This window comes from Polyodon spathula, chromosome 9, assembly GCF_017654505.1.
Source record: "Polyodon spathula isolate WHYD16114869_AA chromosome 9, ASM1765450v1, whole genome shotgun sequence".
NCBI classification, from domain to species: domain Eukaryota; kingdom Metazoa; phylum Chordata; class Actinopteri; order Acipenseriformes; family Polyodontidae; genus Polyodon; species Polyodon spathula.
In genome coordinates this window covers 31,020,784-31,164,962 of record NC_054542.1, presented here as the reverse complement: position 1 = coordinate 31,164,962, position 144,179 = coordinate 31,020,784, and the positions used below count along the sequence as shown (strand labels likewise).

General features: G+C 36.4%; 6 protein-coding genes across 11 annotated transcripts in view; 3 read left to right on the top strand and 3 right to left on the bottom strand.

Annotated features, from left to right (window-relative positions):
• Positions 1 to 12,128: 12,128 nt before the first annotated feature.
• On the top strand, positions 12,129 to 25,310 carry LOC121320659 (gem-associated protein 8-like). Of its 2 annotated transcripts, none has more exons than XM_041259192.1 (4): positions 12,129 to 12,227; positions 15,235 to 15,262; positions 16,004 to 16,448; positions 24,769 to 25,310. In XM_041259192.1, the coding sequence occupies exons 2-4, from the start codon at positions 15,260 to 15,262 to the stop codon at positions 25,023 to 25,025; spliced, it is 705 nt and encodes a 234-aa protein (XP_041115126.1). In that variant the 5' UTR covers positions 12,129 to 12,227; positions 15,235 to 15,259; the 3' UTR covers positions 25,026 to 25,310. The 2 variants fall into 2 exon arrangements, with proteins under 2 accessions (XP_041115126.1, XP_041115127.1); XM_041259193.1 differs by lacking the exon at positions 12,129 to 12,227 and adding an exon at positions 13,594 to 13,847.
• An 8,851-nt stretch (positions 25,311 to 34,161) lies between these two features.
• LOC121320658 (neuronal membrane glycoprotein M6-b-like) lies at positions 34,162 to 79,117 on the top strand. 3 transcript variants are annotated; one of them, XM_041259190.1, is made up of 7 exons: positions 34,162 to 34,403; positions 73,447 to 73,633; positions 74,366 to 74,522; positions 75,033 to 75,204; positions 76,337 to 76,410; positions 76,502 to 76,567; positions 78,730 to 79,117. In XM_041259190.1, the coding sequence occupies exons 1-7, from the start codon at positions 34,400 to 34,402 to the stop codon at positions 78,877 to 78,879; spliced, it is 810 nt and encodes a 269-aa protein (XP_041115124.1). In that variant the 5' UTR covers positions 34,162 to 34,399; the 3' UTR covers positions 78,880 to 79,117. The 3 variants fall into 3 exon arrangements, with proteins under 3 accessions (XP_041115124.1, XP_041115123.1, XP_041115125.1); XM_041259189.1 differs by lacking the exon at positions 34,162 to 34,403 and adding an exon at positions 62,903 to 63,342; XM_041259191.1 differs by lacking the exons at positions 34,162 to 34,403; positions 78,730 to 79,117 and adding exons at positions 62,910 to 63,342; positions 77,655 to 78,222.
• A 1,730-nt stretch (positions 79,118 to 80,847) lies between these two features.
• LOC121320657 (oral-facial-digital syndrome 1 protein homolog) lies at positions 80,848 to 111,315 on the bottom strand. Of its 2 annotated transcripts, XM_041259186.1 has the most exons (23): positions 111,141 to 111,315; positions 110,124 to 110,236; positions 109,648 to 109,848; positions 109,494 to 109,562; positions 109,375 to 109,405; positions 109,025 to 109,129; positions 108,522 to 108,658; positions 108,074 to 108,247; positions 107,155 to 107,261; positions 105,744 to 105,863; positions 103,438 to 103,511; positions 103,104 to 103,195; positions 102,227 to 102,416; positions 93,341 to 93,471; positions 93,136 to 93,247; positions 90,488 to 91,099; positions 89,194 to 89,350; positions 88,221 to 88,312; positions 85,775 to 85,894; positions 84,697 to 84,869; positions 83,688 to 83,858; positions 83,148 to 83,215; positions 80,848 to 82,609 (listed from the first exon to the last, which is right to left on the bottom strand). In XM_041259186.1, the coding sequence occupies exons 2-23, from the start codon at positions 110,217 to 110,219 to the stop codon at positions 82,564 to 82,566; spliced, it is 3,078 nt and encodes a 1,025-aa protein (XP_041115120.1). In that variant the 5' UTR covers positions 110,220 to 110,236; positions 111,141 to 111,315; the 3' UTR covers positions 80,848 to 82,563. The 2 variants fall into 2 exon arrangements, with proteins under 2 accessions (XP_041115120.1, XP_041115122.1); XM_041259188.1 differs by lacking the exon at positions 111,141 to 111,315 and having other exon boundaries at positions 110,124 to 110,703.
• Positions 111,316 to 111,818: 503 nt separating this feature from the next.
• On the top strand, positions 111,819 to 115,377 carry LOC121320656 (trafficking protein particle complex subunit 2-like). Its single transcript, XM_041259185.1, has 5 exons — positions 111,819 to 111,894; positions 112,643 to 112,743; positions 113,015 to 113,159; positions 113,918 to 114,003; positions 114,457 to 115,377. The coding sequence occupies exons 2-5, from the start codon at positions 112,651 to 112,653 to the stop codon at positions 114,553 to 114,555; spliced, it is 423 nt and encodes a 140-aa protein (XP_041115119.1). The 5' UTR covers positions 111,819 to 111,894; positions 112,643 to 112,650; the 3' UTR covers positions 114,556 to 115,377.
• A 1,144-nt stretch (positions 115,378 to 116,521) lies between these two features.
• On the bottom strand, positions 116,522 to 126,178 carry LOC121320655 (ras-related protein Rab-9A). The gene is made up of 3 exons (XM_041259184.1): positions 126,047 to 126,178; positions 119,409 to 119,441; positions 116,522 to 118,704 (listed from the first exon to the last, which is right to left on the bottom strand). Exon 3 carries the CDS (start codon positions 118,664 to 118,666, stop codon positions 118,061 to 118,063), a length of 606 nt encoding a protein of 201 aa, XP_041115118.1. The 5' UTR covers positions 118,667 to 118,704; positions 119,409 to 119,441; positions 126,047 to 126,178; the 3' UTR covers positions 116,522 to 118,060.
• Positions 126,179 to 140,838: 14,660 nt separating this feature from the next.
• The window catches only part of LOC121320654 (epidermal growth factor-like protein 6), a 22,282-nt gene continuing 18,941 nt past the window's right edge, over positions 140,839 to 144,179 (bottom strand). For both annotated transcript variants that reach the window (XM_041259182.1, XM_041259183.1), the window contains 4 exons: positions 143,618 to 143,695; positions 142,717 to 142,812; positions 142,034 to 142,296; positions 140,839 to 141,645 (listed from right to left, as the gene is read on the bottom strand). In XM_041259182.1, coding sequence (XP_041115116.1) covers positions 141,538 to 141,645; positions 142,034 to 142,296; positions 142,717 to 142,812; positions 143,618 to 143,695 — 545 coding nt within the window. In that variant the 3' untranslated portion in view covers positions 140,839 to 141,537. The remainder of the gene's footprint in view (positions 141,646 to 142,033; positions 142,297 to 142,716; positions 142,813 to 143,617; positions 143,696 to 144,179) is intronic.

Genomic DNA, 144,179 nt, shown 5'->3' with positions numbered 1-144,179 from the left:
CTTACACCCTGTCAAAATGTACCTTAATGCTGCAGGTGATGAACACAAAGGACATGAGGGATCCTCTCCTACCCAGAGGTTTAGGCTCTGTTGTGATGGGAGAACATCATATGTTGATCTGATGAGGAAATTGATCCTGCTCTGTTCCATTGTTCATAGGTCTTGCCAGCCAATCTTGCATTGTTGTTTGCCTGGGAAACGGCCTTTATACACCTGATCCTCTCCTCCTGCTTTTGCACCTTGTTGACTACCAGCTTCCTCCGTTGAGCTGGGGTTGCCTTATGCCATGTAGGAGGAGCTGAACTGAGACCAAGACCCCTTCTTCCATGCTGAACGTGCCCCATAATATCACCGATTCAAAGGGCAACCTTAGCATCTTCCACAGCTTTCTTTGTCTCCTATTTTCTTCCAGTTTTCAACACAGGTGCTGCCTCCCTTACGCAATCTACTAATGTAATTTCCAGTTGGACTTTGGTGCACTTAAACTCCTCGTTTAGAGTGGAGACTGGTAGCTGCAGTATTCCTTTACCATAAAGTCCCACTCTGCTAAGGCAGCGTGGAACTCCTAACCATATCCTGATGTATGAACTGATTAATGCTCCTAGCTTCTCAACTGTTGTCAAGGAAACCTCGTACACAGTCAGTGGCCACAGCATTCTTGGCAGTTGACCAAACTGAAAGCACCAGAGTTTTAGTTTGCCCGGTAAACCACTACTCTCTATACTTTTCAACCCTTCCACTGCTTGTTGTCTAACTTCTCCCACACTAACTGTGTCGTTTAGATCCCCGTCGTACCATCTCCATAGATGTTTCACTGGCTTCTCAGACACTGTTGGTATTATCTCACCATTAATGTAGAACCTTTTATCTATTACTTTACCTTTAATTATAGAGATGTTTCTTGATTTAGTGAGCTTGAAGTGCATTCGTGCCCATTCAATGTTAATTTGCCCAATAACCAATTAGTTCAGGCTACTGTTGTAATCATTGTTGTCATGCCATCCATGTATGCTCAAATTGGTGGTAGTCACATTCCAGAAGCCAAGTGTTCTCTTCCCACTATCCATTTTGATGCCCTAATAATTATTTCCATTGCCATGATAAAAGTCAGTGGAGAAATGGTACATTCTGCCATTATTCCAACTTCTAGGCATTGCCATGTAGTGTTGAAATGTGAAGTTGAAAAACTAAATTGTGTAATAACAGTACCTGTTTATTTTGAGCGAATAAAAGACTGATCACATAATGTAGTTGACCTGCAACGTGGAAGCCTGAACTGAAGGCAAATTTAGTGCTATTTGATTCGCTCGCTGCTCTGAAAAAGCAAGCTAAATTTAATGTTGAATTTCATTAGCTGGCTGTGATGTAATGGTTTGTCATTGACCAACACATGCAAGACCATGGGAAGAGTGCTTTTTTCAAATTGTTGTATGTTTGAAAACAATAGAAAGAGATGGAGAGAAAAAACTCTTAACCAATAATCAAAATCTTGAATATCGTTTTCATCCCAGAATGTAATAAATACATTTTGTTCATTATTTTTTTTTATTTCTGTTCCATGAATTTTTTTTTCATATATCGTTCCAGTTCTGTTTCAAATGCTTGCATCAAACATGCTTTTTTTTTTTTTTTATGTTGAAACAACAATGTAAAGGCTCTGCCTGTAATTTATCCAGTTCTTGTTTTTTATGCACTCCATTTTACCTTTTAGTGTGTGTTATCATGTTCTGTATAAATATATAAATATATTTATAAGGTGCTCCCTCTTTATCAGGCGGCCTGTTGTACTGAGAAGCAGGTTATAAGGTGGTACGGTAATGTTTCCCATTTGCCTCATTAGTATTCTCGTTATAAGGCGGAACACAAATAACACATGGTCTCTTAACTATGGCTGGTTGCTCATTATAAAAAGGGAGCACAAATGTATGGCTCCGTACGGTAACTAGGCTCCAACTTCTAGGCACGTCACAACGATAAGTACTGTGTGTGTGTATCTATATATATATATATATATATATATATATATATATATATATATATATATATATATATATATTAGTATAAATAGACCTAAAGTTAAGATAAATGAAGACTGAGATACTCAACAACAGGTTCTTATACAACAATTAAGGATGTGCTGTAGACATCTGGAGCAAATACAACTTTTTGGCAGACAAGATTCTAGGCCTGCACACATGTGACACTTTTTTTCCGATGACACTATTTGGCATAACACGGCATAGTGGCTCTCCCAAGACTGCTATGGGAATCAAACTAGCTGATGGTGGCTGCAAAGGGGTTAACTAAGTGTTGAGTGCTACAGTAATGTTTGGGATTATATCCGAGAAGGTGAAATGACATAACTGGGAATGACTTGGAATAACCTACATATACCTTGCCAATCATAACATATAATGTCCAAGGCAAGTACAAGCTTCTCACTGAGAATTCAAAAAGATAAACTGGTTAGTGTTGGAGCCTCGTGGACCTTTTCAGAAATAGCCTTTAATAAAAATAGTTAGATGTAAATGTAATGGTGCTCAAATTCAAGCATTGCACAACACTATTGTACTTGCATCTCATGCAACATACCAGCAATTGTGTTGTTCCTGCTGGAGGTGGACATTTGTATTTGCAATATGGTAGCTGTCTGTGATGTAGCTATTTCCAAATGTTATTGCTATGGGTTGTAGAATAACAACAAGTAAGTCAATGCTTTCTGTACTACATCTGCTTTCTCTTTTAACAACATTATTTCTGAAAGAAATTAAAATTGGACAACATAAACCAGGCTGACCCTTAAAATATTTTTTAGCTCCAGTATCTTATGTGGCTTTATGGATATCCTTGCTCACTGTTGGCCTAATTCATATACCTGTGGTAAAACTGGAGTTAAGACTGGAGGTATGCTATTATGACTCCAAACTTTACTCCTTGCTTCCACTATAATTCACAAACATCTTAATGTTTTCTGTGGCATTTGTTCAGCTCTCTTAAATAATTAATTTGTGTTAATACCACCCTTTTATCATGATAGTGGGACTCTTACCTTATTATGTCCTTCAAATAAATTGCTATACATATACCTCTAGAACAGTTAGTTTAATTTAATTTAATTAGCTTTAATTAAAAATGGCTCAACAAGGGAGCACGTCTTTACAATCATGTTCTAATGCAGGTTTGTTACATGAGTTACTTATAACAGTTTTTTTTTTTCAAGTTGTATTTCTATTACTTTCAAGCAACAGTAATGTCAAATGTATTATTACATGCTGTGTTTGATTTTCTGTGACTAATTAGTGCTTAGTGAGATTACATTTTTTTTACGTTGAAGCACAGAGAAAATGTATGTCTGAGATATCAACATTCAAACAATCTCTGATTTAACTAATATGATCATAATTTTACACTACAATTAATATTTTTTTTTTAGTCTGACTACTTGCACTGTATATTAAAGTTGGTGAAAGCCACACCAAAACTTCCCAAATGGAGCAAAAAAAAAAGATGTTTAAAATGTATATTTGTATTGAGGCATGAGGATTGCACAGCACTTCACGTGCAGGTAAAATGAAATAATATGTGAGCACAGGAAATTGCACTTAATTAATTCACGTGCAGTTGTACCGAGACTCCAATTGAATGATTGATTAGCAATCGAGTCTTGATACAGCTGCATAAAAGCAGCATATTTTCACTCACTCAGGGTTGTGTGCTCGGGAGTGGAGAGAGAGAGAGAGAGAGAAGTAAAGTAAAATATAACATAACATAATATCAACTGCTACGATGCTGGAAGCACCAGCATCGTATTTGTTTTGTGTAGCGTTCGTAGACCCTGTTTTGTTAGTGTCTACTCGTTTTGTTTGTCTCTTTATTTCTGACGTAAAGTGGGGGAAAAATAAATTATAATAATAATTGGTCACTCTAAATTAAAAAAAAAAAATTTTTTCACACTGTTCTATTATTAAAGTATTATTAATATGGTAAAATGTCTTGTTCAATATACAATACTAACATTACGTTATATAATATTTATTATATTGCTTAAAAATGTGCACAGTAAAATACTTCTGGCCTGCCTGCTCCTAACTTTTTTTCCAGTCTGACCCCCTTAAAAAACTAGTTGAAGAGCCCTGGTTCAAAATGTCCCAGGAGCTACAATACAGTTCACCACAATTATGCAGCGTACATGCACCTTTCAGGTGGATTAGCTGTGACTGTGGGTCCAGTTACTTATTTTTTTCAACAGTGTAAATGAAAGAAATAAAAAAGAAATCTCCAAGAACATTATTAACATGTACACATGCCTGTTTAGTGTGGGTTGTTGCATGTTGTTAAAGCTTAATCAAAAATGATTATAATTTACAAACTAATGGTATGGGTCTTTGTGGCAAAGTGCCCGACCCTGTGTGTATTTTGTGTTGTGTGTTAACGTTGGTGTATAGTCATTGGTACACAGGATATAAACGGATCTGTGTAACACGAGTGTTTAAAATATATATTTGTATTTAGGCACGAGGATTTCACAGCACTTCACGTACATGTAAAATGTAATAATATGTGAGCACGGGGAATTGCACTTTATTAATTCACGTGCAGTTGTACCGCGGCTCCAACTGAATGATTGATTAGCAATCAAGTCTCGGTACAGCGGCATAAAAGCTGCATGTTTTCACCCACTGAGTGTTCGGTGAGTTGAGGACAGGATTGGAGACGGAGGTAATAATAAAATAATAACGTAAAGTTAAAATATCTGCTCATCGTGTTTTGTGTAGTGTTAGTCCGTTTTATTTGTTTTGGCGAATGTGCCGTGTCCAGTGTTTTTGTGTTTGTTACAATCGTTTATTTTCTGGTTGTCTGTTCATTTATTAAATGCTGAGCGAAACCATTCACTCAGCTCCACCAAACTCCACCTCTCTCTGTCGTTTATTTCCTGTTTCTGGTCTGATGTCACCCACTGCAGCCGTCGTTGTGACAGTCTTAAACCAATCTATTGTACATATCACCCAGTTTGTTCACACTGAAATTATTTGTAATGATATGAAATAAGGCAGAAGGCCTCTTGGCTCTTAGTGCCAGTCTCTGGGCATTCATCACACAGTGACATTTCCACCACAATTTGAAACCTGACAACATGAGCCTTGGGTATACAGCAACAGGTTGGCTTATGGCAATTTTGATACCTGAACTGATAGTAATTAAATAATAAACCTTGTCTTTCTGTATTTAATTTCCATCCTTTGAAATGAAAATGTTCACAGGGGAAAAGTTCACTTACAGAACTGGCAAGACACTGCAGAAGAGTGGTTACAGTGGTTATATGATTTCACATTGTCACACAAGCTGTCTGACATTGCATCATTTTGAGATTTTCCACCAGAGGAAGCCATTAGATTCAATGTTGTTATGTACAGGTCTTGACAGTTGATTGTGAAGAAGAAGAAAAAAAAAACCTGCCGTAAATGTCATATAATACAACTAATACAGAAATTGTACACAATCAAATTCAATCCAGGGGAGTTTTATGTGTGGTTGACTTACAGTTCAGTTATAACCCACATTAATATCATCATAAATATTGTTAATATACCATATAACTTACTTTGTAAAGCCTTACTAAGGCAATTTATATTAGAATGATAATCATATTAAAGGCCGGTTTCACAGACCCCAATATACACCGGTCTTGGTCTAACTTGCCTGAACTAACTTTGGGTAGTCTGTGAAACCAGACCATGGAGTGTTAAACTACATGTTGTTGGGCTTGTGGAAAATCCTAGCAAAGCCTCTGTAATGATGCCAAACTGTATTCAGTTTTTTTTTTGTTTTGTTTTGTTTCTTTTATAAAGAAGGGGCTTATCAAGTACATCACATTTCAGAATCTGTATCTCATACAACATCCAATGAATATTAAATGAAAACCTCAGCAACAAAAGTAGATCTTGTATTTGAAATCTAAGTATTTGTTCGTGATAAATACATTGGGAATGCCAGTTTTCTTATTTATTTCTACTACAGTAATTGTGCCACAAGGTTCAATAAATCTCCAGTTAGTCTGTTTCAAACCTTTAGCCAAGCTTGCTGCAAGCTATTTACGAGGATATTTATGCATCAGAGAAACGTTAATGTCATTTTCTTTCTCGCAATACAATTTTGAAATATTGTGTCGAGCTTTCGGCTGGCAAATAAGACAATGGTAATATGGGTCTGCAAATGATGCACATACACTAATGTGGCCCTGGAGTACAGACCCGTTCCTAGCAATGCATTTTCCAGTTGCCTTGGCAGCTAAACTTCGATCAGGTAAAAATGAGACAAGCGTGGCGGGGCGGATGGGCCCATCCCTGCTGTTGCCACACAGCCGGACTCTTTTGCAGGAGCCTTGCTGGAGAGATAATTGCTTCAGTGACCTGAAAATGAATCTTGTTAAGGCTGCTACTTTTAAAAGGAAGCTAGTTGATGAAGGCAGTTAAGTCTCACCTCGTAGCTTGGGCTTGAAGGTGTGCGCTCCACTAGACCCTGCCCACGGTTCTGAATTACATGCACGCTTCAGGAAGGAACTTCCTCGTAACCAATCAAGGTCCTGAAGTCAACACTGTAGAGACAGCAGGGTGTTTTGTTTTGTTTATCTGGTCTCAAAGCCTCTTGCATACTCACCCTCAGTTAAAGGAAACCGTGACAGGTGTTTACAACAAAGATGCGTTTTGTTTTTGACACCCCTGAAAATAACGGATCGTGTATGTTGCTTAGTTTCCTAATAAAGGACCTCACATCAAACATTAACAAAAAGACCCCTGCAGCTCCTCTGCTTGTTGGCAGTGTCTTAGAGCCATATTCAGAAACAACACCTGAGTGGTATTGCTCAATTAACTGTGTCAAGTTAAATGTTTTTTTTTTGTATATTAAGAGTTAAGTGAGCATTAACAATTGCCACTCAGGTGTTATATCTGAATTTTGCACTAACATTCTGTTGGAGGGGCTTCAATGATAGTTATGGTGCATCTGGGTCTCCAAATGTTTATCAAGCAAGGCTGAATCTTGTAAAATAGGCTCTTTCTGCAACCTGTTGGCAGCAATGCAATAGTGCCTCATCCTTCAATTAAACTTATTGCTCTTCAAGTTGACAGCTCAAGATTTTTTTAGATTGTAGAGCAAAATAGATTGTAGAGCATGTTCCTTGGCCATCACTGTCTTTGCTTCCTGTCTGACAGTTTTATTTAGAAGTGCTAATATGAACTGTAGGCGGATGCATGTGACAGAAATACAGATTTCAGACATTTGTTTTCTCAACGGTCCATTTTATATTAAAGTTTACATTGTTTCCTGTTCCTTACTGAATCATTATAGACAGCCACTAAGAGCGTGGGTTTAATGTGCTCTATGCCACAAACAAAAACATGCATTACAACAATCTGCAAACCGATGAAGCTATACAATAGAATGGCAAGCTTCTATGTGTAGGTTATATCAACACAGAACAAAAAAGGTATCAACTTTCATCTTTGACTTTTTCCTAATACTGATATTCCCTCATACCACCTATAGTGAGGTATCCCAAGACAACCCAGTGAAGCACAACTAAAACACTAAGCTTTTTTTGTACACATCTATGGCCTTTGCATTTAACACTGCTGGGAGTGCTTCTCCCACATTGGAGTTTGGCAAGCCAGCTACAATGTATCCACTTCCCAGGCTGTTCAATCTAAACATCTCAGACTTTTCTGCTGATCGTGCAAGGCACCCTATATTGTCAACAAGTTGTCCCACAAATATGTTTTCTCTTAAATTCACAACTCAAACTACCTCTGTTTTTGTTAAAAAAAAAAAAAAAAAGAAAAGCTGTTACAGTCTGTAACAGGGGGATTCTTTATGTGTGTGGGATGTCACTGAATAATATTGAGACAGACACAGTGCAGTGGGTGTTGGCATGCCGCACAGGCACGCATTTAATACAACAAAGCTAAAAATAAAAGTCTGCCACACCAGGCGAGCGCCAGCCTCACTAAAAGAAACGTCCCACTCCAGGAATCTATTATACTACGCAAAGCCTCTCTATACTGTTTGGGTTCAACATCCCCTAAACTGACCTCCTTCTTTTAACACAGTTAATTTTACATCATTCTGACTGTAGCTAAGCCATTGGACACACAACACAGGAACAGAATAGGTACCAGTAAACAACTTGTGAAGAAAGAAAAGAAGGACCAAACTGATTTTCAGAATGAACCTACAGTATGGGAGGCCCAGAAATATTGTGCATTTTGCATTATGAAAAAAGAGCACTAGCAGTGCAGGCATTAATGTATGAAAGGGTGTTCTGTGTATCATGAACTAGTTATGTGATAATACTCAAGACAAAGTGACTAGACCAGTCAAGAGCAAATTAAAAGAGCATGTGCATCTTCCCTATTGATGTGTGCAAAGTAAGATAAATGGGTCACAAGTCTAAAAGACAAGCTGCATGGCTGTATGGAACAGAAACAGCTTCATGCATGACCAAAGGCATTGTTGGTTTTACACCTGTCTGTCACAAAGGACTGTTGGAAGTCTGAATCTGCAATAATAAATCAGTCACATTTAGGGGTTGAATGTTAAGTGAATACAAGTGTTCTAATACTCCTTTTATATACAGAGTAATGGATGAAGTATATAGTAGTATTAAAAAGAGAAGCATTCATCCTTTTTGTGCTCTACTGGTTATATTTATTGTGATATTTACAGCAGTTGAATTTAAATCATTTTTGAGAAAGAAAATACAGTACAAAAATGGCACAAATAAAATGTTGTTATAAACACCCTCATAAATCTGGCCCTATGTCTTTCAATTGAGCCTGTCAGGTTTTGTGGGAACAAGAGCTACTGTAGAGAGAATGTCCAAAAAGAAATGTTTGATAAGCGCATTGCAGCCTACAAATGCTGACGTCTCCATCCATCCTGGATTAGATAAGCTAAATTGTCAGTAGAATCTTCCCTCTGTATAGTAAGCTTGATTAAAGCATTGAAAACACATGCAAACAAGTGTGGTAAAGCATAGTAAAAGCCATGGTAAAAACCCATGGTAAAGCAAGGTACATGGGAACTACACCATTACTGTTCACATTTACTATGGTAAATGTATACATTTTCCAATTGCTTTAGCAGCTTAACTCAGGTAAGAATCAGACACAGACCACCGTGGCAGGCAGGGTGATTTCTATAGGTCTTTATATAGAATTGACTGTAGCTTTACATTTTAGTGTGCGCATTTTGCTAATGAAAGTGAATAACGAAATGTGAAGGTTGGTTAATTCTGCTGTGGCTATCCGAAGAGAAAGAAAATCATGCAGTATATATTCTTTGCCTTTTTTCTTTCTTCCGCCATAAGGAACTTAATGGCACACTGAAATAGCAGCATAAATTATTAAAGACGAGTGCAGCTCTTCTCAGAACTGCAGTGCCTGCTGTGCAGAGTAATGAAGTATGTATGTAGCTTTTCATTGAGAGGAAAGTGTTTTTTTAAGGGTAATAATTTAGCTGGCTTTTCATTTTGTTTGTTTGATTTGGGGTACACTTTTAACTGAATAATACAGTATTCAACACCACAGAGTGTGACTCCATATAGCAGAACCACAAAGTTACAAATACATTGACAACTGAAAATGATCATAAGACTGAAGAATCTGTAACTCTGAACCAGTATTATTATCAATAATGTTAATAAATAATAATAAAAGCTACAATCTTCAAGTATTTTACAATAGCTAGGAGCTCTGTTTCTGAGTAGTTTAATTGGTTGATCAGTCAGTTTGTAATTGTGGGGTTAGTCAATTTGAGGTTTTAGTAAGTTGTGTCACTGATTTGCAATTGTCTATGAAAAGAGTTAACAGCAGTTCACTGGGTACCTCCGAGGCCAATAAGAATATGTAGATGCAAGGGGGAAGAGATTAAGGGGCAGGTATGCTTGGACAACATATGTTAGACATAGAACAAAACAGGATAGGCCCCTGAACTGTAAGGACCAGGTCAGGCAGCACTGACTGGCTGCTGGGCAGCTTGGCGAGTCAGGGGATGGGCAAGGGACAGGACATATCTGGACTCTCACATTTCACTGGGTCAGGTAGCATCCTCTGGCTGCTGGGCCATCGTTGAGAGTGGGGGAAGTGGCCACCAGCATGATCGGTGACCGAAAACATACAAGAAAGAAGAAACTCCCTCCCCAACAGGGCCCCGATCTAGGGTGAGTAGACTCGGCTGACTCAGAGAGAGCTGAACAGTACTCAGACCTTGAAAAGAAACAAAACATTATAGGAATGCTTAAGACATGGACAGCCAGAGCGCATGAGCTGCGAAAGAACAGATGTGGCCGGGGGTCCCCTTTGACTTACATGCAACCTGGGTGCTGATGCTCATCCCAGGCCGGGGGAATGAAACTCACTTCCCCCCAAGAGGGGGCCCTGTGCTGACAATGCGGTTCAAGGAAAGAACAGAAAGAAAAAAAAAAGGGGGAGGGGTGGGCGGGGGCGCAACAAAACAAAACACAAGACCGAAGAGCAGAAGAGTGCTGAGTGGATATAGAAAAGAGATAAAGATAGACTGCTAAAAGTCCAAGGTGGAGTCGCGACAAAGCTGCAGACATCCCTGCTGATTGACAAGACTGGAGCTGCACAAGGCTACTGGACTGCGGGACTGCAGAGAACGGCCCTCTTTACCCAGAAGTGATTGAGACAGCTAATCTCGTTTTCGGATAGAGAACGGTTGAGGAGAGCTAGAGTGGCTGTGAGCAGGGAGCGTAAAGGGAGGCAAATTGAAAGAGGGCCCTCTATGGCACCCCCTGAATTACGCTAATAGGCTAAGAATCCACATATTAGACAACACCACACTATGTATCTGCTCAAAACATCACACTTGAGACACAATGGCCTTTCATAATAAGTTCATTGCAGTGCAATTGCTCTATTCCACTGGTTCAGTACTAAGGTGCAATGGTATCACTTAACTGTAATTTGGCATGGTGTCATAATTGTATGAACACAATACACACTGGTTGTCCATTGTAGTACCTTAATTGACATTTCTGGTAATTCTGCTTACGGTTTTGCTATGCTTTCATCAAGGTAATATACTGGTAGTATTATGGTATTGCAGTTATATTTTTCAGGCTTTGTTTTTGTATTGGAGAGCTTTGTGAGGACATTAAGATTGCTGACTTTTATTTCCTCACCGGGGCACTTACCTTTTAAAGGACCAAATATTAACTTTTCTAGAGTTTGTTTTATAAAGATATTTCTATTTATTATCAAAATAAGCTTTAAATAAAACCTTATTTGTTAAATGGATAACAGATTTTATTTACAAACCATTTACCAGGTTAAAGGCTTAGGATTTTAAGGGAATAGTGCCACCTAGTGTTAAAATATGAGCCACACTCTGTCAAATGTACTGTATACATCCGTTTAGTACCTTTCTATCATTCCTGTCTATTTTCAATATTCTGTTGAAAGTAGGCTTGATTAGATATTCAACTTACGATGTAGAGGGTAACAGGGTAACACAGCAAGTGTAGGAAATATCAGTTTATTTAGCCTGAATAGAGTCAGCTAAAGAAACAATTTCATGTATTTTATCACAATTAAGTTCTTTGAAACATGCAATGGATAAGCACTCAGGTTTGGCCAATATAAGCATATACTAATGATACAAAGGATAATTTTAGGTCACTGAAAAGAAAAAAAAAAAAAAACATGTTTTTGGGACACCTAATGTAAGCATTCCTTTATTTCCTTATCACAGGCAGAAAATATTTTGGCAAGCTTATAAATATAGTTTTAAGTGGTAATTTATTGAACGGAGAAACTGGTTAAAAAATAACACAGTAATAATTACCAGTACCTGGAAAACATTTCAACATGCAAGGCTAAGCTGATCAGTTCTTGGTTGGGTTGGTGGTCTTCCAAGTGAGGTAAATCAGGTGTTTGTAGCTCAACCAGAGACCAGCCAATGCCCATTGCATCATATTATCCTCTTCCTCAATGGAGGCTCCCATAGCATCCCTGTTAACGAGAAACTATCTGTATTGCAAACAGTGGAGTTTCAAATACTGCCCATGTCTCTTACATGACAAACGGAACCACTAGATGGCAAACAAGTGTCATTTACAGGTATTTGGAAAACAAAAGAACCGTAAACGTTTCCTGAGTATATTGCTGGACAGGACTCGACGGGGGAGTGCTAACTGCTGAAATAATACAGTGAGTTTGTTGGATGTTTCTTGTGTACATTGAGTGTATATTACGTTGTATTTTCTCGACGATACGCATTTTAAGTAATATGTCTGTACGAAGCAGGCATTGTGTTAATTCATGATACTATATTGTGTTGGTAACTATATATTGTACACGCTTTATAGATAAGAAGGTTTAATTTACGATTTACAGTTATACATGTCATTGGTAACTGCCAAGTGATTACGTGTGCGGTCAGTTTTCACGGGGTAATTACATGGTATGTGTTGTTACGTCTTTCTTGCCGGCAGTGGTGCAGCGTTTGTTTCCTTTCGACCCTTTACAAAAGCAACACCACAACAGGAACACATTTTGTTAGTACAAACAAAACCTTACTTTAGCTTGTGAACACCCTTACACAGTTAATTTTTAACGGTATATTTAAAAGCAACGAAAATTCTTCCACATACATTTAAAACAATACAAGTGTACGCAAATTATTCAAATGATTGGCCACTTCATAATGACAAGCACTGGCAGCTTTGGCGTTGAGTACATCACCGCATTTCCAGTCCTATAGCATGCAAATTGTTTATGTTATTATTATTATTATTATTATTATTATTATTATTATTATTATTATTATTATTATTATTAGTCGTAGTCGTATTAGTATTAATATTTGTATTTGTTTGGCTGCAGTATGCATTGAATTGACTATAACGCCAGCATATATTTTTGTTTTAAAAACATTTTGTTGTTTTTGCTGTTTTGGTACACAGTGGACATTATGTCATCAGCCTAGGTTTTCTATGAGTCTTCACCATTTCAGGTATCACAAAATGTATGCTGCTGTATCTATGGCAGAAATCGTAAACCTTAGATTAAAGGGATCACATTACATCTATCTATCTATCTATCTATCTATCTATCTATCTATATATATATATATATATATATATATATATATATAATATAAATATATATATATATATATATATATATATATATATATATATATATATATATATATATATAATGTTAAAGGCATATATATATATCCTATTTTATACAAATACTAGTATGTGTTTTTTTTTCTATTGTGAGTTCTGCTTTTAATTATTTATCTTTTTTTAAAAAAAAAATATTATGACAGCAAAAAATGTCTCTGAAAAGACTTCTTAAAGCAAATATCTGAAGCTGATACTGTTGAACCACTGTGCTAAGCCTGTGTAACCCCGGTATAGCTTCTATTGTTAATTGTACATTTTCACCCAAGTTGTTAAGGGTTAAGTACATGTACTAGACTGCATATTCCCACAGATTCCCTGTTGATGCAGCAGTTGAGTCTCAACAGGGAGTTAGCCCACAGACATCTGTCTGCTCTTACCAGTATATCTGAGGGCGGCGATGGTATTCCACATGCTGAGTGTGAATGGATTTATATATTCCTGGAGGCATTTTCATTTTTTTTTTTTTTTTTTTTTGGCAAAAACCCATGGTAGTATCCTGTACACTGCTTATTAGTATGCACATTCAGTGCAGATATGTTGAAAGATTAAATACAATAACATTTGATGATGCGTCTTAGCCCTACATGCTGGGTTATTTCACATGAAATTCATCTGGTGTATGCCAAACTTTAAAGTGAGTACATCATATCAAAATTGTATTTGTTGTATACATTTTTGTTGGTAATACATTCTGCCAAAACTGAATGTAGCTTAACACTGGTAATTCAAATGGCATGTTTACTGAAATGAAACATGTACATGAGATGAAGGGTGGAGTGTGCTCAAATATCCAAAATTGATGTGCCAAGTGAAGCGTCACTACTGTCTCATAAACAGATATGAGCAATACAATGAAATATTATGTTTGATCAGAACAGTAATCATTTTACTGAAGCACAGTGCATTGTCAAACTGTTTGAGTTTGCTGGGACATTGAGAAGAGCTTCAGAAGCAGATAATAATAATAATAATAATAATATAATAATAATAATAATAATAATAATAATAATAATAATAATAATTTGGTGTCAATGACAGGGAAACACAGATTCCTCTGAATTATGTCATTGATTTGTTTACAGTAGGTTATGCAGAGTTGGTGGAAATACGAGGGGGAGGGGGTGCGGAGCAGGATGATGGTAATGGTAATTAAAACATACTGTACCAATCGATTTTTGGCAACAGTAATATTGCAAAAAAGAAAAAAAAAAAAAGTCCCTGACAAAAAAGCTAGAGTCTAAGGTCTCCTGATGTGATTACCCTGAACAATTGCACAGTTTAATAGCTCCATTCGTCTCACTCCTTTAAAATAACTACTGTGTGATGTGTGCTGTGTTTCAATTCTGTTCTCTTTCAAAAAAAAAAAAATTATCATTCAACTCTACATCCATGTCCATGCTAAAGATTAATCAGGTCCCTTCATCGTAATCAATTACAGACTTCAACTGTCTTTCAAAAGAGGGTGTCATTTGTGACTGATCAAATAATATGTCCATCTTAAAAAGAAATAAAGCAAGTGATATACAGTCCAATTGCATTCCCATGGTCACAGTGGGTACTCTTACTCTACCACTGTGGAGTTTCATGAAAATCCACCTTCATCTACTCTTTCTTTGCTTCTTCAATGTGGAGAAGAAAGACAAGATATCAAAAGGCAGTTTTTCCAGGTGATGTTAGTGTCCAGATACATGCAGAAACTAAAGAATAATGACATTTGGAGTAGATGTGGCAATACACTACATCCAGTTACTAACAGGTACTAGTATCCGGGGAGCGCTTTGTTTGAACTGAGTCCTAACTGGATGTAGAAACCACTTTCATTCATCCTTAAGTTCTGAGTTTGAATAAATTGCTTTAGACTCCTTGAGGGTGGCTTGGACTTTATTCTGTTGTATTTAAACACTTGCATGTGTGTCAGAAATATGTTTGTACTTTGGGTATAGGAAATCTAGTAACTGACATCCTTTCTGTTTGTAACTGAAGTATTATTGTCTTGACTGTTACTTTCTCTTTGCTTATAGATCTAACATTCAGTGAAGGAGAATCATGGTAAGTTCTTTATTTATCACCGTGTATTGGGAATAACATTTTTTTGTATCTTATTTATTGCATAATTGTTTCAAATAATATTAAAATTCTGAGGTTTAGTGAACAACCAAAAATATATATATGTGCTATAGATAGATTGATAGAATTCCCCATTTATGTCAAAACAAGATAGATAGATAAATAGACAGATATATAAAGGACACCAGGAAAGCCTCATAAAAGCCAGATTTTCAATCTGTTACTGGAATTGACTTCAAAGCAATTTCAAATTAGCAGCCAATCGAGATAAAATCAATTTCAAATGGGACTCCTGTCAGCCCCAGTTAGTATTTGGAGCAAAGTTATCTAATGTTACACAAGAGGAGGGTTTTTGATATATGAAATGTGGTTGAACAAATTTTAGATTGGTGCGTTTTTATATAAATTTACAAAAAGGTGATCTTTACAGATTGGATTGCAGATTATACCCTGCAGGTGGAACCTGCCCCGACCCCAGTTTGATACTGGGAAGGTGAGATTGAGTTGTAAAGACTGCTTTCATGGTGCAGATGGAAATGTGGCATATTTTGGTTACGTCAGCTTGTTTTCAAGGGGAACACATGTGTGTTCACGCTATGCAGAATGACCAACATATCTGAAAAGTTTACTACATTCATATCTAGTGTTTATCTTGGGTATATAGCCTAAAGCATGATTATTGCAGACAATATAATTGTAATGTAACGCTTTCATCCACAACAGGATGAAGCACCCCATCAAGAAAGTGATGCTTGGTATAACCACCAAGTATACTCCAGGTATTGGCGTCATTATCAACAGGCCATGAACTGGCAGTACAGACATAAACAGGCTTATATAAAGGCACTAGAAGCTGTTTACTATTCACTGTTCAATCCACCACCACCTGCTGCACCTCATTGCTATTCTGACTGGAATGAATGTGATAATCCCAGTTCCATGAGACATTATTCTGCACCCAGAGAGAGAATGGACTGGGCAAAGCAGCATGGGTGTAGGGAGCAGGAGAAGCACAAGGAGGAGTTGGAAACAAAGAGCGAATCTGAAACGGAGAGTAAAGGGGACTCCGAGTCAGACAGCGAAATAGAATGTGACGTCAGTAACATGGAGATAACGGAGGAGCTCCGGCTGTACTTCGCACAGACTGAGAAACACAGGGAGGAGCTCAGTGAGTATTTAATCAGGGAATGAAAGGCTCAAACTGCTATGCAATGGGTCATTTCCAGTTTTCTGCGAGTACTAGCCATTCTGCTAGCCATTTCAGGTTTTCTGCTAATTTACGGGAGATATTGCTACGATCCATAATGTAATCGCGGTGCTGTCCTACTGCATTAGTTTTAAAATTGAACATAACAGCCATGTTAGCAACAACAACAGCGGAATATGGCCAGATATGTTGCAAAGAATCCTGCAGCATGATGAGCATTTAACATTAATAACTATTTAAACAGAGATGTATTATTATTATTATTATTATTATTATTATTATTATTATTATTATTATTATTATTATTATTAGGATTATTCGTCCTACGATTGAACGCTAGAGACTCTGGTTACTGAATGGTCCACTAGGTAAGCCCCTGGGGGGACCCATTATTATTATTATTATTATTATTATTATTATTATTAATTAGTAGTAGTAGTAGTAGTAGTATTATTATTATTATTTTAATGTTTCCAGTACTGAAAAAGGTTACACAAGTCTACAGATCTGAAGGGGCTAAATATATGTGTACTGTATAGTATTTAATCATGCACTTAAAACAGTAATACATGTGATTTATTATTATTTATTTATTTATTTATTTATTTATTTTTTTTAAATCATTACCCGGAAAAGATCTGGGTAACGATTTGAAGAAACTGGCACTCGTGAGGACCGAAGAAGTTCAGGCAGGCCAAGGGTGACCTCAGAATCGGAGAACAAGTTCATTCGAGTCACAAGTCTGCGATACTGGTGATTAACTGCCCCTGAAATACAAGCTCAGCTAAATGCTACTATCTACTTTCAACATCAGATGTTCAGAGTAGATTGCATGAAGCTGGTCTAACTGGAAGAATTACTGCAAAGAACCATTATTAAGAGTGCAGAATAAGAGGAAGAGACTTGCCTGGGCCAAAAACCCCAGAAACTGGACGTTTGAGGAGTGGGAGTTGGTCTTATGAACCGATGAGTCAAAATTTGAAATATCTGGGTCCAGCCGCCGGGTATTTTTAAGACGCAGAGAGGGTTAGCGCATTAGATCTGCATGTGTGGTTCCCACTGTCAAGCATGGAGGAGGCAGTGTCATGGTCTGGGGTTGCTTTGCTGGTGACAGAGTTGGTGATCTTTACCAAGTCCATGGCAAGCTCAACCAGCATGGCTATCATAGCATACTTCAGAGGCATGCCATTCCATCAGGATTACGGTTAGCTGGGCAGTCCTTCCTTCTTCACCAAGATAATGACCCGAAACACCTCACAGTTGTGAAAGAATTATCTGGCGAAGAAGGATAGTGAAGGACAACTCAATCTAATGACCTGGCCTGCCCAGACTCCAGACCTCAATCCCATAGAACTTGTATGGGACGAACTGGACAGAAGAGTCAAACAAAGCTGGCCACAAGTGCCATACATCTCTGGGAACTGCTATAGAAGAGCTGGGAAGACATTTCGGGTGATTTTGTGCTGAAACTTGTTAACCGAATGTCTCATGTTTGTGAGGCTGTTATTATGACAAAGGGTGGCTATTTTGAGGAATCCAAGATTTAGAGACAATTTTCAATTTTCTTGAACATTGCTTTGATACTCCTTATGTTTTGTTTTGTATATTGTAACGTGTTTTCATTTTCAAGTATTTACAGAAACGTATACGACGTAAAACATTGTCAATTATGAAAAAAAAAAACTTGTTTCCAGCAAGTGTACTCAAACTTTTGACTGGTACTGTGTAGGTATATACAGTGCCTTGCAAAAGTATTCAGACCCCTGACCAATTCTCTCTCATTACTGAATTACAAATGGTACATTGAAATTTCGTTCTGTTCAATATATATTTTTTAAAACACGTAAACTCAAAATCAATTATTGTAAGGTGACATTGGTTTTATGTTGGGAAATATTTTTAAGAAAAATAAAAAACTGAAATATCTTGCTTTCATAATTATTCATCCCCCACACATTAATATTTGGTAGAGCCACCTTTCGCTGCAATAACAGCTTTAAGTCTTTTGGGGTAAGTATGTACCTGCTTTGCACACAGTGTCGGAGAGATTTTGGCCCATTCTTCTTGGCAGATTTGCTCCAGGTTGTTCAGGTTGGTTGGACAATGCTTGTGGACTGCAATTTTCAAATAGTGCCACAGATTCTCAATGGGATTGAGATCAGGACTTTGACTGGGCTACTGTAGGACATTCACCTTTTTGTTCTTGAGCCACTCCAGTGTTGCTTTGGCCTTGTGCTTGGGCTCATTGTCCTGCTGAAAGATGAATTTCCTCCCAAGCTTCAGTTTTTTAGCAGACTGAAGCAGATTCTCTTGCAGTATTTTCCTGTATTTTGTACATTCCATTCTGTTGTAATAAGATGCCCAGTCCCTGCTGATTAGAAGCATCCCCATAGCATGATGCTGCCACCACCATACTTCACAGTAGGGATGGTGTGTCTTGAGGCATGGGCAGTGTTAGGCTTGTGCCACACAAAGCGCTTTGAGTTTTGGCCAAAAAGTTCTATCTTGGTCTCATCTGACCATAAAAACTTTTCCCACCTCGCAGCTGGGTCACTCTCATGCTTTCTGGCAAACTCCAGACGTGCTTTCAGGTGGTACTTTTTGAGTAACGGCTTCTTTCTTGCCACCCTCCCATACAGGCCAGTGTTATGCAGAGCTCTTGATATGGTTGACGGGTGCACCATTACTCTATTCCCAGCCACTGAACTCTGTAGCTCCTTCAAAGTGATTGTTGGCCTCTCTGTGGCTTCTCTCACAAGTCTCCTTGTTTGAGCGCTGAGTTTTGAGGGACGGCCTTTTCTTGGCAGTGCCTGGGTGGTGTGATGCAGCTTCCACTTCCTGATTATTGATCCAACTGTGCTCACTGGGATGTCCAAACACTTGGATATTATTTAGTATCCTTTCTCTAATCTGTGCATTTGTATTACTTTATCTCTAACTTCTGTAGAATGCTCTTTGGTCTTCATTTTCCTTCAGATTCATAGCCTTACCAATGATCCTTCAACAGTGAGGTTTTTATCCCGAAAATGTGACAGCAACTTTAATGGTTCACAGATGGAGGCCAATGGTAAGGTAATTGTGTCCTCGTTAGGGCAATTTCTTTCATCGGTGCAAACTGGGAGCTTCCACAGCACAGGGGTTGAATACTTATGCAAGCAAGATATTTCAGTTTTTTATTTTTCTTAAAAATATTTGCCAACATAAAACCAGTGTCACCTTACAATAATTGATTCTGAGTTTCAGTGTTTAAAAATAAAATACTTATAAAGTACTTATAATCAATTCTAAAGAACACAATTTTAAAGTAAGAAATTGCCCAAAGTTGTCTGCTTTTTACAATGCATCACCTCCTACTGTAAATCCGTCTCAATTTTGCGTGGAGCTTCGTAGCCAACTTCAAAGCCACGATTCTGCCTCAGTCCACCAGAAATACGCAGTTGCAAAGTCAGTCTGTTGTAAAAGCTCCATGAAGTATGTGCATAAATCATGCAAGTGTGCTCTGTAGCACTGGCCACTAGTAATGAAGTCTGTCAGTAAGTGGCATGCAGTGGCTAAAATCAGAATTCCATTAACATTAAAGTCTATGGGATGGGATTGGTTCCTGGGAAAATGTTGTTAATAACTGAAAGTTTTCTTTATCAAGGTAGCCAATAACCCACATCTACTATGTATATATATATATATATATATATATATATATATATATATATATATATATATATATATATATATATATATATATATAAATAAAGATTACAAAATATTAAGTTTAGTTGCTTTATTCACCAAGCTTCTATAAGTGAAACAGAGGAAAGATCCACCTTGCATGCTGTAGATGTAGCTCCCCATGGATTCCCTTGGCAACATGCAAATAGTTTACTTGCTGAATAGATTTTTCAATTGAGCATCTGTCCAGGAGGGTCCAACCCACTGGATTGTCTCACAGCTTCAAGGTTGTCCAGTCATCCACAACACAAACTGGAGCAAACACAGCTGCCAAAGTGGAAAAATAAGTTATTCCAAATTTGTTCTTAGTTACTGTTTTTTGCATGCTTTTGTTTTTTTTTTTTTTTTTAACTCATTCAAATATTTTCTAAACATTTTGTTCTTTTTTTTTCTAGCATTCTTATTTTGATACCAACTGAAAAAAAAAAAAAACATGTTTTTCTTTCAGTGAAGGCATGAGCTGTTTGGCAACCATAAGACTTGTTTTTGTTTTAAATGTTTAAAAAAACTGAACAGTATTGCTTAACACCTTTACTTTATGTGATTTAATAATATGCCCTTAACACCTTTTTGGGATTGTATTGTTCATTTTTACTCGCTTAGGCCCATTTGGTATCCCTGAATAGGTATTATTTTAATGAGCAAGCTATCACACAAGCAGAATGGCATCCTGAAATGTTCTCCTTTTTTCTAGAAACACAGTATAACTGGGGATGGGGAGTTTGTTGCTGGTAACCTCACTCAGACTTTCTGAATACTTTGGTATCCCTGAATAGATATTTATCTGCTCTTTAACAGTTTGTTTTGGATTTTTTAAATGAGCAGTCTGTCACAAGTTCAGTGGTACCCTAAATATGATTAATATACTACTGTACCAATGCTGAATGACTGGCTGAAATGTTTGTTCTCTGTTTTACCCCCCATTTTTTGGGGAGGTGATGCTGGTACAATATTCAATGTAGTGTTTTCCTTGGCAGTCCTCAACCTGAAATCAATTTTTGAGGGTCATGTAGAGGAATTGTCATACCCAGTCATTCCTCAGTGGTAGTAAATGGGTCATTAGGATTCCACTGCACAGGTGGGACAGACTGCTCATTAATTTCTGTGCATATTTTTTTTTTAAGAGGACACGATGGATAGCAAGATATTTCGTGAGCAAATTGTCAGATTGAGGTTAGCCAGAAGCAAACCTCCCATCTCCAATTTTACTGCTGTCCCAGAAACAGGTACCATTATAGTTTTGAGATGAAATGCTGAAGAAATGCTGAATGCTGAATATTTTTAAAGAAGAGACAGTTCTCTATTCAGATAAGGTATTTAGTAAGGGGTCTGAGTGAGGAAAAATGGTCAGTAAAATCCCAACCACTAGTCTTGCTGTAAATCATTTGTTGTTTCCTTAATTTATGTTGATACTAATATATATATAATATAAATATAATTTTTTTTTTTTTTTTGAGAAAGGCACCTACGCACTTTCATTTAGACTTAAACAAACACACTGAATACATATTGTGAGATGTACCAACCCTATACAATACCATACAGACTTGTTTTATGTTGTATGTTATATTCTTGTCGCTGTCTGCAACGGATTGACATTGTCATGTGGTAGTGCCAAGTCAGCTGGTCTCTGTCTAATATTATTGTCCGATCCCTGATCCCCAACTAGAGACAGCTGCTGCTGACTGATCTTGCACTAATTTGAAGAGAGTGGTCAGCAGCTCCCAGGCTTTGTGTTCCTGTCATCTGGCTTCAGCCTGGGGATTACAGGTCTGATATTGTTTATAGTGTTTTTCAACTGGGTTGTGAGTCTGTAGCTAGGCACAGAATACTGTAGATCTACATGGACCTCGATAGACTGTGGGGAGGGTATTAGTTCAGGGCTTTACAAAAGGAAGTTACTGTTAACAAGTCTCTGGGAATCTTTGAAAGTCAGCCTGGGGCATAAACTGGCTTTGACAGTAATAGGAGAACATGCTTTGCTTAAAATGATAAAACCCTTTTATGTGTGGATGGAGACTGGTAATGGGAGCACAATTTGGTTGAATTGCATATACTTAGTGTCCCGCAGTTTCAGTTTTTATCTTTTAAAAAAATTTCCGGGAGTTTTTTGGAGTTTATTTGACACATATTAAAATAAGGATAACATCAGAAAAAAATTGATTTTAATTTAAACATCAGTTAAAATTGGGGGGAGAGAGAATCAGTGTACACACTTTACGTGTGAGATATGATGCGTAACAGTTCTGGTTTCTGATGAATTTTAATGTCTGGCATATATGATGAAGTAGAATCTGTGCAAGTTGAAGTCATATTTTCCCAAATACTTTTGTGAACGTTTGGGCAATCTCTGTGCTGACAGAAAGATTCCTATGAACATGACATCAGGACAGAACATATTTAAAGAAAATTGATAGAACTGGGCATCGGGAGACACGTCAAAAAATCCCACTGGACACATTTCCATCTATTCCATAAGTTTACCAATTAAAGCATCACCATTTTCTGTCAAATATTTATGATTAAGATTGTCAGTGTTAAGCAGATGGACAGTAATGTATATAAAAGATCTGTTATATTATCATATTTAGCTTGATTGATTGGCTTGCAGCGATCCTGAATTTCTAAAAGTGTACTCTACTAAAACTGATGGGTTTCATTTGTTGTATTGTTGCTAGAAAGTGTATTTTGAGAAGTGAAAGCATGTTTAGCATGCAGGTGGTACTTCACTTAAGATGTAGCCTATGTTTGTTATACTGAAACTCAGTTTGACAGTAGATCTGTGTAAAGCGGCAGGTGGTCAAGGCAGGTCAGCGGCAGGAATAGCAAACCCAGACTCAAACTGCAGATTCAAGTGCTTCCGTGCACTTGTATTAATTCTTAAATAAAAGGTTTAAACAAAACTCTTACACAACGCAAACTTTAATGCAAATGAACAAAATGGTACCCAAGCTACAGCTATCCTGGTGCAAGATAGAAAGCACAACCTGCTGCTCTCAGCCCTCCTCTCAACATGTGTTCCTAGGCCTTAGCCTTACTCCCCCTTGTCTACAGGGTTTTCCTTTGTGTGCACAGGTGTTTCAATCAATCAGACATTATTTATTTATTTCCAAAGATTTTTCACCAAGATGGAATAGATGCTTCCTCACCCCTGGGGTCCTAAAGCCTCAAAATTAGGGTCTGGAACACCTGCTGTATCACAATAAGTCAAATTATTATTATTATTATTATTATTATTATTATTATTATTATTATTATTATTATTAAACTTTCTATTCACATGTTCTTCATTTTAAATACTTAAGTACAAAGGTGCTTTGTATCTGAACCATTTTTCTTTCGCCATTATCAGCGTTATTAATAGTAGACACTGGACAGTGAGAACAAAATAAATAATTCGAATAAGATCCAGGCAGTTTCTAATTGGGGTAAATGCTTCCTGTATCCAAAACATCACCTGATGTCAGTGCATGATTTCCTTAGTTCCACAGTGGACCAGTTCAAGTGTTTAGTAAATGTCCCTGAATTAATAATGTTTAGTCACAAGGCCAGTTCAGGCGCTCTTTAGAATGCTATGTTTGCCCCTGCAGTGCTTGGCCACCCCCCTTTTGTGTGTACCTTTTATTTTACAACAAGACCTTACAATATGTAACATGTTAAAGTAGAAAAATACCCCAGGAGTAAAGAATATGTTGTGTAGGACTTTGTGACAAAGTGCCCGCCCCTGTGTATAATATCTGTTATGTTGCGTGTGGTTTGTTAAATGTTGGTGTATAGTCATTGGTACACGGATATAAACGGGTCTGTAACACGTGTGTTTAAAATGTATATTTGTATTTAGGCACGGGATTGTACATCACTTCACGTACATTTAAAATAGTTAAAATGTGAGCACGAGGTTGCACATAATTAATTCACGTGCTGGAATTCAAGTGAATAATTAATTAGTAACTACAAAACAAAGATGCCAAATAGCAGTTCAAGTTAAAGTTTCTTTTTTTCCTAGGTTTTTTTTAACGCAAAGCTGTTTCGTTGAATTTATATATTAATTCTATATATATATATATATATATATATAATATATATATATATATATATATATATATATATATATATATAATATCCGAAAGTAGCCAGGCACCTGACTGACTGTCGCTTTAAATCTGTATTAACACATTGTAATGTTTTTAACTAGTGGAATTATTTGCCAAACATTTTGACTAGTTTTTATCCATGTATTTAATTGTGTGGGGTTTTTGAGAGTTCTTATACCTTAGGTGGTTGGTGATGACTATGCCCCACATGACAATGTGTACAAAACTGTCAATAGCACTATATACATGGATAGGTCAACTGTTGCCAAGTGCTGTTGTTATTTTGTTTCACTCTTGTGAGGCATCTGTCATTAAGTTGGTAATTAAATTAGAGTTGCTGACTTTTAGTGCAGTATTTTGGTTGGTGGAAAATAAAATCAGTTTTCCATATTTAAATTCTAATATAATGCAGTGCAGTCACCAACCTGTTCCTTTACTAAATTCCAGTCTTCTTTCCTCAGAGAAACAGCAGCAGCAGGATGTAGAACGGCAGGATACATATGTGTTGGCTGACCATGATTTGTACAGAGTTTCCGGTCGAAGTGCACAACCCCCAGTAGAGCGGCCTGGTGAGAGAAGAATGGCCGAAATGAAGAAACTCTATGGGGAGGATGCTGCTAAAATCCAGGGCATGGAGACAGCCATGCAGCTCACTTTTGACAGAAACTGCGATAAAAAGCAGCCAAAATACTGGCCTGTCATCCCCCTTAAACTATAAATCTAATTTGACATGATGCTAAATGAAAAATGTCTTTTATGAGTTATGCAAAGCACTGTTCATGTGGTTGCATGTGAATGACAGTATTGTATGTCAATAACTGTTTGTTTTAATGTGCTTTATTGAAAATGTCTGACCCTGTGACCCTTTTATATGACTCCAGAATAGTGGTCTAGTTCAGAAAGATTAAGGGTTTCAAACTGAAATGTTTCCTGTTGCATACTTTTTGTATTTTCTCTAAAATAAACAAAATGTTTTTTAGTTCAGACCAAGTATTTATTTTTAAATCTTTTCTGGTTTCTTCTTTTGAAACTACTGTATATTGAGTTTGTCTCACATTTTGTGGGCATGACTGCTTGCAAGTTTGTGACTCCTGTAATAACATCATGGACTGGCACTAGTTCAATGTGTAAGGACACAGCAGTATTTTCTTGAAATGTGAGTTCTGCATTTCCATGTGCTACTCTTAATTCTGTAATAGATGAGTTAGATGGCAGTCCTGATTTAATGTCTAAGTACAAGTTTAACTGAAACCAAAACACAAGTTTTTGTGTACGTACAGTAAACAAATATGGTTGTAACACAGGCTATGTTTGGTGACTTTTAGCAAACCAGAATGGTACATTCCCACAATGCACAAATGTATTTTGTATAAAGTGTGGGACAAAAAGTGGTACAACCCAAGGGTGTTGGGGGGAGGGGGAGGTTTAGCTTGATAAACAGCGTGCTGTGCCATTCACTTCATGATATGGTTGGGGCACCAAATTTTTTTCTTTAAATTTGTCAGCAACAAAGATATAAACAGGTAATAATAATAATAATAATAATAATAATAATAATAATAATATTATTATTATTATTATTATTATTATTATTATTATTATTATTATTATTATTAATAAAACATTTTATTTATATAGCGCTTTTGATTTAAAATTCACAAAGCAGCATAAAAACAGATATTTCAAAAATACCACATTTATCTTAAAGGCGCAGGCACACACTTTTCTGAATGTTTTGTGCTTGTCAGGGAGAATTTAATTAATATTTATTTAAAGTACACTATTATGTGCTAATCAATTGTTCCCTTTATTCTATTACCATTTAAATGCATACAAAATATACCAGATATGCCAGATAATGAAATGTTGCTTTCTTTCATGGAATCTTTTATACTTATGAACAGGAATCAACTAGCATCTTGAAATGTAATCACATAGAAATAAACCCCTAATTTATAAACTTAAAATGATTGTAATGTCTAACCTTTATGTTCCTTAAAGAAAGCATTAACCGTGGGCTATTACAATAGTGTGCCTGAAAAATGTGATTTTCTTAACATGCTTTCGGGGTTGTAGCAATGGCTGTTATACGTTCACACATTTATTTGTAATCTGCCAATGTATTTTAATTTTAACTTTTATTAAACCCTATCATGTTTGCACAGCCCCACCTCAGGTCACAGACAAGTCTGATGTAAAATCTAAAAAAAATGCAGGTAAATCAAAAACTTAGTGTACCAGTTCCTTTTTTTCCCCATTGTAAACATAGCCAGTGATGCATGAAACAATCAGGTTCTTCAACATCATCAGGAGAGGAAGAAGCTAACTGGAAATTTGCATGCAGAATTTTCGATTTTTAAGTAACTTGCCTAATCACTTCATGTTCACTCAATCAGACTATGAGAGACTTCAGCAAATGTACCAGAATGCAGTACTTTATTTATAACTCTGTATCAAATATTTCAAATCTATCCAGATTTAAGAACTAAAATATAGTGTTAAAAAAGTTAATAAGAAGCAAGAAAATGGATTTTAACCAAAAGTTGTATATGATGTTCACATAATCTTTGTAAACTAGAAATAAATTCTACACAAACATTTTGAAATGTTTATTGAACGTACTTTTGCTATTTGTCATTCATTGTGTTTAAAATCAAACACCTCTCATTATCTGCACGAGGTTCTGCAAGTCAGTATTATACAAAAAAAGGATCCTGTTTTTATTACTGGAATCTTATAATCTAAGCAGGTAAGTGTTTACGGTAGATGTGCCACTGTTTAGATCATTCAATAAACACCAGTTTCCTAAATGTACTTCACCTATATTGAGTGCTTTGCTGTTTCAGCAAAAGATTGATCATTCATTAGCTCTTTTCCTTTTGCAGTGATATGCCAGCATCATTAGAATAAACTACTGGTTTGCTAGTGTATTTGGCATCATTTCTAAATATCTGTAACCATGGGAGCCATGCTGTTAGTGATACACTGCGTTCTGACATTACAACTGTAGGGCTTTTATTTTTAATTGGAACTTCTATGATCTCATCCTTTTCCTTCCCCAAGGCGCATTACTTCTACGATTTACACAAACAGAAAATGGCAGAACCTAAAGAGAATCGGTTTGAAAGGTAGACGTTATAATATTGATCCTGTGGACAGGGCATTGGCACATTACCAGCAGAACGAGCTGTCTAGTTAACACTTTGTTGCCAGTCATGGTTAGGCGACTATATTCACCCTTAGGCGACCGGAAATAGAATTTATTGTCTTAAATGTCTTTCTTGGTGCAATAACTTAGCGTTCACAAGGTCTTTTTGTTAGTTTCTACATAAGCTTCAATGTTGGCTTATCTTTAAGAGGGCATCAGATATTGAGGATTGGTAATGTATATAGTCTTAATTGCACTAAAGTCTGTTCAATGTTTGTGGAATATTATATATTTTCAATTGTTTTTCTTTTCAGTTTCTTTGCGAAACAAATGATTTGCTCACTTTTTAGTTTCATATTAATCAAGAATTTCAGTGAGCAGTTTTAAAAAAGATTAGGCTGTATATAAACATTTGTCATACTGTATAATGAACATAAATAATTATTGTCCAGTACAAGTAATAGCAAACACATTCAAATTGAACTAATAATTTGAGTCTTCATGACATTATAGCAAAGTTATGTTATCTATAACTGCCAAAACAACTTTACAATAAACTAAGATGATATTTATGATTTTGGCAGCATAGTTGATTTCAATCTTTACTCACTGACATTTTTTCTTTTTTATTTTTACTCTTTACATTTTTCCACACCATAATCTTTTCTGGAATGTTTGTTGCATTTGGCAGTCTTTTTCAATTACTTAACATTATTTAATATAATGGACTTTCACTGGGGTTAGTGGAGTCCATTATAATGACCTAAAATGTGTCACCACCTACCAAAACACATGACCCTGTGTATGTATACAGGCCCAGGAAAAATAACCCCTCTCAAAAAAGCAGACCACCCAGTAAATTAATCTAATATATTAATATCTACAGCATTCCCATTTATATTTATAAGCCAGTCCCTTTAAGTATTTTCAAATACAGTACCCCCCTCCCCCATATAGAGTCATTGGTATTGCAACCATTTAAAAAAATAAATTTAAACAGAGACTTGCATAATATAGAAACACATCCATATGTTGTACTCGTTTAGTCGACACTTACAAAGGTTACATCATAAGGTACCAAAAAAAACCTTTATAATGAAAGTCTGTTTGTGACAGGATGGCATCCAGGTAGATTACAAGCAGGAAAGAGACCCAGAAACAGAAGCTGCAGGTCAAGCACTAAACCGCACGTTTATAAAACAAAAACAGGAACAAAATTTAAGGTTCAAACAAAAGAACAAATCACTTGTAGGCTGGGTATTAGCCTTCCAGTTCCACATGCACACGCACAAATAAATGAGTTATCTTTCCTTATATACATGTAACCACTCCCCAGTTAGCACCAATTACCTAATTGGGGAATGGCCACAATTGTAATTGCTGGCAGGGACAGATTTAACCCCATCCTTGCCAACCTTACATCCCCTCACACACTATTTACAGCAGCAGAGTTTCTGCCCTGCCACACTGTTATAACCTTAAGATGTTTAGTATTCTCATTTTAATAGTTAGACTGTAATGTGTTGATATGAGCCCAGGAGGTGTGCTTCCCTGAATTGCCTGTAAACTGCAAAATGTGAACCAAGAGACAGTGTGAGTAACTTGATTTTGGCTATTGTATAAAAAGGTATGTTTTCAGTGTTAGAGCATTAGCCATAATCGCTGTGTAAATTCTTCCAAATGATGTGATGATGGTCAAAACAAAAACAAAAACAAATCCACATTAAAAAAATTATATTCACAATTCAGTTATTTTTTTTATGATTTAATATTTTCGTGACACATTTTCTAAACTGTATTTGTCTTCCATTAAAACATGTCCTGAATCTCTTTTTAAATTAATCATCCTTTTGGGAAAAGTGTTAGCATTTATATTTAAAAACACATTGAATGTTATTTGATGATTGTGTAATGAAAGATGCACAGTACCTTATTCCGTCTTTCTCTAGTTTAAATAACCCTCCACATTGTGAAAAAATAACAGTCTGTAATTCCTATTGTAATGGGTATTATTGCTGAAATACATCTGTCGCTAATCAATTCTGACAGTAAAAATTCTGAAAGGAATTCAATAAATATTTTTGAAGAAACTTAACTTATTGTATTTATCCTAGGCGATAGTTTCTAGTTAGCCCCTGATTCAACAAAAGCACAATGTGGTAGTCACTCCCCGTCCATTCAGAAAATTAAATCTACATACAATCTTCTGTGTATGGGTGATATGCAGGTGGATGTCAGTTATTAACCTGGTAAATGGTGCTAAATTTAATCTGGTCTTAGAACTGTTATCCATCCAAATATTACTGTATTTATATAACTTGTAAACATCACATGCTCGCCTTGTCAACAGCTGACCAATTGATACAATTAGTCATGCCAGCCGCTCCAAGTTTGACTGATTACATAGAATTGTAAAGTAAGTTTCCATAGTGACCAAAAAGTACTGTGGAGTTATTTCCTGTGACATAATGCAGGCTATTGAGAAGTTAACAATTTAAATATTTTAATCTTCAAAAGAAACATCAAAAATAACAATAAAGACCCCAATGTATTAAACCTAGTGCGGTATTTTCTTTTTACAAAGTATACTGTTTTTAGAGAACCAATAATTAAGTTCCAGTAACTGCTTTTTTTATTTTTTGGTAGAGGTTCTTTGTCTGGTATTATACAGAGTTTCCTGTTCAAAAATGATATATTGATGGAGTTGGTTACCTCAAACTTGGCACAAAAAAAACTAAGTAACAGTTACAGTTTCTTGTGTTTACTAGTTAATGTAATGTGGGTGTTAGTTTTAGCACAGTTCTAGCTTTTCACAAATGCCTTTTTTGTAGAATATTATTACAAATTTCTGTGCTGAAGAGACACATGTACTGTGCACGTATAACATAACATACATTTCCTCTGTTTCCCTTTCCTCAGCCTCACTAATCCAACCATCCACGAAGTGGAGAGTATGAATTTACCCAAAACACGATACAATGCTATACAAACACTGGACTACCGCACCGGAGAGACAAAAAACTTTAGTCTCCAGAATCTGATGAGGGTAGACATTCAGATTTCGAGAAACATACAGTAAGTATGAATTAAGTATTACAGTTCATAATATTAAAACAATGCTGTGGGAAAATCCTATACATATGTGCATAATTCAATCCGCGACTGACCTCCAGACACATAGAGGGATGTTAGACTTCATAAAACAAGTCGGTCTAGCTCAATTTTTGAGTGCCTGCTACTGTGAGATGTGAAAACAGCGGCTAGCCCCATCAGGTATACTGACGCAATGTGGAGGGCTATTTAAACTAGTGAGATATACTTTATCTTTACCTATCTATTTAGAAAAAACTTTGTTCCTTTTTAATAAAAAGCTCAATGAGACTTCCCATTTAATTGTAATTGTTTTACATGTCACACTGTAACTGCCCTTTCCCAGTTCCCACACCTAAATAACTCTTTTCTATTGTTATTTTCATGTATTCTAAAGCCAGAACAAAAAAAATAAAAATTTAAAAAATGAGAGAAATTCATAAAGCCTTTTACTTTACAGTGTTTTTCCACTATATGACATTACATTGCTGAGTCGTTTGTTTCAAGTTTTATAATTAAACATATATTTTTTTGGTTCAAGTGGCTCAAAACCCATTAACATCAGCAAACGCTGTTCATGTCAGTAGCTGTTAGTGAATGGAAGATGGATCTTCTCAATGCAAACACTGTTCAATGTAACAGATGAAGTGCATTGTACAGTGCAGTTCAATTAGGTTCTGTACATTCATCAGTATGTCTACAGCTGCCATTTGATTATCTACAACCACATTATCCAAAACGCTGGATTATTCAAATTCCATGTCTCCCTACTATAAAAGCATAGAATGCCATCTCAGTTATCTGAAACAACTGATTACACTGTGTAACAAAAACAAAAAAAATTGTTCCTGGGTAGTAAGTGTTATTTCCTAATTGCTTATGCCTCAAAAGTATAGAAAATGGCTATTATTCCCCACAAACTTTGCATTTGTGACCAGGACAGTCATATTTCAAAATATCACTATTTCCAATGGGAAAATGGGCAAATGTGTATCTTTTCATTCACATAAAGTCAGAAAAAAACAACATATGAATCCAAATTAACATGTATTTATACTAAAGTAATACAAAGATGACTACAAAAGATTTAGAAGTGAGTAGTTTTTCGAGATTTACAATTATACTGTATTTAAGTGAGTAGTTTTTCGAGATTTACAATTATACTGTATTTAAGTGAGTAGTTTTTCGAGATTTACAATTATACTGTATTTACAGTATAATTGTAAATCTCGAAAAACTACTCACTTCTAAATCTTTTGTAGTCATCTTTGTATGCCATATCACAATGGATATTTTATTATGCGGTCCATATAGCATGTACCTTACACAAGTTAATTTTTTGCCAATAATAATCTAAAATATCTCAAAAGGTGTTAGTACCCCTGATACTGTACTGTGTGATGGACTGGTCCTTTGTATTACACATTACCCAATGTAGGGCAAGTTTACAGCAATGCTGCTTGTCTGCTGGTCGCAGCTGTCAGACTACATTTGCTTATAGCAGATGGGTTAGAATGACATACATTGCTAGGATTTTTAACATGCTTTTTATCCCATCTGGGAGCCCAACACATCTCTCTTCGGAATTGACTGGGGTCAACTTATACCTGGACTTTAATTTACACATTTACAAACACTTTTTCATACGGATGGGGCAATTCATTTTTATATTAAAATGAAATTAAATATATATATATATATATATATATATATATATATATATATATATATATATATATATATATATATATATATATAAAATCTACTTCAAATGTTTTAATTCAAATGTAGCACTAGAACACTCTTCATAATCCTTCTCCATTATTACCTCAGTACATCCAGTACACTTATACAGTATGGTGATGCTTTTGTACAACATCTGTCTACGCCCATGCCTGGGTAGTACAACATTCCCATAGGCTGACAGGTGACAAATATTATAGACCATTGCTTACACTGTCCATTGAAGCACATTCAAAAGATAAGCAAGTCCATTCATCCAGTATTTGAGAAGTTGCAGGAACATGTTTGTATGGGGTGGTGAAATGTGGTGGTCTGCTTTGGATTGAAAGACAAGGTGGCAAAACTGGAAATGAAGTCCTAAGAAAAGAAGAACCATCATGATGCAAGACCATTTAAATGAGAATAGTGAGAAATATAATGCAGTTATTTAAACGATTAAATGATTTCAATAGATTTAAGCCTTGCCTAATGTTTCTCCACTAATGTTAGACAGTAAACCACCCATACATTTTGAAATGTTTTCTATGTGTTTTGTACTGTACTGATTTGAGAAATTTAAAGATTCAGATGTTTTGTTTAATTACCCATTGTTTGGTGGACCCTGTTAACTGTCATCTACTAGCCTACCAAACCAAACTGTGCCAAGTAAGTCAAATGCTTCTTTTTTAATATGATTTATGTGGCTTATTTGCTTCAATACTTTTAAGTCGTGTTACTGATTAGATTTACACAAAGGTTTAATTTTATATAACATAAATATGACTTTAACCTTTCACTATATCTAAACAGGGGAATTCTACTTTCCAAATCCACCATGAGATACAGTTTATACCATTACTGAATATTATTATTATAATTAGGAGCAGAAGAAGCTGTATACCACACTCAGTTTCTTGTGATTATAAAAATCCTCACTTTCTCTTGCGTGGGGGGCAGTGAATATTGTTTTTTGCTTTTCCTCATTTACATATGTGGGCTCTGCTGTAATTCCAGTTTGTCCTCAGAGGAAGCAGCCCATTCTTCATCAACAACTGGCCTCCAGCGAAATGCTAGAAGTGGAGAATAAGCCTTCCTGCAGTCAGAGCTGGCCAGCGCTGGCCCATGGATCAATGGTGAATAACTGGCACTAGCATACAGAAGGTATCCAACTCTTAAGAGCTGAGAACCAAGTGGTTGAAATTCAGTTTAGTTCAAATCCTCTCCTTATACAGGGAAAAAAAAAAACACTGATTACAAGTTTTCATTTAATGTAGAATTAGGACCCTTCAAAATCTGTAGCAGTACATACAAGTTCAAGTCCAAATGTGCTCAAACGTACTGACAACATACACATACAAAATAAACTTAAAAAAAAAAAAAAGGGGTTACAGTGCAATACTGGGTCCAAGGATCAACTTTAATAATATATAATATTAATTATTATATTATTATTTTAATTATTCTTATAATAATAATAAAACTGTTATCCATTGACAATAGGTAACTTTATTGTACTATTTTCAATTGCAACTGTACTGTAGTATATATATATATATATATATATATATATATATATAGATATAGCGGGGTATAATATATTATATATATATATATATATATAATCTGAAGCTAGTAACATTTTATACATTTTCAAAGGGGTACAGTCCTTAAAATTACGTTTAGGGTGCAATGAAAGAGGTGATGCGCGAGGTCGAGCACATTACACCCCACAAAGAAAAATCATCAACCATATCACACTGTTAAAAGTGTGTGTGTGAGGGGGGACGGGGGGGGGATTCATACAGTATCACTTGTGTATACTACACATACTAGCCGGGAAAGCTGGGTAGCTGCATAAAGTATAGTGTGCCCACCCCTCGTGTTTTCTTGTTCATTTTCCCCCATTGTAGATGAAGAAAGTCTGAAGGATTAAGAGCTCTCTCCCACCACAAGTAATCCAGAGCGGTGACGTAACCACCCTCTGTCTCCAAACGGGACCTTCTATCATTAGTGCTAAGAGAGAGCAGGGAGCCTGGCACCACTGCACCCATCTTTTAATATAGCGCTGTACTTCCACAACTTTTAAATCACTTCTGGTAACTGCAAAACTGAAAAGGTCATAAAGGAAGAAAATGGGTAAGTTTCTTTTTTTTTCGCCCTTTTTTAAATGGTAATTCTTTAACCGAAAAGGTACCGACAAAGTTGCTATTTATTTAGCGATTCGCTCTAAATAGCAGCAACACATATCAAGCAAGATAGGTATAGTTTATTTGCAGTGTATTTTTTAAACATGCCCCCCGCCCCGCCCCCATACTTTAATGTTTTCTTTTTCTTTTCTTCTATCCCAGTAAGATTGTCCAGTAATTGATTGGAGTCTCGTTGCGCAATAATGGAGATACACGATTAGTAATAAAACGCAGTGAAATTAATATTTCTTTAGCTGTCTGTTCTGTTTAATTTATAAAGCGAATGATGAACTTACTTTATTTGACAGAAGTTAAAAAGTGTGGCTAATTTAATGTCTATTTTATTTACTAATATGTGCACAATATACCCTTTTATTTATTTATTTATTTATTTATTTATTTATTTATTTTTGCTTTGTTTTAGTTTTTTCTCGCAATTCAGTTTGTAAAAGCTAAAGGTTTACTGTGGGCATGTGCGATCTGTTTATTTATGTATTTGTTTGTTTCACGATTTTTTGTTTGTTTGTTTGTTTTAAAAGCAACTCATAATTACCAAGTCTAAAAAAAACAAAGGTTAGATTGTGTGATATTCATACAACGTGAGTGTGTGCCATAACCAATCAAAATTAACTGTTGGATCTTATATTGGAAGAATTCCTTTGCAGATCAATACCAGCTGTTGCTGTAAAACCAGACATTTGGCATTACTCACAGTCACTGTCTCTGCCTGAGATTTCTTGCTCATTCTTTGTCCATTGTGGCCAAACATTAGGAAAGACACAATAATAAAGAAGAGTCACGGTCAGGCTTCCTACATTAACGAAAGATGACATTCTTGTCTTTGAAGTGATTCTAGTTTACTGAAACAACCCACATTAAATGAGTTTGGATGTGTATGTGTGTGTGCCTATGTCTAAGTGCATTTCAATGTGGCTCTGCTCACTTTAAAGCTAGCTCTGTGTAACTTTATTCTACTTCAATGCAATCATTTATTCAGAACCCTGTCTGGAATGGGAAGTTAATGCTGACATGTTGGTTGTCTGCTTTTTAATTGACCCAGTGACAAATCATGTGAACTGATTGGTTTAACTGAATGGAGTACAGTGAAGAAAAGAATATGCAAAATCAAAAAGAAAAGGCATTGCATTCCTACAGGCATTCCCCATCAAATCTTTTAAAAAACAATGATAGCTTTTTCCTTACAGTGTACAAGCCAAGCACTAGAGTTCATAATTTTGCTTTGTAAGGATGATCTGCTTACTAAGATAAAGATAACCTCATTCCCCTTTATAAACTTGTCATAATGCAGTATTCTTGTCATAGTGCAGTATAACTGAAGGAATAGTTTCAAGTTTATAATATTACTATTGAAAACCGATTTTGTGTCAATTGCAGGAATATTATTATTGTGGTTTATTACACAATGTTGCTGTCCACACTTGGTTGTGGAAAACTGAAAACTGGCTAGAAAACTGAGTTATGCTAATGATACGATATATTAGGAATTTTAGCAATTTGTGATATTAAAAGAATATACAATCTGCATTTTATTACCTGTTTAATATCCAATTAAATGTGTTATCTACTGGGTATTCTACCAAGTGCCCCTTGAAAACCCTGAATCCATAGTGGTTTGGAAAATAACCACTAGGAGTGTGCAGCTTTAATTTCGGTGCCATTTACCTGTGATTTTTTAGATTTACATCTGAATAGGTTGAAAAGGGACACCTGGATAAATATTGATCGAAACAGAAAGTACAATTGAGAATGATAGAGAATACACCCATGATACTAAACTTATAAGAAATAACATTTTCATAAAGCAATATTTTAAAGATAATATTATTAAACCCATAAATGGAAACTTCCATCCCAGTTGGTTAGTGGAGGGTCCCATGATGAAAATAGTTTGTGCTGTTGCCCCAGGAAGATTGTAAAGCTAAGAGGTCAATAGTGCCCTCTGACGCTATCCCAAATTAAACAAAATGGTGGACCAGCATCACCTTTACGTATTTATCCTAAATCCTTGTGGCAACAGTTTTAACTATAAACTATATATTTGTATAATTCAGAGTACAACAAACAACAAACCCCCCCCCCCCCCCCCCCCCCAAAAAAAAAATTAAAAAAAACAAACACAAAAATACAATTAAGCTTCCAACTAGATGCTTAAAAGGTGAAACTGTAGTAGTGTGATGCAACCCTGCTACTTTTTTAATTTGATTCAGGAAGGAACCCCTTCTGCTAATACCCTGAAGCAGTTTCTTTATTATTCAGTACCTACAGATCCTTCAACACAACTAGGAGGCACCAAGCAGCAGGCATGAGTGACTGGTGACATCAGAAAAGCTGACTGTTATTTACAACTCAAATTGTTTATCTAAGAGATCCTTCAGCACAAAAGCCAGTCTCAGTAAATATGAGTCAGTGGACATGTTGATGTAAAGCCAAGTTTTACAACAGCATTTAAAACAAAGATTGTACCCCTTGACTTATTAGATCTCAGTCATAAAAGCTGAAGTAATTGTAAACCAATGAATGAGGCAACATCATGATGCAGTTTTATCCTAAATCGAGGCATTGGAAAATAAGCCTGGCTTCCCCTATACACATCAGCTGATTCATCTGCCCACACACTGCATGTTTTGTTGAATCCTAATTTGAAGCTACAACTACAACTGTAAAGTTTAAGGATGGAAACTGATCTTATAGGATTGCAGTTGTAGAGAGACAGACCAAGAGATGCTTAACATTTGTTTTTAAAAGGCCTTTTTTTTAACAATGGTTGTTTAATTTAAGGTTACTGAAAGGTTCTGGTTTTTTGTTGTTGTTGTTGTTTGTTTGTTTTAAGTTCATTCCCACTTTCTTGGAACAAACGTAAGGAAATGTGAACACATTTAAGAAACAGAAAAAAATTAAATAAATACTGGTTTACTCCAAATAAACATTCACTTAATTTATTGCATATTTATATCTTCTAGGGTTTATATTCCCCCCCCCCCCCACACACACACCAAAAAAAAGAAGTCAATTGAATTGGGGCCTGAACAAAATGAAACATTCTGTACCTTATGAGAGACCGTTTCGTATATAATTAAATATAATTGATGACTCAGAGACAAAACTGGTGTCAAGAAAGAAGTTGCCGAAGCAGATTTAAAAAAACGATTTTATTCTTCAGTGAGATCTGCTTAGTGCCATGAACGAAGCTGTTCAAGTACTGATGTACTTCTGCTGTTGATAAAAAGCCGCCATTGCTTGGTGTTGCAGGCAGCTAATACATCTATGCTCTTAATATTAATTCAGTGTCAGCCTTAAGGCAAAAATTCGGGGGCTGTCGGAGAGGAACCCCTGTATCACTATGATCTCCATTTCCTACCTCAGTCCTGTCTCAATCCACTCCTCCCGTTAGTCCAGCTGAAATCGGCCGCACATAGCTCGGGCAGCGGGATTCTGCCTCCGCTCCCAAGCTCCATCTTAAAGCCTGGCTCTAGAGCTGCGCCCCGCCGATTCGTCAGTCCTGGGTGGGTAGAGCGGGAGCTTCTCTTTGGCTATCATATCTGTCAATCTATATTCACCTGTATATGCACGATTCTAACTTGCGTTTGTTTTCTTCCTCCTCCTTCTCCTCTTCTTCTATACCGCAAGCAATGCACAGGGCTCCCTGTAGGGGGTGCAGTGAGCTCACTCCCCCTGCCTCTGGTTCGGCAGTGCCGCCCATATGCCTACACGGCAGCGGTTCTCTCAGAAGCCAGAGGGGACCCCCGACCACACACTGTACTTTCGCAGTTTATGCGCATTTGTCTCTGCATAAGCTCTCTATCCTAATCTTTCTTCTCTAGCGAGCTATCTGTCTTAGCTCTGGCCTCTAAACTGTCTCCTATTCACAGGTTCCTTCGGAGCACATGACCTGGCACTGGACGCCGGCTTGATTTCAACCATGAGGTCGCCACCTGTCTAAATCTTTCTTATTCCAGGTCAGGGACCTTTCCGTCCCTATGGGTAGCCGTGTCTCTCCAAGCCACTAGAACTTGGTCCTCCGAGCAGTAAAGGGACTCTCCATGTGTTATATGTTCTTCTGTTCAAACCATGCCGGAATCTCTTGCTCTCATGGGTATCTTGCTCCCAAACTGCAGAGAAAGCTCCTCACGGTTCTCCGAGTAGTGAGAGTCTGTTCTGTCTGTCTACTAATCTCAGCCCTCAAAGATGCCCTGTGAATTGTTATTTAAAGTCACACTGCCTTATGATTTAATGTTGTCCAGAGATTTTGTAATGTCTACACTCAAAGTAAGTTTGTTTGGGGGAAACAAAAGTGTCATTGGCTGTTCTCTCCAGGGCTGTAATGCGAAATGAAATTGGACTCAGTCCTTGTAAAATCAGATAACACATATCCAGTGAAAATATAGAGTAAACAAATAAGCCATGATATCAAGTTGCTTTTCATTTTAACATCATACTTGGCTTAGTTGTACGACTATGAATTCACATTCAGCTGTCAACACAATTGTGTGCACCACTCAAAACATGATAACGGGTTGTGGTTCGTAACATACAAAAGTAAACTCAATACTAATGTCTTTAGAAAAATGAGCCAGATGGTGTGTGTGTGTGTGTGTGTGTGTGTGTGTGTGTGTGTGTGTGTGTGTGTGTGTGTGTGTGTGTGTGTGTGTGTGTGTGTGTGTGTGTGTGTGTGTATATACCATATACATATAGGTCATTAGCCTATGTAGAATAGCCACTTTGCAGTTATCAAATTAGTTAATGGTGCTTGTGAAGAGGTCATGTGATTGGGTTATGTTGATGAGTGATGTAAAAAAGCTCACAGACATATTCTAATTAGATGCCCTTTGTGTATAACTGGAAATTGTTATAATGCTAGTATGTAAAGAACAGCATTCTATAGCAAAAGTAGGAGTTTTGAAACTTCTCAGGAAGAAAGGAAAAAAACAACAGGCATCAACATTCTGTGAGTTAGGCAGCAAACCATATCCTCATTTCCTCTACTTAAGTTTGTTTTCTGTTGCATATATCTCCGTCCTAGTAGCTAACCTCAACTAGCCGTATCCAAAAACTACTGAAACAAGTGTTAAATCCTTGTCAAGCAACACTACTAAAACAACCCCTCCTCTCCAAAAAAATAGCCTTTTCTTTAGACTAGCTTAAGATATTGGTATATTGTATGGTTGATTCAGCTGGTTTTTGTCATAGCAGCTGTTGCAACAGACGCTAATGAAAAGCTTTAATTTCTGAAAATGGAACTGCAAACAGCTAGGCTATCAAGATGGTGACAGGATATTGTCATATCTGAAAACAATGTCTTGTTAACAAAGCCAAACTACCAGTGTAGACCGTCCAGAACATCTGGAAACATCAAGCTTTTGCAAAAAGAAAAAGGCAAGCAATTTAGAAGATGATACTAGTAGAATGTGCTTATTGGTTCCTTTCTTCAGAGAAGATAGTTGTTGAACTCAGAAATATACAGCGCCTTCCTTTATAAACCATCAGTAAATAATGTTCAGGACCGTGAGTAGCACATTAGAAGATGTCTGGGCATCAAGAGTAATGTTATGTGTGTTTGCTCAAGGTCATCGTTTAAAAAAAAAAAAAAATCCTCTACAGATTGTCCAGCTGTTTTTAAATTGAGGGAGAGTAACTGTTAAAAATAAAGTGTAACCCCTTTACCTCTTGAATCATTTGTTTCCGATATCTCTAGGTTGTGGTATTGCCTGATTATGTTTATGTATGCTAGGGGTGCCGTACATGTATGTGGATTTTCAGCTTCCCTCACTGCCTTCAGTATTACATTATGTGATCATTTTTATCACCGCCAGTATTTCTATTTGTTTTATAATTTTAAAGCAGTGTAAAGTTGAGGGTGGTATCCAGCAGTCACTTGTAATATAACATGTGCCAGAGCTCTTTGTTTTTATTTTTAGGTACTCAACTAAACTATAAAAATAACCAAAATAAAAATGCTTCAAACTTAAACATGTAGTAGAAACACTGGCATAAACTTCAACGCCAGTGTATTTTAGAAAGACGTAGGTGGTGAGGTTTCTTTCTGTTTAGTTCTCTAATGCATTTGACTTCAAAGTAAGTGTTCCCCTTCCTAACCTGTTAAATATGTAGGTACGCCTGTGCCTATACCAACTAAACCTACAACATGTTGTTTTACAAGAGATGTGTTTTCATAATTGACTGATTTCTGGGCAGTCACCCATTTGGCAGTGGAACTAAAATAAACAACCTTTGCAATTAGACTGCAGATGATGTCTTTCAGGATTTCAGGAGTGTGAGAAACTGCACAAGAGAGCTCAAGTGGGCCAGAAGTAAATCGCAAACTGTTCAATTTTTTTGTTTTCTGTCAACGCGTCATTGAAGATGATTGTTTTTCTGTTGGTATTGGGTTTAATCAGTCGACTGGTAACAAAACTGGACATTGTTTATTGTGATATGAAATGATAGGCCTGTTGCTTACTGAGTGGGAATGCTTGCTCAACCATGACATTGTCCCAACAATTTAAATAGAAGCCTATTCATAGACACTCAGCAGGGGGATTGGCAGTTTTGACGCTTTGGAGTTTGATGTTGTTTATGCATTTCAGTCTGGGTGAATCCTAATATACACGACTAAGGTTAATACAATTTTTATATATATATATATATATATATATATATATATATATATATATATATATATATATATATATATAAACATAAAATATTGGGCATCCACTCAGATGCAACATGTTTTGTTATAATTTACTGTGGCATTGGAATTAAAGACTTGTTTGATCATTAGTTAATGAATTTTGTCAGTCAAGAATATTTAATTTCCTTGAGTAAACTTCTTCAGACCTCAGCAATTTATCAGAAGGACAGGCTAGCGAGACAGAATCACTTATAGTAGAATGAACAATGAAACCTAGAACAAGCTTCTGTCCTTGAACCATGTCATAATACACTAAAAGCAGTTTCTGGCACAGCACTTGAAAGGTGTTCCCTCTGGACATGTCACAAAGTCCTCCAGTATTACAGTACAGGAGCCTGGTGTGTTTAAAGCGTATCTGTTCTGTTGAGGGTGTCTACCCTCAGCAGACTTTGGGTTCCAATCCATGAGCAAATGCCATTTTTTTTTGTAACTGTATAAAACTAACAAGATATTACGTACTTACTGAATGGGACAGTTTACATTGTTCTCTACAGTTTCTTGCTAGTTTGATACCCCTAAATTTATATAATACACAGATAAGTCCTATAATTGAGTCATAAACCATACAGAAGTCGTAAGTACCCAAAGTAATAATACCCTTTCCAACATGTTTACTTTGAATTCTGAGTGCATGTTTTAAACTGTGGGCTGCAGCCCATTTTGCGATTGTAATGCTAAATCATTAATCTACAAACAAGAAAACAAAAACACAACAAAGAACACTGCCTTTGATTATTGGTAAGAGAAGCAAGATAATCTGATAGTGATTAACTTTCTTTTGTTTAACTGCATTTTTAAAATTAAAAATCTATTCAGTTTAACAATAGATATCGCATATATTTTATAGAAAATTGGCAGCTGTGATTACTCTAGGTTATTATTTGCATCTCTGGTGACTTAATCATAAATCACTCTAGTCTTTGGTCTTTTTGAATTATAATATCACCAGAACCCAAATGCAAATTTTAACATTTTAATTCACTGCAGCCCGTCTGTCATTCATATGAGTTATGACAGTTAGACTCTATGACAGTTTTGGTTTTTTCAAAACAGGGCCCATTAAGTGCTTGGTGCTCACAGGGAATATTACTTCTCACAGTTTGGTGGACTCTCACAAGTATGAAACAAAGTCGTGGAGAGCTTTGAGGGATCAAGAAAACCGTTTTGGAAAAAACTTTTAATATGGGTCATATTAAGTTGTCACAGTCAATTCGTGGCAAAAGGGGCAATGTAATACTTTCCAATGGTAGCGATGGAAAAAGAGCCATTATTATTCTTTTTGTTTTCCCACAGAGAACAGGATTCTTCGTTAGCATATCCAAAAGGCTGATCTACTGCGTTTGAAAATAAGGGATTAGACCAACAGGGATGTGCATCAACAGTAGTTGACACTAGTTCACGCTGAATCCAAAAATGAAAAAAAAACAAGCTAATGTGTGGGAACCTGGCCTCAGTGACTCCACGTACATGTTTCAGATTAAATCAGAGTATTAACAGAATACAGAAAGAAAAAAAAAATTGGATGACCTTTTCAAGCTTGACTGAAGCTAATTTCATAGCACACTAGTTGAACTCTAAAAGGCTGTTAACAGTAGGTTCAGACACCATTCTGTTAAAAACAGGACACATTTATAGGATGCTTTGCTTTTAAATAATGCAGTAGGATATTCATATAGCAGACAGTAATCGATAATGGTAGTAACATAATAATCAACACCATACTGCGCCAGACCTATCTTTTCTGAAATGCGGTGGGGAAGCATATAAGCATTGTACTTTGCAATGGAGCCCATATTGTAGGTAAGGCATTGTGCACTGAAGCCTGTGTGTCACTGATGTGCTTCCCCAGCTCACTTCTGAAAATCAATCTCATAGTTTTTTTCAGAAGCAATTTTTGCTGAAATAGATCAGAGACTGGCCAATAATGATCAAGCTGAATTTAGTATTAAACTTTTAATTGCTTTTGTAATCTTATAAGGTTTTCAGATTTTTATTTTTCAGCTATTTTAAGTGGCAGTCATGAAAGCCCATGCACAACTGTTGTGGTGATGATTAACTGCATATCTTGTTGTTAAAATTATCTTTGTTAACAAGCCACACATTTTGCTGTTCTGGTCAGCTGTGGTTTCAGTGACATTATCACACACAATCTGTCTCCCCTTATGGCAGTGTAAATGTTATATTTGGCTCCTGTCCATCTCTGTTTATTTTATTTTTTTATAAAACTCAGAAGCTGATTTTGGCTGCCGGAATGCTAATAGTAGGTTTGGACTTGAGACAAGGAAATTAAGAAAGATATAAGTGAGATTCTTTTTTAACACTTTGTTATATTTTACAAAAAATTGAATGCATATTCAGCAATGTGTGTACAGTGGAGCCTGTACCTACTCATGTAAATCACACTTTTGAACTTTGCATACATGTAGAGAAGCACTTATCCAATTGTGCTGAAACTTGGGAAATATTCATAAAAGTACTTGCTGACTGCAGTAATAAAACAAATTTTGTTTCAAACTAACAAAAGTCGTCCATATTGCTATTCATAAAATGATCTGAGCAAACAAGCAACTGGCACAAAGCTCTTTGGGTATATGGGTGTACAGTCGTTCAAGAACGAAAGTCTGCCTCTTGTTGATGACATCATCAGCATTATTAATGTTCCCTGGGTGGCGTCGATAGCTGTTGCAAAAAGAAAAACGAAATCCACCGTCAGTAGCCTACTACCGAAACCCGAGTCTGCAGCTGCAGTTTTTAAAACCTGATTCTGATGCCTGTATGACGTCTACCAAAAATTCAGGACACACCATAATTTAGAGAAAAAAGTATTTTTTAAATAAATACTTTGTATTTTCGTTTTGTTTGGCAACACTGGTAAACACTTCCATACGCACACATAAGATTTCCAATCTTAACTGCAGTGCCAAAAAATAAAAAAATAAACAAAAAGCACTGTAGGAGGACTTTTGAATATAATACTGTAATTCTAATAATAATAATAATAATAATAATAATAATAATAATAATAATAATTTATTTTGATAATACTATAATAATAATAATAATAATAATAATATAATATAATTATTATTATTATTATTATTATTATTATTATTATTATTATTATTATTATTATTATTATTATTATTATTATTATTATTATTATTATAATAATAATAATAATAATAATAATAATAATAATAAATAAAACTTAAAGCAGAGAATCAATCAGGGGTGAGTTTATGTTTATGAATCAGTGAAAGTGTCATGCCTCACTCAAAATTGATCATTGATGGTGTATGAAAAAAACACTGAGCCTTGCAATACCAAGCAAGCCCAAATTTCCCACCGACTGCATCAGCAGCACTGATATACTGTATATTGTAATGCTCCATGAAAATAAATAGGTTCACACAGGCTGTATTCGTCCAAACTGTTTATTGTGAACACAGGTAAAATAAATAATAGTGTCGCGGCTGTTGCAAAGGAGGAAAACTTAGTGGGGGAGGATGGTTGAAAACAAAAAACTCAAAACAGAGAGCATAGCTTGGGGTTTAAATAGGAGGGAGGAGCCTTCACTCATCCCCTCCGAGCAACACCCCAAGGTTAATAAAAAAAAAAAAAAAATATATATATATATATATATATATATATATATATATATATATATATATATATATATATATATATATAGTGACACTCCTGTTACGTGTATCGGTCACCGCTGATACACAAGAGAGAGAAACATGGAAGTTGGAGTTGAAACGCTAGCAGAGGCGCGCAGGATTTATTAACACAAAGTAAACAAAGGGGTTATGTGAAGCTGCCAGCGATGATAGCGCACAGAGGACAGATATAGGAGACTGTACAAAAGGCAAAAATAAAAACAGTACAAAAACTACAAATAAAAGGTGCCACACCGGGCGAGCGCTAGCCTTACTGAATGAGGCGTCCTGCTCTTGTTACAGTACATAACCCTCGCTATACATTACATGGGATCAATAACCCCTAAACGAACCTACATATGAGCCGGTTCTGTTACTGCGACTCCTGCTTCTTATAGCCTCGGCTGGACACTGCCTTCACGAGTACAGTCTGCAGTTTAAGGGTTGCGTAGTTGTAGTTTAAGGGTTGCGTAGTTGTAGTTTAAGGGTTGCATAGTTGTAGTTTAAGGGTTGCATAGTTGTAGTTTAAGGGTTGCATAGTTGTAGTTTAAGGGTTGTGTAGTTGTAGTTTAAGGGTTGCATAGTTGTAGTTTAAGGGTTGTGTAGTTGTAGTTTAAGGGTTGCGTAGCTGTAGTTTAAGGGTTGCGTAGCTGTAATTTAAGGGTTGCGTAGCTGTAGTTCTCCTGCAGAGAGGGTGCTGTCTTCGTGAGCAAACACAATGCGCCCTCCTGTGTAGCATTGTGTACAGTCTCCAAGAATGAGCTCCACCAGATGTTTTTTATGCTGACAGACACTTAGTTGAGACCTGCCTACCTGCTAGTCGAGGACTGGCACAGTCTCACATGAGCGCCCATCTGTAAACAATAATTTAATCAAACACAACAACTCCATAAAGGACACAAAACAAACCTGTGTCCACATATAAATTACAGCAACACTACATTTCCCTTGTGCAAGGCAATCGCCCTGCTACATGTATTTGCTAGTCTTAATCTTAAAAGAACCACTGTTCTTTTGGCCTATTGTTATCTCCAGTATCCACCTTCAGTAACAGACTGTGGGCTCTCTAAATCCCCAATAGGTTTTATCTGGAATACTTTACGGGACATGAAATATAATCAGATTACCTTATGTAATCCGGAGGCTATGTGGTCCAGTGGTTAAAGAAAAGGGCTTGTAACCAGTCACTCTTCTGGTTCAAATCCTGGCTCAACCAATGACTTATTGTGTGATCTTGAAGTTACTTGTTCTACATCTTTCAGGTGAGATGTTGTTGTAAGTGACTGTTCATAGTTCACACACCCTAGTCTCTGTAAATTGCCTTGAATAAAGGTGTCTGCTAAATAAACTAATAATAATCTAGTAAAGTTTTTGGTTACTTACTGTAACATGATACTTAGGCCAAACCTTCACATGCATATTATCTTTATACTAGGATATTTATTTCTGTTGTTTTTGTCTTGTAATGTAACATATGTGGCTCAACTGTGAATAGGAATTTTAATCCAAGACTAAAGTGTTAAGATGATGTCTTGTTATTGAAAATGGCGTACTTAACCCTCCAAAAAAAAAAAAAAAAATACTAAAGGCATTCCAAAATATATGTGCTAAGCAGATTAGCATTTCTGAAATAGTTTTCTCCTTTTCACTGAAATACTGTAGGACAGCTGCATTGAAATATAATCAGACTGTGTGATTGTAAAAATGACTGCTCTCTGCAGAGCAGAAATTGGAATGAAAATGGGGGGGGGGGGGTTGTAACTCTGGTCTTTGTGTAAAATGCATTAAAAGTGCTTTTAGCAGCCACATTTTAAAGGTATAACTGTAACTAGTAAACACATGCTGAAATAGCCACAGTAGCATTGATAGAGACATGTATAGTACTAGGTTCAAATTATTGCACTCCTGTATTCTGTCACAGCATACTCTTTAACTTTATCTATACATCTAGCTGTTCTCCAGATGCATGCTGGTCTCATAATCATAGTCTGAACCCTGGTCTGAGTATGGAAATGTTTTTGTCTTACCCTCACATATTAATACAGATTTCTATTACCCAGGAGTACATAAAACTGCAAAGAAGTATTTTCACAAGCTCTCCCAAGTATTTTTGACATCATCTTCACCTGAGTGTGCCTCTCTATATTGAGAACGAGAATATACGTTCCTCTGTATCCTGAGAGTGTTAGGGCCTTGAGCAAAATATTGCCATTACATCTAAAAAATAAAAAAGCTGCTATAATAAGTTGTGAACATTAAATCATTAAATCAAAAAAAAATATATATATATATATATATATATATATATATATATATATATATATATATATATATATATATATATAAAACTAAAAAAAAATAAAAAAAAAACTAAAAAGAAAAGCTGATTTAAGGAACAAGATAAAACAAATTGAATGCTTTAGTCAAGCTCAAGTCAGTGCAGTGCTTAATGTAAAAAGTAAACTTTCAGCATCAATTCACAATGATATGCATAGCTTTGTCCTCCTTCTAGACACCAAAAAAGGTTACTGTGCTAAAACTGTGTGAGATGACATCTCTAATAACAAGAGACACCCTATATATACACCGAGAATGAACTTATTGTAATCCACAAAAAAAACAGATCTACTCAAGAACTCTTCTACTAAAATCATTCCAATGCATAGGATTGGGATATTGACATGATTTATAATACATGCTAATAGGCATATTTAAACAGTTGCCTGTAGGTAGAGGTTTACTGATGCATAAGAGGAAGAGCTTTTCTTAATCTGTAAACTACCAAAGAAGCAGTGAAGCTTAATAATGAGGCTATTGTAATTTTTGCAGTGTGAGAATATTCTGGAAGTTGCTCTTTGAAATGACCTGTGGTCAAGACTCTTAACCAGAAAACAAACTTAATTGAGAAAACTCAAACCAAAGTCAGGTCTCTGAAGACTTTGTAACATTTGGCCTCAATCCAAAAAATACATTATGTTGAGGGTTTACATCTGGTTATATAGAATATATGTCACACTGAATGTTAACATCTGTACTTGTCTGACTATAATTGGCCCGATTTAAACTATTTATATCATTGAAAATAACAAAAAAAAAATCTGTAATCTGGAAGGTGCCATTTAAAAAACAAATGGAGACTGTTTTGGCTGACAGGTTTTTAAGGCTACAAAAGTATGCTCTATTGTATCTTTTCTGTATCTGTTTTACGTTTTTCAAAAATGGCCTATTAGATCAACCCTCTGCTCAGCCGGATATTTGCTAAATTAAATTAACAGGGCTAAGGTTATGCTTGTCCATATTGTTTATAATAAATGATTATTGTCTTTATGTCCCATGGAAACTTTTACAAACCCGGAGGGGGTAAGCAAATAATAAGTTAAGTACTGTACTGCTGAAGAACACACATGACTCATTCTTCAGAGAGACTTGAGCTAGGCATAGCTGAGAATGATGGCATAGCTGGACTTAGATTGTATTATTATGTATACTGTTTGTCTCAGTAACCTATAGCTAGCCTGCTAAAGAGTCTGGGGACGGATGTGGCTTCTTCTATTGATAGAACACTGCAGCTGTTAGCAATAGGATTTAGCATGGTGCAAATAGGATTAAAACAGCATACACTTTCAGGTCAGAGTTCAGGTAATGACACCATAGGGTGTGGGAAGAAGGTGCAGATGCCGGTATGCCAACACAAAGAAAATAGGATCTTATACTTTAGCAGAAGAGGGCCATGAGAAGTGCAGGGATTAAATGCAAGCTGTTTATCTTTGAACACTTTTGTGAATTGATTTCTATTCTAGACATTTGTCTGAACTGGTAGGTTTTTGCTCCGGTTGGAGCCCCAGAAGGAACAATCATCATCCTATCCTGTTCAGATTCATATTCTGGGGGGACTAACTGCACATATTGCTTCAAAATCTTTATAGAAAGATAGATAGATTCACTGTGCTCTTTTGCATACATAAGGAAAACTGGGCTCATAGCAGATATTTCATTATCGCCCCAGAGTTTTGTTAACCACGAGGGATTAGAAATATTTGGAGTCTTTGTAAACATCCCTTCCAGTTCCACTTCCTATTGCTTGTAAAGTGGTTGTTTTTGTATGCTGTTATGTAGAAGGAGCACTCACCAAGCTCCAGATAAACCAAGTCTGCTCCCATCGTTCAGGCTTGAAGTGCAAAGGAGGTCGTATGCTGTGAGTGACAGTGCTGAGACTCCAGACCTTCCTAAATGTTTTTCTCATTGAATAGATGCACCTTTGTTTTTAATGCAACAACATCCCTAGAACAACAAAGACAAATAAAATGCAATGTGTTTTAGAGGAAATAGTAGTAAACAATAAAACAAAAAGAACAATAGAGAATAACAGAATAATAGCAAGTGTACCGTTAGGTTTTGTCCGAATGGGACTCTACTCCATGCATATTGCTTGTACTCTCTACTGTGTTGCAGAAGAAGGAGAAACTGTAATGCACATTTTTTTCTTTCCAGATTCTCATCCTGGCAACCGTACTGCTTTTGTGCTGAGACAGCATTGTGCATTCCTTTGGTTTAATATATTGGCATTCCACGCCCTGCTTCATTGCATGTTCACATTTATTTCAGCAAAGCCTTCAACCACACTTGAGTACCTGTACAGTACAATGAGTGTGAATTATTTATGTTTCTTACCATGATGGCATCAGTTTGCATTACAGGTAGTGTCTGAACTTAAACACAGGGACAAGAGTTTTCTGGAAATATTTGTTTTCAGTACACCACCAGGAACCAAAAGCTTTACTAATATAAACACTTTGCTTATACACATTCAAGTTCCAGGGGTGTGCAGGGCAGGAGGGCAGTAATCTGCTTTATATCTGCAGAAATCATCAGAAACGATTCTTTTTTAGGTTAACTATCATAAAGTTGTCATAGTTTGTGCTGTTTCTAAGTTACGTTTTACCTGGTGCTGCTACAGTGAATGGCATGCCTTATATTAGAAGCACTAAACACTACAGTATGTATACAGACAGATGGTGTTCACAAAGCTCCTAATTCTGAAATCCCTTACACAGTTTTAAACCTCCAAAAGAAACTCTTTACCTTAACATTGACTGTTTAATAGATATTGATATATAAAAGGCTTATTACGATAGAAAGCAGAGCAATGAAGGGATTAAAGTTACTGGGACGGTTTTGTTACATTGTTGTATTGGATTTATTTAAGGATTAATTTATAATATAATCCTGAGCAAATATATCCCCAACAATTGGGATTGTGTTTGTGAAATGTACAACAATACCTACACAGGAGACAGCCACAGATAGCAATGAGAATGATGTCATTGTTGGTGGGGGTTGGCTTGTTTCACTATAAACTAAAGGTACTAAAGTGCAAATCATAAAACATATCTATCATTGATGTTTAGGGTCTTTATGGTTATACAAGTAGGTAGTGAGAGAAAAAAAAAAAAACAGAAAATATGACTTGCCCAATGCTATACAAATAAGCAGACCTAAAAAAGAATATAATAACCTTCGATTACTCTATAATTATTCCTTGGATTAGGCCATTATAGTCACACAGTGGAAATACAATAATAAAAATGCTTGCATCCTCATTCATATCGTTAGTAACTGATGTGGTTTCACAGAAGCTGATTGTCATGACAACAGTGGATGAAATTGTTCTTTGTTCTGTGACCCTGGATTGGCAGCTGGATGCTAATTCAGTGTGCTGTTGATTGACACCCAGTTTTGTTTCATTTTGAGAATACAGTAGTGATTTGTCCATTGGAAGCACCCCACATTGTTATCCTCTGAATTAAGATATTGAAGTGGGTTAAAACAGCAGAGTTTACACCATAACATACTGCTTGAATCAATGAAATGCAATGCATTGTCTCCCTACTTTTTAGAAAATAGGAACAATTTGCTGTGGGTTAGTTCCATCTAGTGACTAGGATTTCAGCCTTAGTTTGACAGATACAAACTTTAAAAAGTTTAACATGATGCCACAATACAATTTGCAGTAACATGCTTTTACTGTGATTAACTTATTCATGGTTTGGCATGATTCTTTTAACCTTCTTTTTATCATGGTTTACCATACTGTACAGAAAATGGGCCCGATTAGTGTTAGTGTAACCCGTACACAGACACTCGTTGTCCTCTAATTCTGTTATATACTTTGTTTTAATATATAACTTACAACATTCAACTGCAAGAATTCCTTTAAGTGGCTGAGGTCCGTGACTGATTGCAGCGTCACTGTTTTGAACTGATTTAGTAGTTGAGAGTATTGAATATTCAAGCAGGTGACACCAGTCATACCAATATTGAGAATAAAGTAAACATTCAATAGTTAATAATGCAGTAATAGCTCATGTATAGCCAGTTATTATTATTTGTTTATTTAGCAGACACCTTTATCCAAGGCGACTTACAGAGACTAGGGTGTGTGTGCTATACATCAGCTGCAGTCACTTACAATAGCTTCTCACCCGAAAGACGGAGCACAAGGAGGTTAAGTGAGTCAGTGAGTGAGCTGAGATTTGAAACAGGGGCCTCCTGGTTACAAGCCCCTGTTCTTTAACCTCCAGATCATATAGCCTCCAGTTCAGATTTCCTTGCTAAGTAGTTACTTGAGTAGTTTATTCCTTGACAGTTTCTTTTAGTGATCATGCTGCCTACACTTATACTCTGCAAAAGAGTTCCAGGTCTATTAAAGTAATGTGATTTGTGGCAGTCCTAGTTGGGAACTAATAATACTGTCAAACCTGCTTTATATAACATCTGCTGGAGGGACCATCTAAAGGTGAACAAGTATTCAAGGTGCTTTGATTGATATTCTAAATAGATAAATGGAGATTCATGAGACCGGTCCCTGTAGATCTTTGGTCTTTCGCATAGATGTGGCTGTAATAATGAGTAACGATAGAAAGCGATTTCTGTGCAAAACATCTTAATGAAGAAATCCTGGGCACCATCCAAAACATCTTTGCCCTATCTTGTCTTTCTGGATGCAGCCGATCTTCTGTGGTTTAGGAAGGCCTTTTCATCTTGTCTTAAAAGCTAGTACGACACATGTTTGGTATCAGATTTTTTAATGTTTTTTAATTCAATTATTAAACTACAGTGAAATCACTGTAAACCATGATGAATAACTAAACCACGACTGGCGTTTTGGTGGAAATTAGACTCAGGGGAGTAATGGGATGGATTAATAATTGAATACCTTTGCCAGCAGAGGGGGGTGTATGGTATTTGCCCAAATGCATTTATTTGAGGTAATTTTCTATGCAGAGGTCAATAATTTAACATCAATAAGTTAGTGAAGTGTAATTGTATTAATATTGTAACGAATGTGGGGTCTGTGGAGTGCAGGAGCGCTTGGAATGGTAGGGGCTGTGTTTCGCATCAGTCCAGCAGCCTATGGGCAACGAGCACAGACCGTAGGAACTGCTGGTGATTGGGCGTGGAGTGAGATGAGGCGGGACTGGCTGGTGCTGGAGAACAGTGATAGGGGGAATGTTTGTTGTTGTTGTGAAGCAGAGAGAGAAACAAGTAAACAAACAGAATAGTTCCACCCTGAGATTCCTTTTTCAAATGGTGTTTAATCATTTATTATTGTTATTGTTGTAATAAATAAAGATCGATTTTGGACCTGAATCTACTGAAGGATCATTCTTATTTTTGTTACAGTATTTATCCACCATATCACACAGGTTTCTTTCAAGTGTGAAGAAACAAAATTAATTTATTTATTTTATTGCTTTGCCAATTTTAATAGGCTACATAATGGCACTTTATACAATGGAAATAACTCAACACTGTAAACAGGGCTATCTTTACAACAGAAATAATTGTAATAGAATAGAAACATAAAAACACAAAAAAAACATCTGCATACATTTATTGCATGTGCAGCGTTACGTCACTGGCTTCTCAGGCACGTGCGTATGTTTGTAGGAGAGAGCGGGACGCTCTTCCTGTGACGCGCTGCCAGTTGAATGTTGTTTACGGGGAATCACAGTCAAGGATTGGTCAGCTGTGTCTCTCTATAAAAAGGATCCCTCGTTGGCATGTGTGGTGAGTAAACAATGAAATAGAAAGTTTAAAACCCACAGATTACCAAGTGTGAAACCGGGATCAGGGTTTGTAATTTAAATTCGCCTGAAAAGAACAGGAATTAGTTTAGGGATTTTAAAATCCCAATTTAAAAGTATAGATAGGAAGAGAGTGACAATGGGACCTCTTTTTGTAGCAGGAACACTGCACCGCCCAGTTCATGGCAGCCTTTTATTTCTTAGCTGCTTTTGTTCAGTGTTTTCATTTTTAAATTTTTGTGTTTTGTTTTGTACATATGTTGTATGTTTTCCTGTTGTATAATATTGTTTGGTAAAACCTTATGGTTAATTGTTGAGGAAAACAAATACAATCAAATACACATTTTACATAATGTGTGCCTCTTCAATATAGGAAAATGTGTCTCCATAAAGTTTAGGTTTACTAGAATTATACTTTAAATACTAAAGAGGTGGAAGAAGCAAGCCGTTCTGAAAGCTGGATTTGTCAAAATGTCTTTATTTCTAGAAAAGAAGAGAGTTATTTTCCTAAAGACCAAGACTTTGAACAATTCAACTACAGTCTATCTTAAATAGACTATCCGGAAATGTGTTCAGAAGCAGTCAGAAGGAAAGAAAGGCCTTGCTTATAATGATCACTATATGTGGCAGTCAGCACAAAGAAACAGGGAATTGCCAAGTTCGAATAAAAAAAAAACAACACTTTGCTGATCTAGCAGAACAGAGCACTGTAGTGTATGGAGCCTTTCCCAAATGTCCCAGTCTGAACCCATGTTGGTTTGAAGCTCGTGGCGTTGGCATTCATGATTTGATAAGACTCCTTAACTTGTGGAGGGGCGGACCATAATTGTCTTGGTGTGGCAGGAAATTGGTAAACAACATTGGTAATGTTTTTTTTTTTTTTTTCTCTTGATAGGCTGCCACCAATATTATAATTACATGAATAAAACAAGCAGTACTTGCCCCTTTGGACACTGAATGTAATCATGTTTGACAAAGCCTATTAGAAGCATATATTTTAGAATTATGTCAAGAAAGACTACTGGATATGTATGGAAGTATACCGTTACAATAATGTTGAATTACTACTGTATGACAAATTATATTGCTGTCCATTTTTATTGGTTACAGTGTTTTGTTTTGTTTGTTTTTCTGGGTAACCACAAGTGTAACATTATGCTATTGTCAGCTTTATGTATTTGTGCTCTTTATGGTTTAGAAGTGGAAACCACTAACCTTTAGCTAGGTTATAACCACATCACAGCTGATGACACTGTTTTTAACCCTTTACACTTAGTGGGGTTTGTTTAATTGATTTGGACTGGAACATGGCCCTTGGTGTACCAAGATAATGGAAGCAATATTTCTAACAGTGTGTGCAAGTCTCTTGGGGGAGGTTTGTAATATAATAATTCTCTTATTTATATATTTGAGTCATTCACACATAATCTACTGTCTTAAATCCAGACAGATGAGTCTATTCAATGTTACTGGGCTTGCTGAGGAGCAAAATAAAGATGACAGATAGTTCTAATGTGTGGTAGTGCAGTACCATACAATATTTGTAATTCATATGCTATAATGACATCAGCTGGCACAGTAAATGTAAGGTATTCCTCATGTATGTCATTTATATATATATATATATATATATATATATATATATATATATATATATATATATATATCCATCCATCCATTATCAGCTTAATCCTTAACAGGGTCGCGGTGAGCCAGAACCTAACCCGGCAGACACAGGGCGCAAGGCAGGAGTACACCCTGGACAGGATGCCAGTCCATCGCAGGGCACCGCACACACACACTCACACAGAGGGCAATTTAGAGTAACCAATCAACCTGAACAGCATGTCTTTGGACTGTGGAAGGAAACCAGAGTACCCGGAGAAAACCCACGTGAACAACATGTAAACTCCACACAGACAGACTCCTAGGCTATTTAGTAATGGATGCCATATTAATAAATGATTCTACCCATTTTTGACCAATATTAATATATGCAATTAGAGGATGCATACTTGTGTGTCACTTTATTATACGATATGCATAATAGGTTCATTTACAGCTGACAGTAAACAATCTTGAGCTGCTACTGGCAATAAACAGAATAACAGTCATTAAGCCCCTGCTACATACAGCCAATTTGATTCAGCAAACAAAATTTTGGATAGGTTTATTACCTCTAATTACCTAATTCTAATTCTAATTCTAATTACCTCACAATTATTTTGTATTTTGAAGTTATTACCTAAGAAGTGATTTTTGATCATGAGGGCTTAGTTGAAAATGGGATTCATTAAAATACTGCAGAACAACATGTCCTGCTAAGATTAAAACATACACACATCTCAATGGTTTTATTTTCAGCAGCACAAGTCACTAGTCTGGGTTATGGGGTCAACATACCCCACAGAGATCCCATAACTGCTGGGGATTGAGATCGTGGAAAACATTGTGAGGTCCTTGACCCCACACTTTAAAAAATGCTGTTCTAGTTGATTTATTACTCTCAGTTACATTTTTTAATGTAAATATTTAAGGGATAAACTAGGGCTTTTGTTAAGATGTGTTAAGCATAATTTTAACTAATCAAGATGCAGAACTTTGGACCAGTTTATTCAGACTAACATTGGTGGGGCTCAAGTTGGCAACCTTCTCCTAAAAATTGTACGTGTTTTTGTTCAACAACGTTTATACTTTATTGTGCTAATGCATGAATCTCATAATTTGGTAACACCTTGTACAATTATAAACTATATCTGCTGAATAGGATAAACTGTGCTGATCTGTATATGAGAAGTACAAGAAACTTTGTGTTTGGTGATACCAATAACATGATTAGCTTAAAATGTATATTACATTCTATTTGCATATTCAACTGATCCTAGCTATGACCAGAAAAAAAGCAACTTTATTTCAAGAAAAGCGTGCACACACACACACACTACACACACACACAGCTATTACATGAAGGCCCTGGTTGTAAGTTTAAATTGAGTCATATAAAATGTAGAAAGTATGTCAGTTTTTCTGAAAACATTCGTTTGAAGGTTCCATAAAGTTCCAATGAGCTTTGTTCCTAACTTCACAGAATTAGACTGATACCTTCTGCTAAATAAATAGTCCCAATTTAAAAAGCAGGGTCCTTGTTGTGCTGACGGTATATGGTAATTTACCCCATGTTTCCCATCAGAGCTCTTTTTTTTTCTCATGTCATAGCTGAGATATGAATGATGATGAAGCAGCATACAATGCAGAGGTTTGTATTGTGAGAGTGATGCTATTCGCTATTCTGTATTGAGAGGAGGGTTGAATAGATGTTAAGTATTTATTCACCCGTGAAGACCCATGGCCTGCAGGATTCATAGAGACGGGCAGGTTCTCATGGGCTCCGTCTGGTATCTATGCATAATTGATTTTAATAATAGAGAAATTAATTACAATTCCCACGTTAAAGCTTGCTAATGGACACAACAACATTCCCGTATTTATAGGCTGAAAAATTGGGCAGAGTTATTAACAAAAAAAAAGTGGTTTCAAAGGGCAACCTGCACTTCTTTTTAACAAAAAAGAAGTCTATATATTGCTACTAAAATGTTAAAAAAAACAAAAAACATTTGTTTTGAGTCACAAAACAATTGTAATCTATATTTTACTACTCTGAGTTTATTACAGTACTGAGCGTGCTTTTTTTAACACTAAAATATTAAATTATTGAAATAATGAGGATAATGCCTAATACAGTCTGCAACGCCTAACAGGACGCCTCAGGAGAAGTAAAAATAACCAGAATAAGCTGCTGTCCTAATTAAACGAGAGGCAGTTGAGAGTTACAGTTTTTTTTTTTTTATTATTATTTCTAAATGAAAAAGAAAAATAATTAATTCACATTAGAATTTTAAATAAAATTCGATTGTCTTTTGTTTTATTCCTTAACAAAATGAATCGCTGTTTTTTTATTTATTTCTGCATTAAATGAAAAATAATGACATCACATCACAAGGTGAGGCACCAGCGATGTTGGCACGCCAACTCTGAAAAGCTCTGAAAATCTCCCTTTATCATTTGAAAATACGAAGTGATGTTCCAATTAAACGACATAAACAGCATTGGGAAGAAACACCCTGACCCTGTATCCCATTTAAGCAGAAGTCCTAATTATCAGTATCCCTATTAGGCAGCGCCGACTGTATATGCATATTCAGCAGATGCATATTACTTTTAATGGGACCGTTAAGAGATTTTCAAGACTTCATCGCTTAGTGGTGGAGACCTCATTACCCAAGGATATAAGAACGTGAACTAATTTCAATATTAAAGACATGAGAAAGAAGTATCGTTTAAACTTTTGATTTTGCAAAGTTTCATGCTTTTAAACCTCTGAAGCCTCCCTTAGGCATTCTCAAGTTCCTTTCTTCTGGTTTACTGTTGAAACTTGGAATGCGTTTCGAAATCGGATTTGTAACCGTTCTCATCTGTTTTTTCCTACTTTCCCACAGTTTGCATAAACATAAACTATGAAAGGATGTTTTGTAGTGTGTTTATGTGCTTGTAACTTGTTACACTTCCTTCTGCTTGTACTCAATGTGCTTATGAGATGTCACAAAAAAGATGCAGTAGCTCACTATTACAGTATCACTTTCTACAAATATATGACTGCACTGTACCATACATATTTATAAACTATTTCTAACTATATTTACTATTGGAAACTATCACAAAATATGTTAAAACTCTTTGGATTCATATAAACTGGATAGTTTAGTAAAAGGAAAACAAGAGTCAGAAGGCCTGTACATTGTGTAAGGAGGATCTCAGGGAGAGGACGGCAGATAATCATGTCCTTGCAGAATCAGACACAGTCTTTAACAGCCTTGGGAGTTTTGTGAATTGGGACCACTATACCTTTAGGAAATTTGACTGTGGTATGTCATGGTAGAAACATTGCAAAGTTTATCAAGCAAAGGAAGTATTGAGAAAGCTTGTTAAAGCACAGATGGGTATGTCACAAAAACTTATGTAAGGCATTGTTAAACATGGTTACCCTTGGTAAAGTCAGGTGAACACAATGTATAAGCATGGTAAAGGTACAGCAAACTGCAAAATTACTAAAATTAGTAAAAGTTTATTGTTCTTAAATCCAATTCAAAACAATGATGGTGATTTGGAAAAGTGAATGACACACACACACTGTGAGATAATCGTCAGTTAATCTTTTCACTGACAAGATAGCGTTACCTGTGTGTTTGGAGGTTTGCTTTGTTTCTGTCACCTTGGAACAATAGCCTTGAAAGTAACCTTGACTGAGAATCCATGTTTTGTGCTGATTACAGTCATATGCACATGGCAGCTGGCATGGTGCAAAGATAAGGTAGAAATTCTGAGAAACTTGAACTATTCCGACCAGAGAAAAGTGCACTTCCTACCACCAGAAGAAGGTCCTGCAGCAGTGGTTTGAGAACAGGCTTAGTGTCCTGTATGCATGGTCTCCCTCTGTCCTAAGTCTGTATCCACTTAATTGCTGTAATAACAATGTCCTCTGGTCCTGGTATCAGTGCTGAGTTAAAAAAAAAAATTGGCTTGGGTTAACTTTGTCAACTCGTTTTAAGATTTTAAAAACAATAAAGTCCACCTCTAATTCTTTGTTCTAGGCTAAATAGATTCATTTCCCTCAACTTTTTCCCAGACGTCTCTTGATTAGGAATGTCATACTACCAATTACACAGTAATAATTCAGTGATCTGAAGAAATACAATTTGTGAATACCCCCTGGCCCTGATCATTCTGAATAATATATTTTATTGTATTTCTAATCATTTCTTAAAGCTGCTACAGTTCAATTTATAACATGTTCTACAATGCTGTATTACTATTTTTGAGATAGTTTGTAATCTGTCAAGTGTAAGGTGATGGCAGAGTTATGGGGTGAATTACTACACAGTGCAAAAATTCCAGCAACATCACTGCTGTGCTTTACTGATGACAAGGGAAGAACTAAATGCCATACCCAAGTTTCTTTTATTCTGTATACGCTTATGTTGTTAAAAGCAATGAGTGGCTGTTGTAATCCTCTAGAAGCTGGCATCTGCTTGTGATTATTGAGTCTCTTTTATCTTAGTACATCAACCTTAATGGCAAGCCCTGTTTCCGGACGCAGTGTTAGTCATGAAATAATTAGGACACCGTCTGCATTTGAAGTCTTTTTTTGAATTAAGCAGTGGACTTGGAAGCTGTGGAACATTGTTTGCATAGGATTTAAACCTTGTCAGATATAACATCATTTTCATAAATTTTGTAAGATTTAAGAGCCCTATCCACAATGATTTAACTCACAAAGCAGTGTATGTTTTATTCCTTAAATAAAGTTTGCTTTTCAGTAAACTGTGCCAGACATCAACTTAGTTGAAAACTTTTGGCTATATATATATATATATATATATATATATATATATATATATATATATAATATATGCAAATCAAGCATAGTAGTATACATAATGAATATATATATATATATATATGGCTATATATATATATATATATATATATATATATATATATATACAGTGGCTTGCGAAAGTATTGACCCCCCTTGGCATTTTTCCTATTTTGTTGCCTTACAACCTGGAATTAAAATTGATTTTTTGGGGGTTTGTATCATTTGATTTACACAACATGCCTACCACTTTGAAGATGCAAAATATTTTTTATTGTGAAACAAACAAGAAATAAGACAAAAAAACTGAAAACTTGAGCGTGCATAAGTATTCACCCCCCCCAAAGTCAATACTTTGTAGAGCCACCTTTTGCAGCAATTACAGCTGCAAGTCTCTTGGGGTATGTATCTATAAGCTTGGCACATCTAGCCACTGGGATTTTTGCCCATTCTTCAAGACAAAACTTCTCCAGCTCCTTCAAGTTGGATGGGTTCTGCTGTGTACAGCAATCTTTAAGTCATACCACAGATTCTCAATTGGATTGAGGTCTGGGCTTTGACTAGGCCATTCCAAGACATTTAAATGTTTCCCCTTAAACCACTCGAGTGTTGCTTTAGCAGTATGCTTAGGGTCATTGTCCTGCTGGAAGGTGAACCTCCGTCCCAGTCTCAAATCTCTGGAAGACTGAAACAGGTTTCCCTCAAGAATTTCCCTGTATTTAGCGCCATCCATCATTCCTTCAATTCTGACCAGTTTCCCAGTCCCTGCCAATGAAAAACATCCCCACAGCATGATGCTGCCACCACCATGCTTCACTGTGGGGATGGTGTTCTCGGGGTGATGAGAGGTGTTGGGTTTGCGCCAGACATAGCGTTTTCCTTGATGGCCAAAAAGCTCAATTTTAGTCTCATCTGACCAGAGTACCTTCTTCCATATGTTTGGGGAGTCTCCCACATGCCTTTTGGCGAACACCAAACGTGTTTGCTTATTTTTTTCTTTAAGCAATGGCTTTTTTCTGGCCACTCTTCCGTAAAGCCCAGCTCTGTGGAGTGTATGGCTTAAAGTGGTCCTATGGACAGATACTCCAATCTCCGCTGTGGAGCTTTGCAGCTCCTTCAGGGTTATCTTTGGTCTCTTTGTTGCCTCTCTGATTAATGCCCTCCTTGCCTGGTCCGTGAGTTTTGGTGGGCGGCCCTCTCTTGCCAGGTTTGTTGTGGTGCCATATTCTTTCCATTTTTTAATAATGGCTTTAATGGTGCTCCGTGGGATGTTCAAAGTTTCGGATATTTTTTTATAACCCAACCCTGATCTGTACTTCTCCACAACTTTGTCCCTGACCTGTTTGGAGAGCTCCTTGGTCTTCATGGTGCCGCTTGCTTGGTGGTGCCCCTTGCTTAGTGGTGTTGCAGACTCTGGGGCCTTTCAGAACAGGTGTATATATACTGAGATCATGTGACACTTAGATTGCACACAGGTGGACTTTATTTAACTAATTATGTGACTTCTGAAGGTAACTGGTTGCACCAGATCTTATTTAGAGGCTTAATAGCAAAGGGGGTGAATACATATGCACGCACCACTTTTCCGTTATTTATTTTTTAGAATTTTTTGAAACAAGTTATTTTTTTCATTTCACTTCACCAATTTGGACTATTTTGTGTATGTCCATTACATGAAATCCAAATAAAAATCCATTTTAATTCCAGGTTGTAAGGCAACAAAATAGGAAAAATGCCAAGACCATTCCCCCCAGTTATGAAGCGTTCGGTTACATATATGTATATTATATAATATATATATATATATATATATATATATATAATATATATATATATATAGATATAGATATATATCCTATAGTCACGTGAAATATATATAATGCAGGACACCTCGTCGCTATTCAGAGCAAGACAGCAGCACAGTGCAGTCAGTACGTGATTACACTGTGACTTGTGTAAATTGCGTAAACCACGTTGGACTCTTGAAGAAGGAGGAGTCTACTGTGGTTTCACAGACTGTTGTTGCAAAGAAAGTTGGCGTGTCAACATCGCAGATGCGATTAATTTTGTTTATGAATAAAAAAAAAAAACATTGACTCATATCTTAAATTCTGTATTTAACATTTAATCATAATGTGATGTTACTTCATTCTTTTTCTTTACATTAAGAATCAAAAAAGCGTCACAAAGATTGTCTCAACTGCCTCTCATTTAATTGGGACAGCCGCTTATTCAGGATATTTTTCCTTCTCTCGAGACGTCCCGATAAAGCGGCACTGACTGTACATACCATAAAGCATGACAATTGAATTACCATTGAGGTTTGCCATAATAGAACTTAACAGAAGAGAAGGTCAGTTACCCAGAGGTATTGACCGCTGCAGAGGATATTAATTCTATTATAAACTGAACTTGTTATATTAATGTTATATTTTGGTCTGGATCACTCAGACAACTTTAAATCTATGTAGTTTCAAGATTCTGAAGTCCTACTAGCTTTAGAGGGCAGTATAATTAGTGTTCTACTCAGAAGCTGATTGGCGATTCATGAGGTTTAGAATTGTTCTAGTTCAGTAATCTAAGCAGCATGACATATTGAGCTAAACTAGAGGTTGTCATGGTATTGCAAGGCATTGTTGTTACTAGTGTCATGCTCCATTGTTTTCTCAAATTTTACACTCAGTCTAGGCCTTGATATTAAATTAATACCCATATGGGTACTGGTTATTTTCTACATTAAAGTCCATTACTAAAAACATTATACAGTGTTATAGGAACCAGTCGTACCGTGTTGATAAGCACTTTAAACGTTTTGATGATAACAGATGCTTTTGCACTGGGTACACTTGTTTTCATTACATGAATACAAACCTTTATCACAAGACTGATATATAGTTTATATAAACCTGTTAACACTCTGTGTGAATGTTAGGTATCTCCCATGGGCTCCTTGACAACAAATAGAAGCAAGCAAATTAGAACTTCAACTTCAATGTTAGGATTTACCATTTAATATAGATAAATGTTGTCATGATTCATAATAATTGAAAGGCATGAGACTTCGGGATAAAAGGAATCCTGGAGCTTAAAAATGAGGTGTATATTAAACATGGACATTGTGAAATAAATCTTAAATTGAGAAAAAGATTATTATCTGTAATGACCTCTGAATTACCAAGCTCGGTAATGTAGTAAGATTTATTTGCCTGAAGACCAGAAAGCAAACACTTAATTAGCTGCAGACTGTGGTGGAAACCAAAACCTTATTTTTCCACATTAAGTCACCATATGGAGCGGAGACCGTGGTAAGAGACTTAATGTATGCTGCAAGAGCAGAGGGCATATGGAATAAATCAAAATGCAGAGCACACACTAACTGGGGTCCCTTGGGAAAGAAAGGCTTGTGATTGTGCAATGACAAGCATTCTCCCAGGAGAAAGCATATAAGAAGGCTTTCATCACTGCTGATTTCTGGGAGCGGAGGGGGTTCCTTTCACTCTGACACACATACCCACTTGTGATGTAATACATCTATTCTTCAGTTGCAGCCCTTGATTGTCATTCATTGGAAGCCTCCTAACCAAAGAGGAAGAGGGGGGTTTTAGTGAATGCTCTTCCCACTGTAACCAGGGCTGAATCCTAAACAGATTTCGAAAACAGAAAGACCATTTTCTAATTGGGATTCTAAGTGCGGCTGAACGTTTGCTGGCAGAATTTTTTACGGACCAGTAAGTTGAACAAAATCAGATCTGACAAGACCTTTGCATCTTGGAAAGAACCGTAATATACAGAGAAGTACAGAGACGCTCAATCACCAATACTGTTGCTGTAAAAAGAAAAAAGGGGGGGTGAGCAGAGAGAGAGAGAGAGAGAGAGGGAGCGAGAGAAGAAGAGAGAAAAGTGCTTGTAAAGGAAAACATTTTTGGTTGATGGGATGAAGCCAGCCATGGAAACTGCAGCGGACGAAAATCCTGAGCAAAGCCAAGAGAAAAAAGGTACCACTGAGCCCCAACAATGGGGCAGTTTAATGCTTTTCATAGATTGTTTACAAATGGGTTTAACCTACTTGCAGCTAATTGTGGTACCCAGCAGCACAAAGTGGTCTAGTTTCTGCTCTGTTTGAAACATCCATAAAATGTATGGTTGATTATGAGTAAACTAAGTAAAGCATAATTAGGAGGCATAAAGAATTCTTCTGACACTTCTTTTTTTTACAAAAGTGCATACGTATGTGTTTGTGTTTTGTATCAATTTATTAATTTCCTGCAGTCTACTTCAGCATCCATTATACGTTTTAATGTGATTGTTGAAAACATGCTGTTTATTTACATCATGCTCTTTACTTTTGTTTTAATGCTTTTAATGCATTTGTAGATTCCCATTCCCTACACTATTTCAATACAGCATGAATACGCCTCAAGGTCTTTGTAAGCAGATTCTTTTTATATGGCACTGGTTGGTACATGAGTTACTGCAGTGTACAAAATAACATCTACTAGCAAATCTGACATATGATTTCCTTAATGTGGGTGATAAGAAACTGTGGTTAGCGATTAAAGATGTAAAACAGTAAGGTTGTCGAGGACTGATTGTTTAGAAATACAGGGCTTTGTGATTAGGAATGATCTCCAACAGTGCTAATACTGTATTGTTTCATAATGCATTGATGTGATTAATCATTTTCACTATGACATGCTGTTGTCCTTATAGCACAACACTAATTTTTACAAGCAGATAATTGCGTCTCTATTAAAGAGCCTTGTGAATTTAGCTCACCACCTTCTTGACAGTGATAAATGGGTGACCTTTGTTTTTTTATGATTAAGTTTATATGTCTTATTTGAATTTATGCAATAGCTTCATTTTTATGGGAGAATACCACAATGCTGAAACGCTTTTATTGTAATTACGGCCACACCTGACATGTATTTATTAATCAATCCAAAAAAAGCAAAATTAGGCTTTCCATTTGTTTTAATGGCCTGCCTGTCCTCTAAAGGGTTAGGATGTTGTGAGCAATTAATCAACACAGTGCAGCGAGTTAAAGCTTTACTTTGAGAACAGACATTTTGAGACTCAAAGCAATTTACTCCAAGTAGTGCAATATGTTAATACTTGGAGTAAATTGATAAACTTAATACTCACAAGCCCCTTAAATAAGCTGACTGAATTACATATTTTAACATCTTATTACCTTATTTGGTGTGGTTTTCCTTTTCTTAAGGAAAAACTGTGCTAATGACAATAACATGTGTAGTTAAGTGCATTGAGAATCTAGCTCTGTGTTTTCAAAGCAAGTTTCACAAAATCATTTTCCTCTGTTATTTTTAAATTCTGTCCCCTTGAGTGAATGTGTCAAATGACTAAACAACAAAGCTCTAACACTAGCATTTTAACAAAAGATGTACACAGTTGTCAAATAGTGAAGGACAGTAATGGAACAAAGCAGTTTAAATAATTGCATGTCTAGTTGTGGTGTGCTCTTGAATTTTTACAAGACAGGACATTTTGAGGGAGCCAAACATATCTAAATATTTTGGTCATTTTTATTGGAATTTATTTGAAGACATATGTCTCACCACTGTCTGTATTATGAGTGCTGCAAAAGTTTTAATTTGGAAGGGTATTTTGTAGGGAATCTACAGCACTGGAAGAATGGTTATTTCAGTTCAAGATTGCATTTCACCTTTATGAACTGAAGTCAAAAGTGCAAGAACATGTCATATCGAGTTATGATGATCTTTACAATAAGTGGCTTTCATTTGTTTAAATCGTTAAACCGCACTTGTATTATACAAAGTAGAGCCTTCAGTGTTTGTAATTAATAATAGTAGAACTCACCTAAATGCACCCTGGCTTCAAGCCTTACTATATAAAAAAAAATAGTTGGTGTCAAAGATAAATGGATAGCCTCTGTTAATAGTGTCAGGCAAAGTACAGTTTAAAGATTAATTGTAAACATTGCTTTTAATAGTATGAAGCTAAAAAATAATTTGCATCAGGGACCATTAGGGTGAGATCAGTGATGTCTCTGGTTTCCATTTAACAAAGCAAGCCCCTATAGTAGGTAACATTGTATATTTTTTCCTGTTTGATTTGCCTTTGGAAAGAGTTTGAACTATTCTCATAAAAAGCTGTGCTAATGAAAACCAATCTAGTAGCTTAACATCAGTCACAGAACGCAAAACTTACTATTATACTGGTTCTGTATGTTGCCAGTGTGGTGCAGTTTTCATTTACTAGATGTTATGTAAGATCCATCGACGATATTTTCACAAGGCTCTTCCATAGTTATAATGTTAAGCATACAACAACTGACAGATTTGACCTATGGGCTCTAAATGGGGATGTAACATGTAGGCAGATTCAATGAGCTGGAATGATTGTGCACAATGCAAAAAGGTAACAACTAAAATAATAATAACATTGCACTGTACATCATAAACCGTACAATTTGTATCAGAAGTATAAGTGTAGAGAAAAAAGTATTTTGATGATTTTCTAGCAATGCTGTCTCTTGGAATGAGAAAGGTAACCTTTTCCTGCTTAATCTGTCTCAACTGGTCAAAGAAATCCCGCTGTAATACAGATTCATTTAATGTAGCTATCAATGTGGTTTAACATGTTGTGGGCCAAACACAGTATTTATAAAAACTCTACTGAAACTATGCTTGTGTACATTCTGATAAATCTGATAACTTGTTCTTGCTTTTGTGTGTATTCAGTATGCATTTTATTTGTGAATACACCAACTGAGGACCAAGCTTGTTTTTACAGCTCTCTATGTATCTAACTTCATTGAACACAAAATATCACCACAGATGAGCAATTCACAAAAACAGGGGACAGGAGAAATACTTAAAACCCAAATGTAAATAGAAAAAATAAACATTTAAGAAAATAAAAAGCCATGTGCAGCACCACACTGTTGTCATCATAGAGTTTGTATTTTATCAAGGGCGTTTAAACAGATTTCATAGTAATCGTTCCTTCAGTGCTGTGCTAACTGCAAAGGACAACGAGTGAGATTCATTTTAGTTTTAGTTTAAATCTGTCTTAGAAATTAATTACTCAAGCTGCAACATAATTATTATCAGTTAGCCCTTCTGCAAGACATGTGCAACTACATCACATGAAATGGTTTAATGTGCCACAATTCCCCCATTCATGCATAAAATATATTTTTACATAACTCGTTCTTGCTTTGTCTTTGTACATCATAGTTATTGTTAATACAACAGAGAAACAGCAGAGTGTGTTGACAGCTAGATAGCATAGTGATCAAATGTGTATAAACTTCTGAAATGCACACACAGCTAGCTTTCTTCATCATGGTTGCTTAGATCACCTTACTGTACAGGTAGGCTAGTATGCAGTAGCTGCAGGATTTTAAAAACATGCAGTTTAGCAGTCAGTTACATTAGTTAACCTGAAGATTCTGTGTTCCGGCTTAGGTTACTGACTTACTGGACTGTTCACAAAGCTTTTCCTTCATTTTCAAAAAGGGATACAAAATATATTTTGCATGGGTTTCAGCCATGTTAGAAACATTTTAAGAAGCACAAACTGAAATAATTGTTGGGTCTAATGCCTTACTGTACACAAAACAGGATTATTTCACATTGTTTTAAAAATGCAGCTTTTTCCATTTGTGTGTCTCAGTCATAAACAGGAGTACTGGTAACTAGAGGGATATAATGTTTTTACTGTAAGGAGAGCATGCACCCATTCGTTTTACAAAATCAAGATTAAGCTTGTCATCACATTTATGTATTACTAATATGAATATATATCTACTTGCTATACCCACCACCCACACCTTAAGTTAAACCATTCGCTTTGGCAACGTGACAGGACAGATCACCACAGTTCGGCTAGCCGGGGTAGAACATAAATCAAGAAGCCGGAAACCTTACAAGCTGAATATCGTAGGCTGCTGTGACCCCATGCTGGAGGGGTAAAGCTATAGTAGCACAGTGGGTCTTTGTGCCATTGCTCCATTGACAGTATCCCATGCTTTCTTTTAGGTCTGTATGCTTCTTTGAGCTGTATTTATTTATTATTTTGTGTCTTTCATTACCACTAAAGTCTTGGCTTGGCACAATATCCGGCATCTGGCTATATAGTACTGTAGTTATCCTTTTTTATTTAATTTTTTAAGCAAGAGGAGAGAAACAAAATAGTTTTTTTGTGGCTTTCTATATAGACTTTAGAAGCATGTGAAGCATCTCAAATCAGCAAATTTGATTTTCATTCTATGAATTTAGTCAATTCATATCAGGTATGCTGGGGACTGTGAAGAAAACTGCAAGCAAGTGTGTTGTATTTGAAGATGAGCAGCTATTCCAGAAAAGAGTCAAACGCCTTCAAGACATCTGCTTTTGTTGCCCAATGTGTTGCAAAACACTGATTGTTAAAAAAAAAATCCTAAACTGATTATACAGAGCTGGCATAAGGTCACTTGGCTTGGGGTATATCCACACATGTTGTGTCTTACCTAGGTGACATAGTGCTGAAGTTTAGTACTGTCACAGAACATGCCATAGTGAACACAATCATGCAATAAAATAATAGCCATTAATGGACTCTGTTAGAATGTATCATGCTTAATTAACTATGAGTAGCTGTAAAGCTGTTTGTTTTCAGTATTGCATCACTGTAACTTAGCCACTAAAAAGCAGGAGTGTAAGTTGCCCAGTCTGTAACACATGTTTAAAGCAGGGAATGTCCAGGGTTAATCATGCATGAGTGAAACAATAATACATTTTGAGTTGACATGTGGGCTGGAATTAATATGCCTCTCTCACATACCTTGTTTGGAAGCTTATGCTGCCTGCAACTTCTTTAGGTATGAGATTCTAAAGTGGTATAGTTGCCATGGAGACCATAATGAGTTCTGGTAAAAACATCATGTTCTATTGGATTTGGAAATGAAACAACGTGACAGCCTAAAGATGTACCATTGTACTGCACATTCCTATAAAGTTGCTAAAAGATTTCCAAACAATATCACCCGATTAAGCCTGAGTGTGGAGCTGCTTAATGTTGAACTAAAAAGACTGGTGCAATTACCTTGTTGAATTCTCTGAAATATCCCATAATGGATCTGCTGTGCTAATGGCAAAGGAGATGTTGAAATGACATCACTGAGGTTGCATTTCAATACCAAGCTGTAATGTGCAGCTCCAGGCTTCTCTGAAGATGTATAATCATCAATAGATGATTGTTTTTACCTTTCAGATGTGTGAAGTGATATTGGTGGATTAATGGAACCGTTCTCTAATGCATAAGTGGTGATTGGGACCAAATATTGTATAGCAGTGAAGCATGACGTGTTCTTTGATGAAACAGGTTTAGTATGCCCAGACTAACTTTACAAACTGTTTCATATCTGCAGCAAAAACTGTCCAGTATTGCTTTACTGACATCTACCAGAACATTTATTAAATCACATTTTAAATTACTACAACTCATCCAATAAGTTTTAGGACAGATGAAAAGATGCGGAACAACTAGGATGGGCATTTGTCTTATCCAGATGATTGGGTTCTAAATGGAGACTGCCAAGACTTGAATTCTATTCTGGGGGGTCATATTAAAACTGTATGACCCACCCACCAGTCTTTCTTATAAATGTGTATTATTTGAGTTACTTACTGTATTTTTCTGACAGATAGTTAACTATCCTTTGTATATATTTCAAGAAGAGACCATTATTTACTCAAAGATACCAAGATATTTAGTATGCAAGGGCTAAAACAAATCACTCTGCGAGTCGTTTCCTATTATTCGTATGTCACAATGATTGTCAGAGGGCAGTATACAGAATATTACCCTTTAACAGCTTCTTGGCAACAAAACAGAGAGGTGCAATTGCTGTTGAAAAATTGAAAATTTAGCCTTTTTTCTCTTAAAAAATATCACATTCAATGAGAAAAAGTGTTTCTTTGGTTGTTTGTGGTATAGACATTCTATGGAATAAAGCATACAGTATCAGATGCATTTGACTAGTCAACAAATAAAAAAGATCTAATTGTAAGATGTAATGCTATTAATATTATACTGAGTCCTCAACTTCTGTGACAAATACATTTCTACCAGCTGCAAACACATGCCTAGGAAAATATTTTATTGAGCAAAAAGATCTACAGTGTGAAATACTGTTTCAAGGCAGAAAATGGGTGCCGTTGTTCATAAAATACAATGTTGCATCTGACTTAAAAACAGAAAACGGTTCCTGCATATATAAGGGATTAAAATGACAAGGTTATAATGAAACATTACATTTAATTACTGTGCATGCAAAACAATTGTTTCAAAAAAAGAAACTGCATTCATATCTGTAACTTGTAACTCAGACAATAGATTAAAACATAGTCAAGTTCATTGGTTAGGCTGTTATTGTTTGGCACACGGAAAATCCTTCCTAACAAGAAATTCATTAATATTGGTTTTACATTGGTTCACAATTATGACAGATAAGAAAAGTTTCAAATGTTGCCAAAGCAGAAATGTTTCATAGGAGTACAAACCATACAAAAATGCATAAATAAGGAAATAAGTGCTGATAAAGATGCACCAAAACTGTACCCCAAACAAATGCATAGTCTAAAAACTATATGATTGTATCTATTGATTGCATAAAGCATCGATTATTTTCTGTTTAGTCTATTCAGTGGGACATCAGGGGATTCCTGTACTGAGCATGTGAATTTGTGTGGCACTTTTCTGTAATACTGTACCATACAATTGGCTGCTATTGAAAGCTCAGATATAAAAGCAATGCAAGTGTCACAGATTCTAATATTGAGTGCTTTCTGTCAGTAATGAGACACTGGGACAGTTTTACTAAGCCTACATATTGTTTTGTCAAACTAGTAGTAATGTACTGTATGCAACTGTATATGGTCCAACGAACACCCAATTGATTTCATACTTTTATTTTTATAATAACAACAAATAAGCAAATGTTTAGTAAATATGAGCAATTCGTCCTTGAATCTAGGTTATTTCAGGTTTAAAGCCTTGAAGTATATCAACTAGGTTATAATTTGTGTAAACTTTTTTTTTTTTTTTGCCATGGAAACCAAGGAACCAGTTTATGTATAATTTCCCAGTAAATTCCTCTGAACCTTATAATATGTTAACATGTGTGCTAGGACATACAGTGAGGGTAAGAAAAGCAGAGACCAGAGAGAGGAACTCTTAGAATCAGAAGTGCATGTTCTATCACACATGTACAGCAAACTCAAAGCAAAATCTGAACATTTTTTTTCCTGATTTTAAACAGAAACACACCCACATGGGAACAAAAAAATGGATGGGCTTATCCATTCAACAGCACTTTTGTTGAAAATGACTTATGAATATTAATGATTTCTGCATGTGACGCTCCTTGTGAAATAAAGTGACCCAAACCGCTATTGATTAAAAAGAATCATGACTTTAAAACAGCCTAATTAAAGAGATAAGCAGGTCTACAGTGCACCTAACAGGGAATTGCATTGGGACTCTGAGTAGTAAAGCATCATGGTGTTAATTGCCCAGCTGTCAGATTCTTCAGCCTAGCATTTTCTTCTAATTTAATCTTATTTAACAGCATTCATTCCATGAAGAATAACACAATAGGACTTATTTTCACAGGCCTGTCTTCACAGAGTGTGTGAAATCCATGGCCAGTAATTGGGCATGTATTAAGACAGTGCCATGGCAACGTTATTCACAAGCCCCAGGACAAAAATGCTGCACTTTACAAAGAACTATAGTGAATATTATGTAACCATTGTGCTGTAGCTAATATATATATATATATATATATATATATATATATATATATATATATATATATATATATATATATATATATATATATATTTTTATTATGTTTTAACATGGCAACACCAAAAAATAACTTTCCTCACTTAGGTACAGTACATGAGGTCTGGATGTGTTTTTTCATTTTGACAGAAATCTACTTTACAGCAGCTGCTGCATTAAGGTCAGACACAGATTCATTTAATTAATATACATATGTCTTTCCATTGTGGCTCTAGGATATTTGGGGCCTAATTTTGATACAGTATATAAACATACATGTATTTTGGATATGTGTAAAATATATTTGAATTTCAATTCATCAACAAAAAAAACACATTCTAAGTAGAAGCATTTCAGATTCCTTTTCTATGAGGTGTAAAATGCATCTTACAGGCTTCGAAATGGATACCTCGTGGGAATTCAGTTTAGTGTGTCAACTTAAAGAGAACATTTTATTTAGATTTAGACTCAAAGGCAAGGTATCTGGTAGAATTAATATCCACACAGTTTACCAATTAATGACTGTTGGTTTAGCGTTTAATTCAGGGAATACTACCTATGAACCCAGTCTAATGTAAATCAAAAACACCCTAAGCGGTGCTTGTTGGTCAGGCCTTTATTGTGACAGCCTGTATCAGTATTCAACCTTAACCTGTATCATCCCGAAACAGTGACCCATGAGAGACTATGAATAAACTGCTTTGACTATTCAATGGTGTCCTTTTTCACTCTGAACTGTACATTGCTGGCTACCATGTATTCTTTAAATTGTTTTTTCTAATAAAACCTCAGTTGGTCACTAGACTCAGGGAATAGATACTTGATCCCAGCACAGATAAAAGGCCTGTTGTTTTGAGAAATGTATGACTGCTGCTAGTTTTCCACACTGCTTGCTTGCTTCTAGCATTGTAGTGAAAAAAAAAAAAAGTTGGCAGGTAGCGTTTCCTTTGTAGGACGGTTGGTTTAAGGAATGGCTACTAGTAAATGTTCCTTCATGGGTATAGATTCACACAGTAATATCAGAGTGTGTGTTAAAGAATGTGCTCTGGAAATAAACAAAACCGAAACGATGAGGCAGCAAGTGTTTTGTTATCCCAAACCGAATCTGCTTTATAAGCACAGCTTCTTTACTTGAATGTTTTTTTTGTTTTGTTTTGTTTTCAGTAAGATGTTGCCCATTGGTGCTTACTTTAAAAAAGAAAGAGGGTGGGGGCTGCATGGCTTCTCAACAAGATTAACTATACAGTACATGCCACAAAATTAAACACAGTGGGCATTTTTCAATGGTCATAAGAACGTAATAAAACCTGCCTAATAGATAACGTCTGATATTTATCACAGTTTAAACTGTAGTTAACACTCATGACATTTAGTTGTATCTGTCACGTTTACAGCAATGTAGACTGCACGGCCATACTAGGTCACTTTTATAACGTCATTCTACAATAATAAATTGCTAATGATTTTCTTTAGTGGCCAGCCTGCTCTCAGAGCTCTGGCCCATCTGCTTCCCATTAAGCACTTTAATCTGGGTGATAAATAGCTTCACACATAGAGTCGCTTGCGGCAGAAAAGCAGCGGCTCATCGAGACAGGACACAACCTTTGGACACACCCCTTAACCAAACATTAAAACATGTCAAGCTTAGGTTTAACTGAGAAAAAACAGCATGGCATCTACATTATACAAGCATGGCTCTGTCAACATTATTTTAGATATTTTACATCACACTATACATATATAACAAATTGTCTTTGTTTATGATGGTCTTGCTCTTGCTTTATACTGACAACAAAATTAGGGTCACTGCCATCACTGCTAGCTACCACACTGATTGATGGCCAAGTCTGTTGCCTAGTTTCCAATAAGAAGTTACTATTGCACATCTAGCCCATCAAAATAATTGTATTGAATGACCCATTTATAGAATAATCAGACTGGTTTTAATCTATAGTTTTAGTTACTGTGTGATCAATTCTCAAGTTCAAATCATGTTTTTAAAAAATACAATTTGCCCCAGTTTATTTCTACACTCACTACCATTTCATTTGTTTTATGCAGTGCTGTGATATTATCCCCATATGAAAAGAAAAATATATCTAACATATTAACATATCTCTGAAATACAACTAAAGTGCAATTTGTTTTGGTCCACTTTGATAAAACAGCATTTTAAACACACAGTACAAACTGTGACCTACTTATGCCATGGGTATGTGTCACACCTAGATTTAGGATTGTTTTACGCTAACATTGTGTTTGCTTCTCATGTGTACCTGCAGGGTGTTTTGAATGCTGCATTAAGTGCCTGGGGGGAGTTCCTTATGCCTCGCTGGTTGCCACCATTCTGTGCTTCTCCGGTGTTGCACTCTTCTGTGGTTGTGGCCATGTGGCATTAACAGGGACAGTGTCCATTCTGGAAAACCACTTCTCAAAGACCGTCAGCGACCATGCTTTCCTAACTGAAGTGTAAGTTTTATAATCCTCTTGATTGGGAGGTGAAAGTCTTGCCTTTTAAATAAAAAAAAAAATATTCTTGGGAAGTTTTAAGAAGGAATGTGTCTAAAACGCGTGCTTTATATACAAATCTGAGTTAACACAAAAGTATTTATTTTTCTTGTAGACAAAACATGTGGGAAAATATGAGTAAATAGCTCTAAAGATACTGGGACATTGTCATTAATTTTCAGTTTTAAACTGTTATAGCATAGCATTCACCATATTATAGTAGCAGCTTTATTATTGATTGTCAAAAAAATGGAATTAGCATACGTGACTGATTGCTTGAACTCGTTTGAATTATCTTTTTTATGAACGTAAAGTAAAAAAAAAAACAGGGAATTTTAAAAGATGTCAAAATGTAATAACCTACATTATTTAATTTTCATGTCACCATATGGGAGATTACAGGCACAAAACATGTGCCTTTAACATGCTGTTGTAGACTCCTTAGGGACTGTAATCTTTAATTTTTCTCCATGTATCTGACACATCATAAAGTGTGATGCTCATGTCATAGATCATTAAGCAGGACATTAAACACCTGTTTTATCTGATATACTGTCAAGACTACACATTTGTTTCTCGGATATTTGATATAGATATTAGAGAGCAGGTAAACAGATTGCCCCTTGAGATTCAGTAATGGATATCAATGTGGGTATTTTTTTTTTTTTTTTTTTTTTTTTTTTTTTTTTGCAGAGTACAGCTCATGCAGTACATCATTTACGGAATAGCATCATTTTTCTTCTTGTATGGAATCATTCTTTTGGCAGAGGGTTTCTACACCACCAGTGCTGTAAAAGAACTTCACAGTGAATTCAAAACTACAGCCTGTGGACGATGCATCAGTGGAATGGTACAAGACTAATTATACATACTGGCACTAATTTATTAGTTACTGCATTTATTTATCTATCTATCTGTCTGTATTATTTTCAACAGATTAAAATACTTTGGATCAGAATGAGTGTTTTTAATAATTTGGTAACACTTAATTGCATGTGTGGTCACACAATAAAATATACAATCACATGTGGAAATACAATGGACGCTAGCTACCAAAAAAAAATAAAAATCCTTTTGCAATGAAGTATTTTGTTTTTGCACAGTAACTACAGAAGCATATACAGTCAGTCTTTGGGCTCAGCAACAGCCTGAAGCTGCTATGGACGTATTTGTTTGTTTATCAAAACTGTACAGTGCTGTATTATCACTGCACATTAAATGTTAAATAAAACAGAATTATAAACCTTGCAGATCTTTTCATTTAAACTGGTAGATGATGTTCCAAAAAGTAACATTCTACAGAGAGTCTGCAGAACCTTTTCAATGCCGCACAATAATTGGTATGCTTGTCTTTTCCCAGTTTGTGTTCTTGACCTATGTGCTCGGAGTTGCCTGGCTGGGTGTGTTTGGCTTCTCGGCTGTACCTGTCTTCTTGTTCTACAACATGTGGTCGACCTGCCAAGTCCTCAACTCTCCAATGGCAAACATGACCTCTTCCATTGAATCTATCTGTGTGGATGTCAGGCAGTACGGTATGTATTCCAGCCATTCTTGTTTTGAAAGTGTTCATCATGGGCATTACTAGTGTGGTATAAATGTTTTACATGAATTCACAATTTTAGTTAACAATTTGAATAAGACAAGTGATAATTTAGGCAAAGTAAACAAACATTTATTACTCTGAGGAATTCCAAAAATCACAACACCTGTGGAGCTTAATAACTTGGTACCATACTTCATTCCAGATTTTATTTTTTTATTACATGATATAAAAATAGTTAGCAAGCCAAAATTTTATGCAAGCCAAAATTTGAAGCTTGTGTTTAAAGACTCAATTTTCCTATGTAAGACATAGTTTTGCCTCATGTAGTGTTTTTGTTCCCGGGCACATGTTGGGTCAGATTTCTAAACTACTAATACTTTCATTAAAAATAAATAAATAAATGGCCTGAAGCAAAACTAGATACCATTAAGATTGCAATTTTTCTTTCGTGGATCATGTCCCTGGGTGTGTGGTGTATAAATAAACATACTAGTGTGTGGTGTGTAATCAAACATAGTGATTCGTTGTTCAAGGTGCACTTAAAGTTTATATTTAGTTCAAGTGGAGACACGACATGAACAGTCCCCTCAGTCCTGATCACCGCCATATAAAAGTACAGTATCCCTGTGGCTTATCCAGGTGGGATATATAGTACACTAATTAAATTAATCCATCTTGACATTGTAACTTTGTAATTCCCCTTACAAAACATGGTTACTTAATGTAATTGTGTGCATATTTTTAAAGGACCAAGTAACCCTTTAATTTGAAATTTGAAAACTAGACAAATGTATGTTAAAATATTTTATATATATATATATATATATATATATATATATATATATATATATATATATATATATATATATATATCATATATAAAAATAACGAAAGTTTTTTTTGCTTGAGAGAAAAAACAAACCGGTTATCTTATTTAAAGGTAATGAAGGTCAGAAACTCGCCACGGGAATTACGTTTTCTGGTCTTCTGATTCTGCCTCTCAGGCAACCCAGATACCACATTTGCTGCAGTTACTGTTCTCTTGTGAATAAGAATAAAGATCATGTCTACACTTAAATACACAGACCCTTACTTTTTTTCTTTCTTTTTTTGTTTTACAGGAATCATTCCTTGGAACGCAGCTCCTGGAAAGGCCTGCGGCGCAGTGTTAGGAGAAATCTGCAATACAAGCGAGGTACGATTGAACCATTGTTCTGCACCGTCTGGTGCATCCTATGTTTTACTTCTAATTTGTTAAAACAATACCTTTGTTGCTTTTATTATAGTTCTATCTGTCATACCATCTGTACATCGTGGCCTGTGCTGGAGCTGGTGCCACTGTTATTGCATTGGTGAGTAACGTGTTTTACTGTAATTCGCTACACTTCCTAATTCCAGTTTTCCTTTTCTGTTAAGTGTGGAATAAAATGCCCCCTTCTTATTTGACTATTCTCTGATTCATAACACTGATGAAAACATTTATCTACTTAGTGGTTGATGCGGTGTATGTTCAAAGAGTAAGTATTCACTTGAATTGTTTTTTTTTTTTTTTTGTTTTTTTTTGTTTTTACATTACTCTTACAATATTGTGGTGTTTGCAATTATTTTGAGTGGTTCTAGGTTCTGTTGATCAAATACTGAGTTAGTATCTTTTGCCTCTAAATCTCCAGACAAGCTCAAAGCAAGCAGAAATGTAGACCAAGCCCGTGCAACTGAAAATCATTACAAAACAATGCAATAGTAAGGGTAATGCTAAAAGGAAGGCACATTACATTTGAAGTTACTCTTTAAACATTTAAGCAATTACTGTTACAGAATTGCTAGGTCCAATCGAGAAGAGAACATTTGAATACAGCTTTTTTGATAATTGACCAATATATATTTAGGCCTGCGGACAGCTTTATTATTAATTTTTTAAATGTATCTAATACATATCAACAGTCCTTAATTCACTACCCTTAGTAAGTAATATATATTATGAATATATATATATATATATATATATATATATATATATATATATATATATACACACACACACCCACACACACACACACATACATAATGAAGGAGCATTTTATAAAAAGTACAGAAATAATTGGGATTACAGTATACAGTATAACTGCTAATAGGGACAGTTGGTAAACCTAATCATTCACGTACTGGTAATCAAGCTGTTGAAATAACGCTTAGTTGTATCACTGGGAAAGCAAAAAAATAACACTCCCAAAATACCGCAGTGCCCCGTTTAACCAACACTGGTGTGTTACGTGAAATAGAGAATTCAGATCTTCACCTGCACCATAATCAGAAAAAGTATCCCCTTCCTGCAGTGTAAACTTACTGTATCTAAAAACCAGCAGCAGCATAACATCGAAAACCTTGTCTGGAAACACTGAGCACTGTCTTACATCCCTGTATTTTGTTCTCTTCCACCAGCTGATCTACATGATGGCTACCACATATAACTATGCTGTTTTGAAGTTTAAGAGTCGAGAAGACTGCTGCACTAAATTTTAAGTTGTATTAAGAACACAGTGCAGAGTTTATGAAGCTGCAAAGAATAGACTGAGCAACCACTGACATCATGGACTAAAACAGAACATAGACAAATGTATTTTACATAATGTGTAAATAGCAAAGTGCACACAACATTTAGCATTTATTTACAGGGACTGGCACAGTTTGAGATTATCAATAGAAAGGTATGGCATCTGGCTGTCTTCATCAGATACTCCAATATCTTTTTGGTGTTGATTGTAACAGATTACCGCACCACTTTTCCTTGATTTTTATCTCCTCAATTTACTGATAACTACTTACTTAAATATTTAAATAGTAGTTGCAACTGTTAATAGGAATGTTCATGTTTTGTCCATTTTTTTTTCATACCTGCCATTAAATATGTTTAAATGTGCCACTATTTTTTTGTTAACCTAAGACTGCATGCTTTTATTTTTCACTTTCTAAATATATCTTTGTTAATTAAGTATTTAATTTTTTTCTTAAGATTTTGAAAACTGTAGTTATTTTTTTTTTCTTTATACACATAAAATAAACATCCTTGTGTTAAAAAAAAAAAAAAAAAAAAAAAAAAAAAAGTTTTTGGTCTCCATTTTTTATGAATCTTACAGGATCCACATTGGTATTTATTTCAACACAAACAAAAAAAAACTGTAGGGTAGATTAGTGCAGATTTAATGTGTTCTTACTTTGCATTTTTGCGTGCCTACCAAATCCAGGTTGGTAACTCACGTTGTGGCTGGTGCCATTGATGTATCTCTGTACTTTGTATTAACTAACCCCCATTACTCTACAACGAACTAAAAAACAAAAACGCATGCAACTGTTTAAAAAAAAAAAAGAGCCAACACCCTTTAACTTCAGTAGCTCACAATATTAGGGTGCTTATTCACACGTAACATGTGTGTGTGTGTGTTTAATTAGCCTGTCTAGTAGCTTGCTTTGCATCTTGACATGCTCACTAGCCATCAACCTCACCCTTCTTTTCCAGATTCACTTCCTCATGATACTGTCAGCAAACTGGGCCTACTTAAAGGACGCAAGTCACATGCATGTGTACCAAGACATCAAAATGAAGGAAGAGCAAGAGCTGCAAGACATCCAGTCCCGGTCAAAGGAACAGCTCAATTCTTACACATAAGGGCATTACATAGTCTACATTCACCAACCATAGTAATTCGACAAGATAATGTTCAGATATGATAACTATACAAACTGCCCCCTGCAGCGCAGTGCTAATGTGGGTCCCCCTAACAAACTAATGCATAATGTTGCTTTCTGCACTAACTCTCCTGGAAAAGTTTGTAGGAACCTCCTTTTGTGTTAAATTTTCTCTCTCTTTTTTTTTTTTTTTTATAAAAAAAAAAAATTCAAAAGTATGCCAATTCGAATATTTCTTTTTGTGTGTGGACTTGTACCCTTTCTTAACCAGCCTGCACTGGTAAACTTAAAACATTGCACTATTTTTTACTTAAAAGAAAAAAAAAACATGTTCAGCTGCTTTACGGCACGCTCTTCTTACTTTAGCAAATTTAACAGCTGCTAAATCAAAAGAAAAACAGTGTAGCTTCTTCTGGGCTTAATGTTCCTTCATCTTTCATTAAAGATTATATTCACAATACAATATATGCGCCTTACACATGAACCGGTTTAAAGGGGGAAGAGAATGAATAAAAATTAGTGCAATGTGTTATTTCTATATGCACGATTGTCATTGTATGTTTAGTTTTGAATTTCAAGTTCAAAAATCAACCCTGCATGCATTCCTGTTTGGAGGATTGGGGGTGGGATCTAGATATATAGATTAATACACCTTTAGCATAAGGCTTCGGGATAATAAGATTTTCAGGATTTCAGGAGGTTTTTTCTTTTTTGGTAGGTTTTTCTTTTTTGGGGCACCTCCATTTGATGTCCTTTTTCCATTTGTTTGTATGTTCCATGTGAACACTCAGCATGGGTAAACAAACATTGATGTAAGACCCAGAGGAAAAACTACCCCGGCATGTAGGAAACTGTCAAACTGATTTCCTTTAAACAGGTTGAATACTCTTTATTTTAATTGAGTTTATATCGTTTACCCAAGAAAATGGATAGCCGATACAGAAACAAGTTTTTTTTTTTTTTAAAGCAGAAATAAAAAGTACTTCATGTTATTGCAGGGTAGCAAAACTGCCTAACCCAATTAAAACATCTGTATGCAAGCTGAAGTGTTTAAACAGCTATAACCTCAATAACATATAAAGGGGTTTGTAGGGAAATCCATCTCTACTCCCTCACAAATTGACTGATTTTGGGCTCTGCAGGATTACAAGAAGCCTGTAGCACCTGTTTTCATTCCAGCATTATCTATGGTTTTCTCTGGTTCCTTAACCTAGCAGGTTTTACCATCTCAACATATGGCCAGCATAACCCAGGGTACTAATTTAAACTTTAGTACTGAATGGGGATTGCATCCACAACCTCCTCGGCCTTTAACCACTGCACCTTTAAGTAAGGCTGATGGAAACCATGGAGAAATGCTATTTCTTTTCAGTGTAACCTTCCAGTACCACTCCAGCTATCACTGCTAACATTCCCAAACAAAGATGGGTTTCATCTAGCTGCAAAGGCAGCCAAAAGACAGCCAAAGCAGGATGTTTGAATGTCTATAGCCAGCAACTGGCACATGGAAGTTCTAAGGCATTTCAGCCCTTGCCTGTTGTACACATAATTTGTGTTCACTGTGTAATACATGCATTTTAGAAAAAAAAAAATGTTATTGGTTTTAATGCTGCTATGTATTTGGTATGAAAACCTCTAAAATATTGTATTAATTCTTTAAAAAAAATCTCTGAAAATGTTTGTCAATATTGTTCAGATGTGTAAAGGTTAAAAAAACTGACTTGTGTTACTGATGTACTATCTGTTTTATGTTAGGTAGAAGAGATGTACTGGAATATCTTAGTGTTTAATCATTATTGCATGGAAGAGAGTAACTGTTTCTGCAGTAATACAGTGTCGTCATTTGTTCTGACAAACTATGGTAGGCAGCGTTTACGGTGGTTGGGAAGGAAATAATTACCTTCATGTCAAGTTACATACATCACTTGTACCGTCAAAAATCAGTTTAGTTTAATAGACCTTTTTTATTGCATTTTTTTTTTTTTTTTTTTTTTTTTTTCAAAAAAGTCAAAAAGGTACCAATTTTGTAAACTAATAGTAAATCAATATTTTCTATGCGTGCCAAGGGCTTCCTTGTGGTTTTATTCAAGCAGTTATTAAACATTTGTAGATAAAACATTTTGGGTTAGCATTTCTTATTATATAATGATCCTTTATTTCTCATTAGCTGTACATTGTGCAGCTCAAAGACAGTTGTTAAAGGAATAACTATTGAGCGCATAGTGTTTGAGATAACAGGTCTTCCAAATAGATCAAATCAGACAGATTAAGTTGAGGTTTTATATTAGCAAGGGAAATGGTTCTCTTAAAAGTAATCCTTTAGTTCTGGCTATTACATATATGACAAGTGTTTTGCTCTTTTCTTTTTTAATGTCCAGAATCCGAATGAAAAATGTGAAGGGCTGATGTCAATATGTGGCCGATGATACCCCAATCACAATGAAAGTCAAAGAAAAACTTAAGTTGCATTCATATAAACGTAACAGGACCATCATCATGTTGAACTAAGTGTATAAATCATTATTTATCATGTGGTAACAGAACACATCTGCAAAATTAAAAACAAATTCAGCCCATCAAGGTGTTGACAGTTACAAGTATACATCAAGTAACTTTATTATCAAGTGTTGACTGACACACAGGGCACTCACACACAAATATTCAAGCAATAAGAGGTAGGGAATTGTGTGGTTCAATTATATATGTGCTATTCAATCAAACCTCCAGTCACTGGACACCTAAAACACATTATTGCAATAGCCTAATGTTGTCCTGAAATTCTACAAGCCCTTAATTTAAATATATTTACCGGTAGAACATTTTATTAAACTGTGTTTATTGAACTGAGTGAATATCTATATTCCTTTTAATCTGGGGTTCATCATATACACATTTTCTTTATTTCTGAACATCCCAGCAAGATAATGTGTTTTTATTTTCTGTAGATGCTGCCAGAAAGTTTCAGTAATCAGAATCACTTATTTATTTATTTGTGTCTGCTGCAACTCAAAGGAAATCACCTGGTAAATGGGAAGGGGTAATAACCCTTCATTGCACCAAATAGATACTGTAGCCTAAAGGCAAGCTGCTCATTGCTTTCTTTGCTGTGAGGTAAACCCTTCTTATCAACTGCTACCCAGATGGCAAGGCAAGGCTAAGAAAAAAAAATACATAATCCTCTTTGTGGGTGGTAGCCTGGTAATATGCTGCAGGGAAGATGCAGCATCATGGTACAGGGGTACAGTATGCCTTGGGTGGCAAAAGTATTGGGACACTCCAATGTAATATGGGTATCTTGTTCAGATCTTTTTCTGCAGAGCCATATGGACAGCAGCTGATTGTTAAACTATGAATTATTTAACAATTCATAAAAAAGGGATGCCTTACTCAATTTGGGATGAACTGGACAAATATGTTAAGACACACATGCATGGTATAAATCCATAGAACTCACATTTTACTCTGTATGCATGACAATTTAAGATAAAGGTTAGAATAGTGTTTTTTTATTGTTTACATGTACAAATATAAATCACACTATGCATCTTCATAGTTAAAAAATGGAACATTAAAAAAAAAAGTCACAAAAATACAAACACATAAACCTTGTAAAATTAATACATGAACATCATACCCCGGTCCAGACAGTGACTGCACAAAAGATTCACCAGAAATCCTCATTTGCATCTTCATGTGAAATGTTAGCAATACTACAAGAAAAAAAAAAAAAAAAAAACACACCAGGAGTTTTAACTTGTTCCTGCCGATAGAAAACTCCAAAACATGCACAAAAATGACAAAAACCTTTAATTATTTTAATTCTAATTATTCTTGCTTTTGGAATGATTCCCCCCAGGATAATGAAATGGCCATAAAGTCCTCAAAAAATTAACAACTTACTAAATTTTACTATAGAAATCATGGGCTCTATTCACAATTGTTTTAAGTAATGTTTTGTTACAACCTGTTTTATTGAAGCCCATTTTGGTTAATTTGCAGTTCAAGAGTTTTGGGGGGGGGGGGGGGTTTATAAAAAATAAAGGCTTGCAGTCATTAAAATGATGTGAACAGAGCCCATTGTACCTACACAATAGCATTACAAAACAATAGAAAGCAGATAGGAGTTCCAGTCAGTGGACTCAACAGTACTATTAGTAGTTGTAAATGCCATTGTTCCACTTGCTGAATTTTATTAAAAGGTCTGGAAACACTAAGCAAAAAAAAAGGGTCAAGATGTTCACAAAGTACCTGTCATCTTTTTCATCAGATAGTCTATCATGAATAGAGCTCTGCTCTGCAGCCTCCCTCCTCAAACTCTGAAAAAAACAGTTTCAAAATGACAAAGATTGTAAGTATTTCCACCAAAGATTTGTCTTTATTAATATACTAATTGTATTATTTCAGAAATTAACAAAAGTGAATATGCATTTCCATTAAACAGTTATGTTCCCCACAATGCAAGCCTTGACATGTTTTTGTTCCATTAAGCAGCAGTAAAAACAAAGACTGGACAAGAGGACTACTGTTACACTTGGGCAAGGCTTCCTATGATAGCGGAATCTTTTTTAAAAATAAATGAACCACAACCAAGAGCTGAAGCCTCAAACCCCCAAAACTGCTGATGACACTGAAAAGTAAAAGGCATTAACAATGTAAAGAAATTGCAGTCCCCGAGAATTCTACAATACCTTTATATGTAGAGCAGTAGTTGCCACTTTCACGCAAAGTGCTACCTAGCTTCACAGTGTACAAGGTTTTGGTACAAAACTGCTGCAAGCAGTACTGTACCTGGTCCAGTTCTGGCTGTTTATGCTGCTCGACTATTTTCAGGTACTTTTCAACAGGATCAGCATTATTGCCTGAAGAATTGTCTTCTGCTTCAGACATTTTGGACTCTGTCTTCCCCACTTCTGTTTCTCCTTTTTTGTCTTCGTGCTGTTGTGCATTTTCAATCAACTTCTAAAAACAAATCAATTTATTTATTTGTAAAAAAATAACAACAAAAAAAATACCCCTTGCATAACAGATCACTGTTGAATTTAGTACAAGTTTTGTAGTAATACAAAAAAAAAAAAAAAAAAAAAAAAAAACATGCAACACAAATTGTCCTTACAAAAAACTTGAACTATTACTGTTCATTACAAGCAGATTGAGCTCCCTGTTTCCATTTAAACTTGGAAATAACAAATTACAAGTGTTTGAGGATAACCATTTATCTCCTCAGGTCTTATATGCGTGGATCATCTTGGTTAGGGATCTGTTCTCTAGTGGTTTGTGGCCACAGGATCTAAATGGAACCCAACAACAACCCATATTAAACATTTTTGGACAGTAAACAATTGTTATTTCTAGATGGAAGGCTGACTTTGTTGAAGCAGTTTCTAATGGCCACACATGCACTGGGTTGTTATCTCCAGCATGTTGCAGCATTTATGTTAACCTTAAACAACCTAAAATTGGCCGAACCCAGTGAATCACACAAAACGGTCACACTCCTGGTGAAGCGATAGGACCAACATGTTTTTGTCAAAATATGGCATGTGTGAATGCCTTAATAGCTAAGCAAAATAAATGGTTTGTCCCAAATCCTCTGGATGCAATTTGGGTAAGTTTAATTTGACTTAATATAAACATTTGAGGAAATGTAAAACACCTGACAAAGTCAGTTTCATTAGAACCCACCACCTGCGCTTGTTTTTTTTTTTCTTATTCGTGGACACAGACCAACACAGATGTCTCTGAATGAGGTTGCTACCTCTCAGTTCAGATGGCTAGGCCTTGTATATTATGAACTCACTCTCTCCTGCTCTAGTCGTTCCAGTTCCCTCTGCTCTCTCTCCCAGGCTGCTTGCCTCTCCTGTATTCTTTTTTCTTCTCTATTCATTCTTTCCAGTTCCCATTTTCTCTCTTCTTTTTCTTTGTCCTCCCTCTTCTGTCTCTCTCCCTCTTCTTTCATGTTCTGATCTATTGCTGTAAAATTATAATGGAAAGATTTTTTTTTCTCCTCAATTTAAAACTGAAAATGATTCATATCACACCAAGGGGCAAATCCTTTCAAGTCTTAGATATTGCCTTACACATAATGATCATGTGAGGTAAAAAACAAAACAACTGTCTGCTTGTTCATCAGTATATAGTGATATGTATAATAAAAGGCAGTTCTACAAGTACAGAAAAACATTATGGTTTTCAATACAATAAAGGTTTCCAAATCGATCTCCCAACATAATCTTTATTTGTACTGTTATATTAAAAATAAGATACTGATGGACGACACAGAATTAAATAGTCCAATCTTCTATGGATTGAACCATCGGCCCAAATGTTGATTAGAGCAAACGTTTCTTCATCCCTGCTGCAATCTGGATCATTGTGTGTCTCAAGCAACAAAAATATGGCTAAACAGAATTATCAAAAACATCACTTGTGTAAGTGAAACCTTCACACAGATGTGGCTGTTTGTTATTTTGTCGGCCGCCATGCATTTTGTCTCGCTCAACCCAGATCAAAGCGTGTCAACCCACATCCTGAGGTGGGTCGCTGGGGCCCGGGTACGACCAGGGTATGTAGTTTCACACCACGCAGGATTGTGACTTGTGTAGGTAGAACCCGGGTCTGGACCCGGGCAGAAGTGCCAGTGTGAAAGGGGCTTAAGAGTAGGGAATTTGATATTAAAATCTTACTTAATACTCTTTTAAGGATTTTGCTAATGTATTATTTATATACGCTCAGTCATTTTAGGCAGTGTTTCAATCCTGGGAAAAAAAAACTGTTACTAATGAAGCACACACTGATTATAACATTTCCAAAAAGCTTAATTGTGTTGCTGTTGGATGTAATGGGCACTGAAATCGAGATTTTGGATGGGCACTCACTGTGGTCTTGCTGTGAAGTAGCAGCTACTGGCTCTGGGGTGGTGACACTGAGCCTATTCATCTGGTCCTCAGATTGATGGGACACATCGTCCTCAAGCTGCTCTGGAATGTCACTGTGATCTAAAAAGAAAGTAGCACAATGGCCTCTTTATTTTCTTACTATAATGGAGGAGGATGAGGGAACGGGCACAGAATACATAAACAGCCAGCACTTTATTAAGGAGACATTACTCCATGTTTCTACTACTTTATAGGTTTTTAGGAAACATACTCTTGCTTCTAATTTATGGCCTTTAGCCAATATCTTGCAAGTATAAAGATTTTGTATCTGGACCTAAAATAGTTTTTCTTTTACATGTTGGATACTTAAATCATGTCCAGATATAGCTCTGTAACACATCTCAAACTTAATCACGTTACAAACATTATTATCTAACTTTGCAAAGGTAACTACTCACAGACTATCTCATAAGTGACATTTTTAGACTCAAACTTCCGAAGACTTACTGACAATAAAAACAGTCAGTGTATCAGTGACTATCAACACACTTTCGACTATCAAGTCTTAGATATATGTATTCAGCCAGTACACTGAGTTTGGTCTCTATATCACTATTAGAAAGTACAATGGACGTTATGATTACCGTAGTTATGATTGTATAATTTCGGTATGTTCTGCACATTCTATTTGATTTGCTTGGTGACTTTTTTTTTTTATTACTGCACTGTCTTGTAAAAATAAGCTAAAATGTTTTTTTTTTGGTAATGACTTAATGCCACACTACTATAAAATAGCCGACATCCCTAATGCACTAGTATAATATGGCAATTGTGTGCTAAGATATGAAGGACCTACGGTCAAAGGAAAAATAGACGCAATCTGGCAACAGTGGTAACAATCTTTGTGCAAGCTACCCTGGCCCATAGGTGAAGGGAGGTGTGGTTAAAGAGTTGTGGTCCTAAGATCAAAACTCAGAATGTAAAGAGGTATTTATAGTAAACAGGAGATGAGATTGCTGTGAATAATCAGACTTTGGCAGAACAAGCCTAGTGGACATAGTGATGAGAAGCTTGTAGACACACTTGTCTGAGACGGCCGGACGTTCCGGAAGCGAGTATGAACAGAAGATGAGTTGAACAATTCTGAGATACAGCTTCTCTTGCTTCTTTTACTTCCACATGTGGAATGGTAGAGATACTTACTACAGTACAACCATTCCAAGATTGAGGAGGGTGGGGGTGAAGTCCATTCTCAATCAAGTATATAGCTGTGGCAAAGTGCCTGCCCCTGTGTGCATTTTGTGTTACATGTTGTATGTTAATGTTGGTGTATAGTCATTGGTACACGGGATATAAACGGGTCTGTGTAACACGAGTGTTTAAAATGTATATTTGTATTTAGGCACGAGAATTGCACAGCACTTCACGTGCAAGTAAAAAGTAATATTATGTGAGCATGAGGAATTGCACTTTATTAATTCATATGCAGTTGTACCGCGACTCCAACTGAAAGATTGATTAGCAATCGAGTCTCTGTACAGCTGCATAAAAGCAGCATGTTTTCACATACTCTGGGTTGTGTGTTCGGTGAGTGGAGAACGGGATTGGAGATGGAGGTAATAATAATAATTGTAATAGTAATAGTTCAAATATCTGCTCACCGTGTTTTGTTTATTGTTAGTCCGTTTTGTTTGTCTGTTTATTTTGGCTTCCAGTGCCGTGTCCTGTGTTTTTGTTTGTCTTACAACCGTTTATTTTCTGACTGTCTGCTCATTTATTAAATGCTGAGCAAGAACATTCGCTCAGCTCCACCAAACTCCACCTCTCTGTCGTTTATTTCCTGGTTCCTGTTTCTGGTCTGATGTCCCCCACTCCGGCCGTCTTTGTGACAATAGCACATACATATTTTGTTATAAATACGATTATTACAGCACTTTACACAGCATTCTGATTGGGCTGGTAATATTTAATATGCCTAGGTTCTCGCTTGGTGATGCATGGTAAAAAAATACATTTAAATAGCAAGGCCTTTATGTAAGAATCTGTGTTCCTCTAATATTAGTGGCTTTCCACATTGTCAGGTACCGTTGAATCAGTTTCAAGATAAATGATCTTGACAGCTCGGCATAGCAGCCAGCTGAGATGACGTCTGTTGTTTTTATTAAGCAACTGTAAATAGCCGTTTTAGGTGGAGGGAAGGTTAAGGGGTCAGTTTAATTATCCTCAAGTGCCAAGAAGAACGACAGAAGAATTCATGCAGAAATACTTTCACTATAGGTATTACAAGCCATGTACATCAAAAAAAGAAAGATATAAACTGATGAAAACATACATCCAATGGTTGCCTCTTTACATCAAGTGGGCAGCAGTTGAAAGATTAGACTTTACCTGTACTGTACATACAGCAAACAAGTCTGAATTTAAATGTGTCATTAAAAAGGATTACCTTCCATAGAGTCTGCGAGATCCTCAAATGTTAATTTTTCAGGGTGTGGTGAAGAATCTGGGCTAGAAACCTCTTCAAGTTTTTTTTGTGAGCTGTGGATAGGTTAAAGTACTAAGAACTAGGAACACTGGAACAGGAATCTACTTCACAGGATATGAACATGATAGACATTCAAACAGTAACAGCTTTGTCTATGGTACACAATTTTCAGAAGTGAAAAACAGTGTTTAAAAATGACCGGGCTGTGAAACCCATAGGATGGACACAACTAGAGATGTAACTTCTGATAAAACCACAGATCAAAACTGTGAGGCAATTAAGTGGTTCTTCAAAAACGTCGTGTCACTGCACAATACCAATCAGAAGTTCCTGTAAATTGCTTAGACTTTTTGCTGTCATAAATGCTTGCTGAGAAAGAATAAGAACTTAAAAGGAAACAGGTGGCTTGTATTGGAGGTGGCAATGTACAAAGTGTCTTTCTGGGTTTTATTTATCTTGTTTTTTGCAGAATCAGATACAGCTGAGAGATATAAACAAAACATAAAAAATAAAATCTAAAACTGCCAACAGAAGATCAAACTGTACATAATGCAAATTGGAGTCCCAACAGTGCACCACCTTAATTAGCTTGAGTGTCACATTTTTAAATATTTCAATAATTCAGTATTTTGAGGAAATAAATGTTGATCATAATTTAATAAGCATTTTAATCCAACCAATATCTCTACTTTAATATGCATTTTAATCCAATCAATATCTGTATAAATGACAGATAAAATACACATTGCCTTTATGGTCGAACAATACAAAATGCTGGGAAAACACACTAAAAATATGTATTGAGAAAACCAACTTAAGAACATATTCTTGTCTTTTATATAGCAGTTCAGGAGAACATTTACTCATACCTCATTATCATGTCATGAACAAGCAGACATTCATTTTAAAGACCCTCAAGTTTGGATTACTTTACCTGCTGTGTTCTCTAGCAGTGTTTTTCAATGATGGGCTACCGGGAGAATTTGTGTCAGCAGCACAGACAACTGTTGAAGAGTATGCGTTGGAAGGAATTGGAGATATCTGCCGTTCAGGGGAGCGGTGACAGGGTGTAAGAAATGAACCCTCTTGATCTGTAAAGAGGAACAGAGCACAATCCACTGAAAAATCATTTTGCACCTACCATGTAGAGATCTTGATTTTTAAGACCGGGTCACACTGGCAACTTTTGTTGATGGCAACAAGAGGAACACATTTGTTGCCTGCGTGTTGCCTTGCAGTTTAGGTGGTCACATGGGAGACAAGCCTGCGATCGACAAGCTGGCGATAAGCTGGCAACACACAGGCAACAACATAATGCAAACCAATCATAATGCAAGTTTTTGTCATGAGACATAAACATGCTGCGAAAGAAGACTACGATATAAAAAATGTACTAATTACATCATAACAAACAAAATAAATAAATAAAAATATACTGGTAAATAAAAATAAGAAATAAAATTACATCTATTATTTGTGTATTTATTTTTTAATTTTGGCACAAATTATCCTCCATAACTGTATACAGGGCAAATTAACTTAAAATAAAACATATTTTAAAAAATATGCTACATATGTGTATTTTATTATTGTAGAATTGTATTCATAGCTTAAATATGTTATTGTAAAAGTGGACATTAACATTCGCTTATCCACATACACACTGTATTGCATATCTATAGACTACTATCAGATTTGCTTGGCTGGTATTGAAAATGTTGCCCTCGTGTTGACCAGGGTGGTCACACAAGGCGACAAGTCGGCAACAGCTGTCGTCCCCTTGTTGCCATCGACAAATGTCGCCAGTGTGACCAGGCCTTTAGAGTTACCCTCATAATACATCAAATAATGTTTTTTCTTCTCAGCAATGAAAAACAGATGCAACTGCCATCCTTTACAGGGGTCCCACCCAAAATTGAAAGAATACAACTTCTAAACATTTGAGTTGCATATGACAAATAAAATAGAAATGTCAGAGAACTATAGGAAGAAAAAGCATAAATCTAGGTGGAAAAAAATACAAATTTAACACTCCAAATTAACCACCATGTTTGTGTACTTCAACGACCATTCAAATGGAAAACATTTATTTAAATTGGAAGTTAAAATGTTTGGACAATCTCTGTTCCTTTTGAAACAATCAAGCAAAGCAAGTTATTTTTTATTGCATAAGAATGACATGATCTTTCTATATATCAATATGAGCTATGAAACAATATAAAACATACCTTGCAAAAGCCTTCTGCTTTCCTGTCTTTTGGACAGTGAAAGGGGCGTGGAGGAGAGTCGTCTGGGAGGGAAGGAGTTCTGCACAGATGGGGTCTCCTGTCCTTGCATCCCAGCTCTATTCAGGTTCAGTGCATCGTACAGTGTGCCTCTTAATGCCATCAGCTGAAGCTCCTGAGATGGAAGCATTTCGTCTGCGAATGTGACTCGGTTATGGGAGGCAGATGGGCTCCTGCTGGGAATACTGAGAGTTTCTGGGGGAGACCAAGGTCTAGCTGGTTGAATGCTGGATATGGCTGCTTTGATGGCCCTGTGCTGGTAGTTCCTGTAGGCCTCTTCTAAAGATTCAGCCTCCTTTTCTAGTTCCTTAATTCGTGCCTGGGCACCAGCTACCAGCTCAGTACCAGAATCCTGTGACACAGTCCAAGTCCTGGAATACCTGCAGGATCTTGAGCCGACAGGCTCGAAGAGGACATCCTCGGACGCTGGCCTGCCCCTCAGTAAAGGACCATCTACATAAATATCAGGGGGCACAACCTTATCAGCTGTGAGGTCAAGGACAGAGCGGTCAACAAGAGAGGGCTTTGGATTGCGGAACACTTCATTCTCCAGAGCTGCAGGAAATTATGCCATGCAGGAAGGAAAAAGAGAAAGGAGAAGGTAAGGTGTCAGGAAAAAGCAGGACATTACTGAGAATTGAAATATTTGGAGTTGACAGAAGATGGTACATAATGTAAATTGAATCCATCGATTAATAGCAAGAAGAATGAAAAATAAAAAGGGGGAGGGGGGGGAATTATTTATTTGAAATAATTGGAATCTATGCCTCCAGGAGATAGTAATTCTCAGTCACAATGCTTTGACACTGCAAGACCATGATAACTTCCAAGTTTTCGGGAGGGTGGGCAGGGGGTTTCTAGCCAAAACTTGGCTTTATTGACTCATTTTAATACTGCCAGTTCAAATTTTCTAGTTCATAAAAATGTCTAACAGAATGTCAAGTTTCATGAATACAGACTCTACATTTTGCTTCTTCAACAAGGGGGCAATGAAGAACAAGAGGAACAAGATGATTTCTTTAGTAGAATGGTGTTTAAACAATTACAATAGTTGTAGCGATACCCTAGATTTCCCATAAATTTCGGTTTTCATATAGCCACGATAGTTGCTGCGCCCATTATTCTAACTTGGCAGGAGTAACTGCTGTGACACAATATGGTGGATTTGGTGTTTTGATTAGATGATTGGTAAGAATTGCACACTAAAAGAAAATAGGTTTGAAGAAATAAAGTGTAGGCATAATCAAGCTTGTTGTGCTCTTAAAATGTTTGCAGCTAACAAACATGCCATGTTCCATGTTATGCACATCCATTCACTATAGAGGTCTCAAATATACAGTTTTGAAAGAACCCTACAGTTTAACAAACACATTTTTATTTCAAAACATGGTATATGGTACTACACTTGGTTAAAATAACCTCTGGAGGCCTTTCTTCCAGACAGTTTTGCATAATCATTTAACCTACTGAGTGAAAAGACCCCACCCCTTCACTGGCTTCTTTCCTGTCATTCACCAACCAGCTGCTTCCCCTACTGACTGACATGCTTTCAGCCAGTCAAATTAATAATAACAATTAATGTAGTGTACAGCTAGAACAAAAACCAGGAGGGACACTGGCCCTCCAGGACTAGGGCTGGAGACCCCTGACCTAGGATGTCAAGCAGTAAAAAATTTCCTGAAAGGTAAGGGAATCAAACTGGGAAATCATTCTTTAACCTTATGCAGTATCTGATACGATGTTTTAAAATTAAAATACATGTTTGCTACAACATTTGAGACCTATATAGTGAACTGAAGTGCTTTACTTTGGTACAGTTAACATTGTTAGCTTTAGGTTTCAAATTACTCTAAACAACAACCTTAATAATTAGACTTTAAAAGCAGTGTGTGGCTAGTGATTTCGCTTCCAGCTGAACTTTATTAGTCATCAGCATGGTTCCTCCTTACACACATACTTTTAATGAACGCACAATTATTGTTGCCTACATAAAGCCAGTGGCCGCAGGGGTATATATCCAATCAGACTAATTGCAGCATAGGGAGAGTGAAAGAAATACAAAACTACGCTGCAGGAGCACCAGCCTGCAGAGCCCAGAGAAGTCTCCCCCAGTGGCCCTGTGAGCCACAACACTAGTGCCTAACTCAGCTGTTGCACCCCTGGGCACTGCCATAATGGAAGCTCAATTAAGGACACCACATGTATGCTGCAATACCTTCAAAGGAATAACTTTAAGACTGTATAACCTGTGAATTCAGGGAAACAAAGTCTACTTTTTTTCACTGTATCTACTTTGTAGCTTCAAGAAGCTAAGAAATGTCAGGTATCTATCTATCTATCTATCTATCTATCTATCTATCTATCTATCTATCTATCTATCTATCTATCTATCTATCTATCTATCTATATCTATCTATCTATCTATCTATCTATCTATCTATCTATCTATCTATATATAAACTAACTCTGTCTATCTATATCATACAAACTAACTATGTAATGTATTTTGTATGTGTGTGTGTGTGTGTGTGTGTGTGTGTGTATATAAGAGTCCGGTTATACAGGTTGGGTTCAATAGTAATACCACAAACCTAGCTGTGTCTGTTGTAGCTGGAGTTTCACATCTTCAACCTGGATAGTTAGCCATTGTGCTCTCTCCTCACATTCTATGAGCTGGGCCTTTATCTGTGCAGAGTGCTCAACCTACAGATTGAAATTTGTTTTATATTAGTATATTACAGACAAACATGTTTGTTTACAGGAAAAGACAAGAAGATCTTCTGAGTAATTGTGTACCTCCTTTTGTAGCTGCCCCTCCAACACCTGTTTCTGACTTTCAAATTCCTCTTCGTCCAGTTTTCTTGCATTTGCTACTCTCCTCAACTCAGCTTGGAGAGCCAAGTATTCAGATGTAGGCCATCTAAATTCTAACAAATGAAATACATGTTATGAGCAAACAGCCTACCAGGACTTTTCAGTTGATTACCCTATACATTACAAGCAGTGTTGCCAGGTCTGCGGTTTTCCCGCGGAATTGGGCTACTTAAAAACACAGCCGCGGGAAATATTAAGGAGTCGCGGGTTGGATGAGCTGTACTCGGGCCTGTAGTTTTTTTTAAATCAGATTTATACTAGCTATCTTTTCTTACGAAAGCTTTTGATTGTTTGTTTTTTATGCACAGGCCTACATGTTAATAATAAGCTTGCCTTCAGTTAAAACAAATAATTGGGCTAGTTTAAGGTACAAACCCTTTTAATTGTTATCGAACTGACTCTAACATACAACTAAAGACTCTTTTGGTCTCAAATAAACAAATACTTTAAACATCCTTTTGTTTGTATGTCATTAAATTTGACTAATTTGTCCATTTAACCACTAAACTAACTGTCTGCTAATTGCGCAATGTATGAATATTAATAATGTAATACAATTTGACCGTTTATCCTTTATCTCTAAAATGTACAGCATCTAATTCTGAAGACAGAAGGGGTTCACAGCACTCTACATAAACATTGATAGAACTGGTGGAAGCCCCTCCCTATATTTCCATATTACGTGCCATATTGACTGCGTTCTTCAAAATAAACTCAGCGTGAAAATGCAGTGCTTGTTTTGTTTTTTTTTCACTGCTATAAAAGTGGAGCACCAGACTTTGCAAAAGAGCCAACATCACAATATGCTGTCAGGAATTTGTGTTTTAGGCTACAACTTAAAGAAAATGATATGAACGGCAAGCCTCAATAAATGGCTACTTATAACAGCAAGGTAAAAAAAAAAGGACGCAGAAGCAGCCAGGGTATATACTTTAGGCTTCATGTTATTTGATGGATACTAAAATGCTAAATTACACACTTGTGTACTTATGAAGACACATCTTTCAAAGAAATGATGGGTGACATACAAAAAAATATATGAAGATAAGTATAGTTTAGAATAAATTTACATTATTTGAAGTATTTATGGCTGGAATGTTTCTAAAAGCCCTAAAAAACTATTATGAACTCTGAACTTCGCCAAAGAGCACATATATGATCCACAAGACTTCTGGAAAGGTAGAACTTGTTTGCCTCAATGAAAACGTTATGTTTGGTGAAAACCAAACACCGCATTCGAACAGAACATCCCAACTGTCAAGCATGGTGGTGGGAGTGTGATGGTTTGGGGCTGCTTTTGCTGCCTCAGGATTGGACCGTTTGCCATCATTGACACAACCATGACTTCTGCATTGTATCAGAAGATTCTAGAGGGGAATGTCAGGCCATCCGTCCGTGAGCTGAAGCTGAACCGAAAGTGGGTCATGCAGCAAGACAATGATCCTAAACATACAAGCAGATCTACAAAAGAATGGCTGCAGAAGAAGAAATTCTGCGTTTTAGAGTAGCCTAGTCAAAGTCTGGACCTAAACCCCATCGAAATGTTGTGGCAGGACCTGAAGCAAGCAGTCCATGCAAATAAGCCCTCAAATGTCACCGAGCTGAAGCAGTTCTGTAAGGAGGCATCGACCAAAATTCCTCAAAATCGATGTGAGAGACTGACCAACAGTTACAGGAAACACTTAGTTGAAGTCATTTCTGCTCAAGAGGGTGCCACCAGTTACTGAATCTAAAGGTTCACATACTTTTTCACACATGGATATTGAATGTTGAATCATTTGTGGATAAATAAATGTTGAAAAAGTATCATGTTTTTGTGTCATTTGTTTAATCGGGTTTTCTTTATTATTAGGACTTTGATTAAGATCTAATAACATTTTAGGATTGAAATATGTGAAAAATGTGAAAATCCTAAGGGGTTCACAAACTTTTTCTCGGCACTGTATAAGAATATGGTCAAGCTGATGGGCACTTGGACTAGAAAGTGAATGTAGCTCCATGGGACTGGCTAAACCATCTCCTTCTCACACAGGAAGCATGTTATCAATCACACCAGGAGAGACTGCAGTAAGACATTGACTACACAGGCCTGGCACTCTGCCCTCAATAACCAAGGCTTTCTAACTTATTAGTGCACTGACCCCCTGCCTCACAAAGCTTTGAGTTTGCTTCCCAGCACTGTCAGTGGCAGAGTGTTTGTTGCAAAGTAATGGAACACTGACAGACAGTGCATCTCCAGGAAAGCATACAGCAATGCCAGTCCCAGCTGGAACCAGTATATATCATAGCGTTTTCTTACTGCCAATTTAAAGGGGAAACATGTCCTCCTAAAAACTTAGCAATTCTGTCCATCCAGAACACATACCGGTACTAAATAGAAAGATATATGAGACAATGTATGGGAATGACAACAGCCAGTACAGATGACAGTTTTGAGATGTATTTTTCAGAAGGGAAAGGAGGTGGCAATGCATTCATATTCCTAATGATTTCCAGGAAAAAAACTTGTGAAATTTCTGCCATTACTGAGTTGCAAATGCAACTAAAGAAATGTTTGATTACAAGCATACATACGAAAGGCTATATATAAAATTGGACCCATTTCAGAATGATTGTGTAAAAGTTTGAGTCATCTTTACTGTTTGCTTTTGCCTATCTTGCTCAGGTTGTCATTTCATATTTTTAGATAAATTAGTGTTCTTATTTGTGAATAATTTACACACCTGTGACGGAAAGATGAGTTCTGGTGATAAATCTTCCTCCCAACCTGTGAGGGCGCTAAAGAACGGGAGGAGAAGCATCTGGAAGGGCTGGCCTGACAGTTCGTTTCCGGGTCAGGGAAGTGGGTCAGCCTGGATGGAAGCGCGACTCTGTTGTAAGACCGTATTGATTTGAGAGATAAACGAGAGGCAGGTGCAAGTAATAAGGCAGCTGCAACCGTTTATCTCGATATCATGCGGGATTACATATAGGGGCCAGGGTAACGCTGGTCTTCTCCTTCGTTTGGGTAAATGTGCGGAGAGAGAAGGAGCGAGAGAGGAGCTCTCGTTGTTGCAGAGAATTACGTGTTGTGTATTGTTGTGTTGTTTTGTAATTGTCTGCGTTTTGCACCACCAGACAGTTAACTCACCTATCCGGAGCTGTCGACCAGGGTCAGCACAATCCGGATCACCACTGCACGGAACCGTCACGAAATACAGTGTCTTCACCCACCACAAGCACGTCTGCACTCACCCAGGACTGGTGACCGTGTGTTCGTTTTGTTCGGGACTGTGTCTGTGTTATTGTTATCCCCGTGCTTTACACATTGTTGTGTATAGCCGGGGATTTATTATTTAACGGTCACCAGACCTGGATTATAAATAAAAGCACCTTTTCACTGGAAACTGTTGTCTGCCTGTCACTCCTGCATCGCATCACCGTTTTACCTGTTCCCCTCCACTAGCCACTTTGCCACACGTGGTGTCAGAACACGGGACTATGGACCGCAACGCGCTGGCGGAGTTGCTGCAGGCACTGGAGACCAGACGGGATGCAGAGGAGAGACGGAGGGAGGAGCGCTATACGGCGCTCATTGAACGGGTAGGGCTGATCGTTGCTGCAGGAGCGACCCCTACCGGAACATCATTGATGTCGGCCCCGAAGGCACGGGCCATGAAAATGACGGCGGAGGATGATCCGGAGGCATTTTTGGTGGCGTTCGAGCGGCTGGCAACCGCGGCGGGATGGCCTCGGGAGTTCTGGGCAAGCCAGCTAGGACCTTGCCTGATCGGGGAAGCGCAGGCAGCTTACCAAGCCCTGAGCGACCAGTACGCCACTGACTATGACCTAGTCAAGCAGGCTATCCTCCGTCGTCTCAACATCACCGCGGAGACCCACCGGACGCGGTTCCGCGAGTACCGGAGAGCCCCGGAGACACGCCCCAGGGTGGTGGCACAGCGGTTGTGCGACCACATGGTCCATTGGCTGACCCCAGAGAAGAAGACCGCTCAACAAATGGGGGAAGCCATTGTGGTGGAACAATTCTGCCATGTGGTCGGCGCCGAAACTCAGGCGTGGGTACGGCGCCACAACCCTGACACCCTGGAGGAGGCGGTCAAATTGGCCGAAGATTTTGAGGACTCTTTGACGTCAGCCCGGGTCGGGATCCTGTCAGCCCCTGCCCTGCTCAGGAACCAACCTCTCCCTCCCTCTCCTCCAACACCACCACCATCACCCTCGGTCCCGGCACCCAGACCTCCCAGACCGCCGACCCCGTTGGGCCCCCTTGCCTCCCCCCCATGGAGACCGAGGATGGCCCCCAGCTGGGGTAGAGGTGTTGCCCCTGCCCCGTTGCCCTACCAGCAGCGGGACAGATATTTAACCTATGCCCCCTCTGTCCCTCCACTCTGTTTTAGGTGTAACCAGCCAGGACATAGGGCCAGGTCATGCCCCGCTGCTATGGAGTGTGACGTGGCTGCATGCAACTGGACACCTGGAACGGGTAAGCAGGGGGAAAACGGTTGGGAGGGGCCCTGTCTGATTGACGTGGTTTTAGGGAATGTGAAAACCCACGCGTTAGTGGACACAGGGTGTGAGCAAACCTTGATCAGGACAGCTCTCTTGGGCGGTATGTCGTGGCGGCCACAAGGTCAGGTGGCCATCTCCTGTATCCATGGAGACACGGCGGCATACCCCACCCTAAAAGTATATTTATCGGTAGGACCGATAAAACGTCACCTTGTAGTCGGGGTGGCGGAAAGGTTGCCGCACCCAGTTATTCTGGGCCGAGACTGGCCAAAATTCAAAGAATTGGTGCAAATAATGGCAGTCTCAGCCACACACGTAAACGTGGCAGAAAAAGGGAAAAAGGAACGGATTGGTGATGTGTTTCCTTTTCATCCTGAAATGTTTTCCCCTCTGTTCCGTCCTAGAAAAACAAATAAGGAGAGACGGACCGCGAAATGGGAGGGAGCGTCTTTGAGACAAGGCTGGGGTCTGGTGGGAGAGTGCTGTAATGGTAACAAACGCCAGTCGAAGGGAGTGGGAACGCAGTGCGACCGAGAGAGCGAGGTTACTGGGCCGACTAGGGCAGAGGTTATTCCAGCCCCTCTCAATATACCGGACCCGTGGTACTCAAGCGCGGACCTAGTGTGGGGCCAAAAGAACGACCCGTCACTGGTGCACGCTTGGGGGCAGGTCCGGTCCATTGAAGGTAAGGATGTTGATGGCGCTGGGCCGCTAGTATATCCACATTTCAGTATAAAGGGGCAATTACTATATAGGGTAAACCTAGCCGCGGGCACAGGACAGCCTGTAACACAATTATTGGTTCCCCCGTCTTGTCGGACCGAGGTCATGAGGCTGGCGCATGATATCCCTTTTGCGGGGCACCTCGGAGCCGAGAAGACGAGGGAGCGAATATTGGCTCGATTCTATTGGCTCGGTCTTCATACTGATGTGTCGAAATATGTAGCCACATGCCCAGACTGCCAGCGAGTAGCGCCAGGTCGAGTGCGCCCCGCTCCTTTGGTCCCACTGCCGATTATTTCCACTCCGTTCGAGCGCATTGCAATGGACATAATGGGCCCTTTGCTACCTTCTGACTCTGGGTATACGCATATATTAGTAGTGGTGGATTATGCAACGCGATACCCAGAGGCAGTTCCATTGAGGTCCACTAGTGCAGCTGCAATAGCCACCGAGTTAGCGCAGATTATGGCTAGAGTAGGGATCCCCAAGGAGATTTTGACGGATCACGGAACCAATTTTTTGTCCAATACGTTACAGCAGGTGTACAAAATATTAAAAATACGTCCCATCAGGACGTCCGTTTATCATCCACAATCGGACGGTTTGGTTGAACGTTTTAATCAGACCTTAAAGTCGATGCTGAGGCGATTTGTAACACAGGAGCAGAAACATTGGGCATCGCTTCTTCCCTACCTCCTTTTTGCGGTGAGAGAAGTGCCGCAGAGTTCAACGGGGTTCTCCCCCTTTGAGCTCCTGTACGGCCGGCAGCCTCGCGGCATTCTCGACCTGCTGAGGGAGGGGTGGGAGGAGCACAAAGGCTCGTCTAAAAATGTAGTGAAGTATGTGCTCCTACTAAGAGATCGCCTGGATTTGGTCGGTCGTTTGGCCCAAGACAACCTCAGATCGGCTCAGCACTGACAACAGCAGCATTACAACAAAAATGCACGGATTCGAACCTTTCGACCAGGGGACAAGGTAATGCTGCTACTTCCCTCATCCGAATCAAAACTGTGTGCTAAATGGCAGGGGCCGTATGAGGTGATTCGGGCTATAGGGAAGGTAAATTATGAAATTAGACAGCCCGATCGCCGAAATGAACGTGAAATTTATCATGTCAATTTATTAAAGCCCTGGCAGGCAAGGGAGGTCTTATTTATAGCCCCAGGCAATATGGAGGATGATTTAGGTCCCTGTTCAGAGACCCCGAGCACAAGAGCGATTTCTATGGGGGAACAATTGGTTCCGGATCAGCAAAGAGAGCTGCGTAAGCTTATTGAGGAGTTCAGCGATGTTTTTTCTGACGTGCCCGGCAGGACAAACTTAGTTGAATATGACATTATCTCTCCACCAGGTGTCACAGTGCGAGAGAGACCGTACCGGATCCCGGAAAGTCGACGAAGTGGCGTTCGCAAAGAGGTATGGGATATGCTCGAGCTTGGGGTGATTGAGCCTTCCAGGAGCGAGTGGTGCAGTCCGATCGTCATAGTGGCTAAGAAAGACGGCACCAACCGCTTCTGTGTGGATTTCAGAAAGGTGAACGCTATTGCTAAGTTCGATGCATATCCCATGCCTCGGGTCGACGAACTTTTAGACAGACTGGGAAAAGCGAGGTTTATTTCCACTCTGGACCTGACGAAGGGATATTGGCAAATCCCTTTAACCCGCAGCTCCAGAGAGAAAACCGCATTTTCAACACCAGAAGGGCTGTTCCACTTTAAAACCATGCCGTTTGGGCTACATGGTGCGCCCGCTGCCTTTCAGAGACTGATGGACCAGGTTTTACGCCCACATCATGAATATGCAGCAGCGTATATTGATGATGTGATGATTTACAGCTCCACCTGGCGAGAGCATTTGGCTAGGGTTGCAGCCGTTCTTCAGTCTCTAAGGGCAGCCCGGCTGACAGCTAACTTGAGGAAATGTGCGTTTGCCAAAACAGAGACTCAATATTTGGGATTTTTAATGGGGAATGGAAGGGTGAGACCTGTAGTCACCAAAATCCAGGCTTTGGTTGATGCAGCGATCCCCAAAACCAAGACTCAGGTGAGGTCACTACTGGGCTTAGCCGGTTATTACCGCCGCTTCATCCCCGAGTACGCCACAGTGGTTAACCCGTTAGTCGACCTCACCAAAAAGAGTGCTCCAAATTTAATTAAATGGTCAGCTGAGTGTCAGGGAGCGTTTGATACTATTAAGCGTACACTTTGCCAGGCCCCCACTCTTATCACACCAGATTTCACCAAGAGATTCATCCTCCACACCGACGCATCGAATGTAGGTTTGGGTGCAGTCTTGTCCCAAAAAGTAGCTGGAGTAGAGCACCCGATATTATACCTCAGTAAAAAAATGTTACCTCGGGAACGCAACTACTCCGTAGTCGAAAAAGAGTGTTTGGCCATTAAATGGGCTACTCACTCTTTACGATACTACCTGCTGGGACACTCATTCGATCTGGTCACAGACCACGCCCCACTCAAGTGGTTAAGCACAATGAAGGACAGCAATGCCCGGATAACTCGGTGGTATCTGGCATTGCAGCCCTTCATGTACCACATGGTACACCGTGCGGGGAAAGACCACCAAAATGCGGATTATTTTTCCCGGGAGGGGGGAGTAATGGGGAAGGTAGATTTAGCCGAGTGTTCCTTCGGCTCCACTCTGAGCGGTGGGATATGTGACGGAAAGATGAGTTCTGGTGATAAATCTTCCTCCCAACCTGTGAGGGCGCTAAAGAACGGGAGGAGAAGCATCTGGAAGGGCTGGCCTGACAGTTCGTTTCCGGGTCAGGGAAGTGGGTCAGCCTGGATGGAAGCGCGACTCTGTTGTAAGACCGTATTGATTTGAGAGATAAACGAGAGGCAGGTGCAAGTAATAAGGCAGCTGCAACCGTTTACCTAGATATCATGCGGGATTACATATAGGGGCCAGGGTAACGCTGATCTTCTCCTTCGTTTGGGTAAACGTTTGGAGAGAGAAGGATCGAGAGAGGAGCTCTCGTTGTTGCAGAGAATTACGTGTTGTGTATTGTTGTGTTGTTTTGTAATTGTCTGCGTTTTGCACCACCAGACAGTTAACTCACCTATCCGGAGCTGTCGACCAGGGTCAGCACAATCCGGATCACCACTGCACGGAACCGTCACGAAATACAGTGTCTTCACCCACCACAAGCACGTCTGCACTCACCCAGGACTGGTGACCGTGTGTTCGTTTTGTTCGGGACTGTGTCTGTGTTATTGCTATCCCCGTGCTTTACACATTGTTGTGTATAGCCGGGGATTTATTATTTAACGGTCACCAGACCTGGATTATAAATAAAAGCACCTTTTCACTGGAAACTGTTGTCTGCCTGTCACTCCTGCATCGCATCACCGTTTTACCTGTTCCCCTCCACTAGCCACTTTGCCACAACACCAAAGAAAATGTATTCTGAATAAAAGGCTAAAAAAATAAATAAATAGGATTGATGCTTAGTATTTCACTACACATCATTCAGAATCATTACAGGTTAGGATGTCACTTATAAGCTCTAAACATGTAAAAGCCATACAGACTAATTTGAAATGTCAATGGACTGACCTTCTTTGAGCTTGCAGTTCTCTTCATGGGCCTCTTCAAGTTGCCTCTTTAGCAGTTTTAACTGAGTCTGCAGCTCCAGTCTCTCCCTCTTCAGCAGGGGGTAGTCCATAGTCTCATTCAGTCTTTCCTTCAGCAGCTCATTTTGTTGCGTTAGCAGATATATCTGGGAACTAGCAGAATTCAAATCCACCTACACACAGGTAGAAAACAACATAAAACTTTCCTATGTGCATTTTACACAATAGAATGATCACAAAGTCTAGCAATCTTCAACCTGAACTTGTGGAGCGCTCCCCCTAGTCAATCAAATTATTTCAATCCAACTTGCACCAATTTTGTGAAAAGAAATTAAACAGTTACAACTAATGAGAAACAACTGGTACTACCTTGTACAATGATGCTCATATATATATATATATATATATATATATATATATAATATATATATATATATATATATATATATATATATATATATATATAGTTTTGAAAAGGGTGCTTTCTACATTAAGGTAGTTAATGGATTTGAACTTGTGGACACTATAAAAATATTCTCCAAACAGCCTGAAGACATATTTAGCAAAATCAGTTAAATCTGTGCTAAGGAATGTCCGTAACATGTTTTATCAAAATTGGAATGAGCTGAGATTTGAAGATGCAGGCTTTAAATCTTAGCTTCATTTAACACATAGGACCAATGTTAAAGCTAGGCTGCTTCAATAAGTACAAAGCAACACAAAAGAGCTGTGTACAAGTAACAAACTGATTTATTTTCTCTTAATCAATTGATGTTAAAAGTGTACAGTTTTCCAGATTTTCTTTGGAAAGTAAATTAGACAGTAATCTAAATCTTCAGGTAAAAAAAATATAAAATTACCTGAAGTTTCCTTAATTCAGCTAAAGCATGCCTGTGTTCCTCTTTATTTGAATTGATAACTGCAGATTCCTCACGTAAACGTGCAGCATCAGCTAAAAAGGGTAACAGGAAAGATCAATAACATCTCAAGTTGAACTCAGATATTGACACAGATATGCTAACTGTAATTAAAGCAATGTACACAACAAGCCTTTGCCAACTTGTTTGGCACAAAATTTCGTTTACTTGTAAAAGGAGACTATTAGTGTAGTAATACAATGTTAGTGACATCTAAAGTATGTATAACTCAAATATTAGACAAATTCTAACACACTGCACAAGATATTAAACTAACCTCTATTCCATTTCTCATCTTCTGTGACTTTTTCACTTCTTTTAAGATAGTCCTCTTTCAGTTCAAGCTGATACCTAAGCACATAAAAAACAATCAAAAATGTGTATTTTATTACTGTTGCAAATACATACGCAGCGCTGCAAGGTTGACAAACTAATTCATAATAAAGTTTATGAGCAGATATGGTTTGTTATTGTATCACTGAAAGGTGGACAATTAGCAGTAGGGTTGTAAAAGGCTCCTGTTGCATATCAATCTGAGACGATCCTGGTTTTAATGAGTTTAAATAGGCCCACCCAAGCTGAGGTGAGAATCACAAAGCTCACAAAAACTCTGGACTAAAACCCTTCTACTTCTATTCTGGAGCTGTATGGGTACATGCAAGGACTACAGGACATTTTGTACTGAAAATTCATGTCTATAGAAATGCACATTTATATTATGTTTACATTATGTAATTAAGCTCTGGATATGCATCAACCTGTCCTTGGCAATTGTATCATCGCTTCTCTGCCAAGGTTAAAAAAACTAATTCTATGGCTTGTTGCACAAGGGCAAGTAAGTAGTGGAGCTCATGTCAGATTCCCTGAATTTAACAAACAGATTGTCGCAGGCTTATATAATGACATGTCTACATCAATGTTAGGAGTGAAGTACCTGCTGTGTTGCAGGTTTTACAGTATACAGTATGTAATGCACACCAAACAGCTGTGATAAATAACACACTTATACAGGGATGTATTTATCAACTGTAAAATACAGAAAACATTTACAGGCAATTTAGCTTAAACAATATTCATCTAAAATAAAAGAATATTTAAACATGAAATTGTCAAATAAAAAATATGTTTTTTTCCCAGTGTGTTTTCTTTTATTAGGCAGAAAAATCTGGCCCCTCTAATAAGGCAGAGGAAATGTCCTGCAGGCTTAAAAAACGTACCTTTCTTCTCTGGAAACAGACCCCGTACGTCTAGACATTTCAAACAGCGGCTCACCTTACACAACATCATACGTTTTTCATTATATGCAGTTAGTAAGAAACAGAATAGCCTACTGACAGCAGATGTAATGTTAAAACAGTGGCTTTCAACCTTTTCATCTCCAGTACCAGTGTCTCCATCAGACCCACCCCATTACAACCAGTTTTCTTTTTTTGTTTCCAAGTATCACAGAGGATATGACAGCTTCATCTAATTATTTGACAAGCGTTCATCACAAACAACAGAGTGGCTGCTTTGGTTCCCCATAATTGACCTTGAAAGCTCAGACTTTGATTTCTCAAACTTGCTCCAAGTCCTTTTCTTTGTCGATGGTTCAGTGATACAAACAGATTGATACATTATGATAGCGCGATTAAGTGAGTATTGTGGTTGGGGAATCACACCATCATAAAGACAACTACCGCTGCGTGTCAGTTGGAAGCCTGTCACATACCAGTACTGGAACGCGTACCACAGGTTGAAAACCATTGTGGAAAATGTTATTTGCTCCGGTTCCAGCTAAATCTGTCCAACAGTGACACCTGCTGGTAAAAGCAGCAGGTGCTTACTGGATAACCCAAGGATTATTTTTTCAAATGCAAGTTTTTCTGCACATCACCAAGGAGGATAGTTCCAGCACAGCACGTTCATAACACTGAACTTTAGCTCTTCCTGTGTAAGTGGAGCTTGTAAAATTGGGGCAATGCACTCAGTGGGGTGCTGCAGGGCTCTACACATGGATCACTTATGTTTCTTATTTAGATCAAAGACTTAGGTCTGAGGATAATTAGCAAACCTGTCAAATTTACAGATGACACAAAGCTTGGGAATGGCAGACACGCTTACAGCCAACCAAGAAATCCAAAGAGAGAAAGAAATCCAAAGAAAGAGAGACTGTATTCGGAACTGGGCAGTTAATAATAATAATAATAATAATAATAATAATAATAATAATAATAATAATAATGCTCCAAGGATAACATTGTCAAGTTGTCATCAAGGCATGAGTGTGGTGGTTGGGGGTCATGGAGAAAGCATTATTTCATGTTTAAAATAAGTATATCTTTCCTGCTTGGTTTAAATATTATTTTCCTGAGCAGTATTTCTGTAATTATACTGGCTAGTTTTCTAATGAATAAACAACCACAGCTTTTGTATAGGATTGCCAAGGAATGCCATCTGTTTGTATTTGTATTTATTTATTTTTAATTATTTCTTAAAGCTATTCGATCCTTGAGAAAAAGAAGAAAAAAAAAGATGTTTCTATTCTTTTAAAAGTGTTGGTTCTACACCTGTGATTTATAAATCAGATTAAACAAAATATACCTTAGCAGTTCAGTTTTTAGTTTCTGATTGTAGGTGTCTTCAATAGTTTTAACTGCAAGCTCTCGTCGTCTGAGAGCCTCTTCTATACTCTTATTCTTCTCTTCTTGCAATTTACAATTCCTAAAAATACAAAAAGTAGTTAATAGACTGCAATGTTAATTTTAGATTGTACACTTATGTTTATAACACTCATGTGGATAAATCCCCCCCCCCCCCCCCCCCCCCCCCCCCCCCCCCCAAAAAAAAAAAAAACTAAAACTAGCCGCTATGATGAATGCACTTCTCTGCACTCAGCACACTGTCAGGAAGGGTGAGCGCCGTACTTCTGCTTACTCTGTATTGCCTTGTAAAAAATAACAATACCACACAGTACCTTCAAATTACTTAAGGTAGCTACAGTATTTTTACTGATATCTTAATTATAAACAAGATATGTCATGACAAACCATGACAAATAGTATGGAATTAAAATGCACAGTGGCATTAGGATAAATAGCCAGATAAAGTAAGCAATGTATACATTTTAAATGTATTTTTTAAAAAAATGACTAGTAAGTCTATACTATCACTAGTAAAACATCGGTACTAAATCCCCATCAGGTTCCACTGCTCTGTACTGACAGAATGACCGTCTTCAGTGTAATGATGTCATAAGTCGCATTATAATAAAAAAAAAAAAAATTAAAAACTGTTTACTTTAATACTGTCCTTCATAAACTAACTAGTGCAATTACACATTTTGAATACAAAATTATACAGTATATTCTTATTCTTAAGCACTCATGAAGATATATCATGAAAAACCATGAATTGCAGTGTTCGTGTCACGGGCAGTAAGCAGATAACAAACTTGCACAAAGGTTTGTTTAACGTTGCCGCATCCACCCATGACAAAAATACCTCAAGTCATGGTTTTCCATGACATATCCTCTACTTATAACATTTGGCTGCTGCTACAATACTGTCTGTTATGAGTTATTTGTTTTGCAGCAATGCTGTAAATATCATACCACTTGGGAGATTTCCGTACAAATCAAATTGGATAGTTTTAAAACAGTAAAGCAATATTATGCCAATAAAACAAAAGCAGACTCAACGTATTCATTAAATTAAGCTAAATGTGTTTAAATGTAGTAATGTTGCAGTAATCCTGGTTTCAATTAACCAAACAGGGGGTTATATAAGATTCTTATCCAAAATCAGAGATTTACTTCCATGCAACAGAGAAGAGATCGGTTGGTGGTTTTTGACCCTTTACAAAATTGGGTAATATCCCTAGATGCTCAGTTGCACAACATGAAATGATTGCGCTCAATATAGGTTGTAGTGTTTAAGTTATCTAGTTTTACGGCTTCCTTTTCTGGTGAAATACAATTTAAATAACCATTATCTATATAACAGATACATTTACATTTCAAACGCTTCCGTTCTTTGCTTCAGTTCTGCATCTCTGTTCCTCAGAGTTTCAATCTCTTTCAGCAACGACTGCCTTTGGGTATAGATTTCTTTTTCCTCAATCTGTAATGAAACGAAAAAATGTTTTTAAGTGGAACCTCCACAAAATACCAAAGACTGAATCAAACTGTATGTCTGTAAGCATGGACATTATTAGTAACATTTCAAATTGAAATGGTGGATAGATCGATTTAGAAATTTATTTGGTTCTAATGTAGTGTTATTGTCAGAAAAATAAAGGTCTCTTCACACGAGACACAATGTGACAAGTGAACGTTTAGTACAACACACCGTGCCACAAAAGAAATAAAAATAAACCTTGTGACACAAACCATACACACTGCCTGCGATGTGACAGATCAACATCGAAACAACACGAAAATAATAGTATTGGTGTCTATTTTTGCGATTTTCTCGCGCGACATATTGGGAATTGACCAATAAGGAACAGTTTCCCTTGTGTGCCTTTTTTCAGGAAACAATGGCAAAGAAAAGTTCATTTCTTCAGAAATACCCTGAGCTGTATATGTACAAAGACAGGGTGATGAGGGAGAACACCTAGGAGTTAACTTCCAAGGCACTGGCTATAGCTGGCGTGTATGACTCCTTTACGTTTACTGAAATCAGTATTCTGCCAAAAACTATTATATATTCTATATTTTAAAAGCTGTACATAACAAGAGCAATTGAATTAATTGGGTTTGTAATTGTTTTGCCTCTAGTAAACAAAAAATTCCAAATGAAATTATTTTAACTTAGTAATAACTTGGTGGTGGGCCAAAATTCTTTGCAGCCTTTTCTTTAAAGCAACACTGATATTAAGTGTATTTAGCGTTGGACTACTCCATTTCCTTTGGTTGCTCACTGTACAGTACCTCCTGTTGCTTCTGCAGTCGTTCAATAGAATTCTTCTCCCGGCTGATCAAAGCATCAGACTTAGTCTGGTAGGTTCTCTCCAGCTCCCGTTTCAACTGTGACACTTCTTTGTGGGATTTTTCCTTTTCCTCCATCCTCAGTTTGGCTAGTTCAACCTCTCTGAAATGCTGTAACTACACCAAAAATACATTGCATGAATTTAACATAGTTTTATTCACAAATCCACTGCACCCTTATGCCATGTAATAACAAAAATATAAAAACACCAGGCTCACATTTTAAATCCCTTCTCATAGTAAACCCCTGCAAACTCACGAGACACTGCCAGACAGTTGAAACAAAAACAGCGCAAGCAGCATTCTTCTGTGATAATTTACAAATTTTAAATATACTTTACGAAAAACCACTGCTTTAGAAAGTCTTGACTTATCTGCCCCAGCTATGTACCTTTTGGTCCATTTCTGCTTGAATCTGTCCTTCAATTTCCTTCCGATATTCTGAAAGTTTTGCTTCCAGAGATTCACACCTGCTTCCTTTCTGATATAGAACTGCAAACTGGTCATCAATCATCTGCATTTTGTCAGCTACAAATAAGAGAATAAAACTGGTTTAAATACATTTTTAAAACTGACCATGTATTATTATTATTATTATTATTATTATTATTATTATTATTATAACTATTTTTATTTCAAAATGTCCTAGCATTTTATTTTAAGTCTGGTACTACAAACGTTAACAGATCTGTCCTGCAGCACCAAATATTTAATGTACACAAATACAAGACTGTAAAATTGCAAAGCAAGTAATGTTGGGCATTATTGGGGTCTGAACTACTCTAATGGATTAAAAATAAAACTGATCGGTTGATCATGAACTAATTTTGTTTTACGTTTCTTTTATAAGAACTGAGTATTTTATTTTTATTTTTTTTCTACTGTATTCTTTACCAAGTGATTCCCTGTAATGTGGGGTGGAGTCTGTCTGTGTATCTGCATCTTTGCGTGCTTTATGCAGGTGATCAGTCAACTCAATAAGCAGCTTCATCAGGAAACCTAAAAGAAAGAAAAAAGGAACATTAACTGATATTTAAGGAGGTAGAAGTGGGCCGTTGCCTTTTTTAGATTAACATTGTTAGAAATCTGGTGAATAATTGAAGTATGGTACTGTTTTCAGGAACATCTGCCTTCTCCAGTCCTAGTATAATTGATTGTAGAAGGCTGCAGTTTTAAACTATCACAGGTGTTTTTTCTAATGTTTCTGACAGAGATAACATTTTTAAAGAAGATAATAGCCATACCTTTCTTATTTTCATTTTGCACAGTAGAGGTCTGTAAAAAAGAAAAAACATTAAAAGTATATAATAGGAGGTACATTTGACAATTCTCTCAAGAAAATAAATAAATAAATTCAACTTACAAGAGATTTATACATCATTGATCTAGGACTGACATTCATTAGCTGAAGCAGGTCTCTTGTTGAAAATACCTTTAAAAAACAGGACAGAATGTTGCTTTTACAATAAAATTACTTTTTATGTTAAGCAAATCAAACTTGAAATCGTAGGACTTACCTTATCTGTTTCCAGACCACATTCTGGATAGAAAACAGACAAGGAGTACTCATATCCACATCTGCGCAAGTGATCTACTACCAAACTGTTGGAGGCTTGGACCAGGACAGAATCAGCTTCCACAGGAACTGGTTGTGGGGGCACCTCTCCACTCAACACTGGGTGCTTTAGTTGATGTATTAGCTGATTCCGAAGCTGTGTCTAGGTAACAATAAGCCAGAAGTAGGAGAATTATAGTAATATCAATTTTGTGAAGCCATTAAGAAAAGAAAGAAGATACCATTAACATGTTACAAAGTGGTTGCTTATAAAGGAAGTTCTGTATTCCATACCTCTATAACTCCATTATGGCCACTGTGATTCATGCATTTATGTTATTAGTTACACTAATAAGAAGCTAATCCGTGCACTGTGTTTCCAGTTTATTTTTTATGTATTAATTTCAGTGAAAGAAAAAATAAATAAAGTTAGCCTACCTTCAAGGCATCTAAAACCCCACGGTTCTTAAATGTCTGGTAAAGCCTTTTCCGTAGTTCATCGGGTGAAACTGTTTCATCCTTCATGGCAGACATTTTTTTTTTAACTTGTACTGTAATTTAAAAAGAGATGTAGAAACATCAACCCCTATCTCTTTTTAACTACCACTATAACATTCTTTGTTTTACAACTAACAACACGTTCTCAGCCTTTAATGGTTGTATTTAAACGTGTTGCACAATCAATACATTTTCTTGGTGGATCTTCCATGTTTTATATTTTTACTGATCGTTTGTGCCCCCGCCAATGACAAAATAAAAACGTTCTCTAGCCAATCAGTAATAATATGTCCAGGGCTAGAGGGAGTATATCTAAAGTAGCCACCACACAAACTAAAATGGCAGCACAATCTTACATTATAACTACAGCGCTTGTACATGTAAATGTTATTGGACACATTTTTGCAGTTGCAACTAGTCCAATGTCAACTGTCAAAAGCACGTAAACAAGATTAATAAAAAAATAAAAATAGTATGTATCAATACAATTATGACAATTATTTAACGATATATTTTGACTCAAATGTATTTCTACAGCATGGTGTGTCGTATGCAATGCAAACTTCAAACTAAACTCGTACTATTCGATACAACATACAGTCCAATCATTGTTAGATCACACATATATATATATATATATATATATAATAGAATATATATATGAATATATATATGATATATAGATATATATATATATATATATAATATATATATATATACATGGCGTTCATTTGGTGTGTGGACACTACATTATATTACCACTTTTGTCACAAGAGATCACAACCGATGTAATGCAAACAATGTCACACAAATTAATTGATTATACTGTAACCTATTTCTTAATACATAACAAGAAACACAGCCTTAGCCAACAGACTTGCGCTTTCCAAATACGGATTATGAGTTTTTTTTTTTAGATATATACTAGTTAATTTATGGATTAACAATAGCAGTTACAGTTCCATCAACCATTGATATCTCCTGGTTAGCTGCCCGTCTCTGAGTAACCAACAGACGCTTCTTTACTTCTTCCGGATTCACTGCAAGGATAATAAACGTTACGTCTTTGTTTCGTTCTTTTAGAGCTCTGATTGGCTTTAGAAGAAGCTAACGCGGTTCCAAGTTACTCTGAGCGGTTCTTTAAAGAGGTACATCTGTCTACGTAATCAAATAACCTGGTTTCTCTCTCTCTCTCTCTCTCTCTCTCTCTCTCTCTCTCTCTCTCTCTCTCTCTCTCTCTCTCTCTCTCTCTCTCTCTATATCTATATATATATATATATATATATAAGAAAGATAAACCATGGTGAATTTGAAATATATCGTTTAAATATTGAATAACAGTTCCAAATAAAATTTTCAACCAGCATCCCAAAGTGCCCCTTTATCTCTGGGTTCTTGTATCTAATCAGACAGCTGTTAACACTTTTTGTTGCAAACCATCAAGCTTGCAAGAGAGACAGAATGTAAACAGAAAGTAATGAATAATTATTTCTACTTGTGAAATCCTAGTGTATTTTCCAAGCTATAAATGAACTGAACCATTAGTGATAATTTTATTTGGCTATGCAAGCAGTATTCATAGTTCATTTGGGTTAACTCCAGTTGTCATACTGCTTTCTGTCAAAATGTGCCTATCCCTTTAACTTTCAATGATGTCATCATCCTGTGCCTCCACTAACCTGACCGAAGGAAGCTTTTTCTGTTGCTGGTGGTAAATTAATATTTTTGTCATGTTTTATTCCACACGGGTCTCAGCTCTCTCTTATATAAATTGTATTATTGTGTTATATAGTTTATGTTCTTCTTTTTGAAGTGTTATCTAGAAAATACGTTGTTTAATCAGGGCGGTGCTTGTTGTAAACAGATATCAGATGATTGTCAAACATTTTTTTTACTTAAACCCTTAAAAAAAAAAAAAAAAAACGCCAGTAATTTGCGGTCCAGCGTTGAACATATGTAGTATAGTCAACGACATTTTTTTTTTTTTGTTTTTTTTTTTTGTTTTTTTGGTTTGTTTTGTTTTAGTGTTAGGCAGTATATAGTGTGTTTATAACCTAACGAAATGAAACCTATTTTGTTGTATGGCATCAATCTTTAAAACATGCAGGTTGAAACAGATTTAGAAATTAAATATTGAAACCCATACACATTTTTTAGGACTGTCCACGTCTTCACTTTTCTGAAGCTAAACAAACGTACATCGTTGATTATATATGAGTAAATAAATGTCACATTACCGTGGTTCTCTAAGGGTTGTATTTTCATACAACAAATATAACTACAGCAATTGTAAATTGGGGCAGAGCACATCTGTAACTCAGATCTTGCATCATATTGCCTATGTATAGTATGTAGGGGTTGCTGATCCTGAAAACACCAGTCATTTCCAGTCAATACCCATACTGCTTTATGACCCCTATTGCTTTATGTACACCTGATCTTTGTTGCTTTCATTACAGAATTCACCATGTCGGGAAGTTTCTATTTTGTTATGGTTGGCCACCATGATAACCCAGTGTTTGAAATGGAGTTTCTACCAGCAGGAAAAACCGAGTCAAAGGTGTGTAGTTTGATTTCCGAATATTGCGTCTAGCGTAGTACTTGTTCAGGGGATTATTTGTGTGCCAGAATAATTGCTCATTACATATTGTGAAATGATCATGAAGTAAACATCCACATCAGTGTCTTGTAAAGTCTTAATGGGTGTTGCAGAGCTTCTCCGGGGATAACGAATTAAGTATTGTTATTTTAAAAGGCAGGTCATTATTGTGTTAAAACCTAGGTACTTTTATTTGTTTCAAAGGCTGTTTCTTGTGTTTGTCAATAAACAGGACGACCACCGGCATCTAAACCAGTTCATAGCCCATGCTGCTCTTGACCTGGTTGATGAGAACATGTGGACATCAAACAACATGTACCTCAAAACAGTGGACAAGTTTAATGAGTGGTTTGTCTCTGCCTTTGTCACAGCTGGACATATCCTTTTCTCCACAGTTTTTACATTTCATTTCCAGTCATCAGCTCTTTTGAATCTTGGCTTTTAACCAATTGTGTACTGAGTAATTCAATTGAACCAGGTGCTAAAATACTTCATAATTTACTTTAAACCATTTGGGGAATAGCCTTAACAAAATAATTGATGTTAGGTTTACACAAAAAAACTTCAGTAATAATACCTGAACCTTTCCCAAGTCTTTTTTTTCCCCTATCCATTTTGACAATCAATTGTCAGAATTCTCATAATTCAGTATTCTGCAGTGCATATGAAAAGACACATCCAATGCTAATTGTGGATACAAGAGTAAAGCTCAAGCTTTTTGTATGATCACGATGCTGGCATAGTTAGTAAACAAGATACGTAGTGATATCGGCAATAATCATTCATAGACCCGATGAGCACTACTCTTAGACAACCTTACCTAATGTAGTCCAAAATTAGCACTAACCCGGGTCTGTGTTACCAGCCAGTAAAATGTAACTTGTTTAATTTAATGGTAAACAAGTGTTTTTTAGGTCAGATACTTGGTTAAAGATTTTTTTACCAAGCTTACTACTGTAATTAATGCAGTACAATATAGCAACATGTAGTAAAACTAAATACAGTATCTGTGCAATTGTATAGATTGTTTTTTTTACTGTTGGTGAGGGATTCAAATAAATGTTTTGGCAACTGTTTTTTTTTTTTTTTTTTCATTATAACTGTCATTATGATTTTTACCTTTACTCTTATCCACATATGAGATTTCTCATGCTCCATGATGTAAGGCAAGAAGATGGGATAAAGAATTTTTTCAATGATGTGTATGATTTATATATAAAGGTATGTATTGACACTTTGAAATACTTCTTTTTTTTTTTTTTTTTTTTTTAGCACAGTAGGTTTACTCACATTTAGTACATCACGAGGTGATATTTAGTGTGTTGAGTGTTATTTAATTGAATCATCTATATTCAAACAATGTATACAAAGTATAACACAAACTTCTTTCCAAAGTAGAATGCAACTGATAGCAGACTGAAATCAGATTAGTTTTAAAAAGACGTGCCATATTCTTTTTGGTCTTTTCCAGAAAAATAAATCCAGCACTAATTTTTACTACTGCTGTTGAGATTTATCCGCCATCTGGACGACTTATTTTTGTATATTTGTGCTTAGGAGTTTATTTTAAAGGTTGTTCCTGCTATTTATTTGTTAAAGGTTACACACTGCATAGTACTTCTCAGTATACAACACTTGCTGAAAGTAATATATTGTATGATCTTTCTTTTATAGTTTGCGATGAATCCATTTTATGAACCAAATGCTCCCATTCGATCAACTGCCTTTGACAGAAAAGTACAGTTTCTTGGCAAGAAGCACCTCTTGAGTTAATGTCTACTGCATTGTGCTGCACATACAGCAGCTCAGTTTTGAACTGGGTTTTTTATTGAGCTGTACTTATTATAATGTATTTTCTATGATGGCAATTCCCAGTTTAATTAGAAAATATTTTCTAAAACTACAGGTAAGATGTGGGAAAGGATACACTCCAAAAATACACTGCACTGTTTATTATTGTCAAGCAATAAAGATGTTGCTGTTTCATTATCATCGCTATTAAGATCACTCATAATATGTTGAACATTAACCTAGAGTTTGAGCCTATAATGAAATTGATTCTCTTAACAGTAGTCAACCTCTCACATTTGTTAGTCATAGCATTGCCACTGAACTGCTATCTGACCTTGAGACTGGTTGTTTTTCTTGTTATGAGGTAAGAATACTTAAGGGAAGCTCACATTGCCTTTAGTATCCCTGCTTTGTGGGTGAAAAGAGGGATTTTATCTCCAACAAACTTTGTGTTTATTAAGGTTGGCTTTTGTCCTTGACACAATTCCTATTCCAGCAAAACTGACATCTTCCCTATTTTTACAGATTAAAAAAAAAAAAAAAAACTATGCTAGTATTAACAGTATATTTGAACCAACAGTTCATAAAAAATATTTGAATTATTTGATAAAGCTATAAAATGTTCAATTTATGAACGTTGATTACAGTTAAGACATATACATAACTATCAGGAACCCTGCTTTGGAGTAGAAAAAATAAAACTACTCCTTGAAACAGCAGCATTTCGATCTTCATTGATTAACAATGTTTGATTATCATAATAATAATAAAAAATAATAATTGTAACTTATGACATACTCTCACTTAAACAATAAAAATGTGTTTTGTTTTAACAGCATGTGCCGTATTTTTTATTTTTAACAAGAAATTTAGAATGGTTCAATTGAGTCTTTTTAGATTATATGTATATATATATATATATATAGAGAGAGAGAGAGAGAGAGAGAGAGAGAGAAGGATACAGGGATTCACTGCTTAATTCTGTGATAGTGTTGAAAATATAAAATGTAGTTTTCTTGCTCAAGTGAGTTTGTGAGGCCACAGATTTATAGTGAATTGTTATAGTGAGTTTTTCGAGATTTACGATTATACTGTAAATTTACAGTATAATTGTAAATCTCGAAAAACTACTCGCTTCTAAATCTTTTGTAGTCATTTTTGTATTACTTTAGTATAAATACATGTTAATTTGGATTCATATGTTGTTTTTTTCTGACTTTATGTGAACGAAAAGACACAAAAGCTCCTGTTTTCTCATTGGAAATAGTGATATTTCAAAATATCACTGTCCTGGTCACAAAAGCAAAGTTTGTGGGGAATAATCGCCATTTTCTATACTTTTGAGGCATAAGCAATTAGGAAATAACACTTACTACCCAGGAACAAAAATTGTGTTACATAGTGTAATCATGAAAAACCTGGTTTCAAGCAGGTGTACTCTGCCCCTCTACAGCTCAGCACCAGTACAGGCCTCCACGTCTGTGTTACTCTGACCTCATCCTCTGGACTTCTTGGTATATGTTTAACAATGCCATTTTTGAATTTTATTAGGAACTTTTGACTGGACTCTGACCTTATATATATATATTATATATTATCTATATATATATATATATATATATATATATATATATATATATATATATATCTATCTATATATATCTATCTATATATATATATATATATATATATATATATATATATATATATATATATATATATATATATATATATATATATATCTATATATATACACACACACATTTTCTTTTCACTGTACCAGAATTGATCTGCATATGTTATAGTTGTAGATGGCTGCCACTGATTTTGCAGAGAAGCCTGATAATTCAGGCTTACTGGCATGACTGATATTGAAGTGTAAGTACTCTGCTGTGATTATCACTATACATTTTTGTCACAGGTAAATAACAAAAAGAAACAACATTTCAGTTTGTTTTAGAATATATTAGTTGGTCTTGTTAACACAAGAGATGGGCAAATGTTAATCAGTGATACACTTCCACTGTGGGGCAGAAAAGAAAGCATTTATATAGCGAGACATCAAGGCGCTATGTTAAAATCCTGAGAACAAAGCAATGCTTCATTGCCTGCCATCTATCAATAGATTCTATGAGATAGAAGGGAGGGGCTGGGGTAAATATGTGCAGTTAATCCTTTTAACACTACATGCAATCCACGCAACTCTCCAGATGCTGAATCATAAACTCTCAGGTAAAACTTTTAAAGTAGACAATTCCTGTCATATTTTAAACCACTGTATGCTCACAATTGCAAATGTTTTAGCAGCAGATGGTGGTCAACACATACACTGGACACTGCATCGTGATTTGCATTAAGTTCCCATGATTGCTGCTTGTAAACCACGTTTGAGCTAACTCATGGCCAGGGGGAAGAAGAAAAGTGTGGAAACTAGCCAAAAAATCACTTGGTGTCAGGTCTGTAAAACAGGAAAAAGGGGGAGGAACCAGTTAGTTTTGTTGAGGATAGTTGAGCTTTTCTTGAATTATCCGTGTGTGGTTGTGGTGGTGGTGGTGGGGATTTTGTGTTTTTTATTAGGTTTAACTTAACAGGTGTGTTTTTACAGCAATGTCAGCCATGCAAGTTAAAAGAAAATGAACACGTAGTCTTTGCTAATCGCCCATTTAAGCCACGGTTCAAGTCTCACTGCACAAGCACTGTCCTTGGATTAGTGTATTTAATGACTAGGAATAGGAACCAGTAACTGGGTTTGTACAACAGAAAACCATGTAGGCAATCCATAGCTGCACTGCAGTGCCTTCAGTACAAAGCAGGCAAGATGTAAACATTTACCTTTGATTCATGAAAATATAATTAGAGCTTATGGACAGACACTTCAGTCACCACAAGTTTAATCTGGTTTTAAAGTCTACTAGAGCTTTATACAATCAGTTAAAGGCTGGTTATTACTATCTCAGATTAATACAGAGGCAAGATTCAAGTGAATAGTTTTACAAGCTAAAACAAGCTTATTGCCATTGTCAGATTTGTAAACCACCACCTCTTTTTTCATTTCTGAATTAATATTAGTAGTGCTTTTAGTATTTAAGTCCTCTCCATTGACAGTTACTTCTAGATCTTTAGATTTAAAACTTAAAGTGGCAACAGAACAATTACGTAAGATAATTGTAGTCTTAACATTTTTTTGTAGTTGGCACTTAATATGTTTTTTACTTTTACCCAATTGAAAAAAAACAAAAAAGTTATGCCATCAAAAGACTATTTAACCTGCTTCATTCAAAAATCATACCTGCAGGCGGATACATAAGGGTGCCAATATTCAGCATTATGAAATGGCTTTTGATAAGATGAGTGTTTGTGAGAAGGGGAGTTTTAAGCTAGAGGACAATGTATGAGGGTTTTTGTACCCCTTTATTTATTTTTTATTTTTTAATAGCAGTCTATGCATTTGAACTTCTACGGCACACCAAAGTGACAAATAAAATAGTCAACAGCAGGAAGAGCTTGACTTGGGCTTCCTATGGAGGTTTACAGTGTCTGTAGGGATCAGGTGGTCCGTCCGGTCCTCTGTGGCCAAAACTCTACGGACCGCCTCTTCAAAGGCTACTGCGACATTGGTGGAATCCTTGGCACTGGTTTCGAAATAGGGGTGGTTGCCGTTTTCTCTGCACCAGGTCTGGGCCTCCTCTGAAGTCACCTGCCTCTCTGCAACATCCACCTTATTTCCCAGGACCACGAAGGGGAAGCTCTCTGGTTCTTTGACATCGGCGTAGTACATGAACTCCTTTTTCCAGTTGCCGATGTTTTGAAAGCTCTGGCTGTCATCCACGCTGAATGTGAGGAGGCAGCAGTCAGAGCCGCGGTAGAAAGGAGTCCTCAGGCTCCTGAACCTTTCCTGGCCGGCAGTGTCCCAGATCTGCATGGTGACAAAGTGTCCGTCTACTTCCAAGTCCTTGTTTAAGAACTCCACGCCGATGGTGTGGAACAGGTGGGTGTCGAATTTATTGGTCACGTATCTATTCATGAGGGAGCTCTTCCCAACTCCGCCATCTCCTAATAGGATGACTTTGAACAGGGAGGATTTTGCTGACATGGTTGCCACAGGTGGTCTACTGTAGAATACGATACGTCCTGTATTAACAAAAATAATATGTTTAAACAAAGCAGAATGGCAAAGACTGTAAGGGAAAAAGGACATTTTAAAAGACTTAATAAAAAGTTAAACTAATCAAGAGGGCGGTAGTGATAATGGGACTTAAGCCAATACAAAGTTTAATGAGTATTTTGCATTGTAGATTTTATATTGACTGTTTGGATGGTGGCTTAAATATCTAACTAGAGACAATGGTGTTGCCTATTTTTATTAACATAGGCTGAATTTACAGCAAAAAGATCAAGAATAAACTTGCAGAACTCTGCTATGCCAAGTATGCTGAACTCCTTCATTATAATAAAGCTATTTTGTGCTGTGCAGAAAATTGTGCAAATCTGAAGATACTAAAGACTGATGTGTTATTTCTAAAACACAATACAAACAACTAAGTGTGATCAGTTTCAGTTTTTTTACACACTTGGAAGTAGTCTAATTTCATTTGCCACATAAACCAATGCTGGGTAAAGAATAAACTGAACCATTTTTTGGGCATTTGCTGTTTGTATTTCATTGCTTGATTAAGAGCAGACTACAGCCACAGAGAAAGCTTTATTTACTGCAATGCTCACACCAACTAAAACCTCGATATAAGGACCGTCTTAAAAAACGTACCATTTGGATGACTGACAAATAATGCCATACAGTATAACAAATTAACTTCAGTTACAGCGTGCTTGCTTACCTTTACTGTTCAGTGAAAATCATCATTCAGTATCTAAAAGGAAAGAAGTAACATTTTTAAAAAGTTATTTGTTAACAGTAGGACATCCATTACTACGATGGGGTAAAAACAGAAGCACCAGCAATATCAGCACTAGAATTTTTTGGGGGGGTTGTACATCCTCTCAGAAGGATTCTGAGCCATTTAGGACCACTTTCAGAAGCATATTTGAACTTGAACTTTGTCGAAAAAGAAATTCAGAAATCACTTCACTTACAACTTGCCATTCAACCTGACAAAATCACACACAAGGCTAGTTAATAAACATAGTCTTTGAAATTTTATTTCTAAAACTTTTTACATGTATGCCCAATTCACATAATACTAATTTTACAAAACCTCAGCTGCACAAATCATATACAATCTCTGCTTAACTCAACCAGATGTCATAAATACAGGGTTCATACAGTTTTTCTGACACAAATTTCAAGTACTTTTCAAGGACCATTTTGACAATTTTCAAAGACCTAATTTAAGGAGTTTTACATATTTTTCAATGTTGATAACTAATAACCAACTGTAAAAATCAAGCTTTTGCATTAACAGTTTAACTGTACAATAACATAAATCTATATTATATTCACAGAGTATAGATAAGCTCTGGACCAGAAAATTTTCTTATTCAGTTAGCCACAGCTGCACCTCATCTGTATATTGTACTGTCATTTGTTTACAGAGTATGTACATACACTTTATAAATCACATAATAAATACAAAAATACCTTCTCTGCTCATTTTAAAATTGTGAATGGAAGCTACAACGATGGTAGAGCAGTCCTGCTTGGCTGATTCTCTTACTCAAAAGCTTGTTTAATACCACAGCTGTGAGTATATTTGTTATCACGTATCTTCTTCAACTTAAAAGTAGTTATTAGTAAAAGCTGGTCACATCAAGTCAATTTTCTAAAAGATATTCCCTGCAAGTATAGAACATACAATATTAAAATCATAAGATACTGCATAGGCCTATTGTAATTATACAATCATTGTAACAGTATAAAACTATCCTCCCTTCCTGTAACTACAGAAAATAGTGTCTTGCTAATTTTTATACTGTTACAATTATTTAATGTCTCCCAGAAAACTTGCTTCCATACACAACGCTGGCCTAAAGTTTTGCATCATGACATAATGCATCATAACAAATGCTGCTTCATAAAGTCGAACGAAACCTGCAGAATGTTACATTAACATCTTGAATTACATACTGCTTTGCAGTTTTCCCATATACTTAGCGAAAAAGTGACTGGCTTCAGGTAGACTTTTGCAATATAATTTTGTCCTTTGATTACATGACATTAAATAAAATATCTAAATTGTGTTCACACACACACACACACATATATATATATATATATATATATATATATATATATATATATATATATATATATATATATATATATATATATATAATATATATAAATATAAATATAAAATACACACACCTCAATCGTAAAGTCTAGGTGACGCAAAACTTGTCAATAGCTGTAGGCATAATTATGTTGTATGTTAAGTAAAGTAAAACCATTCATTGATGAGCAAGCATTGTTTTGATCATTTTTCTCCTTGCAATGAATAACCACATGTCACATGCTCCATCTTGAGTCTAAATTTCTACATCAGTGCTGCTAAAATTAGTAATACAGGTCATATCCTGTCAATGCATATGCTGATATGAACTTCCTCTGGTAGAGAAAATCTTTTTCTATAAAATACAAATTTAATTCAAAGATATGCTTTTTGGAACTGTTTTCTTATTTTAGAAGGATGAAAACATATGGAAAAGTGTTTAGCTTTTTCTTGTAGCATTACAATCGGAGGTCTGTTTATTTCTAACAACTGTTTAGCTGATTCTCGGCTAACTAAACTGTTGCTCCAAAAACATGACTTGCAGACTTCCTACCATCCACTGTATATTATTAAACACGAGGCAAAGCCTTATTTGCAAGTTAGCACAACTGTGAATATATCCACAGGTCACAGTTACAAACTGTTTGTTAAAACGTTTGTTTCCCTTCTCCTTTCAGTCACTTGCATGAAAACCACTAACTTTATTGAGCAATACCAACCCTGCAATACCACTACTCTACAGTAGTTTGAAATACTTAGCTTTCCAGCAGTGTACTTATGTTACAGTAAGCTTACATACTGCCCATAAACTGAAAGTGACATGACAAAAATAAGTTTTATGAGCAAGTTTTAAATATCTATCTATCTATCTATATCTATCTATCTACGGCTTCCTCCTTGCTGTTGATGTAGTGAATTAGTGTTTGAACAATTCGGTTTCTCAGTTTTCAAAATAGTGGTAACCTATACTCATCAACTTTCATTGTTGATCCTTATGTTAATTTAATTAGGCATTGATGTCTGTTTAATGTTTTACTCTATTAGATTTAGCGTCATGGCATATACCAGTGATGTGACAAAGGTAGGCCTTATTCACAATGCTTTAACTCTAATAATACTATATCAATTAGAAGTGGTTAGTTAATTATGGTAGGAATCTGAGAATCAATTAAACAGAGATTACCATGTTAAGAAGTTAATGTTAATGACTTGCAACCAACGGTATCAATAAAAACATACCAACATTAAAAGGGAACACTAAAAGGTGGACTCTTTTCAGCTGGCCACTTTGAGATATTTTACCTACCAAGTGAAAGGAACAATGTAAATCCACTGGAGCATGAAATTAAATTATTTAAAAAAAAACACACACAAAAAAAAAAAAAAAAACATTTAACAGGGAGCTGCGCTTCAGCGAGTGATTGTTCCATCAGTCACATCAAAGAATACCCTGCTGATGTGGTATGGAGGCCTAGTCTCCAAATCTACTGTCTGGAAGTTTGGGGGGGGGGGGGGGGGGGGGGGGGGGATAAGTAAAATGGCATACATACATAGACAGACAGACATACACATACAGTTGAAGGCTATATTTGCATCTTGAGCAATTCGAAAAAAAGCCATAATACCACAGCAGTGACGTCAAAATGGCATATTGGTCTAGAAGATTATACTTGACCTTTGACCAATATTTGACTCTTGTGCACCCCGAGACCACTTTCAAAACACAAAATGTCTAATTTTCAATCACTCAACAACACTTTTAACAAATCTGTCTCTGTGAAGATTTACAGTCATCCTCCACCAACAGGAGCGCCAAACAAGAGAGCAAGACAAATAGTTTCCTACTCTGACAGAGACTAAGAAAAAAATAAAAACCCCATTGAAACACCTTTTCCTTAAAAATACATTATTTGTTGCAGTTCATTATCTATCCAGTTTAAGTCACCTTTCCTGAATTATCAAAACATATAAATAATCTTTAATATTGACTTAATTTACGTTATTATTATAATTCATTAAATTCACTTGCAATTTGAACCTTAACACCCGTTTATTGTCTTTATTACAGACACTAATATCCAAGTCTCTCTCTCTCTCTCTCTCTCTCTCTCGCTCTCTCTCTCATAAAAACTACATCCAAGCCTATGGATAAATACAACCATTGACTAGTGAAAATCTATAAAAATTTAACTAAATAAATAAATTAAATTAAATAATTTCAGGTACAGTATAATGTGGAGGCTGTGCTGTTGATAACACAAAGGTGGGGTTTTATTTGCAAGTCAGGGATGACAATTGTGGAACACAGAATTGTGTGACAATGTAACAAACAATACATGTAATACAGTGTCTAAGGCAGAGAGAAGACCCCTCGGGATGCAAGCAAAGTGTTCTCGAAGAGTTGATCACTGGACACAATATTCCAAGGCTAATCACGATATGAATCAATAAATGCTTATGTCATGAAGCACATGCATTAAGATATGAAATTAACAGAAGAGATGAGTAATAGGCAAGCATATGTTAATAAGCTAATTGATGAACCCACATCAATAAACTAACTGACAAACTAAATAAAAAAAACACCCCTACATACAGTAAAAATGCAGCAGTGGCAGTCTAAGAGTAATTATGAATACAAGAATACATTTTAACACAATGGTTATTAACACAGCACCCATACACATGTTAACAAATACAGCAGCAGCTCTAGATTACCCTTGAGATGAGAAGTCAGTTTTGAAAAGATTTAATAAACCATTTGAATTTGATGATGTAGTTATCAGGTTAAAAAACAGTACTGTATTAATTTTGAATCATTTAGCAACTAATTGCTAATCAATGCCAAAAAGGTGTTCTTTTAAGTGAAGTTCCTGTTCCTTTAGGCAGAGCACATACAATAGGAACAATCCATTCCATAAGCCAAAGCGTTCTCTTAAGAGGTGTTCCTATATGCAGAGACTACTGTATTATTTATGTAGCTGATTTCTTGTTGATCCTGTGATTGTTCAAACATGCTCAAATGTTTTACAGCAAATATTCATTATTTTAACATGCTCTCTTCATCAAATACTAAAAGGTCAGCAACAACGACACCACAACCTTAAATGTGTGCTCCTATAGATGTGCTTTACTCTGTGCTTTTCTCTGCCTAGCACAAATAAAGCTGCATACTGTACACAGTACCACATCTCACAAGGCAACAATCATTGCCCTTTTACTAATACGATGGATCACTATCAAAACTATAGGACAGGCTAATTGTACAGTAGCAGCATTTGCTTTGTAGTCTAGAGTGAGAAATACATAAATACAAAGGCATGATGATTTCGACCAAAATATTATGGTACGGTGTTGGTAGCAATGCAATAAAGTCTTGTCCCTTGCTTTTCCTTCAAGGAGTTAATTTAAAGCATCACATCTAGCTGTGTGTATGAGCAATGTACAGGTAAGGTACTACCACTTACAGTATCCAGTAGTACGGGCTGTAGATGTGATAGTTAACATATGCATTTTGAAACATTCCGATTGGCTGAACGGACTATTGAAATCCAATATACAGAGTATGGTTTGAGGTTACTTGTAAAATAATACACTATATACACTAAATAAGCCCAGTCGGTTTCAATTAGTTATCGTGTTTTTACTTAAATATAGATTTTCTGGTCAGATAAGCATGCAGGATCTACGCAAAAGGTGTGTAAACAACACTTAAGTGTATAGAATTTTCTTGCAGACACTTGCAGAGTCAGTCGGTCAAAACATTCTAATCTTTTCACCTGTACACCAGCACATGGGCCACATTTAGGAAGCCATAAAAAGCACCCATAGGATTGGTTATTACGCAGATCTTCCATACTGTTCTGTAAAACAGAGGTGCAGATTTTAACAAGAATAAAACTAAACAGGTTGGGTCAGACAGACTGCTACAGTACCAGTGATGAAGTTGTGGAGGGAGCAAAGCGTGGTCAAATCAATTCCAGTTGGATAACTTTAGGCCTTGGTACTAAAGGTAGCTAAATTGAGTACTAAAAAAATAATTATTAAAAAAAAAAAGAGATTGACGGCAAGGCATCTGAAAATTTGATATTTAATGATGATAAAATGAGGGAAAACAGTTTAGATCCCTGCTGTTTAGATTGTTAAAATATCATTTTGTTATGGACTGTGTTATTGCAATGAATTAACCTAACAAAGTGGCAGTCTTGCAGTAGTTACTATAGATGCACTCATATTTAGTCGTGTCAGGGGTACAGCACAGTACATAGTTGTAAAATATAATTGACCACCTTTACAGTAGCATACAGTGCACGTATGAATCCAAACTAACTGCCTTAAAACATGGGATAAGCAGTACATCCAGTTTGTTTGGCCGTGCCACATCTACGCCCATACTACATCATACTGTATAGATGTAAACTTAGCTACAAAAGAAGAATGACTAATTTTGTTATTTTTAACACAACGCTTTGTCAATGAACAATAAAGGCACCGTACCCACAACGTACAACTAGGTAGGCTCAAATGAAGTGCACTGGAAATTCCCCACTGCATTGGTTGTGGATCATGTGCTAACTGCTAGTATCATGAACTTGACTAGCTGAGTCACAAAATTTGATCAGTTTCTCAGTAACTATATAGTAAAGTATAACAAACAACAAAAAGTCCAAATAACATATTTTCAGATTTTAAAAAATGTACTAAAATAACATTAAATGAAGATGTTTGCGCTGTTAAATTAACACTGCCAATATGCTGTATTCGAAGACTGGAGTTTTCAGTTACATTACACAAACTGTAACGAGTGACAGTCAGAGGAGGGCTTAGTCAGCTGATTGTAGTACGTAAAACACCTTTAAAAAAAGTACAAATAATACTAGGACGATAACGATGTATTTAATACACACTGTTAAGTGTCAAAGATTAGTTATGTCAGTGTGTAGAAAATGCAAGTTTTAATTCAAAATAATGTCTGCAGACAACACAGTCAGCCAGTGTACGTGCATAACGCGTGAAAGCTGTAATTCATTTGTTTCAATTTGATAAATGTTAAAACTAACGACATTGGTCCAGGCCTACAGTTTCCTTAAAAAATATGTTTTATACTTTGCTTTCCAGGCCTCTTTCATGTACTTTTTTTCTTCGATATAAGTCCTTGCTCTCCATAATAGATAACATACAACACATCATAATATAAAACTAACTGTCACCTGTTCGGTTTAAAAAATACAGTACATAACACTTACCAGTGTCAGTGTGTTTTGCGTACTGCTTTAACAGTGCTGCGATGTTTATATATGTTTACTGTTGCTCTACCTGCTGAGTTCCCGTGTCTTAATGCGCCTCTTTACTAACATGGCGCTGCTGGCAGGAACCGTCAGCTCTATCTGTCATGTGACTCGCTCCAACAGTCACTCCTACCACATCTAACAAGGGAAAACCCATTCTTCTGGTATGTGCCCAAAACGTCATGCAGTGTACTTTTAATGTTTAATTTTGTGTTTTAAAACAAATACATCAACACGTGTAACATGAATAATTTGTATTGTGTAAAAGCTAACATAAAATACAACACTACAAACAATAAATACATACATAAATAAATAAATTAGTTTCCCCCAGTCTTACATTACTTGGTTCTTAGGCTAGATATATAGGGATACATTATTTAGCAAAGGGGATCATTCTTGCATTCTTTTTATTCCTGGTGGTTTTGGTGTTGTAAACCAGTATACAGCATACAAACCACAACACATCTCTGCACAATGTTCAGTCCACTAAAGTCCATTACGCACACATCTCAGAAACATTCTGTATTTGCTTTCATTTTTGTATGCCAATGAGAAACAGGGTACCAATTAAAGTTAAACAGTGAGAGCTACTGCCATGTCCAGACAGAAATCATTCCCTTCATATACATTGGTATATGTATATGAAATCTATATGTATTTCCACATAAAGACATCTCTGTTTACCAGTGGTTTGGCAAAAAAAGAAACAAAATTAATTAATCTAACAGGTTTCCACGTAGATTCCATGGAGAACACAGATACAAGTACTCTTGCAAGCCTCCATGCCTGGTAATCCTTACTGTACCTACTGTTTGTAATGTAATGTTTTAAAATGACACTATACTGAAGATCATTAGTTTAAAATAGTTTTTCCTTTGTATGTCTAGGATAAAATCGCTAGCCTGTATAAATCATACAGTGTAACTATGTCCATTTGAAGGGTCTCAATATTGGTATGTACTGAATGAAGCAGGTGGAGTTCAACAACCACTTACAACAACCCTTATGAGGGCTGTCATACAACATGTGCTGTAATGACTCTGTCAGGATTTTTCTGCACTGTATTGAATATTATGTGTTAAACTATTGAAACGGCTTGTTGTAAATTCCTGCAAGTTGTTCAGTTCCTTCATTTCTTTTAATACTAAGCAGAATGTTAACCTGCACAGTATGTCTCATTTATAATACTACTGCTACTATCAGCACGCATTCTATTATCAGTCTACCGTACTGTCTAGTGTAATTCAAAATAACTGGCTCCATAAGGGTTGCTGGTTTTCTCTACTGCTGTTCAGATGTAGGTATTAAAAAACCCAGGACACCATTACATATTAAAAAAACTAATACATGGCAACAAAATGGAGTGCGCTTATGAATTCTAGTTATTTTTAGGGTTTTTGTAGTTATCTGTAATGCCTTCTATGCATTGATTCTGTTGTTATTGTCTTTGGTACTTTCTATTAGTAGTTCATGTACACCGCCATGTTATGCATAATGTCACCTTGCACAAAGCCACTCTGGCTCTTATTTCAGTACAGCTATTGTTATACTATAATCCCACATTCTAAGCACGTATCTTTGTAGCACAGACAAAAGTGTGGGTGGTCATGCTTACATTTGCATACAAGCAGTGGTTCTGTAGATGCAGCAAGTCTGGAAATTGCTTATTGATTTTACTTACTGCACTCTGCACAATTAATGATTTTGCTCTCTCTCTTTTTTTAGATTGGCTACCTTACCAAATATCTTTCTGACTGTAGGTATACATATGGTGATCAATAATTACCAGTGTTGCAGTTTGTTAGATTACTACAGACAGCAAACCTCAATCCCTGACAGCTGCTGCTACTAGGAAAGGCCTATGTTTTACTGAATGAGCAATTCATTGTCCTTTATCCAAACAGATTATTACTGCCACTACACTGGCATGCCTGTCACACACAATTCCAGTTTCTATTTTGACAAATCATTGTGTGGATAAACATGGTGCTCTAATGTGTAACAGGCTGCTGATCCAGTTGAGACTACACAACCATACTTTAGTTATTTTCTGCTATTCATAATACAAAATAATTGTGTTTATACAGTACATGTGTGGAAATATGCTGGACCTAGTCACAGCAAGGCCCCATTAACTCTAATAAGAGTCAATTGAAAGACTTCAATTAAAACTCACCCATAAGGCTGCATGGGTCTTATCAGCATTCAAGCAATGTATCATACCATGAAAAATGGTGTTATACAGTTTATGTCAGTTTATTACATCATTTCTGTTTTTTAGAGGAAATCCTTTCATGTTCCACAATATAAAGAAGTGTCAGGTTCCTGAATGGAACACATTGCAGAATTCACTGTGTTTCTTCTGTTCAAGTGCAGAGTAACACAAAAGGCAAGACGAACGAACCCCAGCTCTCTTCTCTAACCTCATGAGCTCTACTACATTCGAGTTGTAATAGTGACTTTGCACCCCCATCTTCTAACAGTATTTAATAAGGGTATATTCCACACGCCAGAAAACACTTAACCACCGATGAGCATAACAGACTTCAAACATTTCAATTTAAAATATACACATATATTTGGATTGTTTGTTACTAAAAATCCAGGACATTTGTCTAACACTGACTTGAACTCCACCAAGAATACATAAGATAGTGAATGTGATATACTGTATAGTAAAACATGAAATCTTAAGATACTATAATATGTACTACAACATATACACATTTCTATACATATATATATAAATACAAGGTAAGTACAAGGTTGTTCTGGAAGAAAACTTGCTTCCTTCTGCTCTGACAATGTTCCCCAACTCTGAGGATTGGTTTTTCCAGCAGGACAATGCACCATGCCACACAGCCAGGTCAATCAAGGTGTGGATGGAGGACCACCAGATCAAGACCTGGCATGGCCAGCCCAATCTCCAGACCTGAACCCCATTGAAAACCTCTGGAATGTGATCAAGAGGAAGATGGATGGTCACAAGCCATCAAACAAAGCCGAGCTGCTTGAATTTTTGCGCCAGAAATGGCATAAAGTCACCCAACATCAATGTGAAAGACTGGTGGAGAGCATGCCAAGACGCATGAAAGCTGTGATTGAAAATCAGGGTTATTCCACCAAATATTGATTTCTGAACTCTTCCTAAGTTAAAACATTAGTATTGTGTTATTTAAAAATGAATATGAACTTATTTTCTTTGCATTATTCGAGGTCTGACAACACTGCATCTTTTTTGTTGTTTTGACCAGTTGTCATTTTCTGCAAATAAATTCTCTAAATGACAATATTTTTATTTGGAATTTGGGAGTAGTTTATTAGTCAGTAGTTTATAGAATAAAACAAAAATGTTAATTTTACCCAAACACATACCTATAAATAGTAAAACCAGAGAAACTGATAATTTTGCATAACTGAATTTTTTTCCAGAGCTATATATATATATATATATATATATATATATATATATATATATATATATATATATATATATATATATATAGACACACACACACACACACATATATACACTGTATATGCTACACTAGGACATTTCAGATTTGACTAAAATTAAATCATTATGTCTCAGTGTGACAGGATGACGAGTGGTGACATCATGCCTGATGCAGGAACAGAGAGACCAAATACAGTACCTCAGGCAAAAGACACTTGCGGCATCATTTATTTAAAATAACAAAAATAAATAAAATATTTAAACAAACAGAAAACACTGCTGGCAGAACAAAATAAAACATTTAAACACAACAAAGTCATGAACACAAACAATAACAAAAGCTAAGTTCACACTGGGGAAGTGCCTTCACTGTTCCTTAGTTTGTTCTTTAGTTTCATTTTCACTCGCCTCTCGCTCTCCCGTACACTCCTCTGTACACACCCACCCTGAGGAGAGAGCGCTGCAGGTATTTATGCAGGTGACCATCTCCCGATTAGCAACAAATTAATCACTTAATTAATTTGGGAGATGGCCACCTTATGCACAATGTTTTTTTTTTTTTTTTATGAATTATTCCTGGCAGAGGACAAGCTGTTACCTTGCCTCTGCCAGAACATACTCGCACAAAAACAACAAAACAATTTAATTATTATTATTAATCTGGTTAAGAATTTAAACTTTTGAGACTTGTGACACATTTGAGTTTACTGCATCACACTTTAGCTTCAGGCACAGTTTATTTAATTTAATTACACAAAATTCCACCGCTTATGCAATGGCCATGGGCAAGCATGATGATCAAACCGAATACCAGCTGTCACTCTGGGATACTCAAATATGCTACTAAGTAATGACTTACTCACTCCGCTGTGCCAATATAGCACAATTCTGTAGGGTACTTATTCAATGACAACTGAGTTCCACCATACTTTTATACAGTAACCACAAATGGGTCATCCATACCAAATCTTTGAATGTGAAGAAAATACCAGGTCTTGTCAATTAGTCCATACTACAATCCCCAAAGTGGCAATGTCCCAACTGCATTATTTTCAGAATTACGGAATTCTCACTGAACGTGTTAGCCTGATAAAGTCATCGCATTCTGAGATGGTGACCATGAAAAATGTGTCTAGAATTGCTGATTTGGCATGCCATGACCCACATACAGCTTTTTATTACTGTCAGGCATTCTGACCCACTTAAACCTCAAAATGTCAGGTCAGATGAAAACAGAGGGGTGAAACCATTATCTTCTGCAGAAACAAAGGGACACCTCACAGTCAGGGAGAAAACAATATTTCAAGACCTTTTTTCCAATGTAATAAATACAAATATGGTATAGGTGTCCCTCGCTAATATAGACACATTTATGTCCTACATTTGGATATAGCTGACACAACGTATGTCCCCCAATAATATTTTATTAAGTGTGACATTAGATCACTGTGATTTGCATAATCCAAACACTTTTTTTTTTTGTTATATATATATATATATAATATATATATATATATATATATATATATATATATATATATATATATATATATATACACAAAACACACACACACACACAGCTCTGTTTCCAGTGTCTGTTGAATTCCAACAAAGTGTCTGTTGAATTCCAACAAAGGCACACCTCATTCTACTGAATGAGGTACTGATTAGGGGATCACCTGAACCAAATCTTATTTAATGAGGAAAAGTATAAAAACCACTCGTGTGGTCATCACTATCCTCTTTCAATAGGACCAGCTGGATGGCAAAACAGTGCTAGTAGTACCTCAGAAGTAATTGGAATCAAAAAATAACTATTGACCATGCCCAAAGAGTTGAAAAGGAAAGTTTTGAGTGAGGAAACTGATAATTTTGCAGTGGTCTCTTATTTTTTTCCAGAGCTGTGTGTGTGTGTATATATTATATATATATATATATATATATATATAATATATATATATTATATATATATATATATATATATATACACGTCTGACTAAGACAGATTTGTCTTTGGTCTATGTTCAGATACGTAGCCTACTATGTTAGTCCAAAGAAGTCATGGTTAAAAAACGCTAGATTTCCAGACGATCTAAGGTCGCAAGGTTTGCGGAAAACAGTAATTAAAATGTCATTATTTTTAATTGCTTAAAGAAATTAACGAAAACAGACTGAGTAAAGTTGCTCTTTTGTTTATGTCATCGATTTGCAGCATACAAAATAAACGTCGGTGACATATCTTGTATATATATATATATATATATATATATATATATATATATATATATATATATATATATATATAAGAAAATTATTTATTTCTGTAAAGTGTGTGCAGTATATGTAAGGTACTGTATAGTATCGTAATTTGTACAATGCAGCAACATGACTTATTTTGTGTTACCAGTCGCTTATAAGTTAGAGTAAAAAGAATGTGCGCTAGGTAATCATTTGATTTTACTACTGTATACTGTATAGACAAATTTATATTTTTTACATAATGTAATGTCTACAGAGAACACATTAATGTTATTCCAGCACATTTAAAATAAACTGAACATTATAAATGTAGGTGTGTGTGTGTTATTCTGGACAACCTGTCTACTGCCCGACATGTCCAGTTTAGCAAGATACTACTGTATAGCAGGTTTGTTTAAAATACACTGTTCCATTTTGTCAATGCCTTTAGACACCACTAGTTAGAATTCAATGACAATTATAAATTCTGACACTTCCATAAACACTGTAGCCCTCATATACGGTTCCCAGCAACTCTTTCCTATCCTATAAAAATAACTGCTATCTTCTGTGTTAGGGACACAGCAACAGAAAATTGTAATTTTCTTGGACAGGCTTCAAAATGATGCAAGGATCAATTCATACATACTGTAATTTCATACATACTGGGTTTTGAGAATGATGACCACATTATAGTGCTGGGACAAATATCCGAACAAATATTTTTTGACACGTACTCTGAATTGATGTTCGTATTCACTAGATAAAAATCGATGTTCGTATTCACTAGAAATTACAAAAATACCATGCACTTATTTACCGCCTCACCAGAAGCTGCAGTTTAAAAAATTGCTAAATTGCTAAATATATATAAACAGGATCAACACAGCAGCTCTTCAGCCCTATTTAAAAGTTTTAGACAGCCAATAGTAATCAAACCAAATTATGCACGTGCACGTGTTGTGATCTCTATGGAATGCCACCTGGGTCAAAAAAGCATGCGCTAGAGCAAGCCAGAATCTCATGGGACAGAAAAAGGCAAGTAAACCTCATGTTATGAAAATGTGTCTATGGTCACTGTTTACTGTGAAGAAACAGCAACGGCAAGGAATGAAAAATAAAGTTAAAAAATAAATAAAATGCAGTGTCAGCTATGTAGTATTATTTCGGGAATAAACAAAACAATGTGTAACTTGAACTGCTATTTGGCATCCTTTGTTTTGTAGTTAATTCACTGGAGTAAATTAAGGCCTACACAATGTATTCTTCAATCCTGGGACATTTTTCTACTTTAACTTGTTACATATTGTAAAGTCTTGCTGTAAAATAAAGGCACACACACACAGGGGCCACGCCCTGCCCCTGCTGCTATGCTGTCTCTGCCTGCATTCTGAGCAATATGTCTTATTTTGAAAACAAACGAATATCCGAACGAATATTTAAATTATGAGCGAATATCCGAACAAGAAAATCCAGAAGAAGATCTCTTCATCTGGGTTTCCATTCCTTACCCAGCCTGGAAGGAAGAGTGTTCCTCTGGCAATGACTGTAACTGTGCAGTCAAACGTCTCACAACACCTGCACTTTAATTTCTTTGTCTTCGTCCCTTCCAACCCCTGAGGGAGCTGGTGTTCATTAATGGCGGACTCTGTGTACACTGCTCTGAGATGCTTCAGCTCATTGCTTGCCATTTCCATTGCGGACACCTCAGCAAATGTCTTGGGGCTCAACTGCCCACACAGTAAGCTTTGACACAAGTGAGAAGTTTTGGAGTTCCTCAAGTTAGAAACTTCTAACTTCTAAGCTTCTTATGTTAGCCTTATACTTCTTAACATTTTTGCCATGGAGGACAAAAATGTTTTCTTCAATATTCTTGGCCACTTCATTTTTTCATTTCATTTTTGAGCCCTCAGTTCTGTAGTCTCTTCTGAAATATGAGCTTGAAAGAATAGTTTGGTACATTTGGATATAATGTTAGCCTGAGGGTTTTCGAGGATAGGCTTGCAACTACAGTGTCATTAGAGGTGTCTACTGCACTCTGCTGATTTGGAGTTAGTGCAACAGAAAGATTATCTGTTTTAAAATCTTTATTTGTTAATTTATACAAAGCATCTGCACATATCTCACCTGTATCGTGTTGAAACTTTTCTTCTGAAATCATACAAAACTCTCAACTTTTACAGTTTTCTTCAAGAATATTAATATTTTGCATTTCATAAATGAAGGCATGTGTCTCATTTTGATCCAAGTGATGCTGGGTTGACCACTCCTCTGTAGTTTTAGCCAGATCTTGAAAGCCTCCTAATGCCAGCACTTCTTTCCTGTTGTTCAGTGGGCTGGTGACAATGGTTTTTATACAGTCTTTTCCATTTTGTCAGTAAACACTTGGCTTTGTTTTTCACAGAAGCCTCAGGGCAGGTTTTAAGGACCCTGTACAGGGCTTTTATAATGTTTGTTTCCTGAAGCTGCTCCAAAGTCACAATAATGTTTTCTAAGCTATTCAGAACATGCTTGATATCTTGATAGTCACTTTCACCAAGGAGTTTTTCAATCTGATAAGCATGGTTTATGATTTCTTTTGTGTCAGCCATCTTGAACCTGTCAAAGTATAAAAGACATTCGTTTTGTCAGCAATGTCTGTTATTCCGCCATCTGAATCACACACAAAACAAATTGTGACATTTTGAAAGCAGTGAATTAGTGAAGATAGCACAGTACAATTTACTGGCAACATGGCCTAACCCTAAACAAATATTGAGACACTACATTAAACTGCATGGCAACTAATGACAAATTTTACTTTGACAAATAAACAAAAACAGTTTGTCGTCAAGGGGAGTTGAACCTAGTCAGAAAGCGATGCAGCCTGTAAAATTACGGATATCAGGATGTTGCAATCTTTTCCAACAGGATAGAGAGTACAGCATCATTTTATTACTGAATTACTGTCACACTACTTAAGTAGAACAATAAAAAAGTACTATTTCTGTACTGTTGGTGGTTGTCACTGTGTGCTTCCACAGAATAATGTTCTACAGCTATTCTGCCATTCCTTGCACTGGACTCTTTAAAAAAAAACCAAAAAACAGAACATTAAAAACAGAAAACCTTGACTAGCCACACAATTAGAATAAGAAAAAAAAGAGTATCGATAACATGTCCTTACAAAAGGACCCCAACTGGAAAGCTATTATCCAAAAACCTTTTCTACCTTTTGGATTGCTAAAAAAGGCTTAATGGGAAAATATGCTAGTCCTCAAGCAAAGGCAACGAAAGGCTCACTCTCACTTCATCTAACTATAAGTCACTAGGTTCTTCTTTAGGCTTGACATCAGCTGGACCACTGACTATCTCCTGAACCAGGAAGGTCCATTTCTGCATCCTCCTTGTCCTCAAAGTAGCTTCCAAAGCATGAATTGAACCACATTTCCTGCTGGTTGCCTACATCTTGTAAATGTGGGTTACAGTATTAAGGACTTTTCCTCTTTTCATAGATTCGAGAAAATTAAGTAAATGGATTTTCAAGTTCAAAATGAGTTTAAAACTAATAACTTTTTTTGTAAAAAATGTACACCTGCTCCAGGGACAAAATAGTAACCTTTGTTCCAAATCTTGTTGGTGAACCAGCGGTTCCTGGTATTTAAACTTGGTGGCTGTCTGGCTTATGTGTTTAAATGTACAAATATTGCACTAAACACATTAAAACCAAACAAAAACTTCACAGATGCAAACATGAGTGCAGGGACTTAAAGCAAACAAAATTAAATTAAAACGTGGATAATTTGGGGGTAGGCAGGCTTCAGATTATATTGATGCAAAATCTGTACAGTACGTGAACACAGCTGGAACATAATTCACATTTAAACATTCTGTAAACATTTTATATTTTCTTCCATTCGTTTGTATTGTTTTCCAATGAGTCTGTTCTCGTGCGCATATATTTAGCCTGTTTGTATGGTAATGGTCGTGCACCTCTTAATATGTATGTTACTGTACATTACAAGGGCTTTATTAGCCTAATACTTCACATTCATGATTAAAATTACTAAAATGCAGCTTTATTATGAAAATTAAAAACGGCTGTACAACAAACCTGAAAGTCAGTCCACGGGAGCCATGTTTGTTTACAGTTTGATTTTTTCTTGGGTGTGCTATGGTCCTTTGAACACAAGAGGGTGCAGGAAGACCATGAGAAAACGGAATCTTTCCCAAAGGTGTGTCTGTCTGTCTCATTTAGGGTATGTGGCACGTATGTGTAGTAGTTATTTATTTATTTTGTAATTATTATTATTATTATTATTATTATTATTATTATTATTTTATAGAAAACGAGACACTACTGTAAATTGCATTGTAAATTGTGTGTGTTTGAGGTGAATGTGCCTACTTTACAGTACTGTACCAGATTGCTTATAAAAGCTTGTTGTGGTAAATTTGAAAGTCATTTTGCAGTTTTCCCATACTTCTCCAAATTACTATGCATTTTCTATAGTTTACCATACCTCTCTGGGCTTTACACAGCTTCCCTATGCTTTCTCTGTGCTTTATTACATTTTGATATGCGTTTTACTAAATACATTTTTAAAAGGGGAATCAGGAGCATAGAGCAAATAAGTGCAACAATGGGTGAGTTATTTTGTAATGGCAGCGTTATTACTGTTTGAAAAACGATAAAGTAATTAAACTTAAGTTGAAGAATTACAACACTTTCACGATCCTTAAAACATACCTCGTTCTTATCGGTTATTGTGATTGAGCAGTCTGGGTTGAAGGAGTAAGAAGGGATGGTGTTTTTACTGCAGTCTGGCTTTCCATCTCTTTTCCTTCAGTTTTGCTGCAATTTCGGTACACTGATTGGATCTCTGAACTCAAAGGCCAACACGAAGACAACATATTATTAAAGGTAGGCTAAGATAAAACCCTCTTTAACCTTTTGAAGCATTCCTACCCCTCCCACAAAAGTGTGATCAAACATTCCCATGCCTTTGTTAGATTTGGTAGATTTTCCTTTCTGCACTGGCAGTGACAGGTAACAGCTGTCCATTATTTTATTTATTTTTAATTTGAAGCAAAAGTTGACCATAAAAAAGCAGCTTTGACAAGTGAATTATAAAGATGAAAAAGGCAGGCCATACATAACTACAGCCTAATTAACTACTACAACATAAACCTGGTAGGTATTCAATAAAAAAACAATGCATTTTTTGAGTGAGGAATGGCCTTGCTATTAAAACAAAACTGCTACTGCTTATCAGTGCTTTCCCAAAAATCATTGATGTATTGATTTTTTGTTTTTGTTTTTGTTAAACCTTGCCCTCAGTTGCTAAGTCTATTAATTATAAATGAATTGCAGTTTGAATGTTTCATTTGGACTTTTCCAGTAGTTGCTGTCTGGCTTCCAAGCTCTTATGAGTTTAGGAAGATAATGTGAGTTACTTCCCTTGTGTGAACTTACCTCACTTGTGTGAACTTCTTTTATAGTATGTTACTGTGCATCTCTATGAATGCAGCGCTCGTGATTTTTCCTTGAGAGTTTACTGTAAATCATCATTGGCTGTGCACTACAGGAACCTAGTGGTCATGAGATCTGCAAGAATTTCACCACCCTGTCCAGAGTCCAGCTAAGAATACTTTTATTTTTTTCCCGCTAAGCACCACAAACTACTTTAGCGCTGATACTGATAGATCACTTTCCCAGACTTCTTTTAGCCCCCAGACCCTGGCAAACACGATTAACTCATATAATTTTACAGGTCGGTTACAGATATTAAATTCACATATAGCTTTGAATCTTTTTTTTTTTTTTTTTTTTTTTTTTTTTATAATTTTGATATACAGTATACTAAATCATTTTTGCAGGTAATATTTTAATTTGGCACAAAATAAAATATGGAACAAAATATTGATTAAAAGTATAAATAAGAGAGGGTCCCCCATGGTTCATGGTTCAACTAGTAAAATCACTGCTGTCTGGCCTACCCCGCATCACACAACCGTGACTACTCTTCAGGGACATGAAAGCAAGAAAACATTTCAAATGGTCTTTTTAAGTAAAAAATAATAAATAAATAAAAAAGATTTAAGAAATATAGAAAAAAGAATTGAACAAAAACACAATAGAAAAAAAGGCTAGAAAATGAGTTGCCCTGATTAGCGCCAATGTCGGGTCCTACCATTCTATATCTTACTTACCTTATCTTTTATATTTTTTCCTGAACCATTGAAGTTGCACTAAATTGAATATGTTGGTAAGCCTTGCTGAAACAGTTGGAGCTTTTGATTAAATTAAGATAATTCTGGTAATTATAAATAATGAAAATGCATGATAAAAGTTATACATTAAAAACACACACATTTATTGATTCATTTTACTGAAGCCTGTCATTACAGCATAATTTAGCACATAGATTAGTAAATCTAAACCAACCTTTGGAATTCTATTCACTGTAGCTCACATCTGCTGCACCAGTTATGCTGATATCCCCGTGAAACTTAATTTTTCTGATGGGATTTGTCATGGCCTTTAGATGGAAGAAGTCAAAATTGTAGCAGATTCATGTTACCCACACAGTTTCACACAGATCACTTTCTTCCATTACTCTTTTATTTCTCGTGTGTATGGTACAATAGCTGTAGAATCATAGAGCAAATATCAAACTTGCTAAACACTTCCCATTAAACTAACAGGTAGAAGTCTTGCATACCCTGTCCACCTTACGAATAGCTTTTTATACATTGTCTTTCATAAAGAGTAATAAAATATATTTTGACAAGCTACCTGCAAGTCCCAGCAATTGACAGTTCTACAAGACTTGCAAGGTCTTAAAAAAAAAAAAAACATGAGGACTGCAAGGCATTTTTAAAAAAGATTTTGGTTACTAAGGAAATGAAAATCATTTTCAGTCAAACATCAATTTTGCAATGTACCTTATGTTTACAATCCAGTTTACCATTTTTGTGTAACTAAATGTTATCCTTTTTTATTGGTGTGGTAGAATACCAGTAATCATGTTATCGTTGTCAAATAGAAATGCAATTTCATGCAGATATTCATAAAAATAGCTAGATAGGATACTGAAATCAAGCCTGTGTAAAAGACCACCATTCTGTAGTAACAAGCCCATACTGTACATATTTAAATTTTCAAATAGCTGTGTGTATATATATATATATATATATATATATATTTCAAAAACTTCAGGGAGGAATTAAACAACTTGTAACAGTATATAACAATCACGAGATAACCAAGAACTATAATTGAATAGCTCATTCCTGCAAGCTGTTGCTTGACTTATTGACTGCATTGAAGTTATTTCAAGCAGTGGGCAGTTGTCTCCAAATACACTTGATGCACTTTCTAATAGTGGATATTACTGTGTGGGACAAGTGCTGTGGATAATACTTTTTTTGTAAGGTCCTGGATTTTAATTTAAAACACTATGTGCTGCTACCATTCTGAGTCTGACATCAGCAGAATTAGTAATTCCGGAGCAGGCTGTGTTGTGCTTTGACTGAGATCCTTTCTGATGCTTGTTGTGTCGATTTCAACATCTTTGAAGGTGTGGGGTCATATGCTAATGAAGTCTGACACACCCGTTTCAGAATTCCAGCAAAACTGTCAAAGCTTGATTAAAACAATCAGTCTTAAAATAAGAATACTAGGAATACCGCTTTAAGGTTTGGAAACTGGCTGCACTTTGCCGTCTGGTAATAAAACAAATAAAATTGGGTAGGATACTGAATATACAATTTCAGTAACTCTAGTAGCATAACTATACATATCTTCGTTATAGATCTGTGAGCTACAGTTTTAACAGACTGTATGTATTTTGGCTGTTTATCAGTGAGAGGGGCATGATCGCTTTTGTGGCATCATCCTTTTGATGTTGGCTTATTTATGGCTGTTCTCTATAGCTAACAAATGTATTATTTGTCTTTCTCAATCTGAACTAACATGAAAGATGTGTATTGGTTTAATTGACCCATAGCTGTAAAACATAATGATAGAATATTTATATGAAATGTAGTAAAATTATTTGACAAACATATAGACTACAGTCTTTCTTAAAGACTTGAAGACAATGAGAAATTATTCTAGTTTAAATGTTTTATAAAGAATTTTACTGAGCATGATCCATGAGTTACGTATAATTACAATTGACATTAGTATTTTTTACACAAACTAAAAATCAGAATGACTAATACAACACTTGGAGGATACTCAGTAATACATTTCAAAAACAGTTGTATGATGATTATGGACAAAGCTGTAATAAGCTGCCAAAGACACCATGGTACCGACCCGTAAATGTAAATATCATGTTCCAGTATCAAATTAGGATTGTCAACGTTTACATTTGCAACCAGCAATCTAAACTGTGACAACACATTAATCAGAGGCCAAAAAATCATCTATTTGTCCAAAGACGCTTTTATCCAAAGCGAGTTACAGACTAGGGGAACTATGCATCAACAGTTGCAGCTGCAGAGCCACCTACAATGGGACCTCGGTTTTATGGCTCATCCAAAGGACGGAGCACAAGGAGGTTAAGTGACTTGCTCAGGGTTAAAACCCCTTCCCTAGAACTCTCGTGGGAATGTGGCTGGAGCCTTAAGGTAATTATTTTATTAATGGGTAATTAAGGCTCCAGCCACAGAATATAAAAATATGCACTCCAGGCTCATTAGGGGAAGAGTGTCAGAGGTGAGACAAGAGAACTGAGTCTGAATTGAGAGAAAACAATTGCTATATTCCAAAATATACTTGTTTTGTGTTATTATTATTTATTGTGTTTATTTTGGATTGGCCAGTGTGCCCTACATTTTGTGTTTTGTTTAAACTGTTTATTTTTGTTTAATAAAAAGCTGAGCGCTCTTGTGTTCAGCTTAGCCCATACGTTCATTGTTATTGTTTCATTTCCTGGTCTGACGTCACCACTCACAACCATCACTCTAGCCATCCATGGGAGGTACGTAAAGTAATTATGTAACTTCCTGGACAGCTGTATCATATTTTTAAAAGCAAAAAAAAAACACTTAAAAACACACATGAAAACCTTTATTTTATGGGAAAGCAACATTTACAAAGCAAAAACATATTTAAGATAAAACTAAAGACAAATGGATCCTAGAGATATTTTATAGACTCTGCTTGACAACTTTGGATAAATACTGTACTTATTAGTACAACATTCTAAAATATATTCAGTATGCATTAGTGTGACAGTTAATGCCTAGAACTGCATAGCAATTACTGACACCAAAATGTTTTAAGACTATGGCTCCACGGAACACTTGGTAATGATAACTTGCCAAGTAATTTAGCACAATTATTTTAATTGCAGTGGATAAAAGTTTGTTTAAAAAAACAACAAAACAAACAAAAAAAAACCCATCAAGATATATTGATATCTGATGAACAAATTGACATGGGAACATTGCATAGAGTCCTAAATAAGCTGATACAAACTAATCCCATCCATTCTATAGAATTACATTGCATAATGTATGGTGCAAAATATGGAAACCATACCCTTCGGTCTAGAAATACAGTACAGTATTGATACATAATCAATCATGTTTTTACAAAAACACATGTAAACATCCTCTTTTTAATTTCCTGTAATGTCATTAAGACTGAGAACTTCAAATTAAGGTTCTGCCCTTGAGGTATGTACATTCCTAAAGGATAACCTTTTTTTTTTTTTCATTTTTGTTTTCACCTGTGTAAATTACAGTATATAATAGCTTAAAAAATTATGGAATCGTCTTCTTGACAAGAACCAGACGTCAACACAACATTGTCCAATCCAATCTCTCCTGCCCTGCCTTTCCCACGCTCAGCTTCAAAGATGATCTGCAAGACAAACACATAAGAATAGAAACTAAATACAAGTCAACTATAACAAATTTTCCAAAACATGTGTTTCCAAAGCATTTCTGACCAGAAACTATTGTGAAATCAAACATAAGTTCTTGGAAATAATGGGCACTCACAAGGTTTCTGTTCAAGATTAAGATTTAGAAGCTGTTAAGGTTTGTGTAGATTACTTTGATTTGGGGGTTCAATTAGTGAGAATGCTGAAATGTTCAATTTTTTTTACAACAGTTATGTTGTTAGTGCACAAACTCAGTTTAAGGGTTAATTCGCAATGGACTACATGCTGCAGCCACACAACACAAAACTGTAAGTGGGCAACATGTGGATGATTAGTTGCTGTAAGTAAGTTGTAATATGTACTTACATTCTTAGGTGTTCTTTCGCCCTGGGATACTGTTACTAGTTCGGTTTGCCAGCCATCCTCACGGCTCCTGCTCTGCTCCCAGATAGGAGAGCCGTTTTTATCGAGGAGCACTCTAAGTTTGCCCACCCTGTCTCCAATCAAGCGGTAGTTGAAAGTCAAACAAAATTCATCATTTGGTGCAGGGTCATTAAGCAGAAGTTTCAGGCGGCTGACATCCTTGCGTTCTCCAACAAACCCGGGAACTGCCATGTAATATCCTAATCCTAATGGATGCAGTAGGAAGAAATGCATCAGTTAAGTAGTGTGACTGCCAACTGAAGAATCCCCTCCCAGACTTGTTTTTTATATTTTTCCTCTGAAAGGAAATTACTAGATTTCTAAACAACTCAGAGATGTTATAAATGTCTGAGTTGTTTGTTTCTGGTTTGGTAACTTTAAAACTGCTAATTAGGATATTGTGAGCTTTGACAATGTAGCCCAGTCTACTAAAACTCCAAAGAATATTTCCAGGGTGGAAGACACCTTTGCAGATCATTACCATCATATTAACAGCACTCTCTGCAATACCAAATTTACAGGACCATCTGCTGTGGTTTGTATAATGCATGGGTCAATTTAAGAATATTAACCCTTAAGTTACATACTGTATCTATTTGAACTGTGGTCCAAAATCTGTGATTTACCATTATCATGATCTGCAACATTCCAGTCAAAGTCGTCTTCTGTGTCTTGAACCCATTCACAAGCCCCTTGCCCAAAACTGCAGTCAATAACGAACTCTGAAAAAGGCAGTCACAGTATTTAAAGTTAGGAAGTTCCACCACATCCTCTGAGCGTTTTTAAACATACATTTTCTAAGCTACGGAACACCCTCATGTCACATTTATAATAGTTTATTGTTTTATTTGTTTCAAATTACTGGTATGTGGATACCCGTGACATGCCATGAACTAACCTACATAACTATTTTTATATAAAAAAGAAAGAAACAAATTTTAGAACAAGTTTTAAAACAAAATCACCAAGGACAGGTTGACTAGTTGATTTTGCCAAAAGGTAGCTACTGTAATGGTTGTTTTGTGCTCTTGAAACTTTTTAAACAAGCAATAATAATAATAATAATAATAATAATAATAATAATAAAAACAAAGTACATTAGTTTATTTTGTAATTCAACAAAAACTGATCAGGGGTGCAAATTTGGCCCTTTGGCTCTAGATTCTAGCACCAGCGTACCTCATGTAGCGGCAGCAACATTAAATTATGGCGCCAGTAGACATTATTATTATTATTATTATTATTATTATTATTATTATTATTATTATTATTATTATTATTATTATTATTATTATTATTATTATGTATTCCTTAGCAATCATAGATGATAGTTTCTCTTTAGGTCTGAACATGACTCACCCACACTCATTCACATACACAGGAGAGAAGCTTTGTGTCATGTGGAAAGTTGTAAGGTGGGGGCTTGAGTAGGGTGGAGTAGGCTCTCTGGTGCTAAACTTTCAAAACAGTTTAGCGTCACTTTTCAAAACGATTTGCACCCCTTCGAATACTGTATACATACTGTACCTTCATGTGTTGACAGCAAAGCCGGGGCTTCTTTCACAATTGTGAGGGGACCAATAACAGACTCATAGTCATCAGGGACTATAAGAAGAAAACAATAATAAAGAATATTCTGTGAGTGTATGGTTTAATTGGTAATACTGTATCCCACCCCTAGAGGCAAAGTGTTTCTCCACCAATATAGTACTGTATTAGGCAATGTGAGTTTGCGTGAATCCATCCATTACTTATTTTACATTATCTGTGCCTCCAGAACAAAACTTGATTCAACCCCCCCCCCCCCCCCCCCCCCCCCTCTTGAAGAAAGTGCTCTGCCTTGAAAAAAACATTTGAAAAAAGAAAAATAAATACATAAATAAGCCATGAAGGCAGAAGAAATAAAAGTGTATAAATAAACAAAAATAAATAAATATTCCAGGTACAGTTAAAATGCCAAACCAGTTTCGATACTTGTTTTCTAAACCTTACAACAGCCTATTGCCACTTCTGTTTGTTGTGCCATCTCTAACCACTGCTCTCCCTCATTGTGCATAGGAATATTAACTTTGTTTTTTTTTACAGAACT

Coding starts and splice junctions, on each gene's coding strand:
- LOC121320658 (XM_041259189.1), top strand. CDS start 63,282: ATGAAGCCAGCCATGGAAACTGCAGCGGACGAAAATCCTGAGCAAAGC. Junction 73,634..74,365: donor CATGCTTTCCTAACTGAAGT/GTAAGTTTTATA, acceptor TTTTTTTTGCAG/AGTACAGCTCATGCAGTACA. Junction 76,568..78,729: donor GTGCCACTGTTATTGCATTG/GTGAGTAACGTG, acceptor CTTCTTTTCCAG/ATTCACTTCCTCATGATACT.
- LOC121320656 (XM_041259185.1), top strand. CDS start 112,651: ATGTCGGGAAGTTTCTATTTTGTTATGGTTGGCCACCATGATAACCCA. Junction 113,160..113,917: donor TGCCTTTGTCACAGCTGGAC/ATATCCTTTTCT, acceptor ACTCTTATCCAC/ATATGAGATTTCTCATGCTC. Junction 114,004..114,456: donor TGTATGATTTATATATAAAG/GTATGTATTGAC, acceptor TTTCTTTTATAG/TTTGCGATGAATCCATTTTA.
- LOC121320655 (XM_041259184.1), bottom strand. CDS start 118,666: ATGTCAGCAAAATCCTCCCTGTTCAAAGTCATCCTATTAGGAGATGGC.
- LOC121320657 (XM_041259186.1), bottom strand. CDS start 110,219: ATGTCTGCCATGAAGGATGAAACAGTTTCACCCGATGAACTACGGAAA. Junction 93,248..93,340: donor AGGGGCAGCTACAAAAGGAG/GTACACAATTAC, acceptor TTCAATCTGTAG/GTTGAGCACTCTGCACAGAT. Junction 84,870..85,774: donor TACTTCACAGCAAGACCACA/GTGAGTGCCCAT, acceptor ATAATTTTACAG/CAATAGATCAGAACATGAAA.
- LOC121320659 (XM_041259192.1), top strand. Junction 16,449..24,768: donor GAAACACAGGGAGGAGCTCA/GTGAGTATTTAA, acceptor TTCTTTCCTCAG/AGAAACAGCAGCAGCAGGAT.